The sequence below is a fragment of the Amblyomma mixtum genome, chromosome 3 (assembly GCF_055824585.1).
Source record: "Amblyomma mixtum isolate Tamu chromosome 3, ASM5582458v1, whole genome shotgun sequence".
NCBI lineage: Eukaryota > Metazoa > Arthropoda > Arachnida > Ixodida > Ixodidae > Amblyomma > Amblyomma mixtum.
The window spans coordinates 207,140,003-207,284,181 of NC_143014.1; the positions used below are offsets into that span (position 1 = coordinate 207,140,003).

The 144,179-nt window shown below is 49.4% G+C and overlaps 1 protein-coding gene across 1 annotated transcript; it reads left to right on the forward strand.

The window, feature by feature from the left end:
- The first annotated feature begins 3,890 nt into the window (after window positions 1-3,890).
- On the forward strand, window positions 3,891-114,053 carry LOC149353435 (UPAR/Ly6 domain-containing protein crok-like). The gene is made up of 3 exons (XM_089582554.1): window positions 3,891-4,520; window positions 100,809-100,970; window positions 106,536-114,053. Exons 1-3 carry the CDS (start codon window positions 4,448-4,450, stop codon window positions 106,742-106,744), a joined length of 444 nt encoding a protein of 147 aa, XP_089438680.1. The 5' UTR covers window positions 3,891-4,447; the 3' UTR covers window positions 106,745-114,053.
- The last annotated feature ends 30,126 nt before the right edge of the window (window positions 114,054-144,179 follow it).

Below are 144,179 nucleotides of genomic sequence, written 5' to 3' on the forward strand. Positions count from 1 at the left end.
TAAATGACGTGTGTATTTGGAATTATGACCCTTCTTTCTATAGTATACCTTGGTTCGTTTCATCGTCCGGGTTTATTGAATAGCGAAAAAAACATTTCTGTTTCCCAGCGCGCGTCCCCCTCAGCTCTACAGCAAACGTCGCCTTAAGCAGCCAATCAGATACTTCTGTCGTGAACACAACATGGCGGCTTAGCGAGGCCTGTTGAGCCATAGTTGACCGAGGTTAGAGCACCATATAGACTTGGACGTGGTGTCAAAATTACGTCACGCACACAAGTCACCGTAAAGAAAATGCAGGTGATTAAAAAATGCATGCCGATCTTCCCCAGCTGCAGCGTCGCCTTCTAGAACGGAGTCGGCTGTTGGGCTTTGAGCCGTACGGCGACACATGCGCGAAAACTTCGCCGGCGCGCCGCACCGGTCGCTGCTGGCGAGCTACCGCCCCACTGCAAGCAGGGACGTACGGAACGGTGAGCATCGCTGCGCCGCCCGACGCAAGCTCCGCCCACAGCCGGTGTCACACTATGCCACCGCACAACTATACCTGAAAGTTGCTTGTCTACTGGATTCTGACGCCGACGGCCGGCATCCAGACTGGCAGGCCGGCCCCGAAAAACACGCCTCTACGTCACCGTGACGCTGGTCTTCTCAGCGCTCGTACCACACACATTCTGCCGCTTGTCGTCATTGGCATATATCCAGTTAGACGCATAAGAAAATCTTGCCCATTAACAAATTGCATGAATACAAACTGGCCCCCGTACCGAACAAGTACAGGGCCAGTTTTGTTCCGAACAGAGAAAAAATTTTAAACAAAATATCATGCCAAACCTGGCCGTTATTATTTTCGACCACATTTAACGCTAAGGCCGCGATTCCGCACAACGCATGACAATCATAAAATAAGCTTTCTGATACCAGGTTTGCTCAACGAATTTCCTGAAATAGTCGAAACACTAATTACTGCCACTGCGGCGCAGCGACTCAGACGAACGCTTAGAGACTTTTTCCTAAATGAAAACTGAAGGTAGTGGTGGGTTGATTTGCTTGGTTTCTGTTTTTTGCACTCGGGGTCTTTACCTTCACAGTAAAAGTTGGAAACATGATGTATACCCGGATAACTGCTGCTCGAAATATTCTGCAACACTCTTTATTCCACCTGTTGTTTGGAGTACCTGCATTCACGTGTTATTCGTGTCCTAGTTTACCATGTCCTATTGATGTGCAGCTTTTACTCTGTATTATTGCTACTGTATCATGTGGTTGCGTGTCCGCAGCAGCCACGGGGGCGCGGCCCCATCAGGCTTGTTTACTGTTTTCTGTCGCGTCTCCCAGCGCATTTCTGTAACAGAACGTCTTGAATAAAACAAAAAAAGAGCAATGTACCGTGTACCAATGTACGGATACAACTCAACAACGATGTGGCAAACACCCCTCAAATGATGTCCTTCAGCCAATGGCGTACACCGTTTGCCATGATGTCACGGCATGGAGGAGGGAACGCTCAGGATAGGCCCTCGCTATCCGAGCTGGACACCAAAAAGTGGGCCGGGAGCCACGCTTTCTCAAGCACTACTGGGAGTCTTTGGCCGACGGCGCAGCCAATAGTAACGTTGGGCGCAGCGTTGTCGTCTGCTGCATTGTCTACTGCGCATGCGCAAGCGCGCTCAGACGGCGGCTGAGTAGAGTGGGGGAGTAGCCTTCACGTCCGGGTTAAAAAAAAAAGTGACGTAATCGCCTATCCTGAGTTCTTTGCTTCCTCCATGCGTCGCGGTTAATCTCTTAGCGTGTGACATTGCAGGCGGCCAGCAGGTGTATTCGTGAAATAGTATTAACGATGACATCATGACAACCGGTCGATGCCGTTAGATGGGTGGCAAGCCTTTGAGGGGTGTCTGCCGCTTCGTTCTTCAGTTGTATCCGACTGTAGCAATTACGGCCAAGCCGGCGATAGAGACATCGTCAAACGCCTATTTGCGCGGTGCCTCATCAATCCAGTTTCCCGGAAGCAAGAAAGCGTATACTGGGTTATATATACCGCGAGCTCCTCGGTCCGGCGGTCCGTGTTACTGATGATTGCCGAGAGTTATAACATGAATTTGAGACAAGCATAATAAATGTGGCCTCAGTTTTATGGACAGCGGTCACTCCGCCGTTCAACACCGTGGCGGCGGATTGTGAGTGCTCGCTATTGCTTGCTATTATTTCTAGCTTGTCACTGCAATGCCGTGGATCATGACGGGTTCATGCGCTAGCCGGTCCCAATGCCCGCAAAAATATCGACTAAGGCGGCTATTTTTTGAGCCCGTAATCTGCTAAATACTGACGGCCAATAGAATACCAATTAAAGCGGCTGTCCTCGTTGAAAAGTGCAGTGCGCAATCACGATATCCCTTATGAGGCACAGACTAAGGAGGCCGTCTGCCCCAGTACGCTGGTAAATTAAGATAGCACCAAGACATCGGCTAAGTCGGCTGTAATTATGGGTCCTTGGATTGGCTAAAAACGACATTTGCCCGGATATTAGCTACAGCTATTATTCTCACTGTCCCGCGAGCTGGCCAATGACGACGTCTCCGAACACATTTGCTAAGGCGGCTATGCTTACGGGACTGTGAAAGGGCAGATCACGACATTCGCCAGGAAATTGGCACCCGCTAGTCAAGTACCCATCTCAGGTGTCCGCAGTCGTATGATCGGCTTCGGGAATGGGCAGCGCAACCATGGGGAGACCGAATATTATTGACATTGTCTACTTACCACTATAGTACCAATTCATACCATATCTGTCAATCTGATTTGATTCGTAGGGCAAATGATGATTAGAGGATAATATGAACGCAGCACCGCTAGAAGCGCAGTAGTGGGAATCTTGCCGCCTAAGTTCCCATCGCGCTACATGATTGTTTCCGCACTTTTTGTGGTGTCTGTTAAACCTGTCCTTCGAAATGAAACCGGTGAGCCTGTGAGGGAAACCTAGGGAGAGCATTAAGGATCCAAAAAACTTATTTAACACTTGCTCCAAATGGCCTCTAACAAAGTTGATCCTTCTTCGTTTGCTCCTGCCCCAACAGCGTCCAGCGGGGGCGTTTGCAACGCGCAAGTGTGTGGAGCGTTGCGACAGCGCAGTTCTGAGCGCCAAACGACGTATTCCCGGACCGTAAACTTGGTTCTCTTGACCTCATTTCCACCCTCTGGGTCCCTTCCACACAGCTGCCACGTCCGTCTTTTTTTCAGAATCCCCTTCTCCGCCTTCCCAAACAACAAGCCAGCACGGCAGGCCCTTGAACTCAGAGAATGCGGGTCCGGAAGAGCCTGTTCCATGAGTTGAGGAGAATGAGACAAATCGCAGACTCAGGGTCGTATACTACGGCTCCACTCGTTGCTACGGATGGTACGGGCATGCCTGATAGCAGCGGCATGTCCGGTGACTTATACTGGGATTTCTATCGTGGCTCGCCCGGACGCTGGACATCAGAAGGGCGCTAAGGGTTGCCCTTATATATGTAAAAAAAAAAAAGCTAATTGTTGCCATGTGATAGGGAAAAAATGCTTTTAAAGCTAAGCCAGTTCTCAAACTTTTCTGACCGTTGCATAAAACTGCAGTGCTGCTACCGTCAAGAATAGTAGGCCTCACAGGTGCACAACGAAGCTACGACATCGAAGGAGCGTAGGCCAACGGTTATAGACTCGATCTCCGCTTTCCGGAACAGCGCTGGCATCGACAGCGATGCTCATCGATTGACGGGAAAGCAAGCTTTCCCGCCGCGCTCACACAGCGGCGGCCTCGTGCAAAACGCGCGCCTTCCGCGGCCGCACGCTATCTCCGCTCGAGCTGCCGCCACACTGTCGCTGCTGCCGGTTGATCAATCGATCAACATCCGGGCCCGCGCGGGAAGGCCCGCCCCGGCTCGCGCGTGCGCACAGCGCCGGACGCGTCGTTGCCGGCGCCGCCGCTCGGACCACGTATCGACCCCCGGCGCGAGCGTCCCGGGTCCCGCTAGTTCACGCGGTCACGAAGGACAGCGTTGCCTCCTTCGCGCCTCCACGGAGAAAGCCGCTGCTGCTGCCGCCACCACCGCGCCGTGTGCCATGTCCGACCTCGCCGAGCGCTCTTCCGGTTAGAAAAGCGCGCGCCTGCCGCCGTAAGCAGAGTGCGTTTGCACCGCGGTGCTCGGCAAGCTAAACCCACCGCCCGTGGGCTCCTTCGAGTCGCGCTAAGGCCTGCGCTTTCCGGCGGTTTCGCGCGACTCGGCCCGGTCCACCGCTGCAAAGGAGGCCCCGGCGCTCTGCGCTTGTATATAGACACTCCTCCCGCGTGAACTACGTACTGCTCTGTGCACGCCTCGAGTGCGCGCGCGCTTCGCTGAAGGGCCGTGTGCACGGGACTGCTGCTGCCCTGTCGTCTGCTCGCGAGAAGAGACTTTTTCTCCCGTGATCCACAACGATGGCCGTCGCCAGCAGTACGCAAGTATCCCTCGTAGGAGTTGTTCTCTTCACGCTGATGTTTGTACACAAAGGTAAGCGCGCCCTGATGCGCCTTCAATTGCGTTCATTTTTCCCTCTCCCAAGATTCGTGGCTTTCTTCCGCGCAGTAAGCGAAGGGCTAAACGCTCTCGCAGCGCGCCGAGCGGTGTTGCAACTTTTGGGGAAAAGGTCACCGCCTATGGGTCGGTCGCCGGGGATATAGGTCAAAAGTCGCGGCGGAAAGTTCTGCAGAGCATGGAAGGATATGGGCATGCTAGAGCGTGTAATGCAAGTTAGCGTCTTTTCGTCGTCGCTAAGGCAACAACAAGCACTGCGTTCAGGTCATGGCAGAGGGTGCATCTTGGAAACTGGCGGGCTCCTCTTCGGGAGGAAAAAGGAAAAAAAAAAGAAAAAATCTGCTAAAGGCCATGCGGCGTTCGAGTTGAGGGCGCATTTTCGGCGCAGTGTTGCTCGAAACACTCGCCTTTCTGACCTTGGAATGTCTCTCGGCCAGTTCGTGAGCGTATCACCGGCAGCTTTCTCGCCGTTTTATATCAAACCTCTTTGCGGTCGCTTTTTCGGAAATTAAAAGAAAAGGATAAAAATTGTGGACTGCGAATGCCCGGCTGACCTGCTCCTTCGTTAGGCCTAGACGTGACCTTTAAGGCTGGCTTCAATAAGCCGTTTCGATCAGCTTATATACGCTGCTCATATGCACCACAACGATCTATATACGACGAGCCAAGATTCTTCCGGGCTCCACCAAGTCGACGCCATTTTATTTTTATTTTTGAGCGCTTCCATGGATATTTGTTTTTGTTCGCTCATGGCCGGTATTTTAAGGGGTTTACGACGTCCAGATAACATCTGTCGTTGCGAGTTTATGGCCTGAAGCAGATAGCCTGTTCGAGGGTCAAGCAACTTGGAGGAGCTGTGAATATACTGCGGCGATTAGTTATCTTTTCCTCAGATCTGTCTATGCGCTTTCAGAAAGTGCAGACGTGCGAAACTCCTCGGCCATCAGCGAAAATTGAACGCCTGTGGAGTCCGGAGGAGTCCCCCGTACATAGAGCAGAAATATAAATGCCCTACTCTGGAAATTTGCCGAGGTCTTCCGCCAAGTTTACGTTGCTTGTTACTTCGCCGCTCGACGGCACCGGTTGCTGTTTGTGTACGACTGTTTGCCACTTTTTCGCAGCGTTCTTGGAGTGCTTCGTGACGACAGCCTCAATGATAGCGTGCAGCATTGGCAAGCCCGTCGGCGTAGAAATAAGCTGCAAAGAAAGAAAAATGAAGTTTCAAAACAGAGTGCCCAGCCTTGGAGGCTTCCTTGGCCTATGACCCAATGAAGCCTTGAAAGCCGAGCGTAAGTGCTACTCGCCGTATGAAACAAACAGAATGCATGTGCGAAGGGTTAATTGAAGGGGTACGGGAGAGGTCGTTGCCCTGCACCGGACGTTGTTAGGCTGATGATGATGATGTGTACAGCACAGATGGAAAAAGAAAAGAAATAAAACACAGATGCTGACTGCAACGAAAATGAAAATCTTTGAGGTTGCTAACATCGAAATGAACTAACCTATTGCGAGTTGCTTACGCTAAGGTTTCCATTCTTTTCTTGGACTTCAGAGCCGGGCTGATCACGTTTTTCCTGTTCAGTGTGACGACTAGTGCCATTCTTTTTTTTTTTTTTGTGCGCCTGAAGGACGGACCTACGGCCGAATAAACGTAATCGATGACGACAAAACCTTGAAAGCGCCACTTTGTGACGTCCGCGAGCAGAGGCAGCGCCAAGCGAAGGCGATAGGCGAAAAAATATTTTTCCAGCGCTTCCTTCTGCCCCTGGCAGTCGGCCCCTCTTAGGCCGCCTCAGTGGTAAGCGAATATGCGAAACTGTCCCGCTGCAGCACTTTGTTCATTTTGTTTATTTCATCGTCACAGGGAGCAGCGAGAGAGAGAGAAGAGGCATCATGCCTACTCATATCCCCCCCCCCCCCCCCCTTTCGTCTTCTAAGCGCTACCCTACTATGCATATCCTGGCTCCGTCCCGATTTGCGAACATATCCGTGGGTCCGGTTTGAGGGGCGCGGCGCTGCACGCGGCCAAAAAATGGACCATCGATGAGTGGTCCTTGTGCGTCTAATATAGTCTGGGTCTCCTTGCGCTTAGCCGCCTGCAGCTATAGAAATGAACTTATGGTGCACGAAAGTGCTTTGCATCAGTGCGAAATCTCTCTGAATTTAAGCGTGGCACTGAAAAGCGGAAGTTTCGTGAATTATTTCGTCTTACACGAACTCGTCAAATGTTCGAGTGCAACGGAGTTTTCTGTGCCTTGTATGAGTATTTTATTTTTCGAGAGAATGGTCGGGGGAATTTCTGTTGTAAGGTCACCCATAGTGTTCACAGACCTGACAGGCAACAGGGCTATATGTTTTAAAAAATAGCATGTACCGACAAGAGGAACTGTTTGTCATATGGTGACAACTTGGTTTACCGGTGTGTTCGCTTCTAGTATGCCGATTTAAAAAAAAAAAAAAGCGGCGGCGAAAGCAGTTTGCGTGTATAGTGGATGATACTCAATTCAGGTAGTGCCTCTTAACTTCTTTTTCTTTTTTTGTTCAGTTGTGTGTCCCAAGGGAATAGGAGATACTGGCGAATGGCCGCCGTCATAGCAACGACGTTGCAAGCGTCTGTGCCAGCTTGGTTGCCATGACGGCGGCTACGGTCCTTAGGCTTAGCGGCGTTTAGCCGTGCTTTTAAGCGGCAGCCCACCTCATTGAGCTACTTGTATATTATGTGTAAATCCGGGAATACCGACTCCAGAGACCGTACGTAGGTTCCATCGCTGACACATGTGAACGCTCTGTTCGCCGGAAAAATGAACTCACCCCGCGTTCCTTCCATGCATGACCTTTACCCTTAGATACGACGTTGAAAGCTCTGAATTTCGGATCGCTTTCGGAAATAAACGCCTGAGCCGTTTGCATTCAAATCAACCACGCAAAATCGCTGTATTGTGGCCTATTGTGTCTGTTGCGCTATACGACAGTTTTACTTTCCTGGTTCTTTGCTACACGCTAGATATAATGAATCCATATTACGTATGTTCAAATGACGGACTGCGTAGTTGACCGCAATGGTGAGTGTTGGCTGCTTTATCGCGCGAAGAGCCCGAAAGTGCATCTTGCAAGGAGTACATCGAGCCGCATGAAGTGGTCATACGGCTGCTAAGCTTGACCGAGGGGTTGCACGGTCCCCCTAACTGCTAATTGTTTTAGAAAGTTTGGATCTATACGTTCATCTTGCACATGTTTTTGCAACCAGAGCTGGGAGCACTTGTTGTTCAATGCGGAACTTCACCGAGTCACATTATCACCAGGAGCGAAAAGGTAAATGAACGAGTAAAAACACTTGAGTGACAGTATTCGACACAGCGCTCGCTGGTCTCGTAAAGAGCTGGGTGAGGCCTGATAGAGCAGCTTCTGTATCTGCCGGGTGGAAAGAGACGTATGCTTAGGGTGGCAAACGTCTTTAGCCAAGTCGAACGAAATCGTGCTGCCTCTCCTTTGCAACATTGTATATAGGCAGATGACGCAGCATCGGGCACACAATTCACACTAATGTTGTCTGACCGATTTTCGCTAACATTGAAAGGTCGAAAACACACCTGTCTTGAGCGGAGGTTCAGTTGCTGTGCGTTAGATGGGAGTTACAAAGATAGCCAGCTGAATTAGTTGCTGCGCGACGGACTCTACTGGAATCTGTCGCATGTGCAAGCACCTGCGTCAGGTTCAAGTACGTGATTTGAACTCTTGAAAGCTTTTTACGCACTTTAGTTTTTTTTTTTTGTTACTCACTCGCACTGGCAAAATCGCTGACAAATAACACTTCTGATTCGTCCCTTTTTGAGTTGGGTTCGGTACGCGCCAGAGTGAAAACATTTGCATCGCTGGAAAATTATTGCATTTTAGGACGCCTCGATGATGATAGCCGCATTTGGGTATGCGCCGGGTTCACTGGCTGCTGAACGTTACCCCCTTCTCACTTGCTTCTCTTCGAGGCAGGGAGCGGGCATGCCCTCTTTGGCTGCTTTCGTGGTTTAAGGAGCCGCCGCAGTCAGCCGCTTTTGATGCTTTACGTGCCGCGGCACTTAGCAGCTTCTGTTTTTCATGCCGGGAAGGGCTCTCAGCGCCCATCTCGGATGTTTGATGCGTCATAGAGCCTCTCTACTCGTCGGCCTTGGCGACGCGTTTGGTCGCCTTCACGCCTTCGTCAGCGGCTACGTAAAGCCGTGGTTGGGGACATCGGCGTCTCTGTCTGTCACTTGACTCAACCGGCTCAAATGCACGGCCACGGCGGAAGCCTGGCAATGAGCATTTGGAACCCGGAACGAATGGATGATAGATGGCGAAGGAGACGACGATCTGCGATGCGAAGCTCGAGAGACTACCAGCTACTAAGGGAGCAAACAAAGAAACAAACAAACGCATCGCGATAGCCCATTACTGTACCTATCCCCTTCGGTGGCGATTTTAGAAATACGGACTAGAAAATTTTGAGTTTATCGAGAATATATCTGTGTTAGTTACCAGAATACATTGCAACGCAAAGATTAGGTCCTGCGAACAATTCTGCACAGTGCGCCTGAATTTCAATTTCCTTTCAATTTTTCGCGGGCTCAGTCCCTGTGGCAGCGGACGTATTTCGACGGGGTTCAAATACGAAAACACCCGTGCGCTGTGTAATGTCAGTGCGGGTTACAGTGGTCTAAATTAATCCGGAGCCCTCTACTACGGCGTCCCTCACAGCCCATGCGTCGCTTGGGGACGTTAAACCCCACAATTCACAATTCCATTGAACTTTGCTATGTGTCAAGCTTCACAGTTAAAGAAATGAAGTCCCTCAGTTAATTTGATGTTTCAGTTATTTGAGAAAAAGGCGCAAATATCAGAGAATTTCACATGTTGCTGTGGTGTGATATATGGGATTTACCGTCCCAAAACGACACATGCGCGGGTGAGTGGAGGGCCCTGGTTAAATTTTCATCACTTGGGGTTATTTACTGCGCAGTGCAACGCACAAAGGACGGGCGTCTTGCATTTCGCCTCCATCGAAACACGGCCGGTGCGGCTGTAATTGAACCGCGTCCTCGGGCTCAGCAGCCGAGCGCCCTAACAACGAGCCACCGTGGCGGGTGCACAATTTACTACGAAAGTGGTAAAAGCAGTGCTTCACGGCTGGTAAAGAAAGAGTCACACTTCTGGCAGCAAAGTCGGGATTTCTGAGTGCATCCGTTGTTTTTGCATCTTTGGGCCAATTTCGTGTAGACATATCTCGGACGGAGGAGCCTATCTTTATTGGGGAGTTTGTGGGCAACGGTGGAGAGATACGGGCTCTCCGCGAACAACTCGGTGCTAGGGCGCTCGGCTATCGAACCGGAGTCCCCGGGTTCGAACCCGACCGCGGCGGCCGCGTTTCGATGGAGGCGAAACGCAAAAGGCGCCCGTGTGCCATGCGATGTCAGTGCATGTTCAAGATCCGCAGGTGGTCGAAATTATTCCGGAGACCTCCGCTACTGCACCTCTTTCTCTCTTTCCTCTTTCACTCCCACCTCCCCTTCCCTAAAGGCGCGGTTGAGGTGTCCACCGAGAATTGAGACGCCACGATTTTTTTGTAACTCGGTGCAACGTTGCTCGGTCTGTTCTTCTTGAGTGGGAGGGGTCTAGAAGACCTGTAACGCACAAAACGCGCTTCAAATCGATATAGGTTGCATAAGTCGCGCAAGTAATTAAATTGCGTAGGTTCTCCAAAGTTGTGGGCGTTTGGGCGCTATCTAAACGTTTGTACACACAATTTTTTTTTTCTCGTCATTTTACCGCTATCGTTTCGATGACGCCCATATTAAATGATATAGGGGAAAACCCGACGCTCACATCAGTTAATGGTAATAATAATGTTTTCCGTTCGAATGGCACGGCGGCAAAAACTGCGTACTCGCGTGCTGCCCCTTAGAACCCGCAGGCATGACTCTTGACTGATTGTTTGTTTTAAACCTTCGCATTTCGAAGTGAAATGGTGCCAATAAAACACTTGCGATTCGTCTACGAATGGCTACGGGGCCTAAAGAATTGCAAAACGGGGCTGCTGTCTTTGCGGTAGCGCTGGTTCGAATTTCGCTTGGAACTTTATGTACGTTGAAAGTACATTCTGACGCAAGCCTTTGGAATATTTCGGGTAACTATGTTCGCCTAAGTTTGCCGCGAATGGGAGGGTGAGCTAGAAGCATTCATTGCTTTTAAAAGTTCGGTAGCATTTTAACGTAGGTAAACCGAGCAGACGTACGAAAGCATGTTTAGCCTGGTTAGCGCATGGTTTTGCTTTGCTGGGTCGTCGGTACGTCTGGTGACGATATTAGTTCAATAGTAGTGAAGGGTGCTTTATTTGGACGTGCGAAGCGCCGGCGACGAATACTCTTACGCAAGTAATCGATGAAGCAGCGGGGCGAGAGGAAGGGTAACAAGGAGCAGTTCTCCAGCACGAAGGTCAGCCGACCGCTTCAAGAGCTTCGTCGACGGCGTCGGCGCATTCCAGTAGTATCAATTGACGAAGACAACAATGTGCGATGCACACAGCGCCAGAGTTTATATATTAGTTCCATAGTAGTAGTAGTTGATGAAGACCACGATGTGCAGTGCACAGCGCAAGAGTGTTCTGCAGTTTACCACTAGGCGTGATCGGCTGCGGCGACAGCATAATGCTCTCGTGCAGTGGCCAGCGAAGCTGATCTATACTGTTACAAAAAAAAAAAAAAACAAAACGCCCAAATGGGAGTAAATGGCTTGTCCTCTGGCGCACACCCAAAAGGAAGTTTCATTTAGTCCATATAAATGGAGTTTTTTGTTTACTCACTTATACAAGGCAGGTATTCACTAGGACGAGGGAGTATTTTTACTACCCACAGAAATGGAACCCAAAAATGGCGCCATGTTTATTTATCCTCATTCAGGCTCGTTCTTACAGCAGTGCTAGCGGTGGAAACGGGCAGTATCTGCTGGGGCCGCCGGCAACCTGACTTGGGAAACGGCGCTGCCCTAATGTGAATGATCGTAGATAAAGCGATGAAACATTAGAATAAAGAGTTCAAAACTGAAAAGGAGCCTCGGTGTAGTTTTCGTCGTCATGCACCACCCTATATTTGACCAAAAACCATAGCAGAATAAGTTTAAAATGAGAACACCCCTGAGGGTATTTTGGTATGACAGTTTTTGCTTTCATATTCACTTCTTTAATGCTTGGCTTTTCAATAAGACTGAGGAAAAATGTAGGCTCATCAGCTTAGTCAAGAGCTCAGCGTTGAAACTATGTCCTATCACAGTTCTATGTTCTTGGAACACACTATAATCTGCTGCAACAAAACGCGAGAACCACACTGGAAAAAGACTGTTTGGAATTCGGCCTTAGCGGGGGCTCTAACTGGATGGCGACACTAACAAAGAAAGGTAAGGTGGCGACACTAACAAAGGAAGGTAAGGTATGGTTCGCATTTTCAACTTATTCTGCTCTGGTTTTTAGTCAACTATAGCGCGGTGAATGACCGCGAAAACTACTCTGATACCCCTTTTCCGGTCTGAACTATATATTCTACTGTTACATCGCTTTATCTACGACAACAGGCAACCAAAAGAGCTCGCAAAGCGTAAGCAGGCGATAAGCCGACGACTCCTGCCGCGTCCGCCTACGCCGCCGCTGGGCTTGCAACGGCGAAAAGAACGCGTGGCGTGCAGTCACATCAGAGCTGCGCAGTTGCCCTGGCTGGGTTGCCGACCGCCCCTGCAGCTTCCTGTCTGTATCCGCCGCTGGCACTGCTATAAGAATGAGCCTGAATGAAGATGAATAAGCGTGACGCCATTTTTGTGTTCCATTGCAGCGGGTAGTAGAGATTGTACTCCCTTCTACTACGAAATACCTCCCTTTCATAAGGGAGTAAATACAATGCTCCATTTGTAAGGAGTAAATGAAACGTCCTTTTGGGCGTGTCTAGAAGACAAGCCATTTACTCCCATTTGGGCGTTTTTTGGCTTAGTGCGTAGTTTACAGTGCGCTCCCGCCACCGCGGGCTCGAATTGCAGTTGCGGCAGTATCTATTTTATTTATTTATGCTTTGACCAAGGTCACCCTCAAGGTCAAGCTTCACAGAATCTCGATGACCTGGTTCGAACTCGAGAAGTAGTGCTTTCGCACTAAAACTCACAAGCGAATGCCGAGGAGGGTCCGCAATCTTCTTACTGCCGCTGGACCCTCGCGGCTCAACAACACTAGTGCGGCAGTACCTCGACAAAGTGACCCGCTGCAGAGACGCCTACAGTGTCTGCGTACTGCCCGCTGCGTCCTGCCTTGCAATGCTGGAGCCAACCTTGCCGGGAACGGTATTACATGCGGCGTTAGTGGCCGCTCTTTCCATGGCAACGCTCAGCTGGGAATTGTTTACCATTTTAGCCCGATTGGACAAACCGGACCACTTGCTTGAATGCGTGGCGCTCATCACGGCCGGCTTGCGTTGCGGAGGCTCAGCTCAGTCAGGCGGCTCGATATTTCGTCCTTTGAATAACAGACCTATATGTAGGAAGAAAATAAGCCGCCCCCCCCCCCCCCCCCCAAAAAAAAAAAAAAAAAAAAAAAAACGTGAGTTCTCAATGCAGGATCCTTTGCGGTCCTTCCGACTTCAAAGCTGGCCCTTATCGCTTGCGGGATCACTTTGCTGTTCTCTGGGGTGGCTAAATAACTGATACCGCGATCTCGGTAGTTCACAATGGCACGCGCTCGCCCTTTGACTCCAAGAATAGCCGGAACCTTTAACTAGACTATTAATTAAGATAGCATAACGCTTGGACAGAAGGGAATGGAAAGGACGACTCCGGTGGGTGCGTCGCCTTTATGGCTGCCCAAATAAACAATCGGCGCTAGCTGGCTGTAAGCTCGAGACCATTCTCGAAATCGTTAGCTGAAGGCGGCAAAGTGTCCCATCAACAGTTAAAACTCGCGTGCAAATGCGAACAAGCCTGCGGCGGACTGAAACAATCGCTACGGCCGCAGTTGGCATGAGCGGGTGACATCGCCGGTGGTGTGCAAGAACGAGCACCGGGCGGCGTCCGCACTTGTGCAGTGGCCTCGTGAAGCGCGCTCAGACTCCGGGGTGGGTCAGGAGCCACGCCCCTCCTCGGCTGTGGCGGCACCCCGGGCCCGCAGCCGCTCTCTCAATGGCCGCCGCGGGCCATTAGGCCACCGGCAGACGGCCGCGGATCCGACGGCAGTGCCTACGGCGGTCTGTGCTCACGACGGACGTGCCCGCGCGCCACTTCCTCGCGATCCACTTGTTCTTCCACTCTCGCGATTGGAGCGCCTTATAGAATATTCTATCGCGCCGGTGTACGGTTCTTGGCAACTGGCGGGCCCAGGATGGACTCGGAGTTCTCCTTCGTTCTTTAATTAGACGCGAGTGCTCAGGTGTTGGTGACTGTACCACACCTTTTCATGCGGCTGAAATTGTTCGCCGCAAGCAACCGACATACTAAGCCATGAAGGTTACGATCGATTCAGAGAGCAGCCAGAATACGGACACTGACAGACGGTATGCTGATAAGGATCAATCAATCAATCAATCAATAAATCAATCAATCAATCAATCAATCAATCAATCAATCAATCAATCAATCAATCAATCGGTCAGTTAGTTAGTCTCTATTTCAATCAGTCAGTAAATAAATCAAGAAATCATTCCATAAGTAAATCAATCAGTGGAAACTAAATAAACATGCACTTTTCGGGGTAGCTTGCGATGAGAAGTATATAGCTTTACAGATTTCCTGAAATTAGGCACCGAGTGGTGCGGGAAATCCACGTCTGCACAGAAGTTACGTAGCCACCGGGTCACAAAGTGAGATAATAAACGTCACCGTCAAAGAACTAATTAGCTAAAATCGGTTAATGAACTGTTTAGTGACTCCAATACGCGTGAATGTTTATATTTGAAGTTTTATTTTAATGTTTATATTTGAAGGTAGCCATATTCCTACACAATTCCATTTTACAGAATTCTCCTAGCATTTTGTAGAATCCTCCAGGTTTCGAGCTCGATCCGCGTTACTGCGCACGCAAGCCGATGAGGATTGGTGCGTAAATCCTACCGGTGTGTCGCGGCGTTTAGTTTGCCAACGGCACAGAACATCCGGTGAAGCTGACAACTGTTTCCCTCTCACTTTCGGCCATCGGAGTGGAAGAGAAGCCCTACGCAACAGCTGCGTCACAGTAGGGAGGAGTTTCGCGCCGACTTTCACCGCTTTGCATGCTCAATTACGTGAAATCACTGGAAAATTTCGGAGGCCAATATCTCAGAACATGCGTTCACTAGAAGAATCCTACCAAATTGAGCAGTCTAGAAATTCGGCTGCCTTTGTGCTTCCAATATAAAGATTCACTCTACCGGCAGTGGTTAAAAAGTTCATAAATATATTTCTGTTAATTAGGCGCCTGACGGCGACAATTGTCGCCTCAGTGCGTGTCCCCCTGGCCGCATAACTTACGTAAATATATAGATTTCACGCATCGCTCAGTTCTTAATGTTAAGAAATCGGTAGAGCTTAATTTTCATCGCACTGTACTGTTTTTCTATAGGCAATCGGGCAAAGCCTGCCCTTGTACTACGTCTTGAAACCACAACCTAATGCCGTGAGGCGGGGTTGGCCTATCAAGAAGGCGCAGTTTATCCTCATGTCTAAGTCTAATGTCGTGCGTGTCGGGACACATTAGCGGGATTCCACAAATGAGAATCTCAGAATGCGTCTCATCTTGATGTGCTTCCGACCTTTCGCCAGTCGTGACTACCCGTGGGCATGACGTATTGAGAACGGCGAAGCTATTTCAAGTGTACTCAACGAGCAGGCACCGAGGCCATAAGATGTACCGCACCCTAAATTTACGTGCTTTATACTCTCGCCGTCTATGCCTTGAGCGTTGCCTCCTAATTTTTTGAGAAGATTACATTATATTACTGAGGTGAATGAAGAAGCGGCAGCCATAAATCTCAGATTTGGTGGTGCAGACACGCTTCTGGATTAACCTCTGCGAAGTTATTAACCTGCATCGATGCCCGTCTTCTGGACTTAGCGACCCGATGTTATATTACACGCGTTCGGTGCGCCTTTTAACGGAGGTGAAGCGCATTTTTTTTTAAATGTCTTTTTGTCCTGATAGGTTCCTGGAATTAAGTTCTTTCCCGTCGGGCACCAAAACAATTTCTTTGTAAATATGCAAGCGCTGCATGCACAAATGAGCCAATTTGGAAGAGCTTCTTGCCGCGCGAACGCCGATTTATATCAAGCGCGGTACAGCAACCACTTTTAGACTGAGCGCTGCGAAGTCAGGGAAAGGGGTAAAGCATCGTTTCGAGGAATACCCGCGGCGTAGAAACTCGATCGCCTTTATCACTCCCGCAGTTTACAAAACGTTTCGAGTTTGCTGGTGCCGTCAACCGCAGCTTCAGACCGACGGTCGAGTTAGCGCTGCTTCATATAGTACAACTGCGCAAAGTCCGCTATACTCGCACGTTTTCTTATTTTTTTTTCTTCGTTCGCTTTTCGCGGGTCTCGGCGCCGCGACACGCGCCGCGTGTTTTCGACACGACTTCTATCAACGCGAGCCGTGAGCGCTCGCAGAACACGGCGAAGGCAATGCACACGTGCTGCCAGGAAACCCCCCGCCATTACGGCCGCCCCTGCTGCATGCAGATCGCGCGGCTATATAGATGCCATTCCGGGACGCGGTCGCGCGCGCCCGGGCTTCCCGCGGCCGTGAAAGAAGCAACGACGACGGACGGGCGATGCGGAGCGTATTAGGTGTGATCGCGCTCCGCGATCGAAAGAGGCCTCGGTCGGAATTTCTGGTCCGCTTCTCTCCTGTTTGCGCAAACACAGCGCATTGTTTGGGAATACGGGGAATCATGAGTCCTTTCCGTGCGTGATTGCGGCGGCGGAGTTGAGCAACAAGCAAAACAAAGCGGGACCTGTATATGATAGCACCGAGTGCGTCGTCCCCCTCTCGCCACCTCGCACCCGAGGCGTAATAACAACACACCGCTTGGGCGCATATGCGCGGGTATGTAGGAGCTAGGTCCGCTGTTTTTGTTTTGCCTTGCGCTTGCGATGCTTTGGCGCGCGTTTAGGACGACATCGTGGGCGCATTTACGGCGCGCGTAAACATCGACTGCGTGGCACGAGAAGTGCTTCTGTTGCTCGGGATTCGGTGCATATTGAGTCAGAGGGCAAACTGAACCTGCTTTCGTCACGAAATGGGGATAGGGCGAGGGCATGAGAGACGCGTGGCGTTGCTTTTATTCTCTACGTGTCCTGCTTGTAGAAGTGCCGAACTTGCGCGTTAGCCCTAATTGCTGCATTCAGCTCGAGAGCGGCAGTGCGGGCACAGGCTGTGTTGCTTTCATCTGTACTTCCAAGTGCACCGTTATCTATTTCGCTTGTTTGCTCTATCCAAGGGCTTTTCAATAGCAAGGAAACAATGCGCGCGTCCTAACGCTCCAAATAACCGGCGTCACTCGAACTTATTTCTTACACCTTTACCAAAGCTAGCTTTGCTCAGTTTGACCATCTCTATCAGCAGACCTGTGCAACGCTGGGGCCATGCCAGGCTTTGATTCCGCGGTTGTCACTAATTAGACTCCTGCGACGTTGGCTGCCGCTCCGCCACGGTCGGGAGGCTCCGCAGGTCATTGGGGAAGCGACTTGCGATTTTTTATTTTTTTTAGACACCCTTCGCTCCCGTCGAAGCGATGCCAGAACAGCATTACTACAAAGGTCCGTGTTTTTTGCGCTGATTGAACAAATGAACGATGGCACCGTGGCGCTCCAACTACTCAGAACAATTATTTTTGGTGTATTTCTTCACTGTCATGCTTGCCTGATGTAGCGTGGTGCAATGCAATGTGCCCACGTGCAGGTATCGTGTATGAGGAACGCGTTTTGGCTATCGGTTTTCTCCTCTCCTTTTAATGCGGATACATTGAATGCAGTGCTGCCTTTGTCATTGAAGCTTCGATATTACAACTATTCTTTCAAGAGATTTTGGTTGGATATAAATATTTAGAAAAATATCAGGAGCGGTGAGCATGAAGCGACGAGTTAATAATTATTTTTTGTGTTGTCTTACGCAGAAACACCAATTTTGAGGTCTGAAACATAGCTAGAGCCAGGCCTGTTAAATTTAAGTTGGACTCTATATATGCTTCTGAACATCCAAGTTTTGCAGAGCACAACACCACTCGTCGGGAGCATTCATCAAAACTATACGAAGCGAAGAAAATATAGTGAACAGCAGAGGAGAAGCGGCGCCAATTTCAGCTGCATGTGGAAGACACATTGCACTTTCTTAGCTCGGTACCAACTTTCCCCTTTCTCGTTCTCTGATGACTAGCTGGAATGTTTTGAGGGGTAATTGATATCTCCAAAAGGGCAAGAATAATGACCCGCTGCAGCAGTAGCGCGTATTACATGATTGATGGTCTTCTCTAGAGTTTCGAGATGACTGTGGAAGGTATTACCCCCCCCCCCCCCCCCTGTTTTCTTTCTTTACGTCACCTATACTTCCCACTTCTGCCGCGCTCTCTTGTGTCGGCAAGGCTCCTTGATGAACGTTGCTCCTTCTGAACTTGGAAATGTTGCTGCAGCCCGTCGAGTTTCAGCGCAGTTTGGAAGTCGTTCTCAGCGAGGGAAGAAAGCAAAAATATAAACTGTGGTGAGAAATTAAGGGTGTGTCGCTGTGAGTGAGAAACGTGAAAAGTTGAAGTCGGGGTACAGATTAGACAAAAATAAATGACTCTTTCTTTCCTATTAAAACAAACAAAACAAAAACAGCGGTGAAGGTGCTGTGGACGGTTGGTGTGCGTGGATGCTTCGTTTTGCAGATCTGCCTGTTCGTAGTGGTGACATAGCCTGGAACACATCGGCGGAACTACAGAAAGAAAACAATTGCTCAACTGCCCGTTGAAATGCAGACTCGAATGGTCACTATACAGTGCATTGGTTTCTAATTTGGGAACGCTACAAGACAAAGAAATGCAGAAAACTGAGAAATATCCCTGCCAAGATTCGCTTGGAAGTGTAGCTGTTCATGCTTCGAAGGAACATCCACGACAACTATGTGTTTCCCCAGGAAGATATGTGGGAGTAAATTTAGTGCCAGAGTAAGTTTTTATAGCGGTGTACCTCTTTATAACGAATTCGAAGGGGCCTCGCGATTTCTTCGTTATAACCGTTGCTTCGTTGCACCGGTAAGCGTCGTTGGTTGCAACTGTCGCATTCCAGCGGGCCTACTTGCCACCACATGGCTGGCACAACATAGCCGGCGTTCAGTGCGTCACCGATGTGCGTCGCCGGAACGTTCGACACCCACACTTAGTGCCGACCACGTGGCCGAATAAAAGTACACATTTCTAACGCGAGCCTGTGTCTTCCGCACCCTGAATGGATTTGAGAGCCTAGAAAACGGGTCTTGGAGGAGCAATGCCGTAGAGGTCAGAGAGAGAAAGCGGGCGCGCGGCGACGATTTCGTCGCGATTACCTATTTTGGTTGGCTTTGCCGCATAGCTCACTAGCACACGGTACACAGCATTTCTTCGCATGACAGGAAAACCTTGTGGAGAATGGGTATGTCAGGCCGAAGGCTTTGATGTCAACGGAAATTCTTCCACACTTTCGTTTTCCGCCGTTTGTCACTGGGAAACCAGTGGAACCCGGATACCTTCAATCACACTAAGCACACTTCTGAACAGTTTTAAATAAGCGAGCATGCTGAGAAAACGGAAACTAAACTGCTCATGGAACCAGGCAAGCGTGAACCATGCACATCGATGAGATGCAGGAAGGGGGGTACTGCAATTTGCCGCATCGAACCGAAACGGAAGTCTTGGGCACAGTTAAAAATTGACATACTCTGCGCGAAATCGACAATGGGATTCAGTGGAGGTTTGTTGTATCCCGTTGTAGGAAAAATTTACTTCGCCAAAATGGGATACAACATCCGTGGGATTCTACGGGAGCTTCCAAAATGAATAGCTATTCATTGGTTGTACCCATTGTAGCCTCATAAACCGTTTCGTTATAGCGAAGTTCGACAGTATACACTTTCTTGTGTAATTTTTACGCAAACTTCTACGTTTTCGTTTTTTTTGCCCTTGATGATGCTGAACCAAGAATAGAGCGAAAGTAAAACAAGCGTTTCCTTGCAATTAAAACGACATCCGCTTATGTAGGGCCTGCGCCATCTACTCCCAACACTCCACGTTGTGTTTCAAGCGTAGCATGCCTTTAGGGCTGCTCACGCCCATATGCTTTCCGTACCTCTTATTGTTTGTAGTTAAGCCTGTGTTAGGTGCAGTTGCGTATTATTCACGGCCTGTTTGTACTATATCTGCCTCCCAACACTCCTTCTCCGTTGAGGGCATTTTAAATTCTGTGATCGCTAAGCTTCGCAGGTTGACGGCGAGAACTTGCGGAAGCATAGTGGATCAGAAGTACTATTGGCAATAGATGTAAATAGACCAGGAAAACTCTACATGCTTTATTAAGGCACATAACCGTCCTGAAACATTACACCTATTGCGCAGAGACTCTCGGGTGGCCGCAAACATCGCAGAATATACTGCTAGGCTATATTATATCCTCCACTAAATCTTCACGGCAACTACCCTGTATAGGTTTCTTCCTTTAAATTTGTCTTCAACCATTGATGGCAGTGTGGAAGGGCTTTTGTGTGAAAAAAGTGAGGATCTAGAGCGAAATAGACTTAATACTGCAACAGCAAAGTAAACAAAACAGTGTTCATGGCTGGGAACATTTGTTTACATACGGATGAACTGTGGTTATGGGAATGTGGCTCAGCGCCAGGCACGGGGTGTTTCATATAAGATGTAATGCAACTTTTAAAAATGGACTTTTTGAGTTAGAAGAGCGCTTTTTTTCGGTACACCATCGTTCGAAGTGTAGCGCATCAGAATACAGCTAAGACGTGCTAACTAGCAGGCTGGTTGACTAGTATTGCATAGTTAACTTTTAACTTTTGCTGTTAGTCTCCTCATTTTTTTTTAGAGCAGTGTAGACCTGTATGTAATATCCATATCCGTTTTGAGAATTTCGAAAAAGCCGTTACCCTCGGCGCTGGGGCTCAACAAATTTGGTGCACTGGAGGGATTGCTTTGCCTGCAAGCTTTTCGAAAGCGCATTTATTTTGGCAAAATTTGTTCGGCTACAGCGCCGAGGGTAACTGCGCAGTCGAAATTCTGAAAACGTATATGGATGTTACTCACAGTGGGCTACACGCCTCTCAATAACTCAGGAGACTGGTAGTAATAGTTAAAAAGTTAACTATTAAATGTTAGTTAACAAGCCTAGTAGTTAGCCTCCCAGGTAGCACAGAAGCATTGCGATAATGTTACATTTTTGTTACGCTCAAATGTTATTTCAATGTCCTTAATGTCCTTTTTTTCTAATGTTTCTGTAATGTTACATATAAATGTTTGAATAACTTTCCCAAACATTAATGAAACATGTAAACAACATAAATTGAACTTTCTCGAAAATGGTGAAGCAGCCCCGCACAAGCATGCAGGCCTGCCAGTGGTGACGGCACACAACTTACAACACTTTGCAAGAACCAACAACACCCGGTATGTTGATATGTGTATACTCCCGAATAATTGCATAAGGTGGTGGTGGTGGTGATAAACATTCTACTCAGTGGAGAGTTTTGCGTCCCCCGAACTAGCAGGGGCCCTTAGTATTATTTATATGGCCTTAGCTGTTTCCTTATTTTCACGTCTTCAGCTTCAAGAACACATGTTTCTTGCGACATCCGCTGCGGTGCCTTATTAAAAGTGTTTTGATATCGGCACGACTTAATGCGGTTTCTTCCGTTCTGCTACGAGCCGAGAAATAAGAGATAGGGCGTCGGAACAATTTTTATATTGAGCGGTTGTGTCTAAGTAATGGCACGGCCGCAGCGTATACATCGAGAAACGCTGAGAAGTGACAGAGCTTCTTATCTCAGCTCTCTGAGAGGCCCTTCAAATAGGTTCAGGACATCGCAGTTATCAATCTGGCAGGGGCGCTGTGAACACGTAAAAAGGGCGGTATTTACCTGCCCTGTGAGCCGCTGGTAGAGGACCAAATGACATTTTTCGAAAGTTTCATTCGCTTGTTCTCTGAGCGCAGAGTTATGTGAGCTCCGTGGCAGCTGCCCATCCATCATAGCACTCGGGTTTGGGAGCATGTTCGCGTAACTTGAGTCAGACAATCCAAAGGCAGCGGCAGCACAATTGACAATGCCGTTTTCAAACTTTGCAGGATAACTTCTATTCCTTACAGGGCTTCTGCAAGTGTAGAAGCGAGATTTAGAAAGCCAGGTGTCGGCAACGTTGGCGTAGTCATTCAAGCGAGCTTGGATTCATGAGCCTCCGAGGCGAATCTGTCGCAGCAAAACCAAACAGCATTGATTCGGAGCACCCTTTGCTTGCAGTTGACTGTGGGACCTATAGAGCACGTACTGGACCGAACCTGCATAGAACTACACTCAGTGTCGTCGGAAGGAGTCTCTCAAATAAAGCGAGCAGTAGCGCGAGTACAGGAGCGGCCCAACCACACGGGCCTCTTGATACGGCCCACAGGTTCTTCTCAGTGCCAACGAATTCTTTGCGCTCAAGCTAAGTGGACTGGACAAGATACGCGCTATCTACGTACGTAAAAGCGGCGACAAGTGCCGACCAGACACTCGCGTCGGCAAAGGTAGCGTACTTACTTTGAGATAAGGCAGCCTCCGTACTGGTGTCAACATAGAGTGTCTTGTGGGTCAATGTGCGGTGGTTTCAGCAGACACCTTGGCGACGACAAGAGGAAACAAGACGCGTATCACACGGCTTTCTTGGTGGAGGATAACGAACAAAGTTGGTGGCAACCAAGCCTCAAAAATAGTCGCTCTGACGCGGCTTCAATTTGAGAATCCGCGAACTGAAGTGAAAGAACCTGAAACTCCTTGAATATGGATCTGTGGTCTTAGAAGCATGCTGGCTCTCTATTGCAAGAAAACGAGGTCTCACTGAAAACAAAATTGTGCCAGCGGATAGCTGTCGTCCGGTGCTAGCAAGAAAAGATATGAATCATCGCACCAAGCTTACTGAACTCCTAATGTGCCGCCCTTTCCCGTTGACCAGGCAACGCATTGCTATAGCGTACGGGATCACGGACAGCAGTTTATGAACCATTGTTGCAGAATACGAGGAACCGGTACTATAAAAGCCAGGAAACGACTAATAAAGATTATAACAAATGGTTTTTGGCCCACAGGATAACGATGCGTCGAAGGGGTTTGTTCCGCGCGAAATGGAGAGCGCCTGCACCTGTAGGCAATGAGCAAGAAAAGGAGGAATGCACGAGGAAGCGTGAAAAATGGCAACAACAACAACATGCAGCGTACGCCCCAGAGGTCGTCCCCAGCACGCTTTAACCGTTTGGCTTAAGAAATACGGAACAGGCTGAAAGATGCCGCGCAACATGCAGACCCTGTAGGAGGCAGTCATGCGGCCAGTTTGGCTTTCCATCGTCGCCATTCAAAGCGTAACACGCAGCTCCGGGGTGTCATTGCTTTAGAAAAAGTGAGGACAAGTTTTAGCACGTCAAAATTTAGAGCCCGTTGGCACAGAAGACAAAACGCAGTGAGAAGGAGAGGCTTACGTGCTCTTAACTTTCACCTTAAACATAGCGTAAAAAAAAAAATAAAGTCCTATTTTCCAAGCAAAACCAACTCGTCCAGCCTTCCGTCATTGTAAACTTTCAGTTTGTATTTTGTTGTCGTTGTGCGCTTGTTAGCCAGCCAGTTGCTAACCAGCAGTGTGTTATGTATTTTTCGCATCGTTGTCGCCTAGGTGATCACTGAAAGCTGGCGCCTCAGACACTGCTGGAAATCATGCTTTTCAGCGTCGAAAGAAATGCAAAATGCAGGAAAGTAAAATAGGAGGCAGGTAAAAGCGTGTGTATGCATGTCTATGGGGAAAAGAGGGCGGAAAACGAAGGGCGAGTGCAGACATGTACGCGGGCAATAACTTCCCCTCCCTTTTTTCTTCTCTCTCTCTCTCTTTCCCTTATGAACAACGGATCATCTACTAGATTATGCTTACACGGAAGTTTGTGCGCGTCCCTTGTACCTGCCTCCTAATGTACCTGCGCCCTGCGACTGCAGAGAGAAGACAAGAGAGAAGGCGAAGTAAACGGGGCGTTATGGATACGGCGGTGGGTGTACCAGTTTGTCCTTATGCGCAGACCGCGATAAAAGAGAGCGGGCGAGCGTAACTGCATGTGAGGTCGAGACCGGCAGCAATGCTCTGCTGCCTTGATGCGCTCAGAGAGCCATGCGTCTTCGAGGTAGCCTAATGCCCTCCAAAGATGCGAGCAGATCGCGTGTTTATCCCGATAATGGAACCGAGACAAGTGGCGAGATGCTGCCTGCGCAGCTACCTTGGTAGTTGCGGCGGAAGCGAGTGAAGTGAACGGAAAATGGGTGGAAAGGAAAACTGCACGACAAATTTTTTTTGGTGCGCATAACTTCCTCTTACGGCCGAGGGCGGTGCTAGCAAGGCTAGCCGTTGGAGATGCTAAGCTCGCCTGAGCACCTCGGTATATAGCGGGCGCCTATACACCTGACAAGTGGCAACGGGTGTACACCACTGGCAGTGGCATATCGGTGTACTGAGCCGCAGAATTTTGGAACTGCGCGTGATACGGGGTACTCATCGTAAGAATTTTGCTGCGAGACAGAAATATGCCTGTTAAAACTGTGAAAAATTGCTAATGGGGTGCTGTGGAAGGAAGGTGGGGGTCTTACTTTTAACCCACTTCACCTGAATATACGTCTCAAACAAACAATGCATTTCACTAGTCTTGGTGGACTGGATACTAACCGCCACTGTTAGGGATTTTAGATTGCCAAGACATTTTTGCGTTCTTTATAACAAGCGTGCAGTCAGTATTCAGGTCGCAGTGGTGAGCAGCGTTACTCTGACCCTTTCCGAGACACCCCGCTAACACGAGCAATTAAAGAGCCGGAACGTTCTCGTGCTCACGCGCGAAACTCGGGGCTCGGGTCTCACTGTCGAGCGAACTGGGCGCGGATAGAGCCATAATTGCGACATTGAAACTAACGAAGGCAATGAAACGGGCGTCATTTGTATGCACTTGTGTGTCGAGTGTCGCGCAGCACATTTCTGCGCTCCTGCAGAGTGTCGTTCGCGGAGGCGGCCCGACGCGGTCGCCCGCGGAATTCAATTTGCGATGGGAAAGGCGAGTAGCGTGGGTATAGAAGGTGTGGAATCCGAGGACTGCGCGCTTGTTTGCGAAGCGGAGGTCGGCTTCATTGTGCGCGGGGTCGTTTCAGAGCTCAGCGCGTGGACCGTTAAATAGAGAGTCGAGAGAAGTCTGCAAGAGGAAAGTAGCCCAGCCGTGTTGAAGAAATGGTGCGCCGTTGCGTGCCGGCAGAGAAAGCGCACTTCTGTGTGCCGCCACGGGGGGGGGGGGGGGGGGGGGGGGGGGGGAGAAAAACGGAGAAAGGCGACGAAGTATAAGCGAGGAAAGGAGGTTTTTGTCGGTGGGAGCGAGTTTTGCGTTACACGCGCCAGAGGGATGCGTATCCTTATTTCGGATGAGGGGGGGGGGGGGGGGGGGTGCAAAGATACCGAAACTGTCCTCTTGAGGCGGTTGATCCGAGTGCCACGAGAGGCATATTTGCAGAGCCTCACTCAGGCATCGACGATCACACTGTGAGGTATGCAGGAAAACGTCTGAAAGAGACTCAAACGTTGTTTATATGGCAGCGGGGATCCCCTTTTGGGTAAGAAATTGTATGTGTACGCGCTCGAACGATTCCTTTCATCTCTCTTACTTTCATGCTTGAAGCGGCACTCAATCATTGCACGACTAAGGACGGAAGGTAAAAATACCCGTACTCTTGGTTGTGAGAGCCATGCACACTATGATTACATTCCGCGAGACGTGATTATGGAGCGGAAGAACGCTGACAAGCAAAAGGAACAGCCGAGATCGGTACCAGAGGGCGTCTTCTCTGCTGCATCCATGTCTTCGCACGTCCCGAAATGAGCCTCTACGGCAATGGGGAGCCATGCTGTGTAGACCACGCAGTGCAAAGAAGGAAAGAAGCCTTAAACGAACCATCGAGCCTGGTCTTTACGGCGTCGTTGCAACGCCTAGCTCGTACCCTCAGAGAACATTTACAGCAAAGACCGAAGACAAAATGCCTCGGCGAAGGAGGAATGAATAGCGCCGCTTAGGTTTGTTTAATTAAACTTCCAATTACTCCTTATAGCGCTGTAACTGTCCTCTCCACGTGCGAAAGAAAGTTAAAAATAATGGCGCCATAACACATAATGCCGCTCTTTGCTTTCGAGGATTCGGTTGTAGAGATAAAATAATAATGATGTATGACTCTTTGCGAGTACCAACGGCAGGCCGAAAGAGGGAAAAATCGAAGGGCTAAATGTCGTGAGTGCAAACATTGTGTGTTGGTTCTGGCGACTCTGCGGCCTAGTTTTTGTGCAAAGTAAAACACGCGGAAAGAGCGGTGCTTCAGCGACTCAATGAAGCACGAGAGATGAAATATTGAACTGCCTCTCCGCCGGGCGGTAGGCGAAAAACCTTGCTCGAAACGCATCCAGGCAAGCCCGAACAGCTATTATGGGCGCACGAGAACATCATCGACCGTAGAGGAAGTTTCTCTTTTTCTATAGGGCTGTTTCTGCGGAACGCACTTCACGACAGCGCATTCCCTTCGGGCCGTTTTTTCGCGGGAGCTCAGAGACATTGAGAAAAAGGGCGGCAAATCATTTGAATTGAGCGCAGAGAGAATTGCCGCCGACAAAAGAGTGATTTTTTTTTTCAAAAATTTTCTGCATCATAGATTTGTGACTCTCTGGAACATTTATAGAACGAAATGGTTAATCAAAGGAATACTTTCAAAAACCGTAGGAGCATCCGATCATTTCTTGGGGTTCGCTTTTAGGATAGCACTCTAGACAACGCTAGTCTCTGCCATTGTTATTGTGCTCGGCCTGGGCGTTTGTATCTCGGCGTGGCTATCAACAGGCAAAGTTACGGAACTGCGCTGTTAGAGTTAAATGATTCAGTACACATAAACTTCAAAAACACGCCGATGACATCGATTTTGGACATGTGGAGAATGGCGGATGCTTCCCGTACGAAATACTTTTCGACATCGGTGATTATCTGAGCGCGGTTATCCCTCAACAAAGAACCGTTATCTTGCAAGTTCCCGTGTTGTTTATTTTCTTTCGCACATTTTTTTCTTTATTAAGGCCAGGATGAAGGCAAAAGAAAAACCAGTAGGGTGAGCTGGTTGTTTCTGGTATATGCCGGGTATTATGAGTGTATGCTTTATATTAGTATATGCTTTCGATTCATGACTCTCGTGTTTACTCGGAGTTGCAAGCACTAAGAATAAAGGGCTGTTGAACAGCGAATATTCCAATTCATCACGATTGAAAACATAGTGCAATATAATACACATACCACACCGCATATTATCTTTACCGCACGATACAATTAGTCGCCTGTAGTTAACAGGATACAAATTCCTCAAAGCATAAAGTAACGCTTCGACCTTCTGGCTGATCCACTAAGCCGCATTTACACTATAGCGTATACTAATTCAGTGCTCCTTTCCACAGTTGCAATCTCTTCACGAGCTAAAAATCCAGGTACCCCATAACACAAAGCCGCGCTGAAAGCGAACTTTAGCACAGGGCCATGGCATCATGACATCATGGCGACATAAATTAGAGTGCAAGTATAAAGATTCAACAAGGAAGACAAACGCAGCATGAACGCTGACAGCCACGATCTGGCGAACTGGCTTGATGTGCAATAGCCGCAGCACTATCCCGTGAACTGCGTTAGTATCGTCCATGCCTCGATCCTCCATTTACCGGCATATCTGGCGCTAAATGGAGTCGCCGGGCGAAGTGCCGGGCATTCTCGCACTCAGCGTTGGAATTCGCCCCCGGCGCTCGAGCGGACTGCCCGAGGCATGCCTGCCCACCTCGCGATAGGGGCTCACAGCCCATTGGTAAACACCAGCACGGCAGACCGCAGCGGATGCGGAAAAGCCCAATGACGTTTCGCGCTCTATCCATCCCTCTTCTACCCCGGAGCCGCTGCCCTGTCAGCGGGGAACGCTTTGAGCGCGCGCGCACACATATGACGCCACATCGGCAGCGGAACCCGTGCGGCGGGGTTTGTGGCACGTGTCCCCCCATCACGCGTGCCGCCGGGGCAGGAAGTGGGTGAGCGGGAGAAGTAGACACGCGACACGAACCGACGCCCCTCCCCCCACTACTCCGTTTCCTCCTTCTCCCCAATTTCCTTCTCCCCAAACAAAACGGGATCCCCGCTTCTCCCCTGCACGTCGCTCGACTCATAGCGTGACTCATAAGACAACGGCTCGGTTGTGCAGTGAGTAATAGGCTTCAATAAATTACCAGCAGCGCTCGCGCGCTGCAGCTATAGCTGAGGGAAGCGAGAGACTCTGCTCCCACCCCCCTCCTCCTGCCTCTTTTTCTTTTTCATTATAACGCAGGGCTTTATGACGAATCCGACAGAGATGTCGGGAGCGTTAGCCTCACCCGTGGCTACATCACTCAGTTTTTAATCAGTCGCAAAGCAAAATTCCACACTAAACCAAAGGCGGAACAATAGTAAAAACTTCGTGCACATCGCTCGAATTTTGCAGAGGAGTCGCGCCTATCGTTGTGCCGACGAGACAGCTCGGCGGTGGTGCACGCCCGAAACAATCGGCGACGTCCGAAAACCCTCCCCGGTGCCCGAGCCCAGTTCCTTGAGCGGTGTTTCGGAGGGGAGCGGGAAAGAGGGGGAAGGCGGATGGGCAAGGGAAGAGAATGCCGGGGAGGAAGTCATCCGGATGCGGCCAAGAACCGGGGAAAGCGACGCGCTCCTGCGGACGGGGTCCGGAAAGGAAACGGGAAGCGCGGGGACATGCGGCGTACGGATGCTTTCCGCATGGCGGAATGACGAGCCCGCAAGGGTGATTATTTTCTTTGTCGGCTGGGCTCGCAGGATAACGCGCGAGACAAGAGAGAGAAAAGAAGCCCCTTGCCCCCTTCTCAGCTATGTTTTTAGCCGCCGGGTGTTTGGCAAGACAAAGTAAGGGCCTTCAAGTCCGTAAGAACGCGAGAAACTGAAATGGAAGAATTCTACCACTTGGGTAGTTGTGCAGCGGGTATTCAATGACGTCACTTTTTCGCCACTTTGTGGTTTCGCAAATCGCGTTGTTTACGTGTGGTCGGCTTACAGCTTGCTCCATGTGATGTTTTCTCATGAACTGGAGCTGGTTGTTCGCACGCGCTTCTGGGTTTGGGCTGTCCCCCGTGTAAAGTTACGCCAGGTCTTGTAAAACAGACAAGCATCATCACTGCAGTATATACTGGGGTCCCTAACGAGCTTCATATATGTATATACATACGTTTGCCTTCAAATCCGCTGTTACCTGCTTTGACACTTGTCGCGCTATTTTTTTTTACCTACAGTGTAAAACAAAATCGTTCGTCTGCAGTACCAAACGAGGAACTAAGCTTGAGAGGTCCTTTCTCTCACGAGGGATATTCTTCGTTGTTTCCAGAGCCACCCCTCCGCGCCTAATGGACGATTTTCTGCCCTTCTCTTGTAGTGGGGCTTTGCTCATGGAAGCTGCCAAAGTACAGTTCTTGAGGTGTACGATCTTAACAGTTAGCGGTAAGAGGCAAAATGGAGGAGTTCAGGATCTCGCTCGAGAATTGATATTTTGTTTTAACAAGGGAAGACGACCTTAGCGTGCACACGATGAATGGCCACCTGACATTGCCAACATAATCACGAAGTGAGCAATAAAAGTAAGGGGTACGGTAGCTAGCCAGCATCGTACTAGCAAGCACTTCCTGTTGACAAATGATATGTGATGAAGCGCAAGAACAAGAAAGCCTCGAACCCCACAGAGAAGCCAAAACTGGCTGAACTATCGAAGCTAATCAATGAGCATAAGGTAACCGATATAAGCAAGTATAATACAGAGAGGATAGAGCGAGCTCTAAATAACGGAGGTGGCCTCAAATATTCAACAGGAAAATTAGGCATGGGCAAAAATCAGATGTGCGCATTAAAAGGTGAGGAAGACTATAACATTAGGAACTTGGATAATGTAGTTGGGTAACGGAGGAATTGAATTCTGCGCTGAATTGTGCAGTAACCGAAATAATCGTGTCACTAAGGGCTGAAGCAATAGTGCTGAGGAAACGGATATTCTAAAGGTAAAGAAAAACGAAGTGTGGAAAGCCTTACATACAATGCAAAAGGGGAAACGGCAGGTGAGGATCAAGTAACTGCAGATCTACTGAAGGACGGTGGAGACATTTTGCTAGAAAGACTTTCACCATGAATACGTAATGTCTCATTGCCTCGAGCATACCGGAAGCACGGAAGAATGCCAGTGCAGTCGAACCTCGTTATAAGGAAGCCGTTTATGAAGATATAATGGATATAAAGAAGGAATGACGATTCCCCTTGGAAGCTCGGTCAACACGGGTTATAACGAAGCTGCGGCTATAACGAAGTGATCACCGGGCCCCTTCAGCTTCGTTATAGCGAGGTTCACCTGTATTACATTAATTCTTAAGAAAAGATAAGAGGGTCGGCATAAGAAAGCTTTCGAGCCCATAGCGCGCTTCGTGACTCTGTATTACTTGTTACTGAATCATGGGCGCCGTCAGTGCCTTTCCCTACGTAATAATAATAATAATAATAATAATAATAATAATAATAATAATAATAATAATAATAATAATAATAATAATAATAATAATAATAATAATAATAATAATAATAAAACTTCACTGATAACATTGGCAGGCATAATTAGGTACCCGCCATCTTTGATAATTCCTCGAGTCCCTTTATTTTTATCTTTTGTCGACCTTCGCGTTGCACATGACATCCATTTCATTACGCCGCATGACTTGTGTCAAAACCTTGCTTCAGCACTGCGAACTGTAATCATAGGTTGTAATGCCCGGTATAAGAGAGGTCTAACCGGTTTTAGTCCACGCTGACCCACCAGCATTCTTCTTTTCTGCCTAACGGACTTCCTTACGTTTTAATATTTTTTCCTTTGTTTCATATTATTCTTCTTGTGGCTGCAGCTCGATCGCTAGAAACTACAAAAAAAGAATTTGGCGAGAGCGCAGTTTTGATAAGCTACACGCGCTAAGTGAAACTTTAAAGACGTATTTCCTGCCTCCTCGCACTTTATTCCAGCTGCGATCGTTGTTCGCAATACATTAAGAACCTCATTCCGTAGGCTTTAAACGCGGCGGCTACTGCATCCAGCCGTATACTGTAGTTAATTGTAGCATGCTGATGGGTGAGGGGCACTGTTGCCAGTTTGACATGAAAGGATGAAAGGAAAAAGAACGGAAAGACCGGACACAGCACGCGTACTCACGCACGCACGCACGCACGCACGCACGCACGCACATACGACGAGCTTGTTTTGTTCGTTTCTCTGCTTCATTCTATGCGTTGTTTTGGAAGGTCCTGTGCAAGGTCGAAAGGAAAACCTCATTTCCATGCAACCTTGGTTGCTTGCACCCTACATGTGTTATGAGAGCAAGCCGTAGATTTCACTGTTTCCTAAGCGACATTTTCGTGGGTGCATCCAGCGTCGCACACTGTACACTTCTTCAAGATAAACAAAGAAGCGAGGAATTTGGTTCTTGAACATCAGCTCGGCATTTCCGCTTGCACTGTAGCCGAGTGCTCACCAACCACTGAGGCATTTCAGTGACCTCGCGCAGTTTACGGGCTTCAAAACTAGTGACTTTTAGAGTCGTGCATGAGGATCGAGAAACATTCAGCGCAACCGCTGGCCGGTGGAAGCGAGCCCTCGCTGTTCACTGTTGTCGCATGTCGTGCACTCCTGATCATTGTAAACGAGCCCATTTGGGGAACCCGCACCGAGACGTTAATGGCCATTCAGCGGACTGTGAATGTACTTAGGTGTGGGTACGCTAATGTGGACTCAAGACAGGAAATGGCAGCCATTAAAGGAATCGTAAACCACTATACTACCTGCTTTTTCCTGCTTTGGTTTTAGTTCTCGCCCTCCTTAGTGGCGATGGCATGACGTCCAGTATCGCGAAAAGAAAGCACTGCCCCTGGACGGCTTCAGGCGCAGTTTACTGGCGCATCGCAAAATAAAAAACAAAAAAAAGGCGTAGGAGAAACAAAATTTGGTGTACGATCCGATAACATCAAGAACGTTACACTTGACGCGCCCGGCATTTCTGAGAGCGAAGAAAACGCCTCCGACGCGTGAGAAGTGGGGTTTTTACGAGTATCGTGGCTTATGGCCTATTTTGACTGACCTCATCTTACACCTCTAGGTGCAAGACACCAATCTGACACCATGGCTTCCGCAACCGAGTACCGCCCGAGATTCCTAGACACGATTACAAAGGGTGCAGCGATCACCCGTGAATATCTTTTTGGTAATTGTTGTCGGCCTCAGCAGTCGTACTGGGACACAGACTCAAGACGTGATACCTAGGAAGAATCTGTGCGCACCCGTGGCTATCATTTCTGATTTTGTTTTTTTGCGACAATCCATCGCGCCCAAGAATGCTATAGCGCACATAGAACTCTCTCAAGCGGCAGCGATAAAACCCACAAAGCGCTTTATCTTCGCTGCGCGCTTATTGTTATGAAGGGAGAGAATGGAAGTTACCGATGTTTAGGAGGAGGAGTTGCATGAGTTATATTAAAAAAAATGTTTCCGAATTTCATCTTTCGCTTTCTTAGTTTCGGTCATTTCTTCCTCTGGCTTGGTTAGGGTTTTAACATTCCAAAGCGACTCAGGCTATAAGGGAAATTTCTCCATCTGTATATACAGTTTTGTCATACATGTTTTATCGGTTAGCAGAGTACAGGGTAGAAAGCACCACACAACACTGCCGCCAGATCTTAATTCGCTGTTTTCCCAGCTGGCTCCACGATCACTTAACAAAGTGCAACCAATATACGCGCGGAATCAGTGGCCTCTTTGTGCTTGCAGCGCACATGTGAAAGCTCGAACTCGCACGCGCGCGCGCTCATTTGGCCACATGTCATTCGTTACGCCGCGACACATGTATCGGTCGCATGCACGTGCCAATCCGGTTTCATCCAACCCTTCGCCGCTGATAAAAGGCAAATGAAAGGAGCGTGAGCGGGAGCGCAGCTATGAATGCGACGTACGAAAGGGTGGCCACCAGGCGTCCGCCTGTTTCACACACGGGCGCATGCCCTGCCATAGAAAAAAAAAAAAAGAGGGGAAAAGGAAAGGCTGCCGTTGACTGTGATGCTTCTATTACGTGCCCACTATGCACCGCCACAGCTCGTGGCTTCCTACAAACCTGAGGCCGGCTTAATTGCGAGGGCTAAAGAAAGAATAGAGAAAGGAACGTGAAGTTCGTTAACGTATACTTCGCTCTGCTACTGCAACTCTCGCGCTGAACAAAAGCGATCCATCAGAGGGCACGGCACGTTGCGCTGAATTCTCAGCGTACGGTGACTCAGTGGCAGGCAACGTAGCCGCTTTTACCCAGTGGCTTCACTGAGTGCACTTTGCCATTTTTTCTTTAATTTACTCGGTGTTTCCCTAAAACGGCGTGAAGTTTCTGCGCTACATACTATTGCCAGCAGGTCATAGTGGAGCTACATGCCTTATCATGCGCGAGTTAACCTAAGCCCACTGAGTAGCGTTTTAACGCTTTCTTCTTTTTTTTTTTTTTTTGCGAGGAACTGCAGTGGGGGCCCTATGGATTGACAACGACGACGGGAAAAGGTCCACTGCCGTATAAGCAAAATAGATGGAGTGATGCCGCTCATGCACACGCGACCAACGTTTATAGCACGCGACCACTTAGCCTCACCACGATTTGCGCGTGCGCGTCAGTATCTATTTAGAGACTGATTTCGACCGCGATCGTAACTGACGCATAACCTCGATGGAGCCATAGTTGAGCCATAGCCATAGCGCGTTGTCGAGAAAGGGCAGGCGATACCCGTGACAAGCGATATGCACACTTCGGATATGAATTTCGCCAAAGCGGCGTGCTTGAAATAAAAATAAAATAAAACCTCCGAGATGATTCGCCTGTTCTTACGCCGAAAAAGTGACAGCGGTAGCTATACCGATAGCTATCTTTGCTCAGTAGAGAAAATTCAGTTCCAGGGTCCTTTGATACTTTCGAGCTGGTCATGAACCTTATGCGTAAAGATACCGGAGAGCTTGGTACGCAGCGGCGTCGCGTTGATAGAAGGGCGCATCCTTGCGCTTGGAGAGAGAACAACACCGCACAGAAGCACATATACGGCCTCGGAGATAACAGGATTCTTGCTTTCCGAGGAACACACGCAAAAGAACGAGCAGAATTCGAGGTCAAATTACTCTGTCTGTCTGAAAAATAGTGCATAAACTGTATTATCTGACTGCATTTCACTGTACGCTTAAATTAATGAAGCGAACATTTTCTTCACGACATTTATACATAACAGAACCATACCTATCAGCTTGCAGCTTTTTTTTTCTGCATGGCAGAACGGCAGCTTGCTACCTTTGAGTCGACCCTGGTGTCTCTCATGATAGTGTCCGGATCTGCATCTGTGCCAGACTTCGCCGAAAATTTCACGAGCAGTAAATGCTGTTAAGAGTAAAAGACCTTGGCTGTTGTTCCCTTAGAACGTGGGTTATACTTTAGACTGCGGCAATGAGCGCCACGCGTCACTTTTTCTGATAACAGCGGCAAACCTGCTCCAGTCACGGGAGCGCTGCGACTGACTGCCGCTTCGAGCTCGAACTACAGAGCTATTGCGCGAGAGAAACTTAATTGGAGGCGAGGAAAGAAAGGAGGGAGGTAAGGAAGCTAACTGCTCTAATCGATGATGTCGGTGAGGCGACTCATTGTCGTCTTACTGTGCTACTATTTATTACGGAGGGAGGCACGCTGAGCACGAGAAAGACGCAAGGCTCCCATGGAATACAGCTTGGATCTCCAACTTGCTCAAATCGGGAACGCTGAATATCGGAATAGACTGATCTTGATGAGTCAGGAAGCTGCGACGGTTCTGCTAGCGGTTTCTACTAGCGGTCAGAAGTTTTCGACCAGCCGGCGAATGTCCAAGAACTGTCTGTGACTGCCTCGTACACAGCAGTTGGCGAGAACCCGAGTCCTCAGCCTTTATCTGCTGCACAAGACCGCGGCCTCAGCCATATACCTTCGATGGAGGCGCGCGAAAAGCGAGCACGCTCGTTGGAGCACCGAAGGGCTGCTGCGTACGGCTTCACTGCTTTGCACACGGCTCTGTACGCCCTGCTTCGAACCGAAAAAGGGGCAGCGCGCGAGGGCTCGTTGCGTTTCTGCCCGGCACTTTACATTATTCTTTCGGGACCACGCCCTTTGTTCCTCATTTAATGTGGATCCTCTTTGTGGCCCCCTCTCCCCGTGACCGGCCCCTCCCTCATCCCCTCCCTTTATTCCTGCTACGTGGCTGGCAGGCATGATTCATGCAATGCGAGCAGACGCTTCCATAGACGGTGCGCCGCTGAACGTATGTACACTCCACTCCTCGGTTGAAGCAGTGACGTTGCAGTGACGTGGCTTGCATCGATTCGGCTTTCAGCACGCGTCCCGCGGTCTTCGCCCTTGTTGCGTATGGCGCCGCAGCGTCAACGGTGCATGCGTACGCGGCTCGAAATGGGCTGGCACAGACGCTCGATGAATGCGCTGGTCGCGTGGCCTGCTAAACGCGTCCTGTTTACGTTCGGCTCCTTAAACCCATAACACCGTATATAGTAGAACTATATAGTAAACACAAAGTGGTCTCTTGTAATTTTGTAGTTGTTGTAGTCTTCGCTCTCAGTCATGTTTGTCGACACTCATAACCCGAATGGGTGAAGAGGAGGTTTTAAGTAGCCTTATGAAATTGTTTTAAAAACAGCAAACGCGAATAGCACCAATTCTAAAAAGGTGAAGCGTTAAGGAGCCTGAACGTATCGCGGGCAACCGGCACTCTTTAGAATAGCTAAAATAAATTATTATTTGGTTAATGATTAAAATGATGGAAGTTTTACTTTCCAGAGCTGAACGCGGGCTGTGGCACCCATGTTGAAGGGATTCGAATCAACTTCGACCTGCAGGGGTTCCTTGCACGAAGCTATGCACAAAACGTGCGCAGATTTTCAGCGCACGCCCGTCCTCGCATTTCCCCTCCACTGATATCCTGAAAGAACTGGACGCATGCCGATGACCAACCTGATGCATGACTTGGGTATTTTCACGCCCGTGAAGGAATCATCCTTTAAAAGGCGCGTACTCACTCAGCGGAGTCAGCCGAAAAGGAGTATCTCTAGTAACTCTGTTTTACACTTTGGACGCATTTTGCGCTCTGTCGATCACGGTTCTTACGCAGCGCTTATCTTAAGAAATCCCAGCGGAGAAAAATCTTAACTCAGCAGCTGTGGAATAGTTGAGGACTAAATTTTCTGCCCGAAAAAGAGCATTCAGTGCCATATGTTCAGTAGTGCGTGAGTTTTTCTTGGCGTTAAGACTCCACTGCACACGCGCGCAAAAAGAAATAAGAATCAGTATGGTTTAACTTTTAGAGTCGTGAACTTGGTTCCTATCGGTGTGAACGTTCCTCATGTGGGAGCCCATTGAGATTTTTAATACAGAATACATGATTTTTAGCCCACCTCCGAGGGGGATTAGTGACCGAAATAGTTGTACTGCGCCTTGTTGTTTATTGCCAAACCATTTGTTCTATTCATTGCGTATTCATTAGGGCTTTGTAATGCACTGTCGCTCAGGGGAACTAACGGTGAAGGTAGAGCATGTCGCCCAACGAACGGGTAGGTGTGTCAGGAACGAGCGAGAAATGGTGAAATGATATGGACCTTTTCATTACTGCTGAAAAAGTAGAAACGTGGTAGGCGGCGAGACCGAAGGAGCAGGCGAGAGTCTATAGACGCCTGTGTTAGCAACGGCAAAGAAATCGCATCGAAAGGCGAGCGTGTTGTGTGTCTAAAGACTCGTTCGCATGCAATCGACTGAGCGATTTGAGCGATTGAGCTGCCCGTCGTGGCGAAAAATTTCCAACTTGTTGGGACCTCGTCGCTCTGGACGCCGCGACCGCTCCAAACAAGTTTTTTCAAACGTTTTCGCGAACGTTTTCGCTTACATGGGAAACAGGCTTAAAGCGATGGAGAACTGATCGCGGGTTTGAGCATTCAAGACAAGCAAGCTGTGCGGAGAGCTGTCATGTGTAGGTCCAACCATTCCAGCCTGTTGCTGCCCTCAGTGGTGCGATAGATAGTTTATTTTCGCTTCCTTCTATTGGAGGTCTGCTTGCAAAGCGGAGTTAACGTTGACAGTACTCTGGTATCCGTTATATGGTTAGAACCACCGCGTCAGGTTTAAGAGACTATGGAGTAACAAAACGATGCGGCAGAGCCATTGCACATGGGCAGCTCCCTAGATTTCTCCGCATACCGAAGGGAACCTCTGAAGTAAACCTTGCGTGCAGTGCGTCTTTGAAGTAAACCATGGGTGCAGTTCGTCTTTGGGTGTTTATTGACACGCGAACGCAATGTGCGGGCCAACACAGGAGAAAGTAGATAGAAGTACAGTACTCCGACGGGTTACCAGTGAACCAGTCCAGCACTACCTGCAGCACCGTATTGTTACAACCGCCATGCAGCGTGAGCGACGATGCTGCGAGCATTGCGCAGTGGCCCATATAGGCGCCGACCAACGACCCACCACGCGCGCTGCCATGTTGTGAGGGACCAATAGCTTGACTGACACTCCTCTGTGATGCTTTCGGGATTGACCAATTCGTGCACTACCGAGACGCAGAAAACGAGCTGCGCTTCGCCCTTTTTATTCGGATTCGAGTAGCGTGCATTGCAGCCTGACGCAGAGAGAATCAGAATAAAACGAGATCGATCAGTTATTCGCAGCGCTCACGCGAAACAAGGAGGTCATGGTCTGATGACGGAAACGCCGCGCCGGCATGCGCAGTGCTCTAAACGGCGCCAAACGAGCGCAGTAGTGTGCTCTGTGGCTCACGAATCGGCTCAGTCTAAAGGTATTGTGCAGAGGAGTGCCAGTCAAGCATTTTGTCCCCCAGTGAATCTACGGTGCCTACTGGCTACTGCGCATGTTCGCTGCCGTGTCGCTCACGCTCGTGGTTTTAATTAACCAGCTGGTGCTACACGGATCGCTGGCTACTGTCTCGAGCGCCACTGGTAACTCGTAGGAGTGCTGTACACACTAAGGTGCAAGAAAACGACTTAAGGGAAGGCACAGCAAGAAGTACAGAAAAATGTTGACTCGAAAAGCAAGAAAATACCCTAAATGCAAACTCATCACCCCGCGTAAATACACATCTATACACACGCACACAAGTAAAAAAAAAAAAACACGGCGTGAAAAGCAAGAACAAGAACAATGAAAAAAAATTTAAAAAATATCCCACACTAGTGCGGTAAAAAATACAGGCAAAGCCGAAGGATGGACCCCGAATGAAGCTCCCGAGCAAAAAAAGTATACCCGCAGCAAGTTCAGCGAATAGATGCAGTCCCCAGCGTAGATAAAAGCACAAGCGTAATGCAGTCCTAAAGCACGAGAAATATTGCGACCGATATTAAAAAAAAAAGCACGCGAGAAAGCATCAGTGAGATCACAGGAAGAGCACAAGAATAAGCAAAATTGAGAGAAAAAGTACAAAGGCAAACGCTAAGCGAAACCGCAGTTGAAAGCAGGGAAAAACACAGGAGATCACGAGCTAAAGCTCACGCAAAGTCACACGCAAGAAGCAAGCACACAGAACGAAACATGCCTTAAGAAAAAGCAGTACATTAACTTCAAGTCTGCCTTGTAAGTTATGTTCAGTCTGGACGCCGGAGTTTCAGTGCTCTAAAGCGTGCATAGGTTATTGCCTACTGGTTATTCTCGCAATTCCACCCTAATCCTTGCATGCTGTCAAAATGATGTCAAAGGTCAAAAATGAAAAAAGGAAGTGAATGTTTGTCAACTTTCTGGTCAGTGACAGACGCAGAGGGCTCAGTCTCATGCTAGCGCACTCTCTCTTGCTCTCTTTTTCCAATCCCCAAAGAAAAAAAAAACTGGAGGACACTTAAGCTTCTCCTTTAAAAGTAGAACGCCACAGCGTGTTGCAGCGCTACCAGGGAGTCCAAGGAACGCTATCGCCCGTTCAGCGCCTCGCCTTGACCGTTGGAAACAGCTTTGAACGCAACGCATTTTTGAGTAGAGGAAATGGCTCAGTAATTGTCTCACACCTCGGCGGACACCCGAACCTCGCCGTAAGGAAAGGGAGGTAGCTGGGAGTGAAAGAAGAGAGAAAGAGGTACGTAATGCAGGAAACAAAAATTGGATTTGAGGAGAGGAAGTTGCAGTAACTGTCGCACACATCTCGGTGAACACCCGCAGCCCCGATTATAGGTCGCCGGTTCGAATTCCTGCCGCAAGCTAACTTAACTAGTGAGTTTATGCTTTTCGAAACGCTGAATGGTATTACACCATCTGGAACATTCTGCGGCAAACGGTTGGCATGATACGACTTTTTTCCGACGCTCGGTGCCGGCAGTTACAACTACGACTCCGACGGCTTTTCGACCGAACGAGCTGTATACGCTGGTGCGTAAACGACTATGTGTGGGATACTGAAAAGAGCGCCATAGAACTACACAGATAAGAGGTCGCGCTCATATTCTCAACCACAACATTCGTAGTAACAGCGCTGTCGCTGAATATCGCGTTGACACGTGGTGGCCGTCGTGCCATTAGTTGTTTCTTTTTTTTTAAATCTTAAGCCCAGAATAAGAGAGAAGCGGGTTGTGCGGCATCACACGCAAGCGTGGAGTGCTAGCCTTCGGTCGGAAGGATGCAGATAAGCAGTGGAAGTAGAAATTAAACGTGGCCGGGGCACTCATGCGTGTTTCACATCACGGCGCCGGGGCTCGAGAGTGCGGAAGCAACTGGTTGAAGCAGCAGTGCGCCAAGTTTGAACGGCTGTATGCTTGCATCGCTCCCCCCCCCCCCCCCCCCCCCTCCAATTATGCGTAGAAACTTGCAGAGGCACCCGGCGAACGCGGTAGCCGCATTTCAATACCGACGGAAGCCTGCATGACAAGTTTTGTATACGACAGGACGTCCTGGTAGTCAATACACTAGATCACACTGTAAAAAAAAAATCCGTCAAAATGACGGTAAATATCTTGGCAGCTCTATTTCCAAGCATCTAACCGTCAAAATGACAGCCGCCCGTCATTTCCAAATGGCGGTGTTTTTGATCATTTTGACGTTCTGCTTGTCAACTAGGAATACAACTGAGCCGTCAAAATGACGGCCTCATGTCTTTTCATATTACAGTATGGCGTCATTTAAACGATTCGCTGTCAATATGACGGCATGGCGTCTATTCATTATACAGTGTTTTTGTCAACCTGAAATGCATTTATGTCGTCAGTATGACAGCCGGAGGTCTTTTCATGTAAAGTGTGGAATCAGTTCGGAATAACAGACACCAAATTTAAGTTTCGAGTCTTGTTGCAAACGATGTGTTACACATTAGAATGCAGAAGGATATCAATCTGCGTCCTTGTTGTTTTAGCGCTTCGAAAAATGTCGCATTAGAATGCATAGATCAACGCATGGCGATCCGTCCATAACCGCAATTTACAAGTTAATTTCTTGATGCCTTTCGGTTTCACCAGCCAAGCAATACATGTGACATGTATTTGGATTATTCTACGTGAGGCATGAATCAAACTACACTATAATGGCTGACACATAGTGTTCATGCAGGAAGATATGAGAACAAATGACGTATCAGCAGTTATATTTTTTTCATGCCTCACGCGACCTAAGCAACTTCTACACATCACAGCAACCAATTGGCTCATGCAACCCAAATAGTAACAAGAAACTGGATTATCTGTAGCGGTTGCAGCTAAATACCATGTGGTGATCCATTTGTTCTGTGTTACGCATTATTTTAAAGATGAAAACACACACGCAAACATTTGTCTACACTTCAAATTTTTCTTTGTCAATCTCGAGCATAATATTAATACGACAGCCTGGTGTGTTTTCTGCACAGTCAACCTATAATTCTGTACAGTTACGGTCCATATTTGTGTGTATTGCTACAGGCCTAAGCAAGGTTGAGCTTATGGTCATCATTCTTGACACGATCTCAACTGTTGTTCCTATCCGTTGTTTGAACTTTCTCTTGCTCCTTCCTTGATCAAGGGTACCCAGAATACTGGAAGTCTACAAGATCGCTTGTATCTTTTGTTAGTTTCTGAAGCTAAAGTTGTTTGAATTATGCAATATCTTATGAAAGATGCTGCAAAAATTGATATCCTTTGAAGGTATTTATTGCTCATAAGTGCTTTGTTACTTGCCGAAATACAAAAATAGGCGTCAAAACTTGCAGCTCCTGTATCACCTTAGGTGCTTCTCCCAATAACATCCATGGACCATGGCATCTGAAAAACAGAAAATAACATATATCCAGGTTAGATACAATGATGATACACAAAGAATATGTACAAAATTGTACAATATGAAGCAATGAGAAAAGGGCCACACCAAGACAAAAAATGACAAGGAACAAATTTGTTACCATAATTAAATACTTGTAAATGAAATCAAAACATAATTCTCTTTTCTATAAAAGGGAGATAACACATCTGTCCAACTTCCATTTATGAACTGTGTTGTGTTTCAACTGTCATGCACAACAATGAATTTTAACCTGACTCTTTAACCTGGCGTGCAAGGCATGGGCTTTGTCAAGTTGCGACGACAGCCCGCCACTGTAATATATCGCATCTTGTGGAAATATTTTACTGTAGTTCGAAAGGTGCACTGTCTTGTTCCCTTATTGCATCACCCTTTTGTAAATGTAACCATTCAGGCTATATACACGACGTTACCTTTACATTTACCACTTGAAAGCAACATAGTTATTGTACTTTAATTTGCCAAAGAGAGGTACACATCACATTTCCTCAAGGCAAAGCTTTGATCAGCAGGCAACGGCACATAAACCAATCTAGGCAGTTTTGGGAAGGCAGGTCTGGAAGTGGAAGGTATCAGAAGCATTCCTTTCAACTGGACAACTCTGGCGGATCAATGCATCATTCTGGAGGAAAGCACTTGTGACCATCACAAGGTGTACAACACATGTACTCATAGAGTTACGCATTACTTGCTTCAAGCCTGAGTGAGCATTATAGACGACCCAAGATATTTTGAATTACATAAACAATTATACCAGGTGTTTTCTGCAATGTCCTGAAAACCGTGGCACAGGACTAAAAGAAGTCGCACACTTTTGGCGGACTTACAAATGATTCATTTTTGGCTCATCCACGTACTTGAAACCATTTTTTCTCGCTCAAGCGCCCATGCAAATGAAAAAATCAAGTTCGATCATCTTTCCATCCCCGGCAAAAAGCGGCACTCTTTCTCTATGCTAAGGATAAATGGCTTGCTTATGCAGGACCGCTCATTCTTTTTGATTAAAAATGCTTCAACCAGTCCTCGCTCGTGCAAGGACTTCCACCTGCTAGTAATGTTCGTGCGGTGAAACAGAGGCAAACATGTGCTACAGTCCCTCACATGCAATGCCAGGTTGCTCCCTGTGCTCACATGCAATGTGTTTCCTGAGACATTCATTCAGGCATTGCCCAGCCTGCTCGATGTATACTTTCCCACAGCACATGGGGTTGAATACACAACTACCATCGCACACTTTGTGAACCTTGTTTGGTGGTTGGTCTTGCATGCTCGTTCTCTGCACAGGCAGAGATGCGGGTGAAAAGACCAGATAGCTCATGAGGGGCTGAAAACCCCATGTTGACACCAAATTTTTCGGACGCTCTTTTCAGCCCATGGGAAATTTTATGGAAGAACGGGATCACCTGAGTGTTTCTTTTCCCATACTTCCATAAAATTTCCCATGGGTTGAAAGAGTGTCCGAAAATTTTGGTATCAAGTTTGTGTTTTCAGCCTGCAAGACCAACCACCAATTGGAGTTCACAATGTGTGTAATGAGGGTTGTGTATTAAATCCATATGTCCAGTGGGAAAGTATACATCAGGCAGACTCGGCAATGCCTGAATGAACGTCGCAGAGAACACGGCAAGAAGTTGCAAGCAGGCACCGGCAGCAACCTTGCTTGGCATGTGAAGGACTGTAGCAAATGCTCGCCTGTTTCACAGCACGAACATTATTAGCAGGGGTAAGTCCAGGCATTAGCAAGAACTGCTTGAAACACTTCTAACGAATTATAAAAAAGAATAAGTGGTTCTCTGTCCTTATCACAGAAAAAGAGTGGCGCTTTTTATCGGGAATGGAATGACAACTGGGCTTGAGTGTTTCATTTGCATATGCGCTTGCAAAAATAAATCAGCTGTAAGTTCGGCTGTAGTGTGTGTACCTTCTCATCAGCCTGTGTCTCAGTTTTCGATGTTTTGTTTTGCTAGAACACGAAATAACATGTAACAAATTTGATAAACATTGTAAGCGATGATGCACGATATGAATAGTGCGAGCTTGCTGTGCTAAGGGCTGCCAAGTTATAAGATTACTCACAAGTGCATAAACCAGAAATCCCTGAAAGAACAGATTTCAGTCCCGCACCTTGTTATTGCAGCACCCTACATGAGACCACAAAGCCAAGGAAGCTGACCAGAGGTCAGCTAAGCTTCTTCGTTCGAAGAAGAAGTACTCGATTTTAAGTCAAGCATATTATTTGAATAAATTTTTTACTGGTCCTGAAATTCCAACCAACCTCATTTGCCTCTGCAAACGTTCCATAGTGAGAGGGCTGCCGGGTGGATACCAGATGTTGAAACCAAGAAAGGCTCCAATAAGGAGTCCCACTGCCTTGTCCAGGATGGTTTTGGAAATGCACTCCTCCCTGTCGACTGCAAGGGCAAGTAGGTGGATGTCGCCCACACCTGAGCCTGCATGGGAACAAGATTACTAGCACGTAATACTATTAAAAGTTTTGTTGTGTAATTTCAAGACTAACACAGACTACGCATACGGCAAGCTTTGTGCCATAGGAAAGACAGAGATTATACTCGGTTCACCCTTAAGGTTATAGGGCAGCGAAGGCTCTTGGTCTGGCTTGATCTTTTGTTTTCGAATATGTATTCCTAGCAAAGTGCTCGTTCTAGAAAATCGGGGTCCGCTTGCACGAAGCTATCACAGCTTGCTGCAGGCGCACCGGACTTCGGAATTATCACGCCAAACTACGGCCAGTGCAGCAGGAACATACAACAACCAGCGGGCCGCCCGCCGCCGCCTCGCAATTGCTGCAGCGTTAGGAGCCGGGCGAGTAGAGCCGACCGAAGAGATGCAGAACAGTTCCGGACAGATGAAATAGGCGCGGCAGAGCGCGCACGTAAACGATACAGGCGTGCTCGAGATGTCCCCGCAAAAAACGAAGGGAAAGGCGGACTACAGGTAGAAGCAATACGGCAGCGAACACGCGGGATCATCGCGATGCGGGTCAATCGAGCCCCTGCGGCTGTTCTAAAAACTGGATGCAGGCCACGTCTTGAGCAAGACGATGAGTGCGTGCTATACTTTTGGAACAGTAAGAGTTTTAAAAACAGTGAGGCCGATTTAATTCGAAAGCCGAAAACGCACCGAAGGAGCACTATGGGGTGATAGCTGTCACACCACATCTTGCCAGCCGCGCGACAGCGTTGTTTACAACAGCCACAATCGCGCGATCGGCTCGCATCGCAACGGGCTCGCGTGTTCCCTTCACCTGTGTGTAGAAACATACAAGGCCACCTTTCGCGTTAGGAAGGAGCGGGCTCACAAGGAACGCACAGCAGAAAGTTTGCAGAGATGGTAACCCTTGTGTAGGAAAGCGGGCGAGCACAGCGCGAGACGAATCCACGACGGGCTCACGCACGACGGCCGCCGCGGTGTGCACGCCGCGACGGCTCGAACGAGACTCTCCGCGCTTGTGTCATACACCACGTTCCGAAAGGAAAATGTAAACAAATATAGTAAACATGCAGTACACCTACCGTAATCAGGCGCACTTGGCTTGAGACAGCAGCCGCTTCCATGAATCCAACCAAGCCTCGCCGTCTTCTCACCAACGCGGAAAAACAAAATGGCGCGAGAACACCAAAAAAAAAAAAGGCCCGCACACACCGACCGCGCCAAGATCGCACGAGGAGGAGGCCAAAAAAGCTTGATTGATTGATTGATTACTTTGGGGTATTCTTGGGAGGGGATACTGGTCCCGACGTATGTTGGCCAGTTGGTGGCATCACTCTTCGGGACCAGGGGAAGGGGTAGGGGGATGTAGGGAGGGGAGAGGGGAAGGGGGTATGGTCGTCGCCGCGACGGGAGCGGTCCGTGTCCGTGCAGGGGGAGGGGTCTTGGAGTAGCGCCGCCGCCGCAACAACAGCTCGCGGGGGGAAGCCTCGGTGCACTAGGATAGTGTGCAAGCACCGGGCTGGGGGAGGCAGATTCCTAGACCTTCATGTGGCTGGGAGGAGCCGAAGGTCTAGAAGAGTCCAGGTCCAAGGCTGCAGGTCCAGGAGGCCGCAGGCCTTGGGCTGCAGGTCCAGGTTCCTCGGGCTACAGAAGGATGTCCAGGCCGGTCTCCTTGAGGTAGGCCAGCAGGAGCCGGCAGGCGGGCAGGGGGTTCCGGGCCGGGAACAGCAGCTGGTCCTCCGTGTCTGCTGGCAGGCCGAGGGCACGGTAGCCTGCAAAGAGACGGCTACGAGGCAGAGCAAAAGTAGGACATGCACCCAACAGGTGACCCAGGGTGCCTGTATCCCCGCACGATGGACAGGCAGGGGAGGAGGCCATACCAACTACGAACTTGCGTGTCGGCGTCCATGAGCATCCGATCCGAAGTCGGAGCAGGAGAGCACGTTCCCTGCGCGGGATCTTGTCTGGGAGCCGGTGGAAGGGCCTGCACGCAGAGATACGCCTGTCAGGATGCTTTGCCCTTACCGCTCGCCTTAGTAGATGCCGTGCAAAATCATGCGGGGCCACTTTGGAGGTCACGGGCGACCCATCGTTGTGGGCAGCCTTGGCGAGGGAGTCGGCGTCCTCGTTGCCCTGGACGCCGGTGTGGCCAGGGACCCAGTGAAGGGACACCTGGTAGCCTGCATCCTCCAGTGCGTGCAGGTGGGCACGCAGGACACTCGCCGATGTCTGCGAGATGTGGGGCCTGCTCAGGAGCTGGAGGGCAGGCCGGGAGTCACACAGGACAGCGACAGGGCAGGTGGGGTGGTGGACCCGATGAATTCTGCTGCCAGGTGGAGACCTGCCAGCTCAGCTGCCGTGGAGCTGCCCGGGAAGGAAAGTCTGCAGGACCGGGTCTGCTGCAGTTGGGGCACTGCCAGAGCCGCCGCTGCTTGCCCTGTGGCTGGCAGGACCGAGCCATCGGTGAAGAGGAGGGTGGTCCCTTTGCACTCTTCCAGGAAGGCAGCAGTGGTCTGGCGGAGTGCTGCAGCAGGGGAGTGGCGCTTGGTCACGCCGTCAAGGTCCAGGGTGACCTGCAGAGGAGGTCGGGTTGGAAGAGGGGGGAGGACTGGGAGGCCCTGGGGAGGGCCAAGTGTCTCCACGTAGAGTGCGTGGAGCTTCCCCATCCTAGAGTCGGCATTGGCCTGCAGGCGAGCACGGAGGGCACCGCCATCACGAACGTGGGCGAGCCGGTCCGTGTGGGTCAGGCCCATCTGCAGGAGCAGGAGGCCCAGCGGGAAGATGCCCGCCTCTGCCAGCGTGGCCGGGACCTGCGATCGCGGTGGAACCCCCAGGAAGCGGCGGATCCATTTCCTGCGAGAGAGTTCCATGCGATTAAGGCGGGTGCTCCGAAGCGTAACTAGGGGGAGGGGAGGGCGTAAAGGATGGCTGATGTCGCCGCAGCGTCGAAGAGTCGGATGGCCCAGGTGGGTGGTGGTGGTGAAAAACATTTATAATACAATAAATATTTACAGAGAGGTGATTGGGGTAGGCCCTATTGGCCCTTTCCCCTAACAATACTAGGTGGAGCCCCTATTCCGGGGCCCCATTGGCAAGCAACGCCGCCCGCGTCCGGTGAACCAAGGCCTTTTGGGTCTTTAGGTCCTGACAGCCGAGCAGGGCCGCCTCCCAGTCCTCTCTGGTGGGGTTGGGGTTGGGGGGGATAGATGGGTTTGACTGACACGCCCAAACCATGTGGAAGGTGTCAGCCACCTCCCCACAGAACTGGCACGCGCCATCAAATGATGTATTGAAATGTTTAAGCACCGCCGGGCACAGTACAGTGTTAGTAAGAATTTTGATGAGGAGGCGCTCGTCAGCGCGATCCAGACCCTTACAAGGGGCCGGGTAGCGCCGGTGCTCCTCCTTGTAGTAATCGGTGATTTGTTTGAATGTAATGGCCAGATTGTCTGATTGGGAGTACCCTTCCAAGGACAGGGAGATAGCCCGGGGAGAGAGTGCGCGGGCGGCCTGATCGGCCTGTTCGTTTCCCTGGAGTCCCTGGTGACCGGGGGCCCAAATCAGGTTGCGTGGAGTTGGATCTTCAGATCGACAGCTATATTCCAGTATGCGCCAGGCAAGCGGGGGAGCCCAGCCCAACTCGTAGTTCCGACAGGCCCCTCGCGAGTCGGTGATGATGTGTTTCGACTTGGGAGTAGTGAGAGCAAGAGCAATGGCAATCTCCTCCGCGTGTGTTGCGCTGTAGGCTTTGAAAGTGAGCCCGTTGACTGTGTTTGTGTTGTGTACGACTGCGGCCGTGTACCACACCCCGTGGTGTGGGCCGGCAACGTCCACGTAATACACATGTTGTTGGTTACCATAGTATCGCGCCAACGCTTCCGCGCGCGCCTGGCGACGACCGCTATGGTCTTCTCTGGACATGTTGCGGGGAAGGGGTCGGACCCGGAGGGCGCGTCTCCAGGGTGCTGGCACTCTCTCCCTTTCCTCAATATGGTAGTCATGTTTGATGTGTAGCCGGTCCAAGAGGCGGCGACCGGACGTGGTCTGTGCAAGACGCGTGTATTGGTTGACTAAGTGGGCCTCTCGAAGCTCCCGAAATGTGTTCACCACGCCCAAGGCCAGAAGTCGCTGGTTGGACGTGGTGACCGGGAGGTCGAGAGCCCGCTTGATGACTTTCCGGTGGATGACCTCCAGTTGGTCATCATCATGTTTGCGCAGGTGCAAGTAGGGGGTTGAGTAGAGGATTCTACTCGTTACGAAAGCACGGGCAAGCCGCAGTGCATCCTTGCTTCGTAATCCGCCCCGCTTGTTGGAGACCCGGCGGACCATGCGGCCCACCTGGTCTCCCACCGTGCGAAGTTTGGCTAGGGTGGTGTCGACTCTGCGTTGGTGGTGTATGAAGAGACCAAGGACGCGGATCTCCTTGGACTCCCGGATCGGTCCCGAGGGGAGACTGATGCAAAGCGGGGTTGTGTCCCGAGGGGAGGGACGTATGTGCACAAATTCTGATTTCGACGGGGCGCACTGGAGTCCGCAGTAGGCCGCGTAGTCGTCGACTAGGGTCGCCGCTGCTTGCAGGCAGGATTCCATGTGGCCCAGGTTACCTTGCGTTGCCCAGATTGTAATGTCATCCGCATAAAGAGCGTGATGTATCCCGGGCAAAGAGGACAATTTGGAGGGAAGATGAAGCATTGCCAAATTGAAGAGGAGGGGAGACAGGACCGCACCTTGAGGTGTTCCCCTCGAGCCGATGGTGTATGGCCCGTGTTCCGCATCTTGTATGCGTATGTAGGCTTGACGGTCTGTAAGAAATTGTTTTATGTAGTTGAATGTTTTGTGGCCACAGTTGGTGTTACTGAGGTGGTCCAGGATTACTTCGTGTTTGACGTTGTCGAATGCGCCTTTAAGATCCAAGGCCAGGACCACCTTGTCGTTGTGGGGACATTCGACAGGATCTAAGATGTCGTGGTGAAGCTGCAGAAGTATATCCTGTGCAGACTTGTGAGGGCGAAAACCGAACATGGTGTCCGCGAAAGTGTGCTGTGTTTCTAGAAAATCGGAGAGTCTGTCGCGCACCATCGTCTCCATCAGCTTGCCGACACAAGACGTGAGGGAGATGGGGCGAAGGTTCTCCACATCAATAGGTTTGCCGGCTTTCGGAATAAAGGTCACGAGAGCCGATTTCCAATCGAGAGGGAGAGGAGTCTCTCCGTCCCAAATGCTATTGATGTATTTGAGGAGCGCGGCGTAGGCTGCGTCGGGAAGGTTGGCCAAGAGCTTGACCGTAACCTTGTCGCGCCCGGGTGCAGTGCCCCGCTTCATTTTGCTCAAGGCCGCCCGGAGGTCGTGGAGCTGGAACGGCTTGTCCAGCTCCGTGTTCTCTTCGCCTGCATACGAGTACGCCGCCTGCCGGGGGTCCTTAGTGGTGCACAGGTAGCGATCCCTGAGCGTGTGCGCTAGTTGTTTTGTCGTTCCTGTAAAGTTGTGCAAGGCCCTATGTAATTGGCGTTGGGTTTCCGTGCGTGTTTGTATTGGATCGATGAGAGCGCGGAACAGGCGCCACGTGTTGCGGCCAGACATCTGGCGAGCAGCCGCGTTGCACCGGTCCACCCAGTTAGTGTCGGCTAGCTGAGTAGCATATTCCGCTGCCTGTTGTGTGAGTTCCAGGATGCGGTTCTTTAGGCGTCTGTTATGTTTCTGTTTCTTCCATCGCTTCGTGAGGCTGCGACGGGCCTCCCAAAGGTGGAGAAGGTGGTTGTCCACGTCTGTTTGTGTTTCTGTAAGCTGTATCTGCTGTTCGTGTTGTGTAAGTGTAGAAGTGAGCGATCTGGACCAGGCGTCGTATCCCGACTGGAGGGGGTCTACAATAGGTAGAGAGGTGCGGAAAGTCGTCCAGTCAGGGATACGAGCTTGTTTTAGTGGGCGTTTCAGGGGACGCATGTAAATGGTTGTGTTGATTATACAGTGATCACTACCTAGAGTGTCCTCTGTATTCAGCCAGTCGGCATGTCGTATGTTGCGTGTAAATGTGAGGTCCGGGCAAGTATCTCGTTGAATGGAATTGCCGACACGTGTTGGGTTGGCGGGGTCAGTGTGCAGGGTGAGTCCAAGTGTGGAAAGAAGTTCCGCAAGCTTCCTCCCACGCCTGTCCTCCCGGGGGTATCCCCATAGCCTGCTCGGGGCGTTGAAATCGCCGACGATTAGGAGGGGATCCCTACCCGCCACCAGGTGGGGGTGCAGCCGTTGCCTCGGGCGACGATGGAAAGTACTGCTCGGCCGACTCGCTCCATGTGGGACAGGAGGGCCTTGTCAGCAGGAATCCAGGAGAGCCGGTGGTCGATGGTGAGACCAAGGTACTTCACCTGCGATTTCCAAGGGAGCTTAGTGCCGTCAATCTTGAGGGTAGCAATCTGAGCCGTGGCTCGTGCTCCCCTCGGATGGATAAACAAAGCCTCAGATTTCGTGGCTGAGAGAGACAGCCCCTTGGTCGCCAGGAACTGCTGCACCCCGTTGAGGGCACGCTGGAGGGCCTGTCTGGCAGAGGTAATCTGCCTCCTCGGAGCTCGGACCCAGAGGGCGACATCGTCCGCGTATACAGAGCAGAGAACTCTGTGGCGGCGGTCCTGCTGGATGGAGCGAGGGAGGCCTGCCATGACCAGGTTGAAGAGGAAAGGGCTGAGGACAGACCCCTGGGGGACCCCGGTGGTGATGGGGCGAGGACTGCTCAGAGTGCGGCCAACCCGAACCTGCATAGAACGGTTGGACAGGAAGGAGGTTATAAACCGCCGGAGGTTACCTGTCACCCCCAGCTCGTCGAAGGCCATCTCGATGGTGCTATGGGGCAGACCGTCGAAGGCCGACTGGACGTCCAGGAGGACAAGGATGGCAACGTCTCCGTGGAACTTCGCTTCCTCGAGGGATGACACCACGTCCGCGATGGAGTCTGCGGTACAGCGGTGCCTGCGAAAACCTGTCAAGTTCTCGGGGAGAAAGTTAGTAGCCTCAGCAATCCAGGTGAGGCGTTGGAGTGCCACCGACTCCATGGTCTTACAGGCAGCTGAGGTCAGCGAGACGGGTCGGTAGGACGACAGCTCCTTGGAGGGCTTGCGGGGTTTGAGGATAGGGACCACGATGGCCGTGGTCCAGCTCTCCGGGAGGATGCCGCTCGACCAAATGTCGTTAAACACGGTCAGCAGGCGGGCCTTTTCCGGGGCATCCAAGTTCCGCAGCATCTGCAATGTGAGCCCGTCTGCCCCAGGAGCGCTCTTCTTTTTGGACCGATGGAGGGCCCTGTGCAGCTCGTGTGGGGTGATCGGGTCAGTGCAGAGGGAGGCCACGCCAACAGCACCTGCAAGGACAGGAAGAAGTTGGGTTGGACACTGGGACGGAGGTCCCAGTGGGGGGCCTGGGCTCGGGTGGGCAGCCTTGGTGAGGTGGTCGGCCAACTGCTCCGCCAGTGCCTGGTACGACACCCCCCGGGCAATGGCGGCACCGAGGACTGGGTGTCGGTTTGCTGCGACCTGGAGGAGGGACCGCAGGAGTCGCCAGGCCGTCGCCGACTGCCGTGCCGAGCGGATGGACTGGCAGACGCCAGCCCAGCCCTCTCTAGCCCGGCGGTTCGCCTGGCGACAGCAGACAGCATCAATCCGCCGGTAGGCCGTCCAGTCCTCTGGGAGCGACGTGCTCTCCGCCTTCCGCTCGGCTCGTCTCCTGGCAGCTCGGAGTCCCAGGAGGCGAAGGTCGGGGACAGGGGCCTGCACTGAGGTAGAGCAGGAAAAAAAAAAAAAAGCTTCCTACGCAGAGTCCGCGCCGCGCCAAACCCGACCGCATCGCGATAGGTCATCGGTCGTATGACGTTTGCAAAGAAGAGCTAATCAGGAGGCCGAGAATTTTTTTTTTTTTGCGCTCCTCGTTGCTCTGCCCTCTCCCCCTGATTCACGCCGAAGACACCGTCTTTTCCGAATGACGCCGAGGACCCGTCAAATCTGACAAAACGGTGACCGTCAAAGTGACGGCTAGTTTTTACAGTGCAGTTAAAACCTTGTAGGTTAATCCAGGTTACGACCCGAAAGACTTAATATTTATTAATGCTTCTGGGATTTTCCGCTCGCGGCCAACGCCGCCGCCGCCGACACCGGCTTTTCTGCGACATGGGGCACTTAACGCTGTCGCGTTAAAATTCTGAGGGCACTTAAGTCTGCTTACATGTAGGAATGCGAAAGCATGTGTTTTGAGGAAAGGAAAGGGCGCAGCAACTCTCAAATCTCGACATCTCAACCGCGCCTTAAAGCATGCAACTGAAGGTGCATATGTCATCGGTTCGAACCCCTGTCGCAAGCTAGCCTCCAACTTCACATCTCGATATCTCGCTGGACACCTCAACCGCACCTTAGGGGAAAATGTCTCAGAAAGCATGCAATTCAAAGTGCATATGTCATTATTCCGAACCCCTGTCACAAGCTAGCCTCCAACTTGACGAAAACATGTAAGCTATATGCCACAAGAAATCGTATTACACCACCCGGAACGCTGCACGACAAACGGTTGCTCAAAATTTTGAAAATTTTGGGTTGCTCAGTATTCGGGAATACTGTCACCACATTCAGGTCAACCAGTGATGACATCGCTGGGATTTCGACTGCACCTGCGATATCTGTTGCTCAAACCAGCGTCGTCGCTTCGGCGGACGCGGTTGATGAAGATGATGATGTCCTCAGGCTTAATGGCACATACCCACGGTGGGGGACGCGGTTTTTCGCCGCGCGTCTCTGTCCATATTCGTCCTCTCTCCTGCCTCCACGTGGCAGCGATGATGACTGAGCTTCTGTGTGCCGTCATCGCTTTCTAAATTTTGCGTCATCCTGTCACGTCACCTCGCATGCCAGTGGGCCGGGTTCGATTCATACCTAGACCCCAATTTTTTTCTTATTTTTATTCTAATGTCTCGTGACGTCATATGAGCGATGACGTCACACAACTAGTGACGTCACAGGGGACCAACTTCCGGCGTCAACATCTAATGCTTTCGCATTAATAATAACCCCTGCCTGCACCACGTACAAACAACAGGCTTAAACAACTATAAAATGCAAGAGGAGGCCCAAGGACAATTATGATTTTTGCCACTGGAAGGTGAAAAAATAAAAGAACGGGGGCATTCACAACACGGCACTGGTATGGCGTAGTGGAAAGCCGGGGCACTGTGCACACACACAGTGCAGGCAGTGTAGCCGAAACCATCGCTGATGGCGCTCTAGCTGAGGACAGTATGTTCAGGAACGCTAGGACAGGGAGAAAACGAGCCCTCCTCACCCGCAGCAGCTCTTGCAGTCGCAGCTCGCCCCACACTACCGCCTCCTTGAACAGTGGATGGATGCTGCGCGTTGGCTGCCGTACACGGCACGTCTTGGCTCCAACAGTATGGCGCCTCTCCCATGGCCGCAGCAGGGAACGTATCGTTCGCGGCCAGTCCGACGAAGGCATCGTTTCCTTTTAGGACCATGGACGAGTGAGCGTCGGCAGCGCTGGCCGCAAGCGCCTCCGCTGCTCTGCTGTTCCGCCACCATGGCCCGGGGCACAGTGCAGTGGGGTAGGTGCTGCGTGTTCCACTTGGGCGCGCGATACGGGAATGACACGCCGAGCATCACGGTGGTTCCCTTGGAGGCAAACAAATAATTATTAGCCTACCCTTCGTATCAGGGTGGTGACGAATGTCACCTAGCCCCATTAATTCCTAGCGTGCTCAGTACCTTCGTATTAGCTGCCAATCTTCTTCCCCTTTCTAAACTGCTACCTTGACCTTCTCCACTAATTCTCTGTAGTCTTCTGTTACTTGTTTGTACGGTTTGAAAATTGAGAATGCCCTGGCTATTCCGAAACCCTATAGTGCTCCGTGGATTCTTGCTGCGGCATCGTGCACTGAGGGCCAGATGGTCTTACACTGATATGTTGTAATGTTCCCCTGTCTTGCATGCAGAAACAGCAAACGCCATCTCTGGTGTCAAATTTTTGACGGTAACACTTGGTCCTTAAGCACTTAGCCCTGGCCTCGAAAAGTAAACCACTCCCTTAGCAATTCTCAAAAAAAGTTTTCCTTTTTAATCTTAGATTTAGCCGTCATATAGCGCTCCAACTTTGGCTTATCCAGCATTTTCTTTTGCCAGCGAGTATTTTTTGAGGATCGTACTTTCTGTCTCAAGGTTGTCTTACTATCGGTTTTCTCACTTTGAAATTTTAATTTATTAGCGAGTCATCTAGTTTTTCGCCGGCATGTATTATCGATAGTGCATTGATATAAGTACCTGAAAATTGGCAGTGGCGGTCCATGAGCTCCATTTAGGGGGTTCACTGTGCATCTGCGCCTTCAGCGGAAGCTCCGCGGTTGCACTGGTGATGGCGGACATCCGGAAGCACTCCATGGCACCACGGCATGTCGGTCGCGGTCAGGCCAACGTAAGCACCGCGCCCCTCGGGCGCGTATACATCGCGGACGAGCGGGCGTGGGGATACGCCGGCCCCTGCGCTGCTACGCCACCATGGCCGGGTATGCGATGTAGTAGGGCAGGAGCTGCGGGTTCCGCTCGGGCGCTCGATCCGGGAAGTACGCAGCGAGCATAGCGCGAGCGCCGTGCAGACAGTGGCTGTGCATGAGAGCCACCTGGGGGCTCACCCTTAACTTGCACCTCTAGCTCAGGCTCCGCGTTGTCCTGGCGATGTTGGGCTTACGAAGGAGCCCCACGACGCCACGGCATGTCTGTTGCGCTCAGGCCGGAAGCACCGCGTCCCTCGGGGGGCTTCGCAGACAAGCGGGCGTCGGTTGCGCCGGTCCCTAACGCTGCCGCGGCTCTCCCGGTGCGTCACCATGTCCCTGAACTTGAAGTCGGGCAGGCGCTCAGTGTCTCTCCTCAGCTCGAGATGCAGGCAACGGGTACCCCATGCTCTGCAGTTGATGCACCCCAAAACCAGGGTCACCTGCGCCTGTCACTGTTAATGCCCTCGTGGCGATGACGCGGCAGTCTACCACGGCGCGTTGATCATGATCAGGCTAACGAAGACATCGCTTACCTTTGGCGTCTGCACCGTGGAGGAGCTGGCGTCGGCTACGCTGCCAAAGCGCTGCCGCTGCCCCACTCGCCTGGCACCAGGGCCCGGAAGCTGAGGTAGTCAGGCGCGTGCTGGGAGTCCCGCTCGAGCTCGCGATCCGTGCAACAGGAACTCTGAGAACTGCAGTGGTGGACTGGTCGTACAGGCGTTGGCTGTTGACGACAGCTCCGGTAGGATGCTCTGTGTCTGAATGCTGAGGGATGCTGAGGGTCTGGATGCTCTCGAGCGAGTTCACGCCAGATGATGAGCAGCACTTTGTCAAATAAGGCGACAAGATTTGTCCATTCCATCGATGGACCATGGGCCGGCCTAGCAAGAGAGTCGGCCGTATCTTTCTGGGTGATGCCGCTGTGCGAGGAAGCCCACTGGAGGCGGACCTTTTAGCCTCGATCGATTAAACTCTCAAGGCTGCTACTTCGCGACCATCTTTGACGGATTTTGCAGGTTTCGAGCCCAGAAAATTCAGCCCACCCGCTTGCTCGATATAAAGTCCTCAGCAGGAAAGCCCTCGGCGAATGCCCCTCAGAGGAGGTCCTCCAGCCAATGCCGTCGCCTGGTTCCCATGACGTCGCGGTTGCAATGCAGCAGATGGTAGGAAGGAAAGAAAAAGAGACGGTCCTTTGTCCCCGTGCCGTGAGCTCCTCAGCACTAGCGACCCTGCGCCCTCTCTTCAACTTGACCCCTTCACCCCTGCAGCAACCGAAGCCCGAACAACGAACACCCCATTCCCCGCGGCACGGGGATAAAGGACCGTCTCCTTCTCTTTCCTGTCAAGCATCTGCTTGGCAGGACAGTTGACAGCATTGGCTGAAGGGCCTCCTTTGAGGGAAATTCACCGTCTTCATTCTTGACTTGTATCCCACTATTGTGGGGTTGCGGCCCTGGCTAATCAGTCGCGTTAACGCGCGTATTTGGGGTGAACACATGGTCTATAGTAGAGAAATTTTGGATAAGCCACAATGCACGCGAATGGGTTGTCTTTTCCGATTCTTATATTTAGTCAGTTTTTTGTCCTACTGCGTCTTCTTAACTCGATAGAGAAGTTTAAAGAAAGTCCGCTTAAAAAACATAACACTTGGCAGAAAATGCGTGGTCCCAGTATTGCCCGGCACGCCTTGTTGGGAGCGCGCTCATCTCTCGGGAAAATGCTCCGTTGATCTGTTCGCACGACATCGAGAGATGCAATGAAATTCGTCCTCTCCATCTTTGAGTGAGTTGCAGCGATTACTGCGTCTTCAGACACTGCGGCTGCCTGCATTACCGGCTGTTTGCCTGGGAAACTGTTTGAACATAGGGCTACTGTCTACTCCTGTTGATATGTTTGAATATGTCATGGCATCATCCGACGCGCTTCAGGGAACCTGCTGCCAAAACAGTACGCGAAAGCCTCACTCAAAAGCAGAATCTGGCCTAATATCAGCGCGTCACTTCTATCTAGGAAAGACGGCTAAAACAATACGCTGTAGAGCGGCGCTGGACAACTTCTTCTTTCTACTCCTTCAGCTTATCCCTTTTGTCCATGCAGAGTAACTGTTTCTAGTGAGAGCAGTACAAAAAAAAAACGGTTTTAAAAAAATGCCCATGAACAACTATCGAAGGAAAAAAGTACTGCAGGGGGCACGTATAAAGGATAGGTGTTGTCTTCAAATCTCTGAAACAGGTGTCGTATGCCATGGTTTAAGTGCTTTAACTAGGATCAATCAAATGAACTGCACTTTAATTGAGCTCGATGTTCTGCGTTAGTCATCAAGAACGGACACTGAGGAGGCTCCATCCAATTATTGTTCAGGGTAAACATTGATTATTTGGTTCTTTCTGGGTACGTTGACTTTGGCTCAGGGCCAAAAGGAGCATCACCGAAAAGAAAATAGATTTAGTAATCTTTCCGCCAGTCGATTCAAACTCGTGACGTCCTTACCGAACAAGACGGGTTTCCGCGTAGCGTAGCCTCTTGGATTTGTGAAAAAAAAAAAGGAAACGATGTCGTCTAATGTATTTTGCTGGCGAGATCGGCCGGTGATGGCGACATGTGTATTCCGATTTTTGGTCTTTCCTAGCTTATGAAAGCTCCGTTTTGGAGTAGAGTGGCTTCTTTCGGATTAGAGCGCGGGACCTTATCGACACAGGCCGACATGTACGGACCCTAAACAGAAAGGAATTAAAAGGCAGTGGGAAGTTTCTGGAAGACCAGCTACTCCAATGACTGAGGTGTCCACCCCCTTGTGGTGAGCCTCGGCTAGCACGTTAGTCGTTTCATTAAACTATTGTTAACGCGAGAGCGTCAAGTTCTGCCCGAAATACGGCGTTATCGTCGACGTTGTGGGCGAAAAATATCCGGAAAAGTAACGCAGGTGGGCCACCTAAGTCACGTTGCCTTGTGGCGTCATCAAACCCTGCTCCCTGGACAGTGAGCAAACTGTCTATCGTGGCAGGAGGTGGCAGTTAAATTAATGATTGGTCGCGAGGGGTAGCTCGGAAAGAGCAAACTGGGCCCCACAAGCCCCACCAGTAGCAACACCTGCCATCGCAGGGCAGTGGCGCATCGCTTAACTGCTGCACCACTGCGCCAGGAGCGGCATGACTCCCAGGGATCTATGAAGGTAAAGGAAAGAATGGCCAATCCCTTATGCATGGGGATTAACCCGTTAATGATATCGCGTCATACCCTTACGGTGAAGCTTAAGTGTCCCTTCCATTTTTTTTTCTCCTCTTTATCTCTGAAGCGTCCGAGATATTAGCATTTTTCTCTTTGCCGATCAGCTCATTGCTGCGCGTTGATTTTGAGAGGAAAAAAGGGGTGCAGACGAAGCCCGCTCTGTGTGGGAGAAACTGCTATGAAAGGAGATGGGCGTGTACTCCAGGGCAGCCAACGACGACAACATCCTCAGTTCCTTGCCGTATCTTACAAAGGAACAGTTGCGACAGCCGAGCCATTGCACGCTCTGTTGCACAGAGGCTAAACAGCCATACTGCCGGACTCATTCTTCAGCACAAGTCCAAATTTATTCCCTAAAACACACGCAATAGGCTTGTAAGAACGTGTTTCGATAAATATAGGCAGTCGACACTAGGAATCAGTTCAATAAGTACTTCATTCAGCCTTCTTACAGCCAGCATCTTTTGGCCTCAGTGATAACATGATGAGATTTTATTAGTTTTGCCCTGCTTGGTAGTGGATCTTCGCTGGTTGTGTGCACACGTGTGTACGCTTGATCACTCTGATATGATTTCACCTGTCTATATATGTAGGTACAGTTTCCTAAATAAACCAGTTGGAAGTTTGCGCTCTGTCCTGTTGTACCGTCTCCTTCTTCTTCTACTGTTTGCGCAAGTTTTTACCTTTGGAAATGAAGACACTAGGAAGGCTCTCTAACAGATTTTTCATGGTTATGTCCAGTCATAACTCGCTACCTCCGTGACAGCGTCTTTTACAGTGTTCGGATGCTAAGCATTGAGACGCGGGATGAAATCCCGGCTTTCTACACACCACCTCGCTACCGCCGTGGCAGCATCTTATACGGCACCCGAGGAAACAGAATGAAACCCCCGGGTGCGGAGGCCATGTTTCAAGGGAGGCACGGGGGCAAATGACGCCCATGTGCTGTGCGATGTCAATGCAAGTTAAAGAACCCTCGGTTCTCAAAATACATCCGGAGCCGTCTACTACGGCGCCTCTTTCTCTCTTCCTTCTTTTACTCCCTCCTTCATCCCTTCGCTCACGGCGCGGTTGGTGCGGCGACGGAGGCGAGAAATGTTACGTTTCCCTTCGCTGAAAACCAATTGACGCCTCTCCCCTTCTGAAATAACGAGTGCAGTCACGTGAAGACACACGCGTCCGCTGGGTTTCCTCGCCAATAATGGCTATCGCCTAAAAATTCGACGGGCGTTTATCCTTGCGGTGATGCGAAGCTACGAGCGCGAGGTGACGGCGAGGTGAATGCCATCTACTGAGTGTAATAATAGCCGGATGCAGTAAACATTCATGGGGTGTGCAGTGCAAAGTAGAGTAGTCCTGCGTTACACACGATGGGGCTCAAAGCGTGCGACCACGCGTGAAGCAATCACGCGTGGTCGCTCATTACACGTAAGGCGGACGTCCTGCATGACTGATGGAGTGAGGGAAACAGGCGAGTTGAAGAATGAGAGGGAGAGGGGAGAGCGCGGACAATGCCAACGACGACATGACTTAGCCGAAGTGCCCTATACAGCTCTCGCTGTGAAAAATGAAGAGAACAGTACGTGGAAGCTTTTGCTTCATTCCTGTATTATGAGTTTAATTTTGACAGCGCCGGTCAGCCCGCTCCTCGAAATCGTGTGTAGTTGATTGCCTCCTGGCTGTTCTCGTGCACGCTTCATAACCTTGGCATCCTTTTTCAGTTCTCTTCAAGGTCACTAAAAGGAAGTGAAGTTCCTGAAACCACATCTCCTATTCCTAGTATTTCTTACAGTGCCGTTCAAGGTCATAAAACTGAAGCTGAAATTTGTCGAATTTTGGTCGATATGAAGGGCTTGAGGCAGTCTGTTGCTGCACACACTGTCTCTTTTGTTCTCTCAGAAAAAAAAAGAACAGTGCACTGGAATGGTGACGTTCGCCCCCGCATCGTAGCCAGTATCGCCGAAGCCATCCGTAGCGGCCCTCGGCCTTGCGATGGAGTTCACATTAGTCTCACCATTAGCAGTTGTAGCACCTGGAGCTCGCTCCTCGCTGCCGCTGGCACGCTGCACTGCGTACGGGTGCTGGGCGTTGGCCGTCGTAGTCTGCGCTTCTTGACTGCGCTGCTTTGACACCGCCTGTGTGGCCACCGCAGACAACGTGTTTGGGGTCAGGGCGACCGAGGCACCGCGCCCCTTCTGGGACTTCTTGATGGGAGAGCAGGATTCTGCGCTTCCCGAAGCGGCGCCGCCGCTCCGTCCGTCCGCCATCTTCAACTTGGGTGCGATGTATTCGGGCAGGTGCTGCGCGTTCCGCTCGAACGCTCGATCCGAGGACAACCCGGGCACCGCGGTCCTCGCGTCCAGGCAGTGGTGGTTGATGAGCTCCACCGGCGGGTTCCGCTACGCCGTCTTCTTTGGCTGCACTGTAGCTTTTCTGGAAGCGGCCAAGAGGTTAGACGGCTCGCGACGCCACCGGCTGGGATCCAAGGGCAGCTCCAGCAGGCACTGTGGCCGCTAACACCACCGCCCCGCTTTCGGCGTTCCGAGGGCTCGGTGGATCAGCAGTGCGCGTGCCTTTCATATGCGGCAGCTTCGTCGTCGTCGCTTCCTCTGTCGCTTGGAGACCAACACCTGTAATCGCGTCCATAACTGCTATACCATGGCGCAAGGCTGGATTGCCACTGGTATAGGGCCGAGATATTTACGAGCATGCAAATGCCAGGGAGCTACTTCCTGGCTGTGCCGGCCCAGTACAATGCGTGGTATACGCGTCCGGTGTCTATGCGCCTAGCACCTCTCTAGGCGCGGTGCCCATTTCATCACTTTCATTTCATCACATTTGATCACTTTGCATCAAAAACTATCTTTGTTGCTCAAACGCCTGTATTTAAATATTACTGAGTCTTCGCTGGGACGCTCGGTACGTGGGCGTACAAATTAGAACTCGCTGTGCTGCCGTTAAGGATGAGAATATGCAGGCAGAAAGAAAGAGAGAGGGAGAAAACGTCTTCAGTGAATCATCAAATCCGGTGCTATGATGCCAGTGCCGCTAAGATGTGCTTAACCAGGGCTTCCTGGTATAGAAAGCAGAAGTCTAGGAAGGAGCGAAATGTCAGAAGATTATGGTTTTAACTAGGGCTAGTTAAAACAACCAACTAGAAAGAGTGCACTCAGTTCAGGCCAGTTTTCCTTAACCGGTGCTTTTGCACTTTTCAAAGAAAGCACCCACAGGGCATGATTGCGAAAGAAAACGAAGAGACGTGCTTTTTCAGAGCTGTATTTTGAAGGTCCATTTTCTGAGAATCAGAGCGGCCCTTTCTTTTTTTGTTTCACATCGCATGCTTTTGGGTGTTTCGTTTGGTTGTTAATCTTTGTATATAAAAAAAAAACTGCAGTTAAAGTATCATTTCCTGTAATATTACTTTTTTATTTTCATGAGGTGCTTTTTGTGCGAGTTATAATGTCCAAGCTTTCGTAAAAGCGCTAGCAGCGCAATGTGGGCGAGCTAAATAAGTGGAAGCTTTCCCTTTCATGCCAAGACAGCGGCGAAATTTGCTGAGATGTCCTCGAGCCGTATCACCGCGGCACGAAAAGCCGCTGTCACTCGGTGAAAAGCCGCTGGCGCTTAATTACGAACGGACTCTTGCGCTCGATTCACGCCGAGCGTGCAGGCACTGGGAACTCCAGCTAGGAAGGCAAGAAAGAGACAGGGCAAGCTTCGTCCTCGTTTTTCAAGTGGCCGCGGCGATTCCTCAGATAGCTCGAAGCTAAACGTTGAGGCGCTCACTGTTAGCCGCAGTGAGGCAAGCCACTTAATGCCATCTGGAACGACAGCGTTCAGGAAACTATACTGAAGACCGGTAACAAGAAACACGTGGCGCCAGACACTTGTCTATCGAGAGTGAGTGAGTGAGTGAGTGAGTGAGTGAGTGAGTGAGTGAGTGAGTGAGTGAGTGAGTGAGTGAGTGAGTGAGTGATTGAGTGAGTGAGTGAGTGATTGAGTGAGTGAGTGAGTGAGTGAGTGAGTGAGTGAGTGAGTGAGTGAGTGAGTGAGTGAGTGAGTGAGTGAGTGAGTGAGTGAGTGAGTGAGTGAGTGAGTGAGTGAGTGAGTGAGTGAGTGAGTGAGTGAGCAGCCTTTATTATATGCAGCTGGCCGTGGGAGATAGCGAGTAGGGACAAGGAGCTTACATGTGACAGCCAGTGCCCGCCTCGCGTGCAAATTCCCAGAGGGGCAGAAGCGCAGGTGGCGCCCGAGCGTCGTTACGCGATGGTGGCAGCTCGCCCGACTTCCTCACGAGACCCAACCCAACTACCACCGAATATCTCTCACTGCTGGGAGGGCTGAACCACTCCCGTTGTCAATCTCCGAGGAATTTTATAACCACAGACAATGACATATGATCATGTTATTTCGTAGTAAGACGCTGTCGGGCTCATGCCCACTAATTGGAGGGGGGGGGGGGGGGAGGCGTTCGTGCTGCGTGCGTTGCAGCTTACCGTAGGCCAGTAGCATAAACACCTTCGGATAGAGTGAATGTTTTTGCTGTGCGGATTCCAGTCTTCTTTCCGCACTTGCTGACGACCATGTCCTACACTGTAATGGTTAACGGAAACAGTGTACACTGCGCGTTCCAGCTCTTTGGCACGACGGTGCCCTCTACGTCCCATGTTACTTTTCTTACGGCACCAACGGTCAGCCCTGCGCTTAATGTGTGCTATCGTAGACACCAGCGCTCTTCGCGACATTTCCTCTTCGCTTTTACAACGAAAGCTGTAAGAAACTCTTTTCGGTATAGCACATTAAAAGTGTCCCCGTAAAATTTCTCTCCAAAGTACCACATTGTAAGTATCTCGGAGTGTCGATCACTTATGACCTCACTTGAAACTAAGCACACTATGTAATAGCTGACGCTAATCGCAAGTTGGCCACCGTGGTGGCTCAGTGGTTATGGCGCTCGGCTGCTGACCCGAAAGACGCGGGTTCGATCCCGGCCGCGGCGGTCGAATTTCGATGGAGGCGAAATTATAATGTGCAGTCTATGCTTATTTTCCATAATGTTCCAGCTTCGTTAATATGATTTGGTTTGGTTTTGGTTTTATGGGGTTTAACGTCCCAAAGCGACTAAGGCTATGAGAGACGCCGTAGTGAAGGGCTCCGGAAATTTCGACCACCTGGGGTTCTTTAACGTGCACTGACATCGCACAGTACACGGGCCTCGAATTTCTCCTCCAAAGAAATTCAACCGCCGCGGCCGGGATCGAACCCGCGTCTTTCGGGACAGCAGCCGAGCACCATAGCCACTGAGCCACCGCGGCGGCGTTAATATGATTTGTTTTTGTTTTCTTTGCCTGTGTTCTTATATTGTGTTTACTTATTTTATATCCCACCCTGCTAAAATCACCTGTGGGGATTGCAGCACATGTAAATAAAAATAGCTTATCTCAAGCCAAACACAATTAGGGGGCGCAACGGCAGCCGTGTAACGCATCAGCATCACACGCAGAACGTGGTTTAGCCGGCGGTAGCAGAAGTGAACCAGTTATGTGTCTTTTCTTTCCTCAAAAAAGAGAGTGTTCAGACTGCGAATTAGATTAGACATTCTAGTTCCCAGTCTAGCCTTATTCGCAGTCTAGACCCTCCGCTGGATTTGAGGAAAGGAAAGACGCATAACTGTCTCACTAGTGGACACCTCAACCACGCCTTGAGTGAGTGAAAACTTTATTGCCAGCTTTGCGGGGTGGTGTTATTGGGCTCCACATCCTTACCAATATCCCTCAAGAGAAAAGTATACAACAGGTGTATCTTACCGGTACTCACCTATGGGGCAAAAACGTGGAGGGTAAAAAAGAGGGTTGAGCTTAAGTTAAGGACAACGCAGCGAGCTGTGGAAAGAAAAATGATAGGTGTAACGTTAAGAGACCGGAAGCGGGCGGAGTGGGTGAGAGAACAAACGCGCGTTAATGATATCCTAGTCGAAATCAAGAGGAAGAAGTGGGCTTGGGCAGGGCCTGTAATGCGAAGGCAAGATAACCGCTGGTCCTTAAGGGTAACGGAGTGGATTCCAAGAGAAGGCAAGCGTAGCAGGGGGCGGCAGAAAATTAGGTGGGCGGATGAGATTAAGAAATTTGCGGGAATATGCTGGCCGCGGCTGGCGAAGGACAGGGTTCATTGGAGAGACATGGGAGAGGCCTTTGCCCTGCAGTGGGCGTAGTCAGGCTGATGATGATAATGATGATGTTATTGGGCTGTTCTGGCTGCTCCAGGTGGTCGGCAGTTTTGTTCTGGTGACGACCTCTTGCGCCCTCGTTGCCGCCCGGATCGGGATGGCGAGAACATCTTCCCATTATTTGAGGGAGGGAGATGCCGCCAGCTCTGCTGGAGGTGGATCCTCCGGGCAGAAAAACACGGACGCCGAATAAAAGCTTATTTCCAGCTGGCGTTCGTGTTTTTCTCTCACGGAACGGTTGAGGTCTCTACGTACATAGTGAGCCAGTTATGCTCCTCTCCTTTCCTCAAGTCGGGCGGAAAGTGGAGACCACTTCTGGCACCGTGGTCTAAACTGCGAATAAGGCTAGTCTGTGAACTATACTGTCTAATTTGCTTCGTGCAAGCGGGCCCTGGACTTTGCCGGGGAAAAAGGATTGAAAGGGGCAGTCCACGGTGCAGAACAACGCTATATTAAAGGCATGCGTCCCTAGTCGTGCACAGCGCTTTCTGGTCGCATCCTGCACTGCACTCGCACGCAGCTTAAGGTCAATTACGGCCGCGAAATATGATCAAACTGGCCTGCTTCAGTTCGTGATGTCGCCGCGCTTGTACTGTTGGTTAAGCATACCTTAACTTTCACGTCTTATTTAGATGGTTCGCGTTGGTGAGAATGACACGTTTTACAGCGACAGCTTTAAGCGCACATTCCCCGGTGGTGCGGCGTCGGAGTTGGCGTCCTCAGTGTAACACCACGACACACTAGTGCCATTTTTTTACCTACACTGGATACACTGGCTACACTAGTGTAGCCAGTGTAGCCAGTGTAGGTAAAAAAAAATAGCTTTACTTATTGGTCCGCATGCAGTAGGGTTATGTGTGACGTCAACGCAATGCGCCATGCTGCTCGGTCAGCATGCAGTGATGTCACACATGATATCCTGCAACGAGCTATTGCAACGTACCACGCTGTGTACATAGTTGCGCAAAGAGTGGCAACACAGTGACTTCACGCACGCTTTACCAGAGAGGGCAAATATATTCACCACCGCAAACAGGTGTCTCTGGAACTCGCATTACACAGTGATGGCCGTTCCGCTAGTTTCAGATTCAGAATGCTTCTGGCAAAGCCCCGTGGAATTATGGCTGCGCTCAAAAAGGCAAATGTTAAAAGGGGTACAAATACATACAAGCGAAGATGAGTACAGGTGCATGCAAGCATACGGAAAATGAAGGTTAACAGAAGGCAGCAAAGCGAATGCATGGCAAACGCAGCTTAAGGTCAATTACGGCCGCGAAATATGATCAAACTGGCCTGCTTCAGTTCGTGATGTCGCCGCGCTTGTACTGTTGGTTAAGCATACCTTAACTTTCACGTCTTATTTAGATGGTTCGCGTTGGTGAGAATGACACGTTTTACAGCGCACGCCGATTCGCGCATGTATACACACGCACAGGCACAGAAATAATTGAGAAGCAAAGTGACAGAACTGCAGAAAAGGCGAGAAATAGGGAGAGCAAGAAGCGCAAGAAGTAGAAGAGGAGGAGGAGGTAGAAGAGGAAAGGCAGGGAGATTAACCTGAATAATAATCGGTTTGCTACCCTACACGGGGGGAAGGGGGTGAGGGGATAAAAAAATGAAAGAGAAAGGGGAGCAGCAGAAAATTGAAGACACTCTAAAAAATCAGCGTTCGGTGAAGTCACAACCTATCGTGCAGGCCAGAAGTTCGCAAGAAGCGGAGCAGTGCCTTGGAGGCTTTCACCGCCGACGATCGCCGCGGCCAGTCGCCGAGAATCTTCATTTCAGTCAGTGGGCGTGGATCTAGGCGGTCCAACGCACGGCTGAGGGATTGCCTTTCGGTGCTGTAGGCAGGGCAGTCACAAAGAATGTGGGTTATAGTTTCATCATACCTGCAGATGGCACATGCAGGGCTATCAGCCATACCAATTAATAAAGAGTAATGGTTGGTGAAAGCTACACCAAGCCAGAGGCGACACAGCAGAGTTTCTTCACGTCGTGGTAGGCCTGATGGAAGCTGGAGCTTCAGATCTGGGTCCAAGGATTTTAGACGTGAATTGCAAGAAAAGTCTAAGGAAAAGCACGAGAGCAGATGTAAGCCAAAGAGCGAGAAAAAGTACGAACGAAAACTTGAGGTGAAAGTCCTATGACATGTTTACGCAAAAGCATGACAAAAACCATAAACGTGGGTAGAAATAGGAGGATGAAAAAAGTAAGGCAGCAAAGAGTACAAGAAAACGGTTGCCACAAGTCTGCACTGCTTGTCCTTGCAGCGAAAGTCAACCTGAATGCCAGTTTGTTGCTCCTGTAAACCACGTGCACATGATTGCATGGTCACTGCTCTCATCACTTTGGCACAGTGATGTCGAAAGTAAAATGAGAAAAAGAAGACAACGTTTCCCAAGTTTCGGGTCTAAGGTGAAATAGAAAGATGATGTTTTTCAAGTTTCTGGTCGCTCTCTCCGATGCACAAGAAGCACAAAACGCTGAGCTAGAGAATGGGGCAATGGAAAGCCGGGGTGGCGTGTACCACCCTATAGTGCTGGCAGTATCGCCGAAGAAGTCTTCAGTGGGCCAGAACTTACGATGGAGTCCGCCACAGCCGCATCCTTGGCACCAACTGCGATAGTTACAGTCGTCCCACAAAGTCGCCGCCACATCGAACTTCCGCGCGGTAGCTGCTCGATGGGCACCGCAGTCTGCCCATCCTTAATTTTTCCACCGTCCCGGTGGCTCTTCGTGTTGCAGCAGCCGACGCGTCGCTAGCGGCCACACCAACGAAGACATATTTTTCCTCTGGTGACGAGCGGGCCTTAGCTGAGCCTCTGAAGCCCAGGCGCAGATTTGCAAGTCCGCCATAGCGACCCTGGAATGCGACGTATAGTCGAGCGTGTGCTCGGTGTCCCCACCTGTGCGCGCGAACCGGGCACAGAGAACTCCAAATACTGGCGTGGCCGCATAGAGGTCCTGGCAGATGATGAGCACCAACGACAGGTTCATCTGCGCCTCTGGCTCGGAGTGGCGGGAAGTGCATAGGGCGCCTCGCAAGGCCACGGCCTTGTGCTGCCTAAACGCATGATCCGGGCACTGGGAGCTCCCAGCGCTGGCGTAAACGTGTGTAGGTCCAGGCTGTTGATGAGCGTCGACAAGTCACCTGCGACTAGCTTGGGCTGTACGATTGGCCTCCTGGCAGTGGCCGGCAGCTTCGAGTCAAAGGGTAGCTCCAGCAAGAGCTGCGGCAGCCACCACCACCGCCCCGGCTTCGAATGCCAGGCCAGAATTCCGTGTCGAGAATGCGGTAGTCTGGTAGTGCGAATGCCCTGCTTCTTCGTCACTACACCACTGCCGTTTGCCGAGGAATACTTGTGAGCTTTCTTCGCGCGCCTCCAAAGACACCTAGTCACGCCGTATTGCGTTTATCGCATTCGATTGTTACGCTGGGGCGTTAGTGGGTAGAAGGTACATTGGTTCATTCCGTGGACAGCGCCGTTTGCCGGCAAGAAACGTCATTACGGCGCGCCCAAGTTTGGCTTAAAAAAAAAAAAGAACGTTTAGCGCTTCTGCTTTGCGTCTTTCGAAGGTTGCGTAGAAACTTCGGTCGTAACGTCAGTCAGTAGAACGTGAAATTTTAAATGTAGGGGGGGGGGGGGGGGGGGGCGGGGTCTACTTACCGAAGCTACACATGGATATATGCAATGCCGTAGTGGATGGCTTCGGAATAATTTAGACCAGTTGGGGTTCTTTACCGTCGCTGACGCCGCACAGCACACAGGTGGTTTAATATTTCGTCCCCATCTAATGCGGCCGCTGCAGCTGGGATTCGATTACAGGACCGTGGGATCAGCAGCCTAACGCCTGAGCCACTCAGGCAGCGCGACGGTTGGAAACTGAATTGAAAACTCGGAACGCCAATGTTAACTCTCTTCATCGAGGGAAGTCAATCATTTCCGAATAATTGCTTCCCCAGTGAAAGCGATTCTTGAAAAATCGTGGAACACGCTTTTATTTTACTAAATTTCTTTCACGCCTAGCATTCAACAGTGTGTAATGAGCATGGATTCCAATATTTTTAACCGACCGTCATCGCTTGGTTATTCCGAGACTCACATATCGTCCTTAACTCCTATGCTTTCAAGGGTACCAGAAGGTGGCACCCTGTGCCACATTGTTTCTAGTACATTCGACGACGCACCTTTTTGCATTTCGTCCCATTTGCACCGCTCCCTCGGTGACTGCAGTGTTGTTATACAGTGATAAACTGCTCTTACTGTTGTTCCTCAAAAAACGCGCCTCAGCTGATCCCACGCAGGACTGCTAGCGTTGGCATACAATACCAGACGTCTAAAACTGTGCTGGTGTCATTTCGCGATCGTCGTAATTATGTTTGGCTACGACAACTGGCGCTGTGAAACAAACTGTCGATACAGGACGCGCTGTGCCTCAATCATGGATTCAGCAGAAAACATTCACAAAGCATGGCGCGCAAAGAGCAGACTGAAAACTTCCAATATATTTTTGAGACGGTACTGTTGCATGCATCTGCGCCTTTCTTTTTCGCATCCCACGCCGTACGAGTGATTTATTTGTTGTTTTTTTCATTTGCAAGGAGCAAAGCATAACTTACAAACCAGCTTCTCTTTTCGCGTATTCTTTTTCTTCCTGCATCGTTTGTATACAGCGCTCCCGCTGACACTCTAATCACGTACTTAAACTGGCGCCAGGACCGCCCCGTGTGAGTCGGTTCTGGAGAGTTTACCTAGAAAGGTAAAATATAAGGAAAGCTGCGCTCTCGCTGCGGCGATTCCTCAAATAGCTGCAAACGAAACGGCAGGGTACACCGTGAAGTGTAGCAAACCAGAGCTTGTACTGCAGCTGTAATAGCAACGCTCGTTCCAACAAACTTCCAAGGACCCATAAGGGGGAGGTATTGTTCACGAAAGAAGGGGGGGGGGGGGCTGCAAAAAAAAAATACCGATTTAAAAGAAAGGCAACATCTGATTCGTAACCTCCTCCAAAGGGGTGCCCAAGGCGCTCGAACCGCGGTGTTCAAAGCACGGGATCTCGAAGCGCCCAGGATAAACAGGAAGAGCGTTCCGAAGCGCTCTGCAAGTAATGGTGAGTTTGTCTTTTCGCGCGTGTGTAGTAGCGGCGTTCGCGTCGTCAGCGCGACGTGGTACCCCCCTTAATGCCGGACACAGGAAGAAAATCACGTTTCTCCTCCTGTTACTTCCATGGGCTCTCGCCGAAGAAAAATGGGAACATGTTCTCGTTGTCCTGTTTCTTTTTTTTACCTTATTCCTCTTCTCTTCTCTCTTGACCTATGTCTCCCTGCATGTTCCATGTACCTCGATTTGTCCTCTTCAGCTCGTTATGTCTGAAAACGGAACGAGTTCAGTTTTGCATTTCTTACTTCGTTTATTTACATTCTGACTTGACAGTTTATTTACCTCTTTAATATTCGATTTTTTGACCTCTTTTGGTTTTGGTTCTGTTTGCTTTCATATTTGTTCTCCTCCTAGGACTTTCTTGTCTTTTTGCTCTCCTTGCGCTTGATATAATAATTTTTTCCCTCCGTATTTGCACGATCCTCCTATCCTTCTCTCTATGTCAGTTTCATTTTTATTTTCCCTAGCTCTCTCTAGAAGGGGACGGTTTTCGGCGCTTGTCTGCACAGCGCAGTAATGTGTTCGCCCTTGGTTTACGGTGGCCGTTAGAATTTGCCTATGTTTGCTTTAGAAACCTGAATTTTCGCCTTCCTAGTTCCCCTTCCTTGTGCAAGCAAATGAATTTCCTCAGTAACCGTCTACCGAGTGACATCACAAAGCTACAAGCTGGCCTTGAAGCACGCTAAATCGACTGTGCAGTTGTTTACGAGGCCTTAATTCTCTCTCCGCCTGTGTACCGCTAACATGCTGCACAGTGGCTAAGCTTGTCAGTGAGCAAGCAGCGCAAGAATTGGTTCTTCCTGCCTGTCAGGTGCGACCTTTGTCCCCGCTGAGGTTCGGAGTCGCCGCTAGTTGCCTTCTCTCAGCGGGTCGCCGATGATGATGACGATGATGATGTCCTCAGACTTAATGGCCGACTTCAGCAGCCCTCACTTCCTCTGCTTCTCGCTGCCGCTTGCGATGCCACTCGATACCCCGAAAGCGTGGGGCTGCGTGTACAGGGCGAAGGAGTTGTTTGTTAGTCTTGGAAGAAAAAATTGTTCATACTGAAGGCTCATGGAAACCGAATCAATGGGCGTTCCTCGTAGCGTGAGATAAGCGTGAATTCTGTGATTTTCCACAAATTCAACCAAAATGAGTGCTGCGGCGCTTTACCTGAATTTTAGTACTTCGCGGTACGTATCTTGGCATACGGAGACCTTTGGACTTTGGCTTCAAGCGTGAAAAAAAAAAAAAAGTTCCACATACACAGTCTTTGTCAAAAGTATACAGCCCAAGGGGTATACTTCTGAGCTCTGCAGCATGGCTCCTCTTGCATACTCTGGGCCCCTAATCTCACGAAGGCGGGAAAAACTTAAGTCTTCAACCCTCCCAAACTTAGGACTGCCAAATGCTCTAAACAGCACCGCTACAAGGATTGGAGACGAACCCCTTCGACTATATATATTTTTGACAAAGACTGCACCTGTAACGAAATTGTCATATTTTTACCCTATATACCAGCATGTGATGCTAACTGGAAGAGCTGTTTGGTGTTGTACTTAGTACAGAGCCCGAAGACGCAATAAAGTAGCACACAGGTGCTTTCGCAAAGAAGGCGATAGTAATTTTAAATCCTGTCCCCGCGCGGAATGGTGGCGAGAAAGAGAGAAGATGAAGCGGCGCGCCGCCTCGAAGCGCGAGCGCCAAGGCATTCAAAAGTTTGAGTTGCTTGAGCCGTTGGGGCTCAACGGACCGTTGGCAGACGGCTCCGACACTCCGTCCTCAACGGACGTGCCTGGCCGTCAGCTCCTGACCCTCAACCAGCCTTCACGGAGCCGCGCCACTGACTGCCTAGCCCCAGGTAACCACATATCCGGCGATATCGCCTTTTCGGGACAATCGCGGTGGTTCAGCGGTAGAGTTAGCAGAGGGTGGACTCTTGTTTCAAACCCCCAGTTGGTGGATCCCCTTGGGGCTTACCGCTAGCGCTTTCCTGCATTGTAACGAATCCAGCCCCCTACCTTGACTAGGTTTATGGTTTATGGGGTTTAACGTCTTAAAGCGACTCGGGCTATGAGGGACGCCGTAGTGAAGGGGTCCGGAAATTTCGACCACCTGGGGTTCTTTAACGTGCACTGACATCGCGCAGCACGTGGGCCTCTAGAATTTCGCCTCCATCGAAATTCGACCGCCGCGGCCGGGATCGAACCCGCGTCTTTCGCGCCAGTAGCCGAGCGCCATAACTATTCAGCCACAGCGGCGGCTCTACCTGGACTAGCGTTTACCACAGCTTTTACCTCAGCAGCCAGCTTGCGCGTAGCATTTCTCAGGAAAAGAAGGGTGTCTGCCGCTTCGCCATTTAGTCGGGCAGGCCACAGTTACGGCTATATTATGCATGAGTCACACAGGCATCTTAGATCGAGTTGTACTCTGCAGTCTGTGAGTGAGATAGTGCGCACCGACATATAGTTATGCGCTGCGCATACAGGTGACGTGGTGGAGTCAACCATTGACGTTTTTTTTTTATTGCGTCAAGGCATCTTGCCTTGACATCTTGGCATCTTGCCTTGACAGCAGTTGGCATCTTGCCAGCTGCTGTCACCAACGCCGCGAGTCTCGAGCCCATGCGAGGATTACTGCAATTTTTCTTTCTAAATAACCACCTTCTCTTAGTCCGCCACCGCGGCGCGCACTGTTCTAACGCTGTAAATCGCTCCTTTTCGTTCTTCATAACCTATCGCAACGGTGTGCATCAGATGTTCGCCCGTGGCCCCATGTCATCCTATTGTTACAAAACCAAGCGGAGTCGATTTTTATGGTCTCGTGCCTTTCGAAGCTATATACGTGTCGGTCATGTCTACTAGGCGCGAAACATGCAGCAAGATTATGGGCGGAATGGACAGTGAATCGTAGAGGCTGCCGCTTAAAGCATGCATGTCATAATAACGGCCTCCCTAAGATACCGCATTGCTCCACTCTCCTCGTACACCGTGAGCATACATGCTTCGCGCGCTTGGGCGTTGCACACAGGGATCTCTTTACTGCATTATTAATAGCTTGAAAGGATGGGAAAAAACACCGTATGAAACCAGGCATTTACGAATTAGTTCGTGGGATTATAACACTGTTTTAAAAGTTGATTTTGTTTTCAATTTTGTCAGTCACGCCTCGTCTGCTTGCTCGCTGGGCCCAAGGAAGCCAACGGCGGCCTGCGGACTTACCTGAAAATCTCGGTGAGCGGTTGACGAAGCATAACTCAGTTGGACAAAATCGATGTCGAGCCCGCCTGAAGGCAAGAAAAAAGAAGAAAAAGGCCGTGTAGCGGCTTTCGACGCTCTTTGAGTCAAACATGCATAACTCAAAAACGTTCGAGCGTGGCTGTATGACGGGTGCACGTTCTTACACGTATTTCGCCTCACGGACAGCTAGCTGTTGAGAGCTGCGCAACGGCAATACGGTCGACACAAGCTTGCGTTATTCTGAAAACAACAAAGGTTGACTCCTTTAGCGCTTATCTTTTTTTCCAGTGCAACCTTGCATCGATAATTAAGCTGCTCGCTCACTAGATGTCACCCTCCAGTTCGATGGCAATGAAGCTGAAGCTACGGTTGGCGCCAACTGTCAGTAGTTTTCGCGCGTTTATGACACTGCATGATTGGCCAGCACTCTTCAGAGAGGCTGTCACGATTGCCGAAGTGGCGGGCGTGAGCAGTTAACTGATCTTAAGTCCGAGGCTCTTGGAAGGATGGTCCTCTGATAGGCTGCCGTTAACTGAGGCTTACAGTTCCCGAAAAATGAGACAGAGCGTATTGCTTTTTCTCCCAGTGCACCCCTCTGCGCCCGCCCACGCTTTTGCGGACGCCTCAGGGATGATGGTACTTAGGGTATTCACGCGTGGATGGACTCAGCGACATTATAACGATGGCTGCAGGCTTTCGATTCTGACGTTTCAGCTAGCGCGCGCCACTTGCTGACGCGTGCAGCATCTGAAGAGCTGGTAGCAGTGCTCGTACGCCAAACGCAGGGAAGACCTCGAGGCTGGATTGAGGGTAACTGAAACTCTTCCCAAAGTATTGGAAATGGAGGGCCTCACTCTGGTCCCTTGTAGGACCCACATTTGCCAGTACATTTCCAGTACTAAGCCGATTACCTCTGCTCTTTTCGTAGCTTGTCTTTTCGCGTCTTACTGGGTGAGAAAAGCTATAGATGAATAATGAATACGCACTCCAGGACAGGGAAAGGGTGGTAAAAACGCATTCGTTTGCGTTTGTAGCACCTACATAAACAAGCGCGACGAAGTAGACATACATAAAAAGCGTATTCGTTTGTATTACCCGCACGCATTTGGCACGATGATTACACGCCTTTGATCGAGACATGGTCTATTTGATGCGGCACTGTTTTCTTTCTCTTGTTTCATTTGAGTGGGCTAACGAGCATTCACTGAGCGAAAAGACGTAAAATGTGCTCTGTTTACTGTTCCTGTAACAGCTCTAAGAAATTAGAAAATGTAATAAAAATATGGTTCCAGCATTACCAGGAATTCGGGACAGCCCCCAGCAATTGCCGTTAAGCTTAGTTGCCTGTAAGGCTTCAATGGCAGCAAATCTGTCATTCTGTTTTATTCTTGCGTCACGGATGACGTCAGCGCTTTATATGGGAATGTTCACAGTCATGCGTCACGTGGTGGCAGCCAAGGGAACTGAGAGCACTCGTCCCAAATTCCTGGTAATTCCGAAGCGCGTTCCGCCTGCTCTCGTACCCATCCGGACGAGTGTCAGCCGAGCTTTGCCTCGCGGACGATAAAAAGTTAGCGTGACCAAAAGGATACAAACGGCTTCGAGGCTCTGAAAAGCCGAATGAGTCAATGTACAAACGTTCAGGTTGACCAGCCTACTCTCTCCCGTTACTTTTTATTTTCACGACACCATCAGTAGAACGGGCAGGTAATGACCGCACGCGTCGACGTTCGCCACTGAACGAAGTCGCCGCTGCCTCGTGCCCTGGCCGTTCAAGTGGGACCAGGAGTGGGTAACGTGCGCACGAAGAGGCTCTGTTCGGCCGCAACAGAGGTGGCTCACTTGCTTCCTCAGAGCGTCAGTCTTTGCCCGATGCGCTAACTTTTTCGACAAACAGTACAGCGAAACAGCTTACCACTCAAGGAAACCTTCAGGCCCAATCCCGAAGGCGCGGAGGCCTGTTGAGCAATACCGGCAAAGCCCCTCGTGATAGGCGACATTCTCATATATAATGTCAAGACCGATTATGCTCTGTTTACAGAAGCAGTTTGTCGTGCGGAGTAAACCCTATTAATATAGCTTTCGAAGCTTGGAATTATCCGGTATGGGTAAACGCATGAATTTTTTGCAGGCTGGCTCACAATACTGTAGCGTTCCGCAAAGTGTTCATAATGCGGGAGGGGAAGAAGGGGCACGCATTTTTACAAGAGGCGAACCTTTGCTGTGTGCTGAACCGTGCATGGTGCTGCAATTGCTTCCGCATCTCCTCATCAGGTATGGATTGTCAGCGTGGCACGAGGCGCTGCCTACCTCCTACAGGTGGAGAAAAAGCTGTCGTCTCAGCTCGGGTGATCTACCGACGCGCCGACTCCGAAGAGCTCCACGCTGCCCAAGAAAGGGCGACCGCCACAAGCGTCCCCAACGCGGCCTTTTCACCCGGCGAGGCGAGTGGCGCTTGTGCCGCTAAAATGATCACCGAAACTTCGCCCCGCGTAGACTTTATTACCAGACTGCGGCCCCAAGTACAAATTGTACGCAAAATCCTCAGCTACCTGACACCACGTGATCTCGCAGCGGTAGCTCGGACCTGCTCAGATTGGCGGGAAGCTTGTGCTAGACTTGAATCCGAGCGCTGGCAGAACTTTCTGCGACCAAAAAAACAGCTGTGGGAGCAGGCAAGAGAGAATATGTCTGTCGTTAGGCGCAAGAAGAACTGCCCGCCCGTGATTCCGCTGAAAGAGAGGAACGCCTACAGGGGCATGCCATTTATGGATGAGCGACCACCTCACAAGGAAGCCGGCTCGACCTCGAAGCAAGGCATCCGCGCAAACGACGCTAAGATCCTCAAGGAACGGGAGGGGCACTTGTCGTGCCCAGAAAGTCACCTTCCCATCTGCTCTACTGCTGACGGCGTTGGCGCCACTTGTAGCACGCCAGCCCAGTGTGGCGTTGATTTGTGTCGCCTGTGCCCTCAACCAAAGCATGCGGCGCCCTGTGCAGTCCCGGATGGGCAAACGAATCCCAGGCCAGAAAAGGTGGTGATCGGGAGCAAGCTCTCCAAGCAGCTATTGAAGCGCCTCTGACTGCTTGCTCCTCAAGGACTCGCCTCTCAGTGAAGCCCATTGCCCGCGACCGCCGTGTGCTCACGCTTCTTGTGCCGTGCCGAGGTTCTCTTGTATAAAGTGATTTTTTTCTTTCTAAGTATACAAGTCCTTACGCTAGTGTTCGCTTCCTTTCCTAAATAACTTCATCATAAAAAGAATAGCGCTGCGGACGATGCAAGGAAACCAAATCGCCCAACTTTAGGTCCGACTACACAACTGATGTGTGAAAAAAGTTGGGCGAGTTGGTACATATTCATTATTCTCAACATAGAAGGAAATACGGGCAAAAGGGAAGAATAGACAATACAAGCGCTGACTTCATCTGAAATTTATTATGGGAAGGGAAGTGTATATGCACATCTTCGAATAAACAAGCATAAACGGAACCGGCATAAAAGGCTCATGAACTAATGCGCACGTGTCCAACGACAAAAACAAAACAAAAACACTGGCCAGAGGAAGATAACACTGGACGCGTCCTAAATCGCGCTATCAATCAAGATTGGCACCCTTGACGAAATCAAGTTCATTCTGTGACGCCACTACAGAAGGACGACTGACGCAAGTGTTTCCAGAATTAAGCATGTGATAGGCTTCCATTATTTTCATAGCCAATTGGTCTTTATGTCTAAAAAGAACGGTTGTGGCAGAAAATACCGGGGTGCAACCGTATGAACTACAGTGCAGTTCGTGGTCAACAGATGATTTTGACGAGTTGTTGTCGCAGGAATTGGGGTGTTCCTGAAGCCTTTTATTAACGCATGAAGCCTTTTATTAACACGGCACCGCAAGAAAGTGGGAACTTATGAACAACTCCAACACTGCATGAAATGAACTTTGTTCGATCCTGTTTTTCTATTTGACATCTACTGTCGTAGAGTGGAACGGCCAGCACTTTATCCAAAAGTCAGATGTATGCATAGGATCCCGGGTGGCACCTGTGCTCAGTAATATCTTTCTGAGATATATGTTGATAGGGCTATCAATGAAAAGTCCCCTGACATGTTTCTGATATGTGGATGACTACCTGATATTTTTTCAGGCTTCTGATTTCAACCGTGGCCTTCAAGACATTGTTAATTTATTCCGTGAGTGTTACCACTTAATCACCGATTGATGGCAGAATCCAATTTTTGGACCTCTGGTTGGGCTCTCGTCCTGGTCACTTGTGCTGGCAGTATCGGCTACGAACTGCGAAGGCTTTGTGAGATTTCAATTAAGGTCATTCTAAGCTTGTAAAAGATGGTATTGTGGTGTCTTGTATCCGGTCAGCCGTTCACAAGTCCTGCGCCCACCTGATCAATGATAGCTTGTCCGAGCATTTGGCTAGGCTGAAATTGAGTGGGTACCCGGATCACCTCATAACCGGAGCGGGTGAAAAGGTGATGAGATTGATAAAAAATTGGCTGTGGCTTAGCTTGGTTAAGCCCGGAAATTGCGAAAGCAATGGGCACGTCGCAGTCGTTTCGTCAAGTTCCAACGTTCATCACTGTTGAGACTACACCTGGCTTCTGCATCACTGTCCATGGCATTGAGCGAATGAGTAATATCCGTCCCATCTTCCACTGTTTCCAGTGAAGAGGTTGCACGTCCACGCAAAGCTGCATACTGAGCACGCCTTTTAGAAAGTCTTCTCTCGCGCTGTTCCTCCGTCTCTGTATCTCGCTGCTGTCTCTTACGATCATTGCGACGAGCTTCCCTAGCGGTAGGTGGCATCGTCGAAGCAGATGTTAAGCCGCCGGCGGAGGCACCGCCACTACTCGCAGACGGCGCGAGATGGTCGCCCAGCTTCCTAGCGGTGGGCGGGATCGTCGCGAAGCAATGTGAAGCCGCTGGTGGTTGGCACAGCTACTGCTTACTAGCGACGTGAGTTGAGCCTAATCTCTTCGGCGTAACGCCACAATCGCGCTCCTAGCGGAGAGCGCAGGAGTTAGGCGCCGGTGAAGGCACCGCCGCTTCCTCCGACGGCGCGAGATGGTCGCCCAGCTCTTCGGCGTGCCGTCACAACATCTGTTTCGCTCCTAGCGGAGAGCGCGGGAGTTAGGCGCCGGTGAAGGCACCGCCGCTTCCTCCGACGGCGCGAGATGGTCGCCCAGCTCTTCGGCGTGCCGTCACAACATCTGTTTCGCTCCTAGCGGAGAGCGCAGGAGTTAGGCGCCGGTGAAGGCACCGCCGCTTCCTCCGACGGCGCGAGATGGTCGCCCAGCTCTTCGGCGTGCCGTCACAACATCTGTTTCGCTCCTAGCGGAGAGCGCGGGAGTTAGGCGCCGGTGAAGGCACCGCCGCTTCCTCCGACGGCGCGAGATGGTCGCCCAGCTCAGAGGTCTGGACCAGCTCTTCGGCGTTACGTCACGCATGACGTCACACGGGGTTCATCTAAAGGTCATTAATGGCACCGCCGCGTCACGGCAAAGGCTTGAAAGTGCAAGTAGTATTGCTTTCGCAATAAAAAGGAGATGTGGCATTAGCCTGCGTGGTAAAACGGGTGGTTGTCAGGTCAAGCATCGACCAAAGTTCATTTCATGCAGTGTTGGAATTGTTTATAAGTTTCCGCTTTCTTGAGGTGCCCTATATATTGGCCAGGCCGGACGATGCGTTAATAAAAGGCTTCAGGAACACAGCACCGTCGTTCATGCGGTTGCACCCCGGTATTTTCTGCCGCAAACATTCTTTTTAGACATATAGACCGATTGGGTGGAGAAATAATGGAAGCCTATCACATGCATAGTTCTGGAAACACTTGCATCAGTCGGCCTTCAGTAGTGGTGTCACAGAATGAACTTGATCTCCTCAAGGGTGCCCATCTTGATTGATAGCGCGATTAAGGACGCGTTCAGTGTTATCTTCCTCTGGTCAGAGTGTTTTTTTTTGTTTTGTTTTTGTTTCTGTCGTTGGACACGTGCGCAATAGTTCACGCCTTGTATGCCGGTTCCGTTTATGTTTGCTTTTTCAAAGATGTGTGTATGCACTTCCCTTCCCGCAATAGATTTCATTTGAAGTCAGCGCTTGTTTTGTCTATTCTCTCCTTTTTTTCCGTGTTTCCTGCGTTCTTGGGAATAAAGAGTACACAACGGCATGCACGCCATATTTCGCCTTCCTTACAAAGAAAGTGCAAATCTGCGCAAAAACGGGGCCGAGCTTTCAAGGCCGTTGGCTCATGCACTGGCCCACTCGTATTACCCGACGATACGAAAGCCAAGGCGGCGCCCAAGCGCGTGCCGTTGCCACCTGCGAGCGACCTTGCGAGTTCAGTGCGCTACTATAGCTGTGTGCCTTCCGGAACGCGCTGCACTGTATTTGTGCAAAGCGAGGTTAAAGCTGTATACGTACACCAACAGGACAAGTTGCGATCACAGATACGTGGCGCCTCGGCTGTGAGAGGCCCTAGGTCACTCAATGCTGGTGGTTACCACGCAACTGGTGTTTTCGCTCTGCACACGCATCCCTTGGCTGTGTACTATTTGCGAATAGTGGAGCCTCGCATTTCGTTGGTTGTTCATCTAGAACAATCAGCGATTTATTTTAGAATATAAATATTCAGAAGCGCCCGTGAAAACGAATGAAATGGAACCTGTTGATTCATGAAGAGAGAAATGCCCCAGCCAGTGGCAGCCAGTGGGCAGGTCCGGTCGAATGCTCTTGACAGAGCGCTGCGATGCACCTCACCAGTGGCTGCACATCGCAGTCGCTAGAAAGTTTTTGTATAGCGTTAGCGTGATAGCGGGCCTATGGGAAATTACGTTAGTGTGCCGTAAGCAAGTTATCCTCACAAACCGTTTTAGTATATCGTTCTGAAAACGTTAAACGCGATCTGCTTGACATGGAGGCGAAATGTCCTTCTAAAATGGTCGCCGCTTCCGCTAACTTGCCAAAATATAATATTTAAGCCTCTTTTAAGGCAATTATAAGAGCAGTACTTATTTTCGCCAGCAAAATAACCCAGGAATTGAAATAAACTCAAATAAGAAGCGTACTACAGTGGCGCCATGTAGTCAAGTCAAACCGTTCTTTCTCGAACAAACCGTTCCAGAAAGAATATTTTTCATCACATAGCGCCTAATCTTAAAAAAATATTTTGTAAATTTAACATAAATTGTTGTGTTACATCATTTAAGTACATAAAAAACCGCGCCAAAGCTCGAAACTTGTTTTTGTTTCGTTTCGTAAGTTTGTGTTATGTTCCTGGCATTTGCGGACGGTAGCAGTGCAGCTTGAGGTCCCATTAGGCTTGAGTGCTCCAGAATCGAGAGCGTATCTCAAAAACTGGGCTGAATTGCAGCTTAAACTTTATCGTCGAAGCAAGGTAAGTCATATCGAAAAGCAACAACACCAGTAGTTGCCGGTAAACATGCCGAACGGAATCGCAAGGACAGCTGAATCGGCTGAAGCGGGCGGCTCTTGCTTGGAAGCACGCCGCTATTTTTTCACGCTAAGGGCGCAAAATCCGCAACTGCCGCTTTGCGTTGCGCACGCTAACGCTATTTCCCCGTTAGCGTTCTGCGCATGCGCACTCTGTACCCGCTATTCCGCTATGCACGCAATTACGCAAAGCCCGCAATACTAAAACTCTCTAATGCCAGTCACTGGTGATGTCCGGTCGTCAACCACCCAATGGCCGGGTTGCTCTTCACAGACGCCTGAAAAACGCGGGTATATCTGAGTAACGAATCACATAGAAGCAGACGGACGCTAAATGGCCGTTTTGTAATGGGCAGCTTATGGAATGCGGCCCCTGGTCACGTTTTGAACCCATGCCCGCGGCTCTCAGCATGTCGGGGGGAATCTCTCAATGGGAGCCCCAATGCCCTCAAATTCCTGTGGACATGGCGCCAACACATCACCTGTCAACTGCTGCTCACGTCAAACATCGGATCGCGAGCACTACGCCAGTCGGTTGTGACCTCACGGCTTTCTCTAAAACCGGTAGGCACTTGGCCGTTCGAACTATCAAACAGTTTCTATATAGGTATAAATAGGCAAACAGCATAGCGCTGGTTGTCGAAATGCCCCCACGACGGTCCCCGCCCGTTCTACAGCGAGGTCACCTTGTTTTTTTTTTTATATATTGAGAAGCCCTACACTGATGAAGCAAGAAATGGTAGATGCACTAGACGCATGTACGAGAGAAAGCTCGCTCTCGTCGCAAAGCGCTTTCCACAAGCGTTTCGACTTCGCCGCCGCCTTTTCCGTCCTTTTATTGACATCTCGTCGCAGCTTTGTCTGCAACAATTTCGCGAAAGGAAAAAAGCTTGAAAGAGGATGAAGCAACTTTTCGGCAACGCCGGCGGAGTACCGGCGCCGCCGTCGCGTCTATGTCGGCTGTGGCTGGTGTCGCGCCGGCTGTTCGGGGCCACCACGGGGCGTGCCGTTTCGTAGAACGCCCTTCGCACGGGCCACGGAGAATGGCATTGACCCACAACGCGGCGTTTCGTGCTGTGGAAGGGTGGTTGAAGAGGTCAGTTGAGGATCACCCTTGTGCGTACTGTCGGGATCTTGTGGCGCCTTTCAGGATTTTCGCCGATCGAAACAAGCGAACTCCTTCTAAATAAAGACGGTCACCTGCTGGCCTGTCGCGGCAGCAGGTGGTGCCGGGAAGCGGCGCGATAAAGAACCCTGGCTGAAGCTGGAGTGGTACACGTTAACTTTACTGCCGACAGTGCGCCCCCTTTGTTTTAGTGCGCTAGCACTATATGCCTCGCTAGCAAAAAAGCCGGCTTGCCTGTGGCTGAAGCCTCCACCTGCCAGCTGCCACAGTTGGCAGGTGGAGGCGCTGGTGGTATCCTGGTGAAGGAGGAAAACCGGTTTCACGGCAGCAGCAGCCAAGTGGAACGAGTATAGCGCGCCTGCTGCAGCAGGCAAGCTGGTTTCGCGGCACAATTGCAGGCTGCAGCCAAATGGAAAGGCAGAAACCGCGCCGCGCCAGCTGTCACTTGCATTGTCTGTAAACCCGTCATAAGTAACCTATGCGAAGGATGCATACATATTCTGCTAGCGCTCCTTCGTCGCATTTAGTTTTAATAAAGTAAATTGGGGGTTATACTTTTTGGCGCACGCACGCACGCACGCACGCGCGCAAACACAGGAGAAGCGCGAGCGCTTGTGGGTAGTAAACGGCAGGCACAGCAATGCGCGGTCAACCCAAAGGAGTAAATAGATAGTTCATAATCCTAGCGCAATGAACAGAATGAAACAATGAAAATACAATGGGCATAATTCATATTCTTTGAACAACCGATAACCCATTAGCATAGTACAAGCAAGGTAACGCTAAGTTCTGGTGAATGAACGGAATATAAAATGGCAACAACATCAGGTAAATTGCAAGGAAGCTAAGTAAACTTTTTCAACGCGATTCGCTAGCCAAGCTGTCAATGCAGATTTTGCGGCATTGATAGAATCTCAGGCCGGCACATCTGCTGGCAGTTCTTTAAAGCAGTAAGTAATATATCATTTTCTTGCCCTTTCACCATTGTTAGTGTAAACCCTCGGAACCTGATAGCGCGGTATGTACCGAAGTGACTCTGGTTTCCAAGAGAAGGCAAGCGCGGCAGGGGGCGGCAGCTGGCAAATGACAGTGTTAACTGGAGAGGCAGTGGACGTAGTCAGGCTGATGATGATGATGATGAATAGGTTGAAGAAAAATAGTTCCCTAGTAACTACCACCTGCAAATGCAAGTCTTGGAGAAAACTAACTCCTGTTCTAGTCATTCTGGTGACGTTGTCGGATTTCTCGCGACCAATTCCATACAATGCATTAGTAGACATTCTGTACACTATTCTGTCAATCGTCCTGACCATAAAAGGCACATATGAACCATATACCGAAATGCCGTACATATAAGGACGGATCCTCTCAAAGATCTGTATACAGTATGATGCAAGTTTACAGGCGTAGTGTATTTTATCCGATAGGACTGCACGGAATGAGTGCCAGGCCATTTCATTAAATGATCAATCTGAGAGCACAGCACATGTCCCAGTCAATGTACAGGCCTAGATATTTAACGCTCATGGAGTACCACGCGAATGAGCGCCATTAGTCAGTGCTGTTCAGTTCAGTTCAATTCACTCAAATATTTTATTCAACTCTTGGATTACCACATACAGATAAGTAATGTCAGAGAAGGTCCTCGAGTACAAAGCTTCTGTCAGTGGATGCGTAGAGAAGCACATACACAAGGAGTGCCACATACCAAAAGGGAGAAGAAAGAATTAACTATTACTATTAAGCATAGTTGATTTTATTATCTATTCACTACATTAACTTATCAATGGTTGTCGAAACAAGCAGAATAATTTCTAAAAGTAAGTGCAAGACTATAAACTAACAAGTCCACAAAGACTGCACCTGTAACGAAATTGTCATCTTTTTACCCTATATACCAGCATGTGATGCTAACTGGAAGAGCTGTTTGGTGTTGTACTTAGTACAGAGCCCGAAGACGCAATAAAGTAGCACACAGGTGCTTTCGCAAAGAAGGCGATAGTAATTTTAAATCCTGTCCCCGCGCGGAATGGTGGCGAGAAAGAGAGAAGATGAAGCGGCGCGCCGCCTCGAAGCGCGAGCGCCAAGGCATTCAAAAGTTTGAGTTGCTTGAGCCGTTGGGGCTCAACGGACCGTTGGCAGACGGCTCCGACACTTCGTCCTCAACGGACGTGCCTGGCCGTCAGCTCCTGACCCTCAACCAGCCTTCACGGTGCCGCGCCACTGACTGCCTTGCCCCAGGTAACCACATATGCGGCGATATCGCCTTTTCGGGACAATCGCGGTGGTTCAGCGGTAGAGTTAGCAGAGGGTGGACTCTTGTTTCAAAAACCCAGTTGGTGGATCCCCTTGGGGCTTACCGCTAGCGCTTTCCTGCATTTTAACGAATCCAGCCCCCTACCTTGACTAGGTTTATGGTTTATTGGGGTTTAACGTCCCAAAGCGACTCGGGCTATGAGGGACGCCGTAGTGAAGGGGTCCGGAAATTTCGACCACCTGGGGCTCTCTAACGTGCACTCACATCGCGCAGTACGTGGGCCTCTAGAATTTCGCCTCCATCGAAATTCGACCGCCGCGGCCGGGATCGAACCCGCGTCTTTCGCGCCAGTAGCCGAGCGCCACAACTATTCAGCCACGGCGGCGGCTCTACCTGGACTAGCGTTTACCACAGCTTTTACCTCAGCAGCCAGCTTGCGCGTAGCATTTCTCAGGAAAAGAAGGGTGTCTGCCGCTTCGCCATTTAGTCGGGCAGGCCATAGTTACGGCTATATTATGCATGAGTCACACAGGCATCTTAGATCGAGTTGTACTCTGCAGTCTGTGAGTGAGATAGTGCGCACCGACATATAGTTATGCGCTGCGCATACAGGTGACGTGGTGGAGTCAACCATTGACGTTTTTTTTTTTATTGCGTCAAGGCATCTTGCCTTGACATCTTGGCATCTTGCCTTGACAGCAGTTGGCATCTTGCCAGCTGCTGTCACCAACGCCGCGAGTCTCGAGCCCATGCGAGGATTACTGCAATTTTTCTTTCTAAATAACCACCTTCTCTTAGACCGCCACCGCGGCGCGCACTGTTCTAACGCTGTAAATCGCTCCTTTTCGTTCTTCATAACCTATCGCAACGGTGTGCATCAGATGTTCGCCCGTGGCCCCATGTCATCCTATTGTTACAAAACCAAGCGGAGTCGATTTTTATGGTCTCGTGCCTTTCGAAGCTATATACGTGTCGGTCATGTCTACTAGGCGCGAAACATGCAGCAATATTATGGGCGGAATGGACAGTGAATCGTAGAGGCTGCCGCTTAAAGCATGCATGTCATAATAACGGCCTCCCTAAGATACCGCATTGCTCCACTCTCCTCGTACACCGTGAGCATACATGCTTCGCGCGCTTGGGCGTTGCACACAGGGATCTCTTTACTGCATTATTAATAGCTTGAAAGGATGGGAAAAAACACCGTATGAAACCAGGCATTTACGAATTAGTTCGTGGGATTATAACACTGTTTTAAAAGTTGATTTTGTTTTCAATTTTGTCAGTCACGCCTCGTCTGCTTGCTCGCTGGGCCCAAGGAAGCCAACGGCGGCCGGCGGTCTTAGCTGAAAATCTCGGTGAGCGGTTGACGAAGCATAACTCAGTTGGACAAAATCGATGTCGAGCCCGCCTGAAGGCAAGAAAAAAGAAGAAAAAGGCCGTGTAGCGGCTTTCGACGCTCTTTGAGTCAGACATGCATAACTCAAAAACGTTCGAGCGTGGCTGTATGACGGGTGCACGTTCTTACACGTATTTCGCCTCATGGACAGCTAGCTGTTGAGAGCTGCGCAACGGCAATACGGTCGACACAAGCTCGCGTTATTCTGAAAACAACAAAGGTTGACTCCTTTAGCGCTTATTTTTTTTTCCAGTGCATCCTTGCATCGATAATTAAGCTGCTCGCTCACTAGATGTCACCCTCCGGTTCGATGGCAATGAAGCTGAAGCTACGGTTGGCGCCAACTGTCAGTAGTTTTCGCGCGTTTATGACACTGCATGATTGGCCAGCACTCTCCAGAGAGGCTGTCACGATTGCCGAAGTGGCGGGCGTGAGCAGTTAACTGATCTTAAGTCCGAGGCTCTTGGAAGGATCGTCCTCTGATAGGCTGCCGTTTACTGAGGCTTACAGTTCCCGAAAAATGAGACAGAGCGTATTGCTTTCTCTCCCAGTGCACCCCTCTGCGCCCGCCCACGCTTTTGCGGACGCCTCAGGGATGATGGTACTTACGGTATTCACGCGTGGATGGACTCAGCGACATTATAACGATGGCTGCAGGCTTTCGCTTCTGTCCTTTCAGCTACCGCGCGCCACCTGTTGACGCGTGCAGCATCTGAAGAGCTGGTAGCAGTGCTCGTACGCCAAACGCAGGGAAGACCTCGAGGCTGGATTGAGGGTAACTGAAACTCTTCCCAAACAGCACAGGTAATTGACCCAGTATTGGAAATGGATGGCCTCACTCTGGTCCCTTGTAGGACCAGCCTTTGCCAGTACATTTCCAGTACTGGGCCGATTACCTCTGCTGTTTTGGTAGCTTGTGGCGCCTGTCCGTCGTGTTATCTGCTATACGTGCAGTCTTTTCGCGTCTTACTGGGTGAAAACAGCTATGGATAAATAATGAATATGCATTGCAGGACAGGGAAAGGGTGGTAAAAACGCATTAGTTTGCGTTTGTAGCACCTACATAAACATGCGCGTCGAAGTAAACATACATAAAAAGCGTATTCGTTTGTATTACCCGCACGCATTTGGCACGATGATTATACCTCTTAGGTCGAAACATGGTCTATTTGATGCGGCACTCTTTTCTTTCTCTAGTTTCATTTGAGTGGGCTAACGAGATTTCTCTGGGCGAACAGACGTAAAATGTGCTCTGTTTATTGTTCCTTTGACAGCTTTAAAAAATTAGAAAATGTAATGAAAATATGGTTCCAGCATTACCAGGAATTCGGGACAGCCCCCAGCCATTGCCGTTAACCTTAGTTGCCTGTAAGGCTTCAATGGCAGCAAATCTGTCATTCTGTTTCATTCTTACGTCACGGATGACGTCAGCGCTTTATATGGGAATGTTCACAGTAATGCGTCACGTGGTGGCGGCCAAGGGAACTAAGAGCACTTGTCCCAAATTCGTGGTAATTCCGAAGCGCGTTCCGCCTGCTTTCGTACCCATCCGGACGAGTGTCAGCCGAGGTTTGCCTCGCGGACGATAAAAAGTTAGCGTGACCAAAAGTATACGAACGGCATCGGGGCTCTGAAAAGCCGAATGAGTCAATGTACAAACGTTCAGCTTGACCAGCCTACTCTCTCCCGTTACTTTTTATTTTCACGATCGACACCATCAGTAGAACGGGCAGGTAATGAGCGCACGCGTCGACGTTCGCCACTGAACGAAGTCGCCGGTGCCTCGTGCCCTGGCCGTTCAAGTGGGACCAGGAGTGGGTAACGTGCGCACGAAGAGGCTCTGTTCGGCCGCAACAGAGGTGGCTCACTTGCTTCCTCAGAGCGTCAGTCTTTGGCCGATGCGCTAACTTTTTCGACAAACAGTACAGCGAAACAGCTTACCACTCAAGGAAGCCTTCAGGCCCAATCCCGAAGGCGCGGAGGCCTGTCGAGCAATACCGGCAAAGCCCCTCGTGATAGGCGACATTCTCATATATAATGTCAAGACCGATTATGCTCTGTTTACAGAAGCAGTTTGTCGTGCGGAGTAAACCCTATTAATATAGCTTTCGAAGCTTGGAATTATCCGGTATGGGTAAACGCATGAATTTTTTGCAGGCTGGCTCACAATACTGTAGCGTTCCGCAAAGTGTTCATAATGCGGGAGGGGAAGAAGGGGCACGCATTTTTACAAGAGGCGAACCTTTGCTGTGTGCTGAACCGTGCATGGTGCTGCAATTGCTTCCGCATCTCCTCATCAGGTATGGATTGTCAGCGTGGCACGAGGCGCTGCCTACCTCCTACAGGTGGAGAAAAAGCTGTCGTCTCAGCTCGGGTGATCTACCGACGCGCCGACTCCGAAGAGCTCCACGCTGCCCAAGAAAGGGCGACCGCCACAAGCGTCCCCAACGTGGCCTTTTCACCCGGCGAGGCGAGTGGCGCTTGTGCCGCTAAAATGATCACCGAAACTTCGCCCCGCGTAGACTTTATTACCAGACTGCGGCCCCAAGTACAAATTGTACGCAAAATCCTCAGCTACCTGACACCACGCGACCTCGCAGCGGTCGCTCGGACCTGCTCAGATTGGCGGGAAGCTTGTGCTAGACTTGAATCCGAGCGCTGGCAGAACTTTCTGCGACCAAAAAAACAGCTGTGGGAGCAGGAAACAGAGAATATCTCTGTCGTTAGGCGCAAGAAGAACTGCCCGCCCGTGATTCCGCTGAAAGAGAGGAACGCGTTCAGGGGCGTGGCATTTATGGATGAGCGACCACCTCACAAGGAAGCCGGCTCGACCTCGAAGCAAGTCATCCGCGCAAACGACGCTAAGATCCTCAAGGAACGGGAGGGGCACTTGTCGTGCCCAGAAAGTCACCTTCCCACCTGCTCTACTGCTGACGGCGTTGGCGCCACTTGTAGCACGCCAGCCCAGTGTGGCGTTGATTTGTGTCGCCTGTGCCCTCGACCAAAGCATGCGGCGCCCTGTGCAGTCCCGGATGGGCAAACGAATCCCAGGCCAGAAAAGGTGGTGATCGGGAGCAAGCTCTCCAAGCAGCTATTGAAGCGCCTCTGACTGCTTGCTCCTCAAGGACTCGCCGCTCAGTGAAGCCCATTGCCCGCGACCGCCGTGTGCTCACGCTTCTTGTGCCGTGCCGAGGTTCTCTTGTATAAAGTGAATTTTTTCTTTCTAAGTATACAAGTCCTTACGCTAGTGTTCGCTTCCTTTCCTAAATAACTTCATCATAAAAAGAATAGCGCTGCGGATGATGCAAGGAAACCAAATCGCCCAACTTTAGGTCCGACTACACAACTGATGTGTGAAAAAAGTTGGGCGAGTTGGTACATATTCATTATTCTCAACATAGAAGGAAATACGCGCAAAAGGGAAGAATAGACAATACAAGCGCTGACTTCATCTGAAATTTATTATGGGAAGGGAAGTGTATATGCACATCTTCGAAAAAACAAGCATAAACGGAACCGGCATAAAAGGCTCATGAACTAATGCGCACGTGTCCAACGACAAAAACAAAACAAAAACACTGGCCAGAGGAAGATAACACTGGACGCGTCCTAAATCGCGCTATCAATCAAGATTGGCACCCTTGACGAAATCAAGTTCATTCTGTGACGCCACTACAGAAGGACGACTGACGCAAGTGTTTCCAGAATTAAGCATGTGATAGGCTTCCATTATTTTCATAGCCAATTGGTCTTTATGTCTAAAAAGAACGGTTGTGGCAGAAAATACCGGGGTGCAACCGTATGAACTACAGTGCAGTTCGTGGTCAACAGATGATTTTGACGAGTTGTTGTCGCAGGAATTGGGGTGTTCCTGAAGCATTTATTAACGCATGAAGCCTTTTATTAAGACGGCACCGCAAGAAAGTGGGAACTTATGAACAACTCCAACACTGCATGAAATGAACTTTGTTCGATCCTGTTTTTCTATTTGACATCTACTGTCGTAGAGTGGAACGGCCAGCACTTTATCCAAAAGTCAGATGTATGCATAGGATCCCGGGTGGCACCTGTGCTCAGTAATATCTTTCTGAGATATATGTTCATAGGGCTATCAATGAAAAGTCCCCTGACATGTTTCAGATATGTGGATGACTACCTGATATTTTTTCAGGCTTCTGATTTCAACCGTGATCTTCAAGACATTGTTAATTTATTCCGTGAGTGTTACCACTTAAGCACCGATTGATGGCAGAATCCAATTTTTGGACCTCTGGTTGGGCTCTCGTCCTGGTCACTTGTGCTGGCAGTATCGGCTACGAACTGCGAAGGCTTTGTGAGATTTCAATTAAGGTCATTCTAAGCTTGTAAAAGATGGTATTGTGGTGTCTTGTATCCGGTCAGCCGTTCACAAGTCCTGCGCCCACCTGATCAATGATAGCTTGTCCGAGCATTTGGCTAGGCTGAAATTGAGTGGGTACCCGGATCACCTCATAACCGGAGCGGGTGAAAAGGTGATGAGATTGATAAAAAATTGGCTGTGGCTTAGCTTGGTTAAGCCCGGAAATTGCGAAAGCAATGGGCACGTCGCAGTCGTTTCGTCAAGTTCCAACGTTCATCACTGTTGAGACTACACCTGGCTTCTGCATCACTGTCCATGGCATTGAGCGAATGAGTAATATCCGTCCCATCTTCCACTGTTTCCAGTGAAGAGGTTGCACGTCCACGCAAAGCTGCATACTGAGCACGCCTTTTAGAAAGTCTTCTCTCGCGCTGTTCCTCCGTCTCTGTATCTCGCTGCTGTCTCTTACGCTCATTGCGACGAGCTTCCCTAGCGGTAGGTGGCATCGTCGAAGCAGATGTTAAGCCGCCGGCGGAGGCACCGCCACTACTCGCAGACGGCGCAAGATGGTCGCCCAGCTTCCCTAGCGGTGGGCGGCATCGTCGCGAAGCAATGTTAAGCCGCTGGTGGTTGGCACAGCTACTGTTTACTAGCTACGTGAGTTGAGCCTAATATCTTCGGCGTAACGCCAGAATTGCGCTCCTAGCGGAGAGCGCAGAAGTTAGGCGCCGGTGAAGGCACCGCCGCTTCCTCCGACGGCGCGAGATGGTCGCCCTGCTCTTCGGCGTTACGTCACGCATGACGTCACACAGGGTTCATCTAAAGGTCATTAATGGCACCGCCGCGTCACGGCAAAGGCTTGAAAGTGCAAGTAGTATTGCTTTCGCAATAAAAAGGAGATGTGGCATTAGCCTGCGTGGTAAAACGGGTGGTGGTCAGGTCAAGCATCGACCAAAGTTCATTTCATGCAGTGTTGGAATTGTTTATAAGTTTCCGCTTTCTTGAGGTGCCCTATATATTGGCCAGGCCGGACGATGCATTAATAAAAGGCTTCAGGAACACAGCACCGTCGTTCATGCGGTTGCACCCCGGTATTTTCTGCCGCAAACATTCTCTTTAGACATATAGACCGATTGGGTGGAGAAATAATGGAAGCCTATCACATGCATAGTTCTGGAAACACTTGCATCAGTCGGCCTTCAGTAGTGGTGTCACAGAATGAACTTGATCTCCTCAAGGGTGCCCATCTTGATTGATAGCGCGATTAAGGACGCCTTCAGTGTTATCTTCCACTGGTCAGAGTGTTTTTGTTTTTTTGTTTTGTTTTTGTTTCTGTCGTTGGAAACGTGCTCAATAGTTCACGGCTTGTATGCCGGTTCCGTTTATGTTTGCTTTTTCAAAGATGTATATACGCACTTCCCTTCCCGCAATAGATTTCATTTGAAGTCAGTGCTTGTTTTGTCTACTCTCTCCTTTTGTCCGTGTTTCCTGCGTTGTTGGGAATAAAGAGTACACAACGGCATACACGCCATATTTCGCCTTCCTTACAAAGAAAGTGCAAATCTGCGCAAAAACGGGTCCGAGCTTTCAAGGCCGTTGGCTCATGCACTGGCGCACTCGTATTACCCGACGATACGAAAGCCAAGGCGGCGCCCAAGCGCGTGCCGTTGCCACCTGCGAGCGACCTTGCGAGTTCAATGCGCTACTATAGCTGTGTGCCTTCCGGAACGCGCTGCACTGTATTTGTGCAAAGCGAGCTTAAAGCTGTATACGTACACCAACAGGACAAGTTACGATCCCAGAGACGTGGCGTCTGGGCTGTGAGAGGCCCTAGGTCACTCAGTGCTGGTGGTTACCACGCAACTGGTGTTTTCGCTCTGCACACGCACACAATCAGCGATTTATTTTAGGATATAAATATTCAGAAGCGCCCGTGAAAACGAATGAAATGGAACCTGTTGATTCATGAATAGAGAAATGCCCCAGCCAATGGCAGCCAGTGGGCAGGTCCGGTCGAATGCTCTTGACAGAGCTCTACGATGCACCTCACCAGTGGCTGCACATCGCAGTCGCTGGAGAGTTTTAGTATAGCGTTAGCGTGATAGCGGACATATGGGAAATTACGTTAGCGTGCCGCAAGCAACTTATCCTCACAAACCGTTTTAGTATAGCGCTCTGAAAACGTTAAACGCGATCTGCTTGACATGGAGGTGAAATGTCCTTCTAAAATGGTCGCCGCTGTCGCTAACTTGTCAAGATATGATATTTAAGCGTCTTTTAAGGCAATTATAACAGCAGCACTTATTTTCGCCAGCAAAATAGCGCAGGAATTGAAATAAACTCAAATAAGAAGCGTATTACAGTGGCGCCGTGTAGTCAAGTCAATGTTAACCACATACCGTTCGAGAAAGAATATTTTTCATCACATAGCGTCTAATCTTCAAAAATATTTAGTAAATTTAACAAATTGTTATGTTACATCATTTAAGTACATAAAACACAGCGCCAAAGATCGAAACTTGTTTTTGTTTCGTTCCGGAAATTTGTGTTGTGTTCCTGGCAGTTGCAGACGGTTGCAGCGCAGCTTGAAGTCCCATTAGGCTTGAGTGCTCCAGAATCGAGAGCGTATCTCAAAAACTAGGCTGAATTGCAGCTTAAACTTTATCGTCGAAGCAAGGTAAGTCATATCGAAAAGCAACAACACCAGTAGTTGCCGGTAAACATGCCGAACGGAATCGCAAGGACAGCTGAATCGGCTGAAGCGAGCGGCTCTTGCTTGGAAGCACGCCGCCATGTTTTCACGCTAAGGGCTCAATATCCGCAACTGCCGCTTTGCGTGCGTACGCTAACGCTATTCCCCGTTAGCGTTCAGCGCATGCGCAGTCCGGACCCGCTATTCCGCTATGCACACAATTACGCAAAGCCCGCAATACTAAAACTCTCTAATGCCAGTCACTGGTGATGTCCGGTCGTCAACCGCCCAATGGCCGGGTTGCTCTTCACAGACACCTGAAAAACGCGGGTATATTTGAGTAACGAATCACATAGAAGCAGACGGACGCTAAATGGCCGTTTTAAAATGGGCAGCTTATGGAATACTGCCCCTGGTCACGTTTTGAACCCATGCCCGCGGCTCTCAACATGTCGGGGGGAATCTCTCAATGCGAGCCCCAATGCCCTCAAATTCCTGTCGACATGGCGCCAACACATCACCTGTCAACTGCTGCTCACGTCAAACATCGGATCGCGAGCACTACGCCAGTCGGTTTTGACCTCACGGCTGTCTCTAAAACCGGTAGGCACTTTGCCGTTCGAACTATCAAACAGTTTCTATATAGGTATAAATAGGCAAACAGCATAGCGGTGGTTGTCGAAATGCCCCCACGACGGTCCCCGCCCGTTCTACAGCGAGGTCACCTTGTTTTTTTGTTTTTTTTATATTGCGGAGCCCTACACTGATGAAGCAAGAAATGGTAGATGCACTAGACGCATGTACGAGAGAAAGCTCGCTCTCGTCGCAAAGCGCTTTCCACAAGCGTTTCGACATCACCGCCGCCTTTTCCGTCCTTTTATTGACATCTCGTCGCAGCTTTGTCTGCAACAATTTCGCGAAAGGAAAAAGCTTGAAAGAGGGTGAAGCAACTCTTCGGCAACGCCGGCGGAGTACCGGCGCCGCCGTCGTGTCTATGCTGTGGCCGGTGGCGCGCCGGCTGCTCGGGGCCACCACGGGGCGTGCCGTTTCGTAGAACGCCCTTCGCACGGGCCACGGAGAATGGCATTGACCCACAACGCGGCGTTTCGTGCTGTGGAAGGGTGGTTGAAGAGGTCAGTTGAGGATCACCCTTGTGCGTACTGTCGGGATCTTGTGGCGCCTTTCAGGATTTTCGCCGATCGAAACAAGCGAACTCCTTCTAAATAAAGGCGGTCACCTGCTGGCCTGTCGCGGCAGCAGGTGGTGCCGGGAAGCGGCGCGATAAAGAAGCCTGGGAGAAGCTGGAGTGGTACACGTTAACTTTACTGCTGACAGGCGCCCCCTTTGTTTTAGTGCGCTAGCACTATATGCCTCGCTAGCAAAAAAGCCGGCCTGCCTGTGGCTGAAGCCTCCACCTGCCAGCTGCCACCTGCCACAGTTGGCAGGTGGAGGTGCTGGTGGTATCCTGGTGAAGGAGGAAAACCGGTTTCGCGGCAGCAGCAGCCAAGTGGAACGAGTATAGCGCGCCTGCTGCAGTAGGCAAGCTGGTTTCGCGGCACGGCTGCAGGCTGCAGCCAAATGGAAAGGCAGAAACCGCGCCGCGCCAGCTGTCACTTGCATTGTCTGTAAACCCGTCATAAGTAACCTATGCGAAGTATACATACATATTGTGCTAGCGCTCCTTCGTCGCATTTAGTTTTAATAAAGTAAATTGGGGGTTATACTTTTTGGCGCACGCACGCACGCACGCACGCACGCACGCACGCACGCACGCACGCACGCACGCACGCACGCGCGCGCGCACGCGCGCGCGCGCGCGCAAACACAAGAGAAGCGCGAGCGCTTGTGGGTAGTAAACGGCAGGCACAGCAATGCGCGGTCAACCCAAAGCAGTAAATAGATAGTTCATAATCCTAGCTCAATGAACAGAATGAAACAATGAAAATACAATGGGCATAATTCATATTCTTTGAACAACCGATAACCCATTAGTATAGTACAAGCAAGGTAACGCAAAGTTCTGGTGAATGAACGGAATATAAAATGGCAACAACATCAGGTAAATTGCAAGGAAGCTAAGTAAACTTTTTCAACGCGATTCGCTACCCAAGCTGTCAATGCAGATTTTGCGGCATTGATAGAATCTCAGGCCGGCACATCTGCTGGCAGTTCTTTAAAGCAGTAAGTAATATATCATTTTCTTGCCCTTTCGCCATTGTTAGTGTAAACCCTCGGAACCTGATAGCGCGGTATGTACCGAAGTGACTCTGGTTTCCAAGAGAAGGCAAGCGTGGCAGGGGGCGGCAGCTGGCAAAGGACAGTGTTAATTGGAGAGACAGTGGAAGTAGTCAGGCTGATGATGATGATGATGAATTGGTTGAAGAAAAATAGTTCCCTAATAACTACCACCTGCAAATGCAAGTCTTGGAGAAAACTAACTCCTGTTCTAGTCATTCTGGTGACGTTGTCGGATTTCTCGTGACCAGTTCCATACAATGCATTAGTAGACATTCTGCACACTATTCTGTCAACCGTCCTGACCATAAAAGGCACATATGAACCATATACCGAAATGCCGTACCGATAAGGACAGATCCTCCCAAAGATCTGTATACAGTATGATGCAAGTTTAAAGGCGTAGTGTATTTTATCCGATAGGACTGCACGGAATGAGTGCCAGGCCATTTCATTAAATGATCAATCTGAGAGCACAGCACATGTCCCAGTCAATGTACAGGCCTAGATATTTAACGCTCATGGAGTACCACGCGAATGAGCGCCATTAGTCAGTGCTGTTCAGTTCAGTTCAATTCACTCATATATTTTATTCAACTCTTGGATTGTCACATACAGATAGGTAATGTCAGAGAAGGTCCTCGAGTGCAAAGCTAAAGGGGGACCTTCTGTCAGTGGATGCGTAGAGAAGCACATACACAAGGAGTGCCACATACCAAAAGGGAGAAGAAAGAATTAACTATTACTATTTAGCATAGTTGATTTTATTATCTATTCACTACATTAACTTATCAATGGTTGTCGAAACAAGCAGAATAATTTCTAAAAGTAAGTGCAAGACTATAAACTAACACGTCCACACTCGCGCGTATGTCACGGCTTAGCCGCATGGTTTAAGGCTACACCGTACAGATAGAGGTTCCCAAACCGAACCTTCACTGCCGTTGTGTACTTTTTTACATAATAAATGCAGCCATTAGTTCCTTGTCAAGCGCCATATTGTGTGCAGTACACGTGAACTAAACCGCTGTCCCGAATTCCTGGTAACGGTCATGCTATGGTTGCTTTGGCGTTCGCCGTCGCAATGTCGCTGCACTTATTCGGACTAGTTTTGTGATGTGTCGGGACAGAAACGTAAGAAGGCGCTGAGGGGTGCCCCATCCAGCTATTCTTAAAGCTTCGTGCATAGCTCGTTTCTAGACAAGTCTAATGAAACTAGCTCAGCGACGAGTTCCATTAAAGCGCTGTGTGTGCGGGACGAACTTAAGGCTCAACCGATGCTTGAACGGCATGCGTGAGGTGTTTTCGCTCAAGACATGCGTTGTTCGCACTGGTCTTCAAAAGCGGCCGAGGCGGGCACTCCGCCTGCGCAGTCATTGTATCCACAGCTCGTTAGGGCAAGCTTTTACGTCCGTGTTTAGAGACCGATGTTCAATGCGGCTGAGAAATTCGAGCGACAGCGAATGGATTTGGGTACGTGAACTTCTTTAAGGGCTAATAACTGGAACCATGCGGCTCCTTGGCTGTTGGAGAAGAAATGCAGGCGTGATGCGAACGCCTAGTAATGCGGCGCTAGTCTGAAGACGCCGCCGCGGCTATAACCAAGCCTCAGTATTACCCAATTCCAGTGCCACGTACGAGGCACCATCTTTCACTGCATGCCTGTTGACTATGTTCTACGCCAAACTTTACGAAACCCTGTGTCATGTTCTACATTTTTTTTTTGGTTGCACAGGACAACTCCTCCCGTACGTATAAAGGTTGGTAAGCGGTCTGAGGCTTCTCTCCTTGCACTTGTTCAAGGTAGTGCTCTATCTTGATTGCTATTTAATGATACGTTATCTAACACGCAAACATTTCCAGCGGCTGCTGTGGGAACGCTACTTTCACGGTGTAAATTGCTAAAGAGCCTCACACTCGACTGGAGTTGGCGAGAAGGAAAACCGGCGCCTTTTATTTTCCTTGGCAAAGAAAAAAAAAGCACATTTTCCTCTGCTTCAGTCGTTCGTCGTCAGCGAGAAGGTCAACATTTACGTTTCCTCCCTCTTACCCGGCGACATATGACGCTCTATTATTACGCCAGAGCCGTGTTTTCGCTGTTTTTCTGGGATGGCCAGCGCGGTCGCTTCGAGAGCCGTGGTTCTCCCAGAAGCGAGAGGCAATGCGGAGGAGAAAAATGGCGGGCAGGAGTGGTCTCGGTCGCAATCTCTCGCATGCAGCTTTCTCCGCTTGCGTTCGTATATACGGGCGCCACTTACTCGACTTGCTGGACTGCCGTGCGTTTCCTAATTAACCCGGCTGGGGTGAAAAGCGCGGCACGCGGGGGTGGTGGGAAGGGGGGGGGGGGACGCTGTGAGACACGGCGCATATGCGGGGAAGGCGACGCGCGCTGACCAAGAGCGGCGCAGTGGGGCTTCACAGACAGCCGGCTCAGCGGGCCGCTCTCTCGGGAGGCGAAGACGGGAGCAGACTCGAGAGGTCTGTGCGGGGAAGCCAATGAAAAGGGGCTCGAAATCGCGTTAGGAAGGAGGTGATGAGTCAGAGCGGGGGAGCAAAGGAAGGGCCAGGCATTAAGAACGGACGGCGGGGAAACGAATGCAGGGGTGCGTGCTGTGAGGAGGAGGAGGATGGTGTCCACCCACTGCGGTTGGATAGGAAGCGGTCTTTTGTGCGTAGTTAATAGGCTGCAGCCGTGAGTCTTCCTTCTTGTTCCTGATGCGGGGAAAGCTCGGGAGAAATCCGTTCCGGCGGTCGAGAAATGCGGGCAGACATCATTCTCGCGGAATCGTGCGCGCCGAGTTCACTCAGTGCGGGGCCCAAAAGTCTGCGCAGTACAGTTTATGGTGAGATGCTGTGTTTTTTTTTTTGCGTTGCGTTATTTTTTCGCTCGCCTTGTTTCGTCCGGATGCGTTTGGAATCGGGGCAAGAACTAAATCCAGATTTTCTGCCGCAAATCATTGCCGCGCGAGCCAACGTGCGTCTGTGGCGTCCCCCGGGCGTGTGGATTTAAACTTTTTGAGTGTCACCAGTTATTTATTGCGCAGCTGTTGAAAATTATATCGACACTACTTCCAGGGCATCCGCAGTCTTGGAATCCGCAATCCGGAATCTTGAATACGCAATATTCCGGGGCATCGTCCGCTCGAACCGCAAGGCGGCGGAGAGGAGTGCTCTCGTTAAGCAGACTACTCTAGCTAACAACGCAGCAATGCGGCAAAGCTTCATTTAACACCAGCAAAAAAAAAAAAAAAAGAAGCTTGTTTCACATGTGGTGTGGCGAAACCCACCTCCGACGTACAAAGGTGTAATCGTTGTTTTGTGTGCAGGTGCAGATAAAAGCAATCGGCGCACGCTATTACACTTTTCACGCGTTGGCCAATTGCAACTGGCAGCTGTGGTAAGTACAGGCTGATAGCACAACCTAGTGCGTTTTTTCATGGACAAATAATGGTTCTTCATGTTGAATAGGGAAGGAGTGATTGCAATTACAACGGAAGTGCGTGTTCCGTTTACTTATGTCCGCACTTGTACCACGACGAAGCGCCTGGCCTGTCAGGAACCGCGAAACGCCGACTCGTACTAGCCAGTCTTTTTTTTTTTTAATCTTTCTTTCTTCCTTTCGTACTTTGACCAGGACTCTCTAGCCTTCTACTTCCTCTTTCAAGGTAGCTGGGACTTCTTCAAGTCAAGATAAACTAATCCACTTTTCAACAACTTCCCTCGTATTCCGCCTAACATATTTTTAGGTGCGGAATGCTTTTAGCTCTCATTCTAGGCAAATCCAGACAAACACCATCATATCAGTTTTCGTCTTTGCATGAGCTAGGATGCGGGACACCACCTTCCTAGCTCGTTCCAACGCGAAAACTGAAAGGGTAGTTGTTGAAGCGTTCGAGATTAGGACTGCCGGAAAAAAAAATTGCGTCAGCACGGAATTCGTTGACCTTTTCGATAGTGAATTGGAATCACTAGGAATATCATGCTGATCACAGGACAAGGAGCACTTTTGTTGTTTTGCATGTAGAGTTTCTGCCTCGTGATGTAACTTTATGTCTCGCTATCACATCTTCGTTTCCCTATAAACACAAACTCTTTTCCGAGCAAAGAAATGAGTTAGGAGTGCGAGCTTCGTCTGTCTAATCGTTCCGTCGTGTGTGTTTTCGTCGGTAACCAGTGCAGCGCGTTTCCCTACACAATCAACGACCAACAATAGCCCCTGTTCTTGCTGTTCTGGGTCAGCTGGGTTTCATAGGATACCGAATTTCCAAGTGGTTTCATAGGCCCTTTTTAATTCGAAAGCGACCGCAAAATATTGTTGTTTGCGTGTAAATGCCTCCCGTACCGTTTTGAAGACGCATAAAGCGCTTGTCTTCGCTCACCTTCTCCTAAGCGCACACTTTTTTGTGCCAATGTTAACACACTTTCGAATGACTTTGCGACTAGATTTGCGTACACGGATTTAATGAAATCATTCAACCTCCTTCGGGATGGTGCGCATACTGTATCAGACAGCTTTTGAGAGCACCTAATCGGGATCACCATAACTGAACCCGCGAGGGGGCTTCACCACATAGCAAAATGTGTTAACATTGCTCTTTACTCCTGAAGGAACGCAGCGTTTTTGTCAATATGCCACCTTAAATGATAACGCGGTCTGCTTTCTCTTATTTTGCTCGTAGTGAGCGAGTGCAATTCCGTTTTTAGAAAAAAAAAATGATGGTCGATTTGCGTCGTTCGGCCCAATGCGAATTAGGTGCGCTATAGTAGTTCGGCTTTCACTTCGGTTCCGACCGGTGTTCAGATGTTCAGACCGTGTGTTCAGACCGTGTGTAGTGCCGCCGCTGGTGTAAGCTGCCATGGAATTTAGGGGATAATGTTTAGGTTGCAGCTGCGCGAAGAAAAGTCTCGCAACTTGTTCGGAAGCCAAGTTTTCACGCCCCTTTGTCTTCGCAACGCGGCAATGACATCGCCAAGCTTTCTGTTCTTCAAAAAGAAAAAAAGAGAGATAGAGACCGATCGCCGCTTTCTTTTGAGCGTGGCTGGTGATTTCATCAAAGGGACAACATCGCCATAGCAGTGGATTGTATTTTAAAATTCATGTCATACCTCTTCGATGCACACTTTCTACCCTGAAATCGGTGCTGCGCAACACGAAGTCATGTTCTGTGAACAAGCAGGGTTGTTTACAGCATTCGGCGGCGGAATAGAGAAATCACAAGAATGCGTATCTGCACCGGCGGGTACAAAAGCCATCGTCTCAGTGGGAAGTCAGCGTTGTGAACTCGTGTGATTAGGGAAGCTCATGCAATGCTTTTGCAAAAGTGGAACTAGGGTTTAAAAGAAAGATGGAACGCCTCTGCAACGATAAACCTGCGCGTGGTTCTCGGTTCACCCGAACGATGGCGCCACGATGCTGCTGCGGATACTGTGGAAGGCGATCTAGCGCGTAAGTGGAGCTCCGATGCTTTGAACGGGATTCCGCGGGAGAAACATCAGCCATCGGTATCCCTCAAGGAGCTGCTGGCAGTGACGATCCCAGACGGCTGAGGAAATAATGCATAGTATAAGTGCTTCAGTGTTTTAGTCATACCATAATCCATCAGAAGTGACTGAAGTACCTTCGTCACATGTCCACTCGGTGACGGCTGTTCCCCTTCACGGCGTTGTTCTTACGAGCTTATGGCATAAATGGCTTTCGCTTACCAGCGTGCACACTACTTCATAGTACGCGTATTGTTAACCGTTCTCCGAAAAGGGACACCTTTGGTTTGCGGTGTTTTCAATCCAAAGCTTAGCTACCGGTTCGGTCGTATTACAAGTTCGATAACTTCAGGAGATATGCGATGCGGGGTTGGCGCATTTCACTTGTTTCTGTGAAGTTTTTGTTCCAAACCCTTCGGCCAACTCTAGAGCAGTTATATGTCATTAACGAATCTTGTCAGGAGCGCAACAAATGTGATCCGTAGCAAGCGCTGCTTACGTTGGCTGCTACATAAGCTGACACAGAAAGTTTTAGGATAGGCATTTTCTGTTTTGGCTTCAAAAGCAAGCGCCTATAGCTGCCACTTTCAGAGCACACAAAAGAAAATCAGCAGTGGCCGACAGTATCCAAGCTCTGCTAGGAAATAATTCGTGCTCGCCCTACAGCTTTTATTGTATTCCATAACGAGTGCTACACGCGACGCCACGAACTTTTTTTTACTGATAATACATCGAGTGTGATCGTTCGATCCCGGACTGTGCATAAATCCCCACCTTGCTGATGCCATGTCAACATAAGGATGCCTCTGGTATTGCTTACAGGGGTGACGGAATCGCTAAACAACTGCAAGAGCAGGATAGGGTTACTGGTTACACTTCGTGATTTCAGCAATATTAGACGCATTGAAAAGCTGATGCACCGTTTACTACCCATTAGTTTCAACACAGCGAGCATGGACGAGTTCTCCTCGAATGAGGCAACTATCGCATCCAGATTGTAGATTTTTTGAAGTGTGCAAGTAGATCCTCGGACGTGCGTATACCAGGGCTATTATGAGCATGGTCAGATGGTGATGACGTATGGTGAAGCACGCAGAGAGTTCAGGTGCGCCAAAATAAAACTTTCCAATACTGTCATCACCGCTCGAAGCTAAAGCGTCATCACCCTGAGATTTTTACCAGTACGAATGCGTTTCTAAACGCGTGGCCATGTGTTATAAGTGCTTTGTTGCCTTACCGACAGACTGCAGAATGTGTTTCGCTATGCTGGGAATCCGTCTGCATTCGTAGCGAGATTAGATGCCACCGAACAGCATCATAAGGCATCTCCAGAAGTGATTTCACTGAAATACCAACTTTTGTGACAATATTTGTGAAGTGCCCCAACTTAAACGCTCGAAAGTAGACCATGCGACTCACGCAAGAGTCGAAGTCCGTTTTCTGTTGTGGCTGTCTATCTCGCTACTTCCGCTTAAAGGTACATAAACCTGTTTATACGTAATGCTCGAGGCAGAGCATGGGTTCTGACTTTCCTTAGGTGTCCTGAGCACGTTATTGTTGAAACCGGCATGTTTAATTAAAGGGCACCCAGATAATTGTGTGCACTAAGTTTAATGTACGCTTGATATATTGATTTTATTGGTAGAAGATAACAGAAGCAATCGCCTCGTCACTGAAATGAACTAGAGGACGCGACACCCATTGTGAAAATTGTTTCGAGTCTCTCAACGGCGCTTTCGTGCATCCCGTGTCCAGGTTGGGCCATCTACTGCTGGCGCTGCAACTCGGCCTACGACCCCAACTGCGCCGACCCATTCAACAACATCACCTCGGACCTTGTAAACTGCGACATGCGTGTCAAGGACCACCTCCCTCCGGGATCCCGAGCACAAGTCTGCCGAAAGATCGTCCAAAAAGGTGAGCGCCGAGCGAACCTACGGAGAGAATGTTGCCAGAGGCGGATTGAAAATATATTCCGAGTCTAGGCATGCTTTTTAAAAGGCTTGGAGCTGCCCTTACTTTTCAGATAAGGTCATCGGGCGTTAGGATTTGGGGGAGGGAGGGGGCACGTAGGCCTGCTGCTCGCATTCCCACACGGCATATAACCATTCAATGCCCAGCATTCGGTTCCGTTTGTTGTGAGAATTTTAAGGTGAAAGCCTTTAACGGCTCATGCTGTCGTCCTTTAACAAAGCGTGACACACGCGTTTAACTCGGGAACTAAAGTAGATAGAATAAAACAAACGGTTGCTTCAGATAGAGGAGGAAAAAATGAACCTAGGAGCCAAGTTTGATGACTGTAGGTTAATTAGTTAATTAATTTTAGAAAAAATGTCGAAATTGCGTCGAAATAGCGCGGACGTCGATATAGCCACGGGAACGGTGTGACGTCACATCCACCGGTAGTCGTCACGGCATAGTGAAAATTGTCACAGAATGGCCAGAAAAACGTCAGATTTGTGCCAAATTAAGCGTAATTAACACTTAGGATCCCCGAAAGATGTACAATTTGGGTATCGATATAGCTACGGGAGCGGTGTGACGTCACATCCACCGGAAGTCGTCACGGCATAGTGTCTTCGGCTTTCGCCTCTCAACACTTTAGTTGCCACGCAATTTTTTAGGAAATAAGCGTGTCTGAAATGATCATATCGCCGGCATGACCATAGTGGTACAGCCGTCCAACCTGTCTAGAGCGTCCGGCGTGCTCGATTTTTATTTTTGACAGCAGGCGCTCCCTGGCGGCCCCTATATAGCGTTTAAAGGCATGATGAGTTAAACCCGATCACGTCAATGTGTATGCACGATACGGTCTTTTTTTCGCGCCGTAAGCCACTCGTAAAGACGCCAGTATAATCCTGGTTGCGTCGCTCGAACGCTCTAGACAGGTCTGGGGACGAATGTACGTACAAGGCAGTAGGTGTAAACTTCTTAAGTTTGGCGTCTCATATTGCGTTCCAATCGCAGACTCAGTGAACTGCGAGACGCATTGGTGAAGAAAAGTAATCTTCTGTGAAGTGCAGTCACACGTTGCGCTGTTTTTCGTCAGTTTTTACGGGTTCGACTACGCTAAGTTTTTTGTTTTGAATGCGAAAAACCTCGCATGCTTAAGTTAAAAGCTGTTTAATTATCACTCCGCGACAAGAAATAGTCAGCACGTACAACACTTTTATTCTTTCCAGTTTTTCTTACGTATACGGTATTCGAATTTTCACCGTGTTCGTTGTCTTATTTTGTCGAGGGTTCGACGCGGCGGCCTGAGACTGTATTTATGTACGAGTGGTGATGTGAGCCCGCAGTGTTCTGTTGCAAATTCTGCTCGTCGAGAGGTACACTGGACCTGGAAGTACAATGTAGAGGTTGTTGCCCAAAATAGTATGGCGCTGACCTTTCGAAGCTCTTCGTTGTCTGAAGCATGTGACGCAGCGTAGACGTGGTGGCAGGGTGCTGATGTGGTTTAGGAAAACATGAGTACGAGCTTTTCTGCTAGCTGTGGCTAACAAGAGCTTATAGATAAACAACGTGAGCCAAACATTTCGGCCCAGAAGAGCCGAGCACCAAGCCGGGAAAATTCTTGTACCCACTAGAAATCCGGTGTCTAACCGGAGGCACCGGGGATTGAAGCCAGCGCCTCCCAAATCCGAGGCGGGTGCTCTACCACAATGCCACCGAAGCGGTGGCTTCGGGGGCATTTTTTGTTTTATGCTGGCGCATTTTATTCACTACACAATACACAGCATATTCAGTGAACCATTGAAAGTGGAGCAGTAAGTCTGCTTTGTTGGGGGCTGCAACAACCTGTATTAACAGATGTAGCTGCAATGAGTTGCAGTTTCTGCAGTGTCCTAGTTTATATGCTCATGTAAGCTAAAACCGATATATCTGCTCACATAATAGAATACACCAAATTCCAAAAAGCGTTTGTTATGTCAGACCAAGTTGTGTACCTCCAATGACTATCATACCGCGCTTTCACTCAAAGACGACTCATAAATACGGGTTAAAAAACAATGTTTCAGGTGAATGGGACAATTTACAACACATTTATTCACAGGCAGAATATTATCCCAGGCGCCCAACCAATGGCAGTAATGTAGGTTAACGAAATGAGAGTATAGTGCTGCTTTGGAATACCTTAACAGCTTTTTTGCAACAGGTTCCGAAAAAATGCTTAAAAAATGAACAAAACCAAAAGTGCAGCAACATAGCAAGCAAATATCACTTAGAAACTGGCGTTACAAGAACCATGCTTGGAGAAGGCGCCTCTACATGCAAAATAACACCATACATATATCAACATAGAGCAGAGTGCCTTTTCATTTAAAAACCTAAACGAGCAAGGAGGAACTGATGTGCGCAACTACCTGGAAGCCCACAAAAAGAGCGGCTTGCCAGTACAATAGCATTAGACAACACAGTGAATATAAACTGACTAAAATTGTCCTGTACATCCCACACACCTAGCCAGTCAACGCCTAGCATTATGCATCATGGTTCTTCAAACCTTTACATATAGTGCACCGCATCAAAATGGTGTTCAATGGAAGAGTTTTTTTCCCGTTGGAATGATTTGTGAGGTAATGATGCTACCTGGACAACCTACGGACCAGAATCCGGAGGAGTTTGAAGCAACAAGAAAGCTTACAGACCTCAACAAAAATGATGGTGGAATCCTGTTTCGAGCTGCCTTCAGATGGGCGTGAACTTGTCCCCCGACGGTGCTTCGATATCTCCGCTGGACCGAACAAGGTTGGCGGCACCTGTGGCACGTCCTCTCATTTCATCAGCGCTGGCTTTGCGACCCATGGCCATGACTCTATAAATGCATCCAGCAAAAACACCCAGCTACCACCAAAGAAAGCAGTGAGGCCATGGCACAGTGCCACAGGCAAGCAGTTGTCTATAGACCAACACGGTGCATATAAACAAACGGAGACTTCGCGGCAGCCGGACTCGCCTGAGGGTGAAAAGTAGGCTTAGCTCCTATATGGATGCATGGAAGCAAACGTCTTCAAAGCAGTTTTCTAAATTCACGTTGCACCTATGATGGCGTCTCTTTGTGAATAACAACCGAGTTCAACGAAGCTTCTCGTGCATTGTGAGATTTCGGCCGTGCACGCTACATTCCCTCGCAAATGCTGTCGTTCAAGCAATAACAAAGTTTACATTGAAGACAGCCCTCAAACAGCACGATGAACGAATTAAGCCCTGCAGCAGACGACGAACACCGTGATTAGACACATAGGTGCCGCTGGTGGACGCGCCTACGAAAGCAGTAGAGGAATACCTGCATAAGCAGTAGAGGAGGCAGCCGCTGCCGTAGTCAAGTTCGTACGGCAACGACACCCGGTATGCTCAGGTCGTGTATTCGTGTCAAATTATCTCCTATCTAAGATGATTGCTTGATTCTTTTTCCTCTCCATTGAAAAGAAAAATAACGGAAATATTTTCCGACGCTTTTCTTGGTTTAAAAAGCAGTTTGCTACTTACGTACGTATCGTAAGCAGCCCCTCATTTCCCTTGTTCTTTTCTGCCCACCCCACGCAAAGCTTTGCGCACAGCGTGCATAGATAACAAGGTGACGTGAATGGTGCTAGTGCATGTTGTGCAACAGATAATTAAGAAAAAAATAAATCGGATTACAGCGTTGCTTCGCTAATGGCGCCGGTGACTTCATTTTCAGGATTACCCGCGCCGTTGTGGACTGAAAGGGGGGGGGGGGGGGGGGAGATGTCAAGCGGGGGAAGATTGCAGTAAAGCGTGCGTTTACGGCCCTGCGTGGCTCCGGTCAACGCTGCGCTTCGCAGTGCAGGCCCAGGAGGCCAATGATTGACCTGCTTCCTCACCGTGTCGGCGCGCGTTCGCTCAACGGAAGCAGAAAATCGCTCGCAGTCCGCGCTGCTGCCCAACGCGTGCGCCCTGCAGTGGTGTCTTTCGCGTGCTGTTACCTAAGCGGGGCGCGTACCCTGGTCGCTGGAAAGTGTCGGCCGTTAACTTAGTTCTGTAGCTGGTTCGGAAGTAACCCTAGTTTAGCTTCACCGCACCAACACCCTTTCTGCGGAAAAGCCAACCTTTGACAAGATGGTGGAGCGCAGTTTTGCAACGGACTAGCAAGAAGCAGTCCCTGTGGTGATATCCGAAGGGCGAGTTTATAGTGTTTGCTTATACCGAGTGGCGTGAACAGACCTCTGAACGATGAGTGAACATGTTAGAGGGAAAAATAAAAAAATAAGTGCTAAATGCAAGTGTAGAACTTTAGAGAGCGACATTACCGTATACGTTGGTTCGTGCTGGATGTAAATCTAGCGACGCTTAGTGCCAGAACATGAGCCGCTGTTCTTGTCTTCATTTGTCAGCGAACAGTCCTCAAGTCACAAAATTGGTGTTTTTGAGCCATCGCTCTTGAACAAATTTTTCAGATAAATTAACTTTTGCTAGACTTACTGACTGAAACAGAATTGCATCCAATACAAACGAGTTTAAGTTAAACAAATATCAATACACTGTAACGTTCTGATTAGAGTACGTCTTAATAAGCAATTAAGTTCTGCTTCGGGGGTCAGAATGCATCATTCCGCAGAAATGCAGAAAATTTTGCCTGGGAAACTGCTCTGAACATTTAGAAGGCGCAGTGAATACTGTGAATAGCACTGTGAGTAGCAACTGCGAGAGCACGGTGCCCTGAGAAGACTGTGCAATATATGGATTGAAAGATGAGATGTGCGCAATATTACGTACTTCTAAACAGATAGTGACTTTACACACTCAGAAAGGTGTGCAGGGCGAGTGTGTTTTGGAAAATAATGAGGAGATAATTTCCTCTTGAGGGCCGGTCATGTGTCTGGAGAGGCTGAAAGCGTTTGCAGTCCACCGAGCGCCTGTACTACACCAGGTGCACGCGAAAAAAAATAACAGACAGGCACGCCTAGTTTAAGGCCATGACAATATTATGTACCAAAGTTAAGTAAAAAAAGACTGCATTTGATCAGCAGTACTAAGCACACAAAAAGAAGTGTGAGTTTTTCAGTATTGTGGATGAAACGCCTTCATGGTTCATTTGAATCCTTTATAAGTATATGCTTCTCTTCTTCAAAATAATGGGTAGCGTAGTCGTTTAAGTTCGATAAACTTTCACTCTGAGTCCCTTAAAGTACTTTAAAGTGGTATGGTACTGTCCGTATAGGTAAGCATCGGACGCGGACGCGTACAGTTACTGATGTTATCTTGCCTAGTTTGATGTAGGTTGCAATGGCTAAGCGGTAAAGAAAAAAAAACGCTTGGTGTGAGTCCTCTTGGACGTCCTGTGTTTGTGTATTTCTTCATGTGCTTTCTTTTTTTACCCTGAAATTCGCTTTTTCATTTCTTCGCCTGGCGAGCTGTTTGTTCTTCGCGTATACATTCTTTTCCAGGATCGCTTGCTGTCCAGTGCCTCACGTTTACTCGCATGTCTAAGCGCGCCCTTTCCTTGCGCGCATCTCGCAGTGTACAGCGACTTCCGCACGGTGCGCGACTGCGGCTGGCTCAAGGACGAAAAGGAGGGCACCGACTGCATGCGCCGGGCCGGCACCTTCAGCGTGCTCATGAAGTACTGCAGCTGCGACAAGGACGGCTGCAACGGGGCCCGCCGGTCCTCGGCCTCCTCCCTGCTCATGGTGGCGCCGCCGTTGCTGCTGCTGCGCCTCTTCAAGTAAACCGCCACCACATCACCTGCAAACACACACCGTCTTCGCTACGGGACTGCCATATGCGTGCGCCGCCTACGACGACCACCAGACCGCTGCGTGGCGTGCCAGAGCAGCGCGTGCTGTGGCATGCCATGAGCCGGTGTGGCGCGGCGTGTCGGAGCGAGGACACAGTCGCACGATCTCGAGAGTAGGCAACGCCGCATCGCAAGCGTGCTGTTCTTCCCCACTGGATCCAACTCTGACGGGCGCCTCGATGCTGCACTGGGCACGGGGGCACTCTCTCGGCGCGCTTAGAGCGCGCACGACTCGCAACATGGGGCCCTTCAACTTGGCTGGGCCGCACATGGTCAAAAGGCGGCGCGGCCTCTCGAGAGTTTCCCCGCTTGGCGTTAAATAGTGCGACCAGGGCGGACGGCCCGTTGTGCATGCGAACAGGCGCGGCGGCCATCTATAGTTGTGGGAGACTGTGTGCGTACGTTAAGCGGCTTGTCGTTTTGGGCGCAAGTGTTCAGCCTGCATGTGTTCTTGTTCTTGGACGGTTTTCTTCTGTTCTTAACTGCTTTTATTGACGCTGTATCTCACTCCGCGACAGCATGCAGACAAGCAAGAAGAAATCTGAGCAGCAACGAACTAGCCCTTAGCACTTCTACGAGTAAGCTGATGTATGGCTGTGAAGCACCTTGAGAAAGGTTTTAGGGCGCACTGCATAGTGTAGAGGACGCGGTGTGAACGGGGAGCAGGACTTAGCCACATTGTCGCCGCGTAAGCCTCAGTGTAGACCACAGAGGTTCGTTTGAATGCCGATGCGTTGTATGGCGACCGGACAAAAAGTATGTTGCGTTGTATGACAAGCTGTCAGCGTGTTGCCTAGTTTCCAACATGGCGCACGCAGTGTGGGCGCCACGAAGAAACGAATGTTCATCGGAGGGCAATGGTGCTGCAGTTATCCGGGCAGCATTACTTCTCGGCAGTGCTGCCTGGATGGCGAGTTCTGCAGTTAGACGGCCTCCGCTCCTTCTACACTCATTTTTCTTCTCTCGCCGAACGAACGCCCCGACACTTATCTCCCTCAGCCTCTATATAACACCCTTCAGACCAAGCCGCAAGGCTTAAGGTCTTAGCAGGTCTGAAGAAAAGCGTGGAGTCTGTCCTTCCTTACCGTGAAAGATCCATCACTGTTTGGGTTCCACTTGAGGCTTCGGGGCCAGGTTTGGGTCTCACGGTCGGGTCTGTCCTGATGAAGGGAACAATTTTGCCTGCAAACTGCCGTTCTGTTTCTCCTCTGGTGCTCCCTGTGCCGGACGATGAATCTCACAGGTGTTCGAATCACATTCGAATGGTGCGATATTCGTTCCCCGAATACTCGTTGTGCGATTGCCCAGGTATCCGAAGACGAAACAAACGAATCGTTGCAAACGAAAGGGGCAATGCTGGAGGAGAGAGAGAGAAAAAAGATGAGAGTCAGAAATCTGCGGAGCTTCAGCTTCCTCAGCTGGCGCGGTGCAACCTTCAAGAGAGCAGTAGGCTGGCGAACCTCTTCTATATGTAAGTGTCACCTGTTAATGAGATGGTCGCGGCAGTCGCTGCGGGGGCACTTGCTACGCAAGTGCAGAATTGAGTTCTTTCAGATGAGTTCACTATGCATACTTACAGAGGTACGTGCTGGTGTTGTCTTTCTGTACGCCCTCTAGTGAGCGCGGAAGCTTTCATGCCGCGTCTGGGCGCATTCATCCTGTCAAGCCCCGTCGCCGCCGCACACTGCGGCACTGTTGCTGCGAAGTATCCCTAATGCATGCAGCATGCTTGCACGCTACCGCTTAGCTGTCGCGGTTGGCTGTTTCAAATCTTGGTTCATGAATGCTTAGCAAAGGCTTACGGCTAACAGCGATGCTGCGCGGTAATCGGAATTTCCATCGGCATGGGAGTATCCTTCGCTGTGGACGTAATCGCTGAGAGCATTATTGGACGTAATATCGGTAGCATCCGTAAGGTTCCAGCCTCTTTCAAAGTTTTGCGAACACTAAGAATGCTGTAGGAAGACAAGCTGATTCGACTTGCTCCGCTAAAGGCGCTCGAGCTTGCCGTGATGACGGAAAAGAAGCATTCGCAGTGCAAAACTTGAAGCTGGCTTCTCGTCGGTGACCTCAGGGCGCAGTTACAAATCGATGTGCATTGTGTTCGTGGGCTCGAATGGTAAGTTGTTCAGAAATGCGTGCAGAGTAGCTTTATCCACTTGTAGGTGAGAAAAGCCGAAGCTCACTCCTCCGGGCACTCAAAACTCCGCTAACTGGTGAGAAAAGTGCACAGGAGACGCAGGCTGCCTCCTTTAATTCCGAGCCCCATCACAGTTGGGGCGACACTTGCGGCCGAGGTGTGGTGGGCCGGTATAGGAGTCAAAGTTGTTCTCAGTCTTCACGGCGTTCAGCAGGCTGGGACCTTCGGAACTTACATTTCCCGCGCGGGAGCCGAGAATGCGTCGGTACTGCTCGGAGCCGCCGCTACTCTGCTTGTATATAGTGTGCATAGCTTGTGGAAGTTTTGTTTTCTCAGTGTTCATAGAACGCAGCTCGTTCCTGTGTGGCAACGCAGCTCATTGTAGGTTGACGTTCAGGGAGCGCACGTCAGCCGTGTTAACGCCGCCATTGTTTTCGCCGTCTTTGTTGCGAGGCCCGCGCACGGTGTGCCCGCGCCAGCTTCCACACATGCTCACATCGCGCTATAGTGCGGCTTCAATCATGTTTCTGCAAGCACAATGACATACACCTCGCGTCGTGTAGATGGCGCCACTCGCGGCGTCCTCCTACAAGGAGCCGGGAACTTTGACCCTGTGTTTGCGCGGGCGTGTATAGCATGCGTGTCCTTAGTGCGTTTTGTTTATTGCTGCTGCTCCAATCAACCTCCAGTCAGAGGAGACAAAGTGCACGAGCGTTTTTTTTTTTTTTCATGTCGTTTTAACAATGACTGCTCTGTGTTCTGTTTTGCGGAGGAAGCGCTCAGTTGCCGACGTTGTGCTGTAAAGACTTAGGAAACACGTAAGTGTGCCATGTGCTGAAAACATTACGGCCTTGTACATGTGTTTCTATGTTCACCGAGAGTTCTTCGGTGGCGTGTATCAATGCGTTGCTCATTTTTTCTGTAACGCGTCGTCGATTATAGGACCAAACTAATGTAATCTTTTGGTGAGGACAAGTTTCGCCATTCTTGTTCTGTGCACTGTGAGGACGGAAGCGTGTACGAGTCCCATCGTTCTGCTTGACTGACAAGGATCTGAAACTTCTGCGTCTTATTGAATGAGAAAAAAAAATGACGTGTTCTTATGTGTCGTCTTTTGAATCTTGTTGTATGCTAGTGACAGTATTCTTTCACGGAGTAACTGCATTCAAGGGGTTATCGTTTCACTATCACTTGGTGACCGGGGTATGTCCGTTGCGTTTATCGACTTTCATTTCGTGTGAGTCTCACTTCCTATTTTTTTTCTTTGTATTGTGCGTACACGGTCCCGTGTTATGTTGTGTCGACCATTACACGCGCACAAACACACCGTCTTCACAAGCATTGTTTCATTGAAAGCGTAATGCGCCTAAAGGAAGCGCGATAGGATGTGACAGGCTACACACTGTGCATGACTATACTAGGTTCATTCGGGCATAAAGGATATAGCGCATTTGCTAGCAATTTATTTTGTGCGACAAGACCACCGTATGAGATTTCTATGGCCGCATCGTACTGCTAAATAATCGCGGGCGTAGTGCGGCACCTAAAAGTAAAAAAAAAAAAAATCAAGCTTAGTTGGTTATTTGTTCAGGATCTTTACAGAAGCACAGGCCAGAAGCGTTAAAGGTGCCTGGGTTTTCACGCGATTCACTGTACCGCGTTCGCAGCGTGCAACCGTGCGCGCAGCCGTGCGCGTCCTAGCTCAAATAGGTTGCGAGCACGCCGCTTTGATGGCCCGCGAGAATGTCATGAAAAAGCGACTCTGCAGGTCATTACACACTGCGCTTTCTCTTAACAGGACGCATTGGTGAGTACACAACGCTTATCGCGTACTGATACACACTTATTGCACATTACCGAGAAAAAACAAAAACATGAGGCCGAAGCTGCAAATGACACTAATTAATTTATTTTTTTTGTTGCCTTTCGTGCGACATTTTGGGTCCTATGCAGGTATTTTCATAATCGCGTCGGTTCGTGCGCTGTGTGCGTGTCACGGACTGGAGAGGCGTGGGACAAACTGTGCAATAGCTACCGCGGTGATGCCTATGCGCTCCGCATCGCGTTCTCCCTTAAAGGTAGAAAGCGAACACGTGACCGACGAGCGGGCGAAAAAAAAAGAAGTAAAACAAAGAGGCGCGACAGTAAGGAAAGACTAGTTGAGTTAATCCACTAATAGGTTTGTTTGGATGCGCCTTTCATAGCGTACACTACTGTAAAGCTTCTTGCGCAGAGCGAAAGCTAGGGGAAAAAAAAAATGTGGAACGCTCGAGATGCATCGGTTGTGACGTGCTTGTACACCTTACTCCGTTACGCCCGGCCGCTGATGCGCACCGTGCTACGGAAGGACCAGCTTTGCTAACAACCGCGGCACGAGTCCTGGAGCAACAAACGAGCAAGTGCACACTGTTCTCGTTTAAAAGAGGTGAATATCCTGGCGCGATAACAACGTTGCGCCAAGTTGTCTCTCAACAGCGTTCAAGTTTGACGTCTTTATCATTTTTTTTTCTTCTTCTCTGTAAGCGAGAAAACGTTGCGAAAAGTTTCCCAAACCGTGAAATTCGGTCGACGATTTTGTACGGCAAAAAGAATTCCAGTTAAGTATGGAAGACGTCAAATTCTTGAACAAAGAGACCGAGACACGTAATAATCCTACCTAATCACTGCCCAGCTATCTTCGCGCGCTGACCCAAGTAAGGCAGGGTCTGTAGCCATGATAAAGCGACTATGAGCACCTAGCAATATCCGCCGCACCGTGCTTTCGTCAGCTGCTTCACTAAAAGAGAATATTTATAGTCCATGCGTGTGGCTAAACGCGACAGTCCTGAAATTGTTTAGTTTCCGCTTAGTTTTCTCGCATAGTGTGCCATTACGAATGTCGCGTCTCAACGTCTTCGTGGCTGTTTCGTCGCACCAAATGAGCGTGTAGTCTGCTAGTGCAAGTTTAGGAAGTCATCTCGAATAGAAAAGCAGGATATTATTTTTTTCCTCTCGCGGCATGAGTGTGAAGAGCCAAGACGAAAGAAAAAGGAGCTGTCTGCAAAGTGTATTTGTGTTAGCTTACCGCGTTTAAACGCAGCCCATGTGCTCTGAATCACCGAGCGTGTAGAATGCCAGCTTGCTGTAGCTATTTTTTTTTTAGTAGTTTGTCAAGAGTGGATGCGTCTACACTGTTTCTTTCCTTAGTTATTTCTTTGACTGGATCGAAGCAATTCCAAATTATCTATTCTGCTTAGCTTCAGCATTTCGAACTAGTATCGAGGCACAGGGTAGATAACCACGTACGGTCACCTCTGGACGCAGAAATATTGGCACTATTAGTTATAAATGTGAGGATTAGGCTGATGGTCGTGTTGTTTGCACTGAGCGTAGTCTTGGGTACGAAAAGAATATTATTGTCGAACGTACTCTGCGGTGCACAGAAAAGTGGTAAAAAAAAAATAGAAACACACAGAGGCAGAAGACATACCTGGTCGGCGTTAAAGCAAACCTGCTAGGCGTAATTTAGTGCGTAGTCGGGTCATTTCGACTAACAGAAAACCAACACTTCGCTTTCCCACAAATGCGACAGGGTTATATTTGCTTTCGCAGCTCTTTCGTTTTCTTTTTTTTTTTTTTCACCTTCTCTGAATCCGCTACGCTGGAAGGGCTACGCGTGTGCGCTCTTCAACAATGCAGTGTGTTCACAGAACGAAACTGGTGGCATTTAAAAAAAAGTGTAAAAAAAAGTACAAAAAATGAATGCTTCATTCCGTCCCAAAGTGAACTGCATACTCTGATCTCTGCGCCTGAGGTTTAAGTGCGTTGATGGCCTATCAGGACCAAACACTAAGCTTTTTTGTTACGATGCGCTATGTCGCTGACACGCTCACGCAAAGTTACCTGCTGGTATTGAGTTTTGTTTTTTTTTTCCCTTGAGACACGCGCGAAGAAAAAAAAGAGATGAAATGTCTTCCCGGCGCTTCCGACCATCACTGATCACACCCCTATTTTTCTGTGCACGGCTTAAGTGACCCTAGCGGCGAAAATTTCTCCGAAGGCTGCGAATTTAGCTTGAAATAAAGGCTCGGTCGATTGCATTTTGCACACCGCGACGTTTTGAATGGTGAGACGAGTTACCAAAGTACAGTAGAGTTCGGCAATTGTGTTGATAGGAATCGGAATACGGTCGCGAGGGACGTCTTTGCTCTATGCGTGCGGATTCACCTGCCACCAGGTCTTTCTGTTGTTTTTTTTTCGCATATAAATCGCAAGCTGTGCCGCTTTAAAAATTCAACTAAAACAGAGCACAGGCTAATACACTGTGAGGTGCGGTGATTTCGTTTGTCAACATTCAGGCCTATCGTGGAAGGAAGTGCATTCGTACGGTGTACGGATTTCTGGTATTAAAAAATATAGCAAGTTGACGCTCACAGAACGCGGTGGAAGTCCAGCGAGTAAAACAAGTTATGCTTTATTTTACGGAAATATTCTGGATAGTTCTACATTCGTGAGCCTCGCCAACTCGTCGTGGTCTGAAACCAAACGTCAGCAGGCATATGTCTCAGTCATTTGGTCACACTTGCCTGGGGATGAATGTTATCTGTGCATTGTGAATTTGACCATGTCAGCGCAGTCTAGCTGTTGTTATAATCGTTACTGTATCGAAGAAGTGGGGAAACGCGGCACACCGAGTGCTGATAAAAGTGCGTATCGGTACGCGCACCGAACGGACCAGGTATACGCGCAGTAGCAGTATCGAAGCTTGTCGCTTTTGTCAGTGTCTCTTAATTTGAACATTCGTATGCTTCTTTTCTGCTTCCGCTGTTCATTACACAAGAGGACGCAACAACAACAAAAAAGAAACACAAGTATAACGAAAAGCGCCGATTTCAAAGAATAGAATAACCAGAAGCAAAGGGTGGTACTATTTTTTTTTTGCTCATTTTTTGCCGCCGGAATGTCCTCACGGTACGCCACTCTCTTGTGTTTTCTGAGCGAATTCTCTGTGTGCTTATGAGGCTAGCAAAAAAAAAAAAAGCGCCACAAGTGCACAGCAATGTACCGCAATTTATGCTATCGACTTGTGTTCTGATGGTGTAATAAAAATGTCATACAACAGCTTTTCGGCTACTTTATTTCGAGTGTTTGGTGGTAAGTACTCGCGTGTGCCCTGAGAACTGCTCGCATTTTGTTGCTGTGTAATAATAAACGCTTCTGGCTCTTTAATTGTCGCAAGCCAAGGGAGCACGACTAAGAAACTTGTAGTTTTGATGGATGGGTTCGTCACGTCCTCTGCTTTCCACGAGGGTATTCGACACACGTTGACGATACTGTAGGAACGTCAGCCACAGTAAGATCGTCAGAGAAAGCCAGCCACTTGATTAAAGAAAAAAAAAAGATGTTTTCCTTTGAGATATTTGCAGTTCGCCTAGCCAACGCGACCTGTGGCGACTTCCATTTTCTTGGCGTCTTCCATGCGTAGAAGGACGTCAATAATTTTGCCTTCAGTTTGTAATTGCCCTTAGATTAAGCGTAATCCAGTATAGTGCAGAGGAATCGGAACAGAATACTGAAAGACGACGTCTGCTTTTAAGTTCTAGAGCTGACGCTAGCGACCATTTCGCTATTGCTTCTTTAGTTCATCGTTCTTTTAAAACAAAATGTGCCGGGTCTCTTTGGGTGGCAGTAACTGAAGGTCTAAGGACTAAAAACACTAAGCCCTAGGTAAAACGTTGCATCCAGAGTCTCACGCACGTACCATCACAAATGGTCCGCTGGTTTACATCGAATAGGTCACGCAGACTTAGTCCTCTGGCGAGTAATGAGAGGAACCAACATGTTCGCCCGGTACAGCTTATAGAATATGGCCCCTCTGCTCCCTCAGCGGCGGCTAGAATTCGTTGGTGGTCCTTGCCGAGAGCAGAATAGACTGACAGCGCCATCTAGTTGCGGCACACTAAGACTACTCAGCTCGGACGTGAGGGGCACGGACGCCGACAACGCGAATTTCGCGAACTATGCTCGATGCATCTGTCGGTGTAAAATGAGTTTTTTTGTGAATCGCGTATAATAAAGCGCTGCTACTCTTAGAGCAGACGTGCGCGGAATCCCTGTGCACTTAGCGCGTACAGAGATTCAGAAAGTTACGCTTAGTTGCAATGCGCTGCTAGCAATGTGAGTTGTGCGCTACGTTGGCTTTGCGTGTGGCCATGTGTGGTCGCATTCACGCTCTTTCATACCGAAAGGAGTTTTTTACACCGCCGGGAATTTTTCATAGAAGAGCACACTGAGCAGCTATTGGAGTAAAAATTTATATAATCCTGACGGGCCAAAGCGGAGAATATTTGCTCCAAAGCACTTGTGCAATGAAAAAAAAAATTATTTGTGCATACGTAAGCACCTATTGTTTGCTGCTTCTGTCGTTCACGCTTGTATAACCTCGGAAACGTTCTGTACTATTTTTTAACTCGCGGAGACGGCTGGAAGTCGAGCGAAATACCTCGCTAAAGTGTGCACTTTTCTGCAGTATGAAAATTCTGAACTCCTGGCAATTAGCCATTTCCAACTCAAGCGTTGCAAAGGCGTAATAATAACAAAGATACATATTTATTGAGAAGAGTAGTATTCCAGTAAAATTACAATCCAGCAAAATTGGGCGATTTATGAACGTCTTAAAACGATAAAACCACGCATATATACTCAAGCGCACACATGAAATCAATACCAAAATTCCAAATCATTTCATCATCTGCTGATGAAGCGGTATGCCCGTAAGAATGTTATGTGGTTTCGATGGAAAGCCCAGGTTTTGCGGTGAGGGATCTTTATCGGGCCTCCTGCCTCTGTCAGCTAGCTCTTTGTCTTCGTTTCTTTTTTTTTTTTTTGAGAAATTTGTTCGGAAGTGCGGTTTGTCAGGTTCTCAGAAAATCTAATCATTTTTTAAGGCACAGAAGAAATAGTACTCGATGCAGACTGCATCGTGCGTGACACGTAAGGCATTTGAGGATTGTAAGTACATGTAGAATGCGGCAAACCATCACTTGGGAAAAAAATAACTGGGAAGTGTCTTGAGTGAAATCCTGGTCTAACACTTACATTCGTTCGAGCAAGTACGCGCTGCGACCTGTGAAACACGACCGAACCTTTTGCGGACAGGTCGACTTAACGCTGGTCTGTGTCTGGGCCGTGGCTATGACTGCGCTGATGCGAAGCGCCGCCCTCTCACAAACCGAAAGTGTCTTGCGGGCACACGTTTCCGGTGGGGCCTTTGCCGGTGAGTCTCAGGAACACCTTCGGCCGCTGGTTAAGTGCGGTGCCGACAACGACTGACGCGCGGTGCGCTGCCGGATCTTCTGCCAGCGACGACAAAGGTAAATCGGAAGCATACCTCGCAGAGCTCGGCGCATACTTCACAGTAGACACAGAAGACAGCGGCGTGCGCCCTGTCTCCGAACGGCGGACTGCCATACCAGGGCAGTGTCACTGCTCACACGCGCAACCACCAAGCCCCGCAGCTGTACAGGTACGTACAAGCAGGGTGAAAGGGAAGATTTAAACTCGCTCCCAAAGGGAACATTTACTCCTGCAGCGCCATAGAGTTTCTTACTATTACCTAGAGGGAAAGCTGGCGGCGCTCGCATACCTCGGAAGCATACCTCGCAGAGCTGGGCGCATACTTCACAGTAGACACAGAAGACAGCGGCGTGCGCCCTGTCTCCGAACGGCGGACTGCCATACCAGGGCAGTGTCACTGCTCACACGCGCAACCACCAAGCCCCGCAGCTGTACAGGTACAGCCTTTGTCAAAAGTTTGGAGCCCAGGGGGTTTGCTTCTGAGCCTCACTGTGTGGTTCGTGGTGCATCTCCAGAGCTCCAAATTTCCTCTGGGTAAGAAGATTTCTGGTTCTGCCTCCTCCAATGGGTAGGACTTCCCAGAATGCTTCAGGAGTCCCACTCCAAGGCTAAGAAGTAAACCCCCTGGGCTCTAAACTTTTGACAAAGACTGTACGTACAAGCAGGGTGAAAGGGAAGATTTAAACTCGCTCCCAAAGGGAACATTTACTCCTGCAGCGCCATAGAGTTTCTTACTATTACCTAGAGGGAAAGCTGGCGGCGCTGCACTTCAGCCACCATGGACGCCCAAAGCATCATGGGGCGGTGAGCTACTTGTTGCGGTACAGTCGTAATTTTTTGGGAACATGGAGTGGCACTACTAAGATGTTTCATTCCGAAAACGCTGTTCGTGTGTGCGGTGTGTGCGCAGACGACTTTCGCGCGAACGCAGTGGGCAAAACCCATAGTAGTGAAAACGCGACGACACACGACGCCAATAAAAGGTTTCACTTTTCCGAAATGCCATTAAAAAACCTCTTAAAATATCTAAGCAACAACATCTTTTTTGAAAACATATTTACTTTTAAAAGTTCGCCTGTTAATTATGAAATATTAGTTTTTATAGTGTTCACTACTTGGCCAATAGGAGAGCGAGTCGTCTCTTATTTTGGGAAAACTTTGCACTTAAATGCTTTTATGCTCGTTTGTTGCAATCATTAGACAAGATATTGAATGTTAGGACGTTTGTAGTTATCAAACAGCTTTATTTTTCTATTATTTTTTGGCCAAAAGTTGCAGTTCCGCAACAAGTAGCTCACCGCCCCATGATGCTTTGAGCGCCCATGGTGGCTGAAGTGGTCTCGAGGGGTCGTCATGCAAACTCCCATAGACGGGCTGCCAGCTTTCCCTCTAGGTAATAGTAAGAAACTCTATGTGCAGCGCAGCTGGAAGGAGCATTACGGCGGTCATTCATCAAGGGAAAAAGTGCTTAGAAAGAAAGGTGTGCTTCTCGCCAATGCTTGGAGACTAACGCTCGCATCTCCCAAAGATATTCCATTTCATACCGCCTGTAGGTCACAGATATGGCCGCGTACCACGCTGGGTTAACAGAATACTTTCCACACACTACGAGGTTTCACACTAAGCAGTGAAAACAGCGTACATCACTCGACACGAACTACAAAACTATCTTAATTGGTGCAAAATTTTCCCCCTTAACCCCAGGATCCAGTGACGATTCCTAGGACATGCCTGCGCTCGCAAGAATGACTGGGTAGAGCTAATCACTCGCGGGGTGTTCCAGCGCATATTGCTCGGTGGAGCTCAACGCTGCGGGTAGGTTTTGGATCAACAAGGCAGACAGACGCGATTTTGTACAGCAAGGGAGCAATATTTTTTCGGCTATGCTAGTGAGCGCCAAAGAATTAATGGAAGTAAAAAAAAAATATCTGAGTAGAAAGTAAAGCTTCCAGTGGGCGGTGCGTCCTCTCATTTGCTCTGTTGAAAATTTAAGGTTCATTCCAGTTTAGCGTTTGCTTTAAAAAAAAAATGTGAAAGAATAAAGGATGCAATAACAAACAAACAAGGATGGCTATAACCTATGTTTGCTTTCGCCACAACGCTTTTGGAGGGCACAGTTGTCTCTATGCAGTGGGAAAGTGAACAGCGATTATAAAGAGACTCACTAAATTTGTCAAGCGTCCCTGCGAGATGCGAGAACTTCTTTGCTTGTGTAGAAATAAACACTGTATGCTTTTATGGCACGTTTACTTGAAATAGATAGACGGACGGATGTGGTGGATTTAAGATATTTAAAGAAAAATTGCCTTTATTTACTATACAACAATTTTAATGACGCGCAACTTAAAGCTACCTTGCTACCATACAGTCACTGGCAAACTTTCTTCACATTCGCAACGTAAATCATGGAATTAGCTTGTGTATACTTTCTACAAAAAATTCAATTTGGATAGAGTGGACGGGAATCACCAAGCAGGACATTTTACTCTGAAGGGAATAAAAAACAAATAATACTGTTTTCCGGGCATTTATCGGGTCAGAGTGAATACTTTGCGAGCGCAAGTATGAGAGCGAGAACATTTAGAGCTATAATTTCGACAGGCTCTGCAGATAAGACGCCTCGTTAGCGATATTCTCCAACAGGGCGGAAAACAGCAAACCCGTTTGAAGTAGTTACAGAACCACGACGACGTGAATGTTTTCGATCCCTTTCTTGACAAATCTATTGTAACTCTTGATTCCCGTAATAAACCAATGGGCGCGTGTTATTCCTCACTTTCGTGCTTCATCTGTGTGCGAGTGCGCGAACGTTCTAAATTTTTGAAATAAAGAATCGAGTTTCCTCCTATACGATTTGTTCAATGCATCGAATAGTGCATTTTCAATAATATTGCAGACTGTTTCAAGGACAGAGCTTACTCGGACGTCGCATTGCATGCTTCCGCGGTATAGGCATTGGCGGGGCGTTCATAATGTATATAGCCTCCAAATTTGGGCAATGAAAACCATGTTTTAATTTGCCATATTCGGAATCCATGTCTCGTATGTAGCTTTCGCCCTTCTCATCTACTGAGATGCGGCGCTAATCTATTCGCTGTCGTCTCCAGTAACATTAGATAATTTTCTCTTACGTGTGACATGGAGGTCGTATAGAGTTAATACACTGACTTCGTGTTGCGCACTCCCCCCCCCCCCCTCCCCCAGTAGGTATCAGTGTTACGTGTTTTGACAGCTGTAATTATAACTCCGTAAGTTATAGCGCCCTAGCGCAGCGCCACCGATAGCACTTACCGGTGTCACGCCATTATTCGTTTTGTGTGAATATTCGCGCAAGTACTGAATGTCTGCAAAAATGCTCGTGTTTCGTAAAATTATTTGTGTTCGTCTGTATCACTTTTCGATCCATGTTCTGTTAGGTCATAGCGGCACTATTCTTATTCGAATTGTTTTAAAGAAGTAATATACGGACAACCCTATTAATGTTTTCAGCTGCGTTGAAGGAAATGGAGCTTGGCCAGTTCTTTGTGCCGAAAGAAAAAAGAAAAGAATGAGGAAGCTAACGCGCATTACAGTGTTAAAAAAGAGGGAGGGGGGGGGGGGGGCATCGTAAAACAGCTGATCTAATCAGTTTGACTGATCTTTGGTTCCCTATTGTGCAAGAAGAAAGTGCAAAAAAGACAAAAATAGGAATACAAACCATTCCTATTTTTACGCATGCTTCTCTCGAATAAACTTCCGTTGCGAGTTAGCGCCTCTTTTTGTATCTTTTCTTCGTCCACGTGTTACATTCGCGCTTTTTTCAGCTCTGCATTTCAACGGGAGTGAACTGACAAGGTGCATTCTTCAGCAAAAAAGAAGAGTCTTTTGTTTAGACGAGTTTACTTTAAAGTGGTTCTGATTAGGCAGTTTTGCTAGGTTTTGTAAGGTTGCATTAGCTCTGTTTACAAGACCTTCGCGGTCACGTCCTGAAAACAATATTGCATATACATCGCATTTTTTTTTGTGTGAGATGCACAGTGCTTATTATATTATTAATGTTAAGGTTATAAGTAATGGACCTAGGACACTTCATTGCGTCCCTCCTCATTCCATTGGCTTAGAAACTGAGGAATTAATGCCGATATAGACTTACTGATGGCGTTTCTTCAAGTAATATTTTTACAGCTTCATTACGTGGCCTCGATATTTGCAAACATCTAATATATCGATAACATAGCATACGACAGGATACGAGCAGACTATCCATCACGATTCTGTCTGGCACTGCTTACGTACCTTCATCGCTTCGCCTGGTTTTGTAAAGAAATTCGATCCAAGTCAGGAGAATTTCTTTATCACCACTACTGGATGGGCTTTGCGCGTGGAGCCTACAGTATGCAACCGATGCATTTATTTCAGCGCTCAGCTATGTGTGTACAAGCGAGCCGACTCTATATACGATAAAGCAATGCTCGTCGCTCCGTGGGCTTGTCATCGCGTGCTTGCAAGAGTATAGCAGGAGAAATCAAACGTGCGTGCGTGTCGGACACAATGTACAGCGAGCGACGATGTGGAAAATAAGAAAAAGAGCACAGGAAAAGGTTGCCGTTTACTGAGCCGATCTTTCGCGCCGAGCAAACAGTCGCGACGGGGCCTTCGCACATCGGGGTGAATTGCTGGAATACATTGTCACGCAATATCGAGAGCAGCCACTTCCTACGCGGCCGCATCGTTTCGATTCAGTGACGGTGTGTTCGAGTCGCGAACGCCAGCCAATTTCGAAGCAGTAGCGGCCGTGAGCAAACAGCCAGCTGGGTCACTCGGCGACGTGGGTAGTATGTTTGCTTGTGCTCTGGTCGGCCGAGGACGACCGAATGTTTGGCAGCTAGTGCAGCGACGCGTTGCACTGCCAGCTCTTTGTTTCGACTGTAGTGAATATAGAGTTACTTAAATTTTTGAGAGCCGAGAAAGCGGGAAAGGATGTTCGGGGAAAAGCTCATCGTATCAAAACTGACTTGCTGTGATTGCTGCATACAGCAGAAGAACCGGCGCTGCGGCTTGAGTTGCTTATCACAAAACAAGCTTCGTGGACTCATGGAACAGACGGACGGGCGGACGGACGGACAGACGGGCGGAAGGACGGGCGGAAGGACGGACGGACGGACGGACGCACGCAAGCACGCACGCACGCACGCACGCACGCACGCACGCACGCACGCACGCACGCACGCACGCACGCACGCTCACTTAGAAAACATGGTTTTATTGATAATATTTTTCGGTCCGCAATGAGCAGAATGCGTCAAATCCTGAAGGTGTCAGCCGCGCTGACGGTCAGTGCGGCTGCGGCATCAGGGGCATGACAGCGGCCTGCAAAGAGGCCACCAGGCACGGGGTAGTCAGAAAGGGCGCTCGTGCGGAAACTGTAGGTTTAGCCTACTTTGTTCGGAATGCGGGGAAAAAAAAAGGACAAAGCTTACTCAGAAAAGTCGCTGTTACTGAAATGGTCTTGGGCTTGGGCTTTCTTATTGCACTTACAACATTTCAACTATAAATTTTCGCTTATCTCTAGCGGCTACAAAGCACATACCTACATGCCATTTAGGTTAGTAGGAACAAAATACCTCCACGTGCCCTTAGCAACACATAGACATTATAAAGTATTTTGCCGCTTGTACCCTTCGCATTCACTATCCGGGATTCTTTCAGTGTTGGCACAGCGTCTGTTAGCCCGTTCCGGCCCTCATCTGATGCCTCCATTCATGGTCAATGCAGAAAGTACACATCTCAGTAACTGTGTCCGTAACGACCGTGCGGGCGAAACTGGGCGATCGTTTGAGGCACCTTGGTCGATTCCCATCCATATTTCAGGACCAGACTTTGCGGGGAACCTTCGATCGCTTGCGAACCTTGTTGCCCTATATATCTGGAACACACCGAACTTAACATGGTTCAGCACGAGCTTGTCGCTTCCGTGTCGCAATGAACGATATTGGCAATAGCTTTGAGGTGAAACCGCTTTCACCATCATCGCATTTCTTGGCCGGCTACAAGGACTGCTTTACTTTGCTGTTGAACGTTTGTCTGTGCCGCATTTTACTCTTGAAGACTTTTGTTCAAAGGAGGTACGACTGACGCCAAAGCGATCAAAGCAGAGGCGAGGTAACTGATGGCTTTGCTCACGTGGGCAATAGACACTGAGTGCATTATGATGCGAAATGAAAAATAAAATCCAGTAAGCGAAAGGCGACTGGTCTCGTTAACAATGTAAGAGATAAAAATTAGATTACAAGTAAGATATGTAACACTGTCCCATGGCTCCTGATACCATCACCATGAAGAAGGACATAATGTGTAAATTTCCTCGCTCTGCAGTCACGTCTGTAGTAATTGGCGACACGCAAGTGAAGCACGTTCACAATCACTTTAACGGCATTTGTGCTCCACGCAACTCCTGTACTTCGCGCGTGCTTTAAAAGCTGCGTGTATGCTGTGGACACTCGAAAAAGGCTGGCGCTCCAGCCGAAACGTCGCGAATTAAATCATGTTATGTTTTAAGGCGAAAGCCTTTAATGCCTCATCGTTGTCGACAGAAGGCTGTCTGCTTCACCGCTGCTTCACACTGCTTCACCGCTGCTTCCGCCGTTCTCAGCATTACCAAATAAACCACCCTTACATTTGGTGGAGGTGCAGGGTGCGGGATATATATATATATATATATATATCAATGCACGGGACAGCCTTAATAAACCAGCCAGACCGTCCGCATAGCAACAAAGCTACAGTAATGCGTAAGAGTCGACTTGAGGGCAGGGTGAATGAAGGGGTATCAAAATCAACGTTATGCCACTGTCGCGCTTGTTAAAGCATGGTGGTAGATAAGATGTGGAAGCAAAGGATGTTTGGGCTAATTATTGTTTGCGCTGTGTTAATGGCCTGTGAATTTCTCAGGCGCCTAAAGTAGCATCATTTGAAATCACGATCCGGTAGATCAGTGCTTATTACATAGGACAGCGATATCTAGGCAACAAAACAATTCGCACTCACAAACTACCGCTTTCAGACTGTGCGCACACGTAACCAGCGTAACCAGTGCAACCTTCGTTCCAGCGCAGTACGTGCACAGTATTTTCCCTACTAATTCTCGCCATCAGGCCGCTAAAGAAACCTCATGGAGGGAAGGAAACTGGAGCCATAAAGAAGGAATTGCTGGTCGCACGCGCTACAGTCATCTAACGAAGGTCACGATCGAACACGGAAAATTGGAATATTTTCCCTCGTCCCGCAGAAGCCGCACTCTAGTCACTGAGCATCTTGGCTTTGTAGCCAGCACGCGGTGATGTTGCCTCCCCGCCTTTCCTTTGTTTCTCATAGCGGATCGAAAATCCATCTTACGAGCTGGTACGGACGTCTTAAATAGTCATCAGTGGCGCCTTTTTATTGCTCAGTTTTTTTTTCTGTCCTTTTGATTGCGCCGCGTATCTACTGGCTGCGGTTTCTGCAAACGCATATAGCTTCAACCGACGTTCACTCCGTTCTCCTTAGCCCGATTCCGAACTTCATTCGCGCCTCGTTAACTTTCTTCTTCCTCGGTCTCCCAGTTAAATAAAAAACAAATAAAAACAAGACGGCGAGACATTTTGCGCGAAAACGTTCGCGGCCAGAAGACGTATAGATCCCACGGCGACACTCCTAATTGCGAAACTAGAAGTATCATTTCGAGAAGTATCGTACGAAGCTACGCGCGGCGCTCGTATATACACATATAGAGGGACCTCGATAGTGCTTCCTCACTTGCGCACACGGTCGGCCGGTAATTTCGAACTTGACCTTGCGCGAACCGCCGCGCGTACGCTCGCATTCCCCGGCTCTCCTCGCCGATTTCGCCAGCCTTGAGAAGTTAATTTGTCTCGAAAGCCGAGCGCGAGCTTCTCCCTGGCGCCTCTTTAATGGCCGCGACAACCGACGCGAGACGAGGGCGCGAATGACGACGTCGCTGCCTCCTCTCTCTCTCTCTCTCTCTCTCTATATATATATATATATATATATATATATATATATATCGCACGCAGGCTTGCTTGCGCGGCTCCCAGCGCCACAAGTTGAACTCATTATCGCTCGTCGCCAAGTTGTTTGCATACGCGGCTCGTTTCCCGGCACTAACGAGCGCGGACGTGCGCGGGCACCCGTCGCGCTTGCACTTCAAAAATGTTTTTATTCATTCGCTGTTTCCCGCCGATTCCGCCTTTCGAGGAAAGGGGGACACTGCAGCAATTCGAGACGGCTCTATTCGACCCGATGCATTATAGGGACACAGCGGCTTACGTTTGTCATGGTTTTACTTTTCATGGGAGGCGCCTGGGAGGAGGTTTCATTAAAGGAAGTGAGCGAGCGAGAAAGAGAAGGAAGGAAGGAAGGAAGGAAGGAAGGAAGGAAGGAAGGAAGGAAGGAAGGAAGGAAGGAAGGAAGGAAGGAAGGAAGGAAGGAAGGAAGGAAGGGGGAACGGGGAACGAAGGAGGGAAGGAAAAGTGCGGACTACGAGGATCGGTACACTTTTCGGAGATGGTAGCGGCTAATCCGAGCAGCGTATGTAGCGTAGACCGATAGGCCTTTCTCGATGCGCACATCGTAGAGCTACTGTTAGCCAACTTCATTATTAATGAAGACAGGGTGAGTATAAGAGCCCATTTTTAAGGTTTCGAGCTCGGAATTTATGGTAAAGAGTGAAAGTAAGAAGAGCGTGCTGCTAATGGCTCTTCGTTTGTAATGCTAAGCCGTTGTTACTGAAGTGTGGTGGGAAGTACAGAGCTCGGTCACTATAGCACACGCGGTGTTTTCCGGACGCCCTTAAAACACTGGATCTACGTTCGCGCTGTAATCCTCAAAGGTCGGAGAACATGAGCCCTAATTCAGATACTCTGCACTCATCCTCCATTCCGTACACTCGAGTATTTGTTCTCTCCTTTCGACCCCAGCTATCATGCAGGCTTAGTGCAGGACGCTGTGGCTGCATACACCCTCTTAAGCACCATTGTGCCATTTCGGTTCTTTTGCGCAAAAAAACGAGTTCCGCTGCGATAAATGCTGAAAATCATTTTGTGGATACTCTGAATTGACTCATATAGAGGGTCTGGTAGTTGTCAGCAATAAATTCTAAAAAAGAAAAAAATGTGTACAGTCTGTTGCAGAAGTTTCCCTGCCTCCAACAGAGTGGAATTAAGAACGCACGCCTTGGCGGTAAGGCTGGGTTGATTTGTCCGCACGCAATTGACAGCAATGAGACAAATCCTTCTCGGTGTCTTTAATGTCAAAAATCAGCCAATGGCAGCGACCACCGCGAGCCACTGCTAGGCCCGTGCCCACTCTCGTCACAGGCACTTTGGCCTGGAAACTTTTTGCAGGAGGTGGCACCTGTCGGTTGTACGCAGGCGAAACTAACGGAGCTTTGTTGGGTAACTCCCCGTGGTTTTATTTCGTAATTGACGAATCTAATTATGTAGACCACCTGGAAATCTCTGCAACATATGGGATATTCGGTGTGTATTTCAAAATGGGAAGCTCGTAATTTGAAAAGGAGGGCTCAATTTCCAAGCTTCTCAACAGAGCCCCTCCTCTCACGAAACGAATAAGATAGCAAAATGCACGAAGAGTGGGAAAGTTAGGCTGCTAAGGGTCACTACACGTGTGGACGCGCTGTTACGCGAACTTGGGGCGCACGGCGGTGACGGCCTGTACTAGAAGTGCGAAGTGTCTGGGCATTGTTAAACATGCCCCAGTCATTAAGGAACCGCTAACGTCAGCAACAGGCGAAATGCTTGCATATTCTGACTTCTGCTTGGTACTCTGAAACAAATACAAAAAAATACTTTTGGTGGAGACGTATCTTCAAGGAACCGGCGCCGTTGGAAGGCGCCCCTTTGCTTTTGTGCCCCTTTTGAAGCGAGCAATAATGCCGTATCTCATAAAAGCAGTTCAGTTTACTCTAGGCTCTCCTCAATTCTCTGTTTAATTTGTTAGGATAAAAATAAAGTAGAGATCTCTAGAGCAACTTAAAGTTAAAGAAACATGGAACAGATACGTCAAATAGACAATGACTTAAGTGGTTCAAGTTTCTGTCACACGAGTGTGCTCGAGCGCTTAGTTTACATCGCTCAGCGTCAATTGCAGGAGCCGTGCCAAGACAGGGAGCCTTTTATATGCGAGAGCTGCTTTAATGAAAAAACGAGGCGTGACTGCGTAATGAGTACGGAGGTTTCCTTATTGCAGGTGTAAATGACTCCAAATGATCACGTTGTCGAAGCGTTCACATGATGCTGCGTAGAAGATCTGGCTGGCAGGATATTAATCTCAAAAGGCCATGGAACTCGCTATTTGACGTGCACGCGCATGGGTCGGAGCCCTCTTTCGACCCTTGCCGCGCTGTGCAACAATAGTAAGATTTCATCAGCGACTTGCTTGCGTGAGACATTTACATCAGTTATACAGGGTGTTTCACCCAAAACTCCCGACAGTTTTTAATAATTAGGCTTTTTGAATTAGAAGTCGACAGCAAAACGTGCCAGTTAGCAGGCGAGTTTACTAAAATGGAATAGTTTACTTCACAATTATTAATCATAGGCTCTTTATTTTTCGACAGGATTGTATAGCCCACCCTAAGTTTTCAAGATTTTAAAAAATGCCGTTCTCGTCGTTGCCACAGCGAAATGAGTTTTGGGGCCACACAAGGGCCAAACCGAAAACGCGCGACCGAAATCGCGCGACCAGAAAGAGCGCTAGCCACGCCTGCGAACGCGCGTCACACATCGGGGCGCCTGTCATGTGCTCTCGCATGCTCGCCGCTCCCAGACAGGCGCTGCGACAGCAGCACATGACATCTGCACAGCTTCGTGACACATGCTAGTACGCATGGCTAGAGCTCTTTCCGGCCGCGTGGCTTCCCTTTCGCCCCTGTGCGGCCTCAAAATTCCTTGCGCTGCAGCAGCAACGAGAATGACATTTTCGAAAACCTAAAATCTGATAAGAATATTACTTCTCGTGGGCTACAAGGCTTTCAATAAATAAAGAGCCTAACAGTAAGGCTTAACAAGTTAATCACGCAATATCAATTTACCAGACTGTTAGCACGTCTAGTTGTATTCTCCATTGCCCTGCACCTCTCCAATGCTATTCCGAGAAAAGCGCTCTTCTAACACAAAAACCAGTTTTAAAAAACTAACGACATTCTTTGGTGATGGGGTACACTGGGCAGTGCTGGGATGACCTGTGCGTAGATCGTGCTGCTGTAACGTGTAGAACAAGGCCGGTACCAATTTCTTGGTAGTCTCCTACCGACAGCCAGCGTGATCGATTGTCATCTCTCTCAGAAGGATTTTTTGTTTCGTTTTGTTTTGTAAGCATGAAATGCTTTTAGCTGTCATTCTCGGGCAACTCAAGCGAACATCATCCGAGCTTGAAGATTATGAAGCCAAATCCGCAGAAGAAACATGATGCCGTACTTACCCGACACGTTACGAACTTTTCCGTCCGAATGGGACGCAGCGAAACAAAATAAAACTTGCCATACTTATAGCCTCAAGCAGAATTCCGGCCAGCGCTGGCGCAAACAGTGGACATCTTCGATTATCCACCTCTGGCTGCCTGCGGGCTGCCCGCGGGTTACCAGAGCGCGGAGCCAGGCGCTCGTTTTTCTTGGGTTTATCCGCGCATTTCCGGTGGCTGCTCAGAACGCGGTCGTTTTTCTCCGGCTCGGTGGTTTCGGGCTGCCCACGGGTTGCTAGACTCGCCGGGACAATTTTGTGCTGGCAGCGCCCGGGCTGGCGTGGGCAACTAGCAGACTACGAAGACGTGGTATGAAGTGGGCAGCACGTGTGGCCATTTTTACATGGACTAGAAGGACCATGGTTCTTCGTACGAGGTTTTGTACGATCTCTAGCGCGATGGAGGCGCTCGTTTCCATTAGAGCATGGTGCACATCGTCTGTGTCGCCTGCTATGACGCCTTTTGGGGCACAGTTCTTGCTGTTTATTTATTTATTTTGTGTGTGTGTGTGTGTGTGTGTGTGTGTGTGTGTGTGTGTGTGTGTGTGTGTCTGTGTGTGTGTGTGTGTGTCTGTGTGTGTGTGTGTGTGTCTGTGTGTGTCTGTGTGTGTGTGTGTGTGTGTGTGTGTGTGTGTGTGTGTGTGTGTGTGTGTGTGTGTGTGTGTGTGTGTGTGTGTGTGTGTGTGTGTGTGTGTGTGTGTGTGTGTGTGTGTGTGTGTGTGTGTGTGTGTGTGTGTGTGTGTGTGTGTGTGTGTGTGTGTGTGTGTGTGTGTGTGTGTGTGTGTGTGTGTGTGTGTGTGTGTGTGTGTGGTATTGTATTCGTTGAAGCCCTCACGAGCATATTACTCGAGACATCTGTGCGGGCATCCTGACCACAGAGTTGCTTCGGCGGCGGCCGAGGCGGGTGCTGATTCGGTCGTAGCCGCCTATCGTGAAGCTTGTTGCTCTGGCGTTCTGCCACAAATGCTTAAAATATCTGAGAAGTACAGTACGCATACATCACCTCGCAGCTGACTCATCAAAGGGGAAAATTTCTCAGCGCGGATCATCATGCAAGCACACTCGGTACGTGAGGCGCCGAAACGCATGGCCGGAGGGCGCCTTCCATTCGAGTGCTCTGTAGTGTACAGATACGATATGCAGCTACATTTGTACACTACACTCGTTTTCTCTAGATGAAAGTTCAAGCAGTTGATATGCGCTTTTGTCGAGATTATGCGTGCATTCCTTGTAGGCAGTAATAGCCGGCGGGCGACAGACTACAGCTGAACGGAACGTATCCCGATTCTTTTCCGCGTACAGCCCACAGGAAGCAGTTCACATATGCAGAAAGCGCAACGACCACAGCAGAGTCAGTCACCATGTAGGGTCAATCGTCTGCGGTCACACTTACTGCGTAATAAACAAACAGGCGATGATCTGAGAGTATGGCGAGTCCTTTGATGAGCAACAAATGCGCAGCTTTTTACCCCGATGTGGTGCCGACTGAAAGACGTCAGACTGCGATTGCTCGTCGCACGCTTTTGAGGATTTCTGTAAGCTTACACAGCCCAGAATGCACCGAAGGCACACGCTCGCGTCGTCGTCACCGATATATACCGGGTGCGAGCGCGATCACAGTCTGCGGCTGCACTCAGTAACTTCACGTCGTTTCTTTTCGCTGCCAAGCAGCCTATTTCTGCCGTACGCGTACGTAGCAACGAGATGCAGCAGAACGCGAAAAAAAAAGCAGAAAGCATCTGTCCTCCATGATCCATGATGGGGGCTTGCCGCCAATGTTTGTACGCGGGCTGGTACCGGTGGCCGCCAGCCGATGTGATCATGATGCGACTTCTTGTAAGGGGCGAATTTTCTGGCCGCCAATAGGCTGTGCTAGTGCAGTAAATCCAAGGGGCCCAGCGCGATTTCATTTTCAGATGCCTTAGACCACTCGGGCATCGCCGCACCTTATACTCTGCATGCCTCACGGGTATTTCGAAGGCCATCGAATCGATTTTCTATCGACTCAAGGGCCAACCGAACATTTTTACATGGACAGCTCCAACGGTCATCGAGTTAATAGTGAATCGAATCAGCGGAGCAACGCGGAACTCTATCGATATTTCGAAGGCCTTTTAGTAGCTGCAGAGTGCACTCTCGGCGGCGGGGCGTTCGCAACAATGCACTGGATAATAAAATGAGAACAGTATAATCGCTGAGAACTTTGGAATTTCAATATGCGAACTTATTTTTGAGAAGAAAAGACACGCAGGGCTAGACAGCGCAACAGTAAGCATAATACCATTGTTACCAGCGATACAAAAGAAAAAAACAACAACAGCACCTTACTCAGAAGTGCATGAATGCTATAGTGGGCTGTGAACCCCCCCCCCCCTTGCTTTTTACAAAAAAAAAATTTCTCTGTGACAAAAAGTAGCCCTCTGTTAAAACTTTTCTTGTTGCATAAACACTAAGCTAATCATTACACGAAATCATAAGCTCAATCATTTTGTTGTCTTTGGCTTGTTTTATCATCAAAAAGCTGATTGCGCTTACTTTTGTAATCGGTCAGCGGAGTAGTTTCGGACGCCGCGGACCATGGCCCATTGTTTTCCAACTGCTGTTCTACAAAGTTGTATTTGACCATACACAGTATACAGCGGGTATACTGTATATGGTCAAAGAAAAGTATATTCCTTTCAAGATTGATTAACATTACTGCAACGAATAAACACTTTGTTTTTAATGTCCTCTGGTTAAATTTGTATTTTGATTTCTTGCACGCCTAAAAATTATTGATAGCGACTATAGCGGCACAGCACATTGTTGTGAGATGAAGGAATGTCTCGACAGCGGTTGAGTTTACCGCGTAGCAGTGGTACAACTCCTTCGAGTTCGATAGCGGTTGAGAATCTCGAAGGCTCTCGACTCAACAGCCTATGAAAGCGCCTGTGTGACACGGGTACTAGAATTAGAATCAGAAAGGTTTTATTGTTATTCATGCATGGTTTCAGATCGCATTTTTTATGAAGGAGGGACCCAACAATTCAGCGTTCTGAGGCTGCCTCCACGTAGTACATTCTATTGAGCCGGTTGGGTCAAGAGGCAGAAAGGATCGCTTAAGTCGCCAGCGGGAGCTTCAGTGTAACCGCAAACGAAGGTGAAAGACGGTAAAAGTGTCGCTCAGGCGGGTGAACAGCTGGTGAGCTCTATGGCGCGTTAGACAGCGAAACCGGCGAGAGCCGCTGAGCGCCACGCCCAGCACGAAAAACACAAGCCATTGAACGCGGCAAAGAAAGGCAAGGCCACCGTTCAGCTATGGAAATCAGCTCTTCGCGGAGGCTCATCAAGCAGCAAAAGCAGCCAGTAAACTTGGCCGATACCCCAGTGCTGCTAACACTGTCTATCGACCGTCCTAGAATGCGCTACACCTTTCCATTTTCGCCCTACAATATATAATCTCTAAATAACTTTATGTCCCACCACCGGCTTTCGAATCTATTTTTAGTGCGCGCCCAGAAGTGTGTGTGATGCTGCAAAGAATTCTTCTATCGCCACAACGCACATGCGCATGTTTCCAGGAACATTTTCTCTTGCAAAAATTAGTGACCTACCTGTTCGTTGAAGACCGACCGCCTCGTGGCAGAAAAGAGGCGCTCAGAAACGAGATACGGGTCCAAGCGACACAAAAGTATTTTTGACGCTACTCACGCACCAAAAAAGGACATTTGCCGCATTGATGGCAGAAGGGGACGGAGGAGGAAAAAAGAGGTTCGTGGGATAATGTAGCCGGCCCAACGAACGCCAGGACGGAGCAAGAGTGCTTTTATTACAGAAAAGCAGAGTGCAGAAACGAGGAGAGACACACAAGCCAATATTGTCAATATTTGACAAAACTGACCAGCAAAAAAATGATGTGGGCCGAGTGGATAACAGCAGATAAAGATTCAGGAGGATAAAAGACTCTCACGGGTTAAGTCGACGGCCCTACGAACGCCAGGACGAAGCAACAGCGCCTTTATTGCAGAAAAGCAACGTGCAGAAACGACGAGAGACACAAAAGGAATACCGACGCTACTGAACTGCGAAAAAATGATGTTGGCCGAGTGGATGAAAGCAAAAAAAGATTGAGGAGGAGAAAAGAGGTTCATGGGGTAAGTCGACGGCCCTACTAACGCCAGGACGAAGCAACAGCGCCTTTATTGCAGAAAAGCAACGTGCAGAAACGACGAGAGACACAAAAGGAATACCGACGCTACTGAACTGCGAAAAAATGATGTTGGCCGAGTGGATGAAAGCAAAAAAAGATTGAGGAGTAGAAAAGAGGTTCATGAGGTAAGTCGACGGCCCTACGAACGCCAGGACGAAGCAACAGCGCCTTTATTGCAGAAAAGCAACGTGCAGAAACGACGAGAGACACAAAAGGAATACCGACGCTACTGAACTGCGAAAAAATGATGTTGGCCGAGTGGATGAAAGCAAAAAAAGTTTGAGGAGTACAAAAGAGGTTCATGGGGTAAGTCGACGGCCCTACGAACGCCAGGACGAAGCAACAGCGCCTTTATTGCAGAAAAGCAACGTGCAGAAACGACGAGAGACACAAAAGGAATACCGACGCTACTGAACTGTGAAAAAATGATGTTGGCCGAGTGGATGAAAGCAAAAAAATATTGAGGAGGAGAAAAGAGGTTCATGGGTTAAGTCGACGGCCCTACGAACGCCAGGACGAAGCAACAGCGCCTTTATTGCAGAAAAGCAACGTGCAGAAACGACGAGAGACACAAAAGGAATACCGACGCTACTGAACTGCGAAAAAATGATGTTGGCCAAGTGGATGAAAGCAAAAAAAGATTAAGGAGGAGAAAAGAGGTTCATGGGATAAGTCGACGGCCCTACGAAAGCAAGGACGAAGCAACAGCTCCTTTATTGCAGAAAAGCAACGTGCAGAAACGACGAGAGACAAAAGGAATATCGGTGCTATGAATCGCCAAAAAAAAAAGGAGACGTTGGCCCCGTTGTTGAAGCAGAAGACGGAGGATGAGAAAAGAAGTTTGAGGGGTAATGTCGACGGCGCCACGAAAGCCAGGACGATGCAACAGCGCCTTTATTGCAGAAAAGCAGCGTGCAGAAACTAGAAGCGAAGCAGAGCGGCACAAAAGTATTATCGACGCTACTCAAATGCGAAAAAAAGACTTTGGAGGGGGCGATGAAAACCGAAAAAAGGAGAGCTCAGAAGAGGCGAAAAGAGCTTTATGGGGCACTTACGCCCGGCGCCACGAAGGCCAGGAGGACGCAATAGCGCGCCGCCGCTTCTGTAGCTGCAAATCGACAGCAGGATTGCCTACGCAAGCAGCGAGCGAGAGCTACGGGAGCGACGAGGGGTGATATATTAGGTTACCCGTGGGCGAACATCACTGTCGGGAGTAGCGTTTGCTCTCCGATTGAACGGACGTTTTACGTATTCCACCCGTATTTACGTACGTAACGGCCAATGTGGGCTTGCCTGTTCTCCAAAAAGTCAGAATAATTGGTGTCATGGTATAGCGCCGAGTGCCAACGGGAACTGATCTACTGATCTGATCCTTCTGGATCCTAACAGCGTCCGCACAGCTCGTGCAGCAAACACAGCTGCCTTTATGCAACACGGCATACGACAAGACGGGACGCAAATAACGAAAAGACAGGGTGAACTCGAGCGTCTGAGTGGCTGCTCGCTGCTCCAGCTGCCCAGCCCGGACGAGACATAGAAGGCCACGTATCATGTGTGCCGCCGAGGGACGTACACGATACTCGGGGACAGCTTTCTGTGGTTATGCAGTGGAATCTACGAGCGCGCGCCGCCAGCTTAAATGCCTATCTCTCTCCCTCGTGAGCGCGTGATAAGAGCGCGCTTGTGAAAGCCTCGCGCCTCGCCCTCGTAGCTTCCACTGCAGACCCACATAAAGCTATCCCCTGGTATAGTGATTGTTCCTGTGCGCGCTTTACAGTCGCGTTGTTTTCGAATTACCTGCGGGATGGACCGAATGTGTTGCACCACAACATCAGGCGTAATAGCGTTTTCGAAGTTGTAAAATTCCTATTGCTATTACTAATGACCAACTACAGGTCTCTAATTACATCCAGGCGTCTAACTGCCACAATCAAAGCGTTTAATAAAATTTAGTTGACCATAGTACTACGTAACACGAGTGACCTAGCTGTTTCCTGATATCCGCCACCACTCGTATTACTGCGCCACAAAAGCCTCCCTTATTCCTCATCAAGCGTATTGTTGAAAATTACTGGCGGGCTTCGCCGAAGCACCCTTATGTTAATTAGTCTGACGCAACGCTGTAGCTTGTCAAAGCACCGAAAGATGACTGTCACAGTGACATTGAATATCTTGGAACAACGCTCGTGCAAGCATTTGAAGGACCTTGAATGAGCCTCTTTGCCTCCTTCGAAATCGTCAATGCCCCGATGTTCCTGTATTTCCCCGGACTTCTGAACTCGTTCACCGGAGGAAATACGGTGCGACAAATGGGAGGCAAGAAATACCGCGACCACTGCGTACAATTTCCATGCCTCCAACGGAAAAACCGTGATATCTTCACGGTGCATGGCGCAAACATGTCACCTAATTTTATCCCTTCCGTGACAATCGTCCTGAATTTTGATGAAGCCGCTGTTTACTATGAATACCGATCCTTGGCTTGCATCCCGCACTACACATTCGCAGTTCGCTGGCACTTGGCTCATTTGTGTGCACATCATGTTCAACGCTGTCGCCTGGTATCTGATGTCTTCCGGCATCTCCGTTGGGAATGTCATTTTGCATGAACTCTCGCAGCAGTCTGCCTACTTTTCAAATTCCTCAGACGGATCTCTCTCGCATTCAGAGGGAGCAAAAACTGGAACGCTGTGGCGCCTATCAAGTCGGCAGTTATTCGAATGTAATGGAGGAGCCACGCGTAGAAGTGTTACAGGAACAAATAAACAATATCAGCGACGCCCTGGCGCATTCCTTCGATTAGCGGAGCACTGCTTTAGAACCATAAGCGTCGTTGTAGGTTTGGCCCGTTGCTCTAGCGCTTTCGTCCAAAAAGGCGTGCGGTTCTTAAACGTGACCTATGGAAGATCCAATGACTTGCAGAATTGTGGGGAGCGTCCTAATTCCTCAACATTGATCTTTCGGCAAGTTAGCTGTTCATGATAACTTTTCTAAGCGCTCAGAGACACGTGCACATAATACTAACGCCAAGTTACTGTTTTTTTTTTCCTGCGACTGGTGGCACCCCCTGTTGCGATCATCATGCCATCCACTCAAGCACCCCCGTTGAATTTGGTTCGGTCACTTCCGAAGGACGGTTCTTAGCAGCAACATTCTATATTCACAGAGTCTTCTGCTTCTCTTGCGCCAATATCTTCTGTTGTCCAATTGCAAGCGCCTGTCAAGGGTACTTTGAAGTTGCTCATGGGTGCTGCATTTCCACCGCATCCTGTTACCCCAGGCCTTAATCTACACCACTAATAACTAGAGAAACTGGCAGAAGAGAGTTTTGCTTGCACTCATCCGAGCGGCAAGAGATGAGTCTGAGGTGGCATCTTTGCAATGCCTGAGAAACAGCCCAGCCGCGTGCATTCAGATGGCTGGTGCTGAGTCTGCCGCTTTGACACTCCGAAGGAGTGGCTATTTCAGCAGCCTGGAGTATTTGAAACATCAGGTTTGACGTTTGAGCAATCATATATGCGTGAAACTGCAAAAACAGCATCAATAGCTGAGCGTGTAGAGAGGTTTAACTACCAATTTCAAACTTTAAAGCAAAGCCTCCGTTTCAAAGTTCCTTTGGAGATGTTCAGAATGCTTTTGAAAAGTATTCTGCGTTAACTAGACTCTATCGGCTTCTCGGCAGTCTTAGGGGCTATGCAGATAGGAGCATCGAGTTCTGCAAGCAGCCGCGTTAACAAAATAGTTTTTCAGAACGTCTCGCCTTCGGATGGGGTGGTTTTTGAGCCGCCACAATAGCATTTCAACTCTCTCGTCGCCGTGGATCAGGGCACCGCTGACATTGCGCACTCATTTCCTAACAATTCGCAGCACGGCTCCTCCGCCACAACCATCCAACTGCCGCCTCGATGGGCGCCGCGGCAGCGTAATGCTGTTCCCACCGAATGCATGAGTTGTGCGTCAGGTAAATTTGAGAAAGCACCTTCCCGGGACAGTTTATGGAAGGTGACATTTGCGACAGAGATCCCAGAGGATGTCAAAGACGAGGCGACAGCTTTTGAAGACAAATGGGCTCAAAAAGGAGCGAGGGGCCGGCGAACTGCGGATGCGTAATGGAATGCTAACCGACAAGATTCAGTCTTCCTTGTAAACAAAGACTTCATTAAAATTCGGAAATGTTGTTCCGAGTGCTCCTAATTTAGGCGACCTGCATGTTTGCGGAGTACATTGCGAAAACAGTCTAGTGTTCTCGCTGGAGGAATTGATTATAGCATGCCTCCAGGTCGCGGTATTCTTTGCATCTCACTTAGAGCACTGCACGGGCCTCAATCTGAGGCCCAAGCCCGGCCCGGGCCCGAGACCTGAAGCCCGAGCCCGGCCCAGGCCCGCGGCTTCAAGCCCGGGCCCGGCCCAGGCCCGCTAAATTGTCGCTCTAGCGAGCCCGGCCCGTGAATCCTCGAGTGACGCCCAGCCCGGGCCCGGCCCGGCCCGTTTCACACTTACGCTTGAGATATACTGCTCACTGTGAGCAAGTAGACTGCTACTAGACCGATAAGAAACTGGCCGACAAAGGTTCTGAAAACAGTTTGGCTTGCAGAAAGTTGGTTCTTTTTAACCCAGAAGGAAGTGATTTTAAAAGTAGTGCTCGCCAGGCCCCCGTCTTTTGGACAGTGATGTCGTGTTGGCGCGCAAAGATAAACTAGGAAGTTCCGAGAGCCAAATAAAAAGGGCTGCATATGCGCGTAATAGACTACTTTGCATTCCCCCATGATTTTAATCAGTTATATTTTGCCGCCCAGAAGTATAAACATTAAAGCTGCCTAGCAAGCAGTGGGATGACAATTTTAGTGAACGCGATCTTACAGGTTGAACTCATAGCCGAATTGGTCGCCTTTCAGCAGAAACGAAAAGCTGCAAGGCTTGAGTATTTCACGATGTATGTTTTGAAGACTATAAGCGTCGTAAACCAATATGTTCTTCCCGAATGCATTTCTAATAGTGTATAGGTATGTTTTGGGAAGACGAACGATCAATGGCCAATTATAAGACCGGTTGAATTTTACTCTTACTGGTGGAGCAGAAGATAACGCGCGAACCACGTGATAACTTACAGGGCAAAACACTTGTCATGACAACCAGGCTCAAGAAGCGAGGAGGGATAGATGTGGTTATGAGATAAGATTTACAAACTGTCGCGAGCTTTTGTGGCTGTTTCACTGACGAGATGTTCCGGTCAGCTGATCAAAATGAAAACCAAATGCGCTTTACTTTGTGAATTTTCTCACATGAGAAAAATATAGCTATAACATAAACCCTATGTTTTTGGGGCTTAAGGGCCCAAGGGGAGTCAGGCTGTGAGAGACACCGAAGCAGAGGGCTCCGGATCATTTAGACCACCTGGATTTCTTCAACGAGAAATGATACTGCAAAGTACGTGGCTGTCATGCTGGCCGCCTAGATAGAAATGCGGCCGCCGAGGCTAGGAGCAAGCCCTGGTTCCCCGGCTCAGTAATCAACCGCCTTGACCACTAAGCCACCGCGGCGTGGAAATAAGAAATTGAAGTCAAGTAGTAAAGCTTAGTTTTTTTTCTCTCAGCGCCTACTATAACCCATAGCTCATCCGTGTTACTGCTCCAATGCCGCAGTTGTGTACTTCACTCTGCAATAGTGAATGAATAGTCGGACACCAGCCGTTTCTGTACGGACCCAAGCCCGACTCGGGTCCGCCGCTTTAAGCCCGAGCCCGGCCCGGGCCCGCAACTTCAGGCCCGGGCCCGGCCCAGGCCCGGCAAAACAAATCATGTCCCGGCCCGGCCCGGCCCGGCCCGCGGGCCGGGCCGGGCCCGGGCTTTTGGGCTGGCCCGAGCCCGTGCAGTGCACTAATCTCACTTGTCTCAACAATTTCTTCCCATGAGTGAATTCGAAAATCCGGGAGAATACAGGGACACCAACCACCACGATTTCGGTCAAGACAAAGTGGTTTATTAAAAGTTATTCATGGCGTTTACGCTAACGATGTTCTTTTAAACTGAATGCTTTTACGGTAAAACGCTTCTCAGTGCTTAAACAAGCTGCATCTTCTGTAGAGAGATTTATGTCAGACCAATCAATGCTAACGATCCTAAAAGGCTATAGTGTGCATCAAACGCGATAATTTATAGGATTAAGATTTCTCCTAGTTCCTACACGTCCTACATTGGCTGTTCCAGTGCTGAGTAAGCAACAAGCATATAAACTTCAACAGAGAACATCAAGGACCGGTGAGTTTTGTGGAGTTTTGTTGGCACTGCGGCTTATAAAATCTGTACAATAAGCGTGAAAGTAGGCAACCTGCAGTGGCACGCAGGCCGTGCTATTGTCGCTCGCCAGAATTAGCTCAAAAGCACTGCATTATGTTTGCGTATGGGGCGTTTGAAAAACTTATTAAGGTTAAAAACTTAATAGCTATGAAGGCTATTAAGGCTTTAAATCGGTGCGCAGTCACCGGCTCATTCCTGGAAACTTCGAAACTCACGGCAGTCACGCTCATGATAAATCACTTCTGACCTTCCATTCCTGCGAACTGCATGAGATGCGCCATGTTCTGAAACCCCTCTGTATTCATATGAAAGAAACAATGTGGTTTGAGCCAAATTCTACAAATTGCAGCCTTTATTGTATTGATTCGTTAAAACTGTTCACCGTTTCGCTATGTGTAAAGGCAGTCTTGAAACTTTCGTTGGCCGTTTGTGACTGGGAACTACACATGTGAAACAATTTTTACTTTAAGAAATTGCAGTCCTAAAAGCGCGAACCCACTCAAAAATACATTTAGCCCCATGACTGACATGAGCCCTTCAAATAATCGGACGGTGGCAACATCGATCGCCTGCCTTGAAAGGTTGTCAGTCATTGCTCCACTTCTGAGAACACCGTGCGCGAACTACGGGTTGTGTCTTTGAATACCACACGTCTTTAACTGACAACTTCCGTGATTACTTTATCCCTTCCCTTTCTCTTCACACCCTCTCTTCGCTCCCCCCAGTGCATGCCTTTGAAGTACGCCCCTTACAATGGAATTGTGTGACGGGAGATTTCGAATCCCTCGTTGAGTTTAACGACAGCGTTCGTAGGTTGCATTCTAGGACGAGTAAAATTTTGCGATGATTTAAAAATCGCAAACAACTTTACTGTGGTGAAACAAATGAAAACCCTTCGCAGATGGAACCCCTATACTGGAACCCCATTGGGTGCGGTCGCCTTGTCTGCGCACTTAACCAGCCACTGGTTGCCAGCCTCAGTCAGGTGTGTCTTGGTGGTCTTCCCAGGAGGTGTGGGTCGGGTGAGGAGTCGGGAGAGGGATAGCCTGGTAGTACCGCTCTAGGTAAAATATAATAAGATAATAAGACAAAGGCATATGAAGGAGGGACACAGCTAAGATGGGTGCAATAGAGTAGTATATAGGGAAGGTGAAGTGCTTGTCTGCAACCGTTAAGAGTAGTTGTTTTTCAGAGGCAAAATATAGAATGTGTTAGACGACTGCGTTGAGGATCTAAGCGATGAAATGCTCAGAAAAAGGATACAGAGAAAGCTTCTCTCGACAGTACCTGATGGTGGGCGCCGTTTCACCAGAGTTCCGGCTGGTTAAGAATACGGCGAGCGTGTGAGCGCTCTCAGACCCGGAAAACTAGCATGGCCACACACTCAGGGCAATCGATGGGTGTTTGTTGTATGTGTAAGAAGTCTGACAAGTATCATAGCACTGTGTTGACTTGTGCAGTATGCAAGAAAGCGGTGCCAAGTGGGCCCGTGAATTGGGGAAGAAAAATGTGGACACATCTGTGTTAGGGCGCCTCTTGTATGCATTCTGATCAATTTATTTACGCCACGTTCATTGTCGTACTCAACCGAGTGATGTGAGGGTGGAGTAACCACATGGAAAACCTCCAGGTCATTTATAAATACAGGATTCACACCATGAAGCAGGGCCAGGAGCCACGTAAGTGTAGAGGAGGGGTGCATCCGTCGAGTGTTCGCGGTGACTCTCTGGAAAACAGTGGAGGCAGCAGTCCCGCCGAGCGTCGTGCTGGTGGAGATCCATGCTGCCAGGAATCGCGGCTACGAAAATTCGCACAAGCCTAGAGAATTAGACACACACACACTGAGAGCAGAATGTGGGCGCGCGTGTAGCCAAGCGCAGAAGAATGTGTCGTTCTTGGATCGCCGAGTGCAACCGGCAGAATTGAGCAGTATATAGCCCATCCAGGATGTCGGCCCCGTCCGCAGGCTCCAACCGTACAGTAGAGGCATGAGGACAGAGACCACGGTAGAGGCGTGAGGACCGAGACCCAGAACGAGTTTTTTTACGCTGCGAAGGAGTTGCTCCATGCGACCGTGTTCAGTGCACGTAACACAAACGTAAGGGTGGTGGCACTGCAGTCCTGAGTGACCTAAAGCCTTTTCTCTTTTCACTGGCTCGAGCGAATCGGCACTACGTTCGAAGGAGGTTTATGAGTGACTTGGGCAGCATCTTGCTTGTCTCAAGCTGTGATGAACAACCGCAAATACCTGTAAAAGCGATTCTAAGATGTTCTCGCTGTAGCTCAGAAGCAAGTATGTGACGTGATCGGTAGCACGTCGTGCGTCTAGAATTAGGTTTATTTATCTCACAAGAGTATTTTTGCTATCTCTCTGGAAAACACGCTTTCAAAGCCAGGGCCATTGCCTGACTCAGCTATATGCCGCTGAGCATAGGCTCTCTTCACCCGCAGTTCATCACCACGTCCCAGCAGTGGCTACATGCAGCGACCCCATGCGGCGACGCCATACAGGCGTTCTCCGCGCGTCGTATAATTGTCTTTCCTCAAAAGAGGACAAACCAAACGAGTGCTTTGAAAGTTACCTGTGGCCGCATCTGCTAATCTAAGTACGGCCTAGTTCGACTTCGTACGCATGACGTGACTGTGTTGTATTAAGAGTTCAAAGGCAGGTATACGAATAGGCTTCCCCTTTTAGAAGCCACACAAGTGCACAACTCATGGTAGAAGGAGTTGATATGAACCGGTAGGAGCAGAGCACGCACGTTACTAGACGGACGACATGATGAAACAAGCCAGGATCGAAGAGCCATATAGAAGATAATGGAATAAACAAAAATATCGAGCAAGAAATGGATTTGCGACAAGCTCGGCAGTGAGAATTAACTAAATAACTTTTGAAGAACTTTTACACGTAGAATCTCTTACGTATGTATGTCATCGTGCAGGCTTGCTATAGGCGTGGCGACTAATTCGTGGGTGAGGATAGAACGGGTTGCTTTACTTCAGAAACACACACGCAATGAAAAATTGCATTTCTGCTGGACGATTAGTAAAGGCAAATCATAGCAGGAATATACGCATTAAAATTCGAACAAAGAAAAGAAAGCCTTGATACTACCAGACATGCCGCTTTAATCTGTTCACTTCTGTGTAGTGTCGACACGCGCCCAGCATGGGCCGTCTCCTGTGGGCGCGCGAAACTTATCCGTAGCAGCAGCTTACCACTACCCATCATTTGTCATCAGCTATCATCTCCTTCGTGCATGCATACTATGTATGGAACAACCCGTCTTCCATCAAAGCGACAGGACCCAGTCTGCAATTTCTCCTCAGTCTGCCTCTTATCCTCTTTCTCTCTTCGCTTATATAGCTCCTCCTCAAAACGGGTAGTCGTGACCACATCAACAACGCCCGCGACTGGCCATCTATCACTCCCCGCCGCGTGGACCTTCTTCCGGAACGGTACACACTCAACAGGCAGCGCACGCGTATCGGGCCTTTCATCTGGCCGCGCCATTTTAAAGCCGCTGCCTCGCACGCACGCGCGCGCGCGCATACGAGATGTAGGTCGCACATATCCGCCGACGCCGTCAAAACAATGTTCTCGGAAGCAGTGAAACTTGACAGGCCGCCCCCGGCCTGTCCGCGGCAGCATGCGCGCGCGAGAAGCGGCGGGCGTTTGTCGTCCGCGGACGTCTGCGATTCCGTGCAAGGCCCATTTCGCTTGTGTCGCTGCTGCGGAGGCGGCGTGATGCGAGCGCGCACAAAGGCCACCTGCAAGCTGAGAAGAGCCGGCGGAGGGCGTTCGCGAGAAGGGGAGGTCGCCCGGTAGTGCACCTACAAACCCGAATTCTGAGAGCCTGATGTCCCCTGCGGCAGTGGAGCGCGCGCTGTGGGTTTCACTGCTCGAGGTGCTGTCACTCACAGGCCGGCCAGCCGGCGTCGCCGCACCGGCATCCTCCGAAGTCCTTGCAATGCTGCTCGCTCGTTCTGACTGGCAGCTGGTAGACGGACAGGCTAGTAACATCGCTGCAGGAGAGAACACGCAGTGGGCGACGATCGTGTGATCGCTAAAATGCTGATGCCCTTGCACGATACATTCCGCTTTACTGCACGTTGCGACCTTCTCGACGTTGCGGGGATATAACATATGAACCCGGAGAAGAGGCTTTCTTTAATGGCAAGTCGTCGCCCATCGTGCCCGCGTTACGGTGATTTTGTCTTGCCCTATCGACATGACGTTACGGCAAAGACGAACCCGCCGGGGCGGCTCTGTGGCTTTGGTGTTTGACTGCCGATCCCAAGGCCACAGAATCGAATCCCTGCCGCGGCGGCCGCAAGACCCCAGTATGTTTAAATTAATCCGGAGCCTTCCACTACGGCGTCTCTGGCCCGTGTGTCGCTTCGAGGCTTTAAGCCCCGTAAACCACAACCGTTACGGCAAAGACGCGCCAAATGCGAGAACCCCCATTAAGCTCCTTTGTATGGTAAGTGCAAGACTTGTGGAAAATAGTAGCAGCTACTGCTTCAAGGCGAATCCACGACGAGCGTCCTAGGCAACGCCACAAAGCTGCCCGTGGTGAAAAATAGGTGTTATAACGAAATGACGAATGCGCGCATGATTTTTGGCACTGTACATGCGCCGGAGGAGTTAGCTTGGGTGAGAACGGGGGCGCTTAATTGCTCGGCATTATTTTCCCTTTACGTACTACACCGGAAGTTCTGTGATATCGTTGATAGAATGTGCTTTGCGGTTATGGATTTCTGGGAATGTCATATTGAGTAGGTCACATTAAATATTTTCATCGACCAGCGTGAAGCAAGCAGAGCTCGTAAACAGTTTTTTTCATTTACAACTTCATTGTTTAAAGGGCAACTAAATATGTATTAGAATTCTAAGAGCTTAAAAGGGGTCAAATATGTCAAACCTGGAAGTAAAGCATGCGAAGTTTTTTTGTTTTTTTTTTTTCTAGCATATGAAATGGTGACTTAATCGCCGATTGAAACCATGACGGCTTTTAGGCTTCTCCGCAGAGCACAACGCCGAGCGAGGGGCGCATGACGACGCCATTTGGAATACATTTCCAACACAGAAGTACTTTTGCTTTGAAGGGGGAAAAAACAAGGTCACCGAAGGCAAAGCTCTCGGAGCGTTGATTGTTTGCCGGCATCTGACGATGCGCGGCAAGGTTTGGGCGAAGACAGGAAATTTGAAATCTCCGCGTCCGTGACGTCACCATCGAGTTTCTCCGCACTTTTCTGAAGTTTTGAGGAGAAGCATGAGCTTAAGTCGGCAATTACGTCATCATTTTAAAAGCTAGCGCAAAAGGAGTTTGCATGCTTCACCTACAGCCTATAGATTTGAATCCCTGAATAGCGCGAAATTCTAAAAAAAGTGGTGCAGTTGCCCTTTGAAGACACTTCCTCCGGGGTCGTACACTCAGATTACTGACAGCTGTTGCACTGTTTCCACGTCGTTATCAGCCGGGCCTTTACCTCAATGGCGCATTCTGTACACCGATGCATCGCACACATCACAGCGGAAAGTTTCCACTGTCTACATTCCCTCCCATGCTCACCTTAACTCTCGCGCCACATATACCGCGGATACGTGCACCCCTCTCTCGCACTAGAACTACACGAGATTTAGTGTCATTGCTTCCCTTCTGCTCGTCCCCACATTCTAATAGTTCACATCTGCACCGAATCTGTCGCGGCCCTTCAACAGCTTAAGGCTGTTCTTCTCGCATCCCAAACTGCACAATCCATGCATCAGCTCGCACACTGTGCCCGTTTACTGCGCGCATACACTGTATTCCGTGCCATGCTCGCGATCCGCATAATATTCCCATAGATACAATGACGCACCTTGACATCTCAGACGACCCGGC

Coding starts and splice junctions, on each gene's coding strand:
- LOC149353435 (XM_089582554.1), top strand. CDS start 4,448: ATGGCCGTCGCCAGCAGTACGCAAGTATCCCTCGTAGGAGTTGTTCTC. Junction 4,521..100,808: donor GCTGATGTTTGTACACAAAG/GTAAGCGCGCCC, acceptor TCCCGTGTCCAG/GTTGGGCCATCTACTGCTGG. Junction 100,971..106,535: donor CCGAAAGATCGTCCAAAAAG/GTGAGCGCCGAG, acceptor CGCATCTCGCAG/TGTACAGCGACTTCCGCACG.